This window comes from Nicotiana tabacum, chromosome 16 (genome assembly GCF_000715075.1).
Source record: "Nicotiana tabacum cultivar K326 chromosome 16, ASM71507v2, whole genome shotgun sequence".
NCBI classification, from domain to species: Eukaryota; Viridiplantae; Streptophyta; class Magnoliopsida; order Solanales; family Solanaceae; genus Nicotiana; species Nicotiana tabacum.
The window spans coordinates 87,069,272-87,213,450 of record NC_134095.1 but is presented as its reverse complement, the minus strand read 5'-3'; the positions used below and the strand labels follow the sequence as shown (position 1 = coordinate 87,213,450).

At 39.6% G+C, this 144,179-nt stretch overlaps 3 protein-coding genes and 1 long non-coding RNA gene across 8 annotated transcripts; all 4 read right to left on the bottom strand.

The window, feature by feature from the left end:
- Positions 1-4,385: 4,385 nt before the first annotated feature.
- LOC107820579 (abscisic stress-ripening protein 3-like) lies at positions 4,386-6,305 on the bottom strand. Its single transcript, XM_016646889.2, has 2 exons — positions 6,020-6,305; positions 4,386-4,780 (listed from the first exon to the last, which is right to left on the bottom strand). The coding sequence occupies exons 1-2, from the start codon at positions 6,167-6,169 to the stop codon at positions 4,598-4,600; spliced, it is 333 nt and encodes a 110-aa protein (XP_016502375.1). The 5' UTR covers positions 6,170-6,305; the 3' UTR covers positions 4,386-4,597.
- Positions 6,306-25,794: 19,489 nt separating this feature from the next.
- Positions 25,795-41,718, bottom strand: LOC107827663 (protein SET DOMAIN GROUP 41). 5 transcript variants are annotated; one of them, XM_075233044.1, is made up of 4 exons: positions 40,878-41,718; positions 40,663-40,763; positions 27,568-27,666; positions 25,795-26,987 (listed from the first exon to the last, which is right to left on the bottom strand). In XM_075233044.1, exons 1-4 carry the CDS (start codon positions 41,662-41,664, stop codon positions 25,986-25,988), a joined length of 1,989 nt encoding a protein of 662 aa, XP_075089145.1. In that variant the 5' UTR covers positions 41,665-41,718; the 3' UTR covers positions 25,795-25,985. The 5 variants fall into 5 exon arrangements, 1 of the variants encoding a protein (XP_075089145.1); XR_012700154.1 differs by lacking the exons at positions 40,663-40,763; positions 40,878-41,718 and adding exons at positions 29,504-29,655; positions 30,016-38,890 and having other exon boundaries at positions 26,836-26,987; XR_012700155.1 differs by lacking the exons at positions 40,663-40,763; positions 40,878-41,718 and adding an exon at positions 29,504-38,890 and having other exon boundaries at positions 26,887-26,928.
- Positions 41,719-65,311: 23,593 nt separating this feature from the next.
- On the bottom strand, positions 65,312-78,081 carry LOC107788843 (uncharacterized). Its single transcript, XM_075233042.1, is given in 16 exon segments — positions 65,312-65,566; positions 65,651-65,766; positions 65,861-65,939; positions 66,148-66,326; positions 66,419-66,471; positions 67,133-67,288; positions 70,062-70,199; positions 71,652-71,723; positions 72,805-72,879; positions 72,957-73,117; positions 73,553-73,671; positions 74,587-74,738; positions 75,163-75,320; positions 76,243-76,337; positions 77,802-77,881; positions 77,969-78,081. Coding segments are annotated over 14 exon segments (1,578 nt in total). The 5' UTR covers positions 78,048-78,081; the 3' UTR covers positions 65,312-65,566; positions 65,651-65,766; positions 65,861-65,878.
- On the bottom strand, positions 66,473-67,085 carry LOC142170727 (uncharacterized). Its single transcript, XR_012700153.1, has 3 exons — positions 66,953-67,085; positions 66,749-66,845; positions 66,473-66,609 (listed from the first exon to the last, which is right to left on the bottom strand). It is a non-coding gene; the product is annotated as an uncharacterized LOC142170727 (long non-coding RNA).
- Positions 78,082-144,179: the final 66,098 nt, after the last annotated feature.

Genomic DNA, 144,179 nt, shown 5'->3' with positions numbered 1-144,179 from the left:
TCTGCCTAAGGCAGACCTCGTACCTTTTGCAGAAGCTGGGGATTATAGGGTCCACCTGGGCGAGCATGAAGGGGTAAGTGTAAACCCTTAGATACCCCTCCATGTGAGTGGTGATGTCCTCATTGGACCCGGGAATGACCACCTCCTTTCCCTCCCAGTTGCAGTCCACCCGAACAATGGGGAGTATATCTTCGGTAATGGAGGATATATACCACCTTGCCTCGGTCTTGCTTACTGGAATCCTTCTCAACTTTGAAATCGTTTTCAATACAACAACCCCCAGGAACGAAACTCTTCAAAGGATGCTCCGGGACCACCTCAGGAACGATCATCTCTGCATTTGGGGTCGGGTTGGAAGTTGAAGGGGCAGCTTGTTGAGGCACAAATTTGGAAGTTCTTGCCATCGGATTCTGAAAAATATAAAGGTTTGAAGAAAAATATGAAGGTTTGAAGATAGAGATGAAGATATGAAGGTTTGGTTTGAAAATTTAAAGAAGAAGTATGAAGATATGAAGATCTAAGAAGCAATGTATAAAGATTTGAAGAGGTTAGAGTTAAGTGAAAATTCGAGGGTAAGTCAAATAGCTCCGGAATCGAAAAGTAAAAAAATGAAAATGGGGTCGGAATTTTTGTAGAGGAAAAGAATAATCAGTGCATGATGTTTCGCATTTGAGGATAGTCAACAGGTGACTGACACATGTTCGAAGTCTGAACGACGCGACTGATGGGACGTTTTACTAACTCGTCAACCCGGTTGTAACATACGAAAGAAGGAAGCGGGGTTAATTAATCGCTTCATGTCACTTAGATAAACCTACTCTCCGGAAAGCGAGGGGACTATCTGTGTACGGGTAAAAATGGAGGCAAAGTTTTCCCCGATTTTCCGGTGAGAGAACAAAAGGGAAGCATGGATCGATGTGATTAGGGGTGTGTATTCGAATCGGTTTATTGATAAATCGAATCGACTATTTGTTATCGATTTATCGATATCGGTTTATCGATTTATCAATTTCGATTTCGATTTCAATTTCGAATTTTTCCTTATCGAGTTATCGATTTCTATTTCGATTTTGTCCTCTTCGGTTATCGGTTTATCGATAAACCGATAAGATATACTAAAAAAACAAATACTAATTTTTATTCTTTTTCTTTTTCAGTTTCGTTTTCCCTCTCCTTTTCTGGTCTACCCTCACTGCAAAGTCTGGAAATTCTTGTCCGATTTCACATAACCAAGAAAAGTATATTGAAGATTCCGTGTTTCTAAACAATTTACCTCATGTATTTTACAGGTTTAATTTTCTCTTCATTTAAATTAGATCACAAAAAACATGATTCAGGTATCTTAATTTTTATTTTTTATCTTCCAAATCCAGTAACCTTATGACAAGAAGCGGTTTTTGATATCTACAACAGATAAAGATGATCTGATAAACTGGTCAATATATAAAACCCATGCATTGCGTATAAATCGTTTTCCTATGTTAGCCTTTTTCTAGAAAACACTATAATTCATCTAAACAAAAGACTCTCTTTGTGGGGTTAAGGATTTGGATGGATAAAGTAAAAATGGGATTCTTCTCAATCCGATTATTCCACTACAAACTCCCCTTTTTCTCTTTTTGGTTCATAGTAGTTTTGTTGCATGTGCTTGTTGACACAATTTTTATATTATAAACGGTGTTCATCTTATTTTAGCTTCTTTTTGTCCATATTAGTTAGGGTGTTTATAGCGATATACTTTTCGTGGAATCCCGCAAATTTTCTTATTGGTGTAATCGATAAGCTCCAAAAATCGAAAAAATCGAAACCTTATTGAAACGATAACCATAAGCATATGTAAAAATCGATAATCGATAAATAATTATCGATAAGGGTCAAAATCGAATCGATAAATCGAATGCATACCTCTAGATGTGATTATAATCGAGGTCGGGAACCCCTCTATTGAGACTCGGGAAGAATGAATGATGTATTGGAGATCGGGTACGGTAAGGCGACATACCCCGGATCAAGTATGGCTTCTATACCTCGGGAGATACGGTGAACGATTATGCATGACGGATAGGGGACCGTAATATTCGCCTTCAACCTGATTTTACGGCACGAATCCCGTTCGGTGTTTATTATAGATCAATAATTACCGGAAAAATAAGATTTTTACTTTTTTTATTCTTGTACTAGGATTGAAATTCTCTTACTATATAAAGGGAAAGTTTTTCTTTAGTTTGTTATATTATAACACGTATTCAAAGGCAGTAAAAAGTTTACTTTTATCTTCTAGCTAGTGTTCAAAGTATTATTCACTTGTTCTTTTCTGAACGCATGATCGGGCTTGTACCGAGGATCCGATCGAGGACGAGTTCTACTGTTCAATCCTAGACCAGGCTTGGTCATTACATTATGATTGGTTTGATCATTTATTCTATCTTTAATTCATCTATTTGTTGTCCTTAATTTTTCGTATTGAACTAAACAATGTATCCTTTAAACCGCATACAAATTTAATTGTTACTCATTTTTGGGGTAAACAATAGTCTCGTTGAAGTTATTTAGATTTTCTTCCCCTCAATATCAATCACCATCACTTTTTTTTCACTACTAGAAATTCGGGAAAACCGTCCAAAAAAACCAACAAAAGTAGGTCGGTAATGGTCGATAACCGTCCAAAACGCGATCATTAACGTATGTCGGTATTTTGAAGGTCGGAAGGGCATACCAACCAAAGTTGGTCGGACATTACCAACCAACTTTGATCTGTCAATTAAATTCAAAAAATTAAAAAATGCACCATCTGGGAATCGAACCGGGATCTGTACAGTGGTAGGATATTATTCTACCACTAGACCATTGGTACATTTTTTAAGACTGTCTTTTATTTTATTTATACTTTTTAATTGTACTTTCGCACGAAAGTAACTTACTAATGTCGGTTGGTTTTATTAAAAAATAAAATTACTAACCGAATTTGGCCGATTTTTCAAAATGTCCGGCCGAATTAACCGACCGATTTTGATCGATTTTTTTAATACTAATTTTAATTTATTTTAAATTAATAACCGACCAAAATTGATATGTTTCTTGAAAAATAAATTTTGCGGGACTCAAAATAGTTTCCCGCATTTGGTCGATTTCAAAAAAATTAAATATTTTGAAAAACCGACCGACTTTGGTCTGTTTTTTGACCGATCAAAATTGATCGATCGACCGTGGTCGATTTTCGCCGAATTTCTAGTGGTGTCTCCTCAAGTTGGAGGAGACGCATAATTAGACAGCGAAGATCATTTGAATTATCCACCAAACGATGGATGATCACTTAGCTATTAATGTCTCTTGTATATGACAAACATAAGTGGCAAAGGAGAAAACAACAGTACCAGAAGATGAAAATGCCATGCAAGTATCAATCAAAGTCACGTTTTCTTTTCTAATATTTCTGTTTTTAAATAAGTCATATTATACGGAGTATTTTTTTCAGTTAGGAAAGAGTTACTAGAATTTTATTAGAAAGATATCTTCAACAGATGGCGCGCACTCATGAAAAGATACTAGCTAAGTTAGTGCACCGACAGTTATAGATTTTATTTATACTATCCGATTAAACTGACTTACAACAATATATAATTTGTACAACAAATCTGATATGATCCACTTAAATATTGAGTAATAACTTAAAATTTTATAAAAATATTTGTTTAGGTTAAATGGTTTTTAAAAAAAATTAGTTTAGCTGTCGGTATTAGGGTTGGTACTCAACTAATCAAGATTCGAGTTTGTGGCACTCATTTAAGAGGAAGTACTTCTTATCAAGAATTTTTTTCATTCTCAACGTCCGAAATCAAGACTTATGTTTAAGGATGGATGAATCTTATCTATTTCACCACATCCCTTGGCTATATATGCTTGCAGTTTATTTGCATCAATCCAATAATTACATGCATGTCACATGTCTACATGAATATATATGGTTATCATTCAATTATAATTAATTATTTAATATATAGTTTAACCTTAAATTATTATTTAATCATAATAAATTAGTATAATTTGATATAAACATTAGCTTTTACCAAAAGAACGTAGGTGGAACAAAGCCCGAACTAATAGTCAACAAAGTAGCTAAAACAATCACAACACGCGAATGCGAACATGCATAAATGAAAAGTGGCCATTTGGGTGACTAGTTATCGATCGATTAAATAAATTAGATTGATTGTAGTTGGAATTTCGTGCCATAGTCAATTTAGATTAGAAAATCACTTAACCGCGTAAATATCGAACATAGATTTTAAGAGGTTAAGATGTCATTAACTTATTTTGAACATAAGGAAGAAGAGAGATTGAGTCTCAAATAGTACCATATTAACTCATACAAGAAAAAGTCAAGATTGCACCAAATCAAAAGGCGAACAACATACATAGCAATACCAAAGCAATCCATATTACATAGAGCACTCGATATAAAACACGTACATACTCCATTTTTGTTTATTTTAGGCAGTTCAAGTACGTATAAGACATTACAGCACCAATATAGTAATACAGAGAATTAAAAACACAAAGAAATATACTGAAAATAGGAGTTCAAAAGCAGTTAAATTTAGAAGAGGTGGTGGTGTTTTCCTCCTTCAGCTTCCTTTTGTTCTTTCTTGGCATCCTTCTTATCATGGTGTTCATGGAATGCAAATCCACCTGCCCCAACTGCAGCAGCTGCTGCTATCTCTTCTTCTATCTTGTGTTTGTGTGCATGCTCTGGATCTTTCTTTGCCTTGTGCTTCTCATGCTAAATTATTTTTATCAAAACAAAAAAAAAAAGAGTAAGAAAATTGAAGAAAGTAGCTCAATCAAGATAATTAGAGGGGAGTTTTACAACAACGGTAAAGTTGTCTCCATATGACATATAGGTTACTGGTTCGAAACGTGTGGAAGAAGCCACTAATGCTTGCATTAGAGTAGACTATCTACATCGCACCTTTTGGGATGCAACCCTTCCCTTTTCGACCCTGCGTGCATACAAGATGATTTGTGCACTGGGCTGTCCTTAATTTGCCAAGTCAATCAAGATAACTAAAGAGACAAATATACTTCTTTTAAGGAGCATAATGCTTTTCCATATAAGGTATTGTAACATTTTTGCTAATATCCGCATCTAGAGAACAAAAGTGAAAAACAAAAAGAATTTTTTTAATCCTTGTAAAACTGATTAAAGTGAACAATCATAACATAACTATTTGGGAATTGACTCGAACAGGAGACTTTCAGTTTAACCATATTTTCAGGGAAGGTAACAAGATTGCAGATCAATTAGCAAACTTGGGTGAAGTCACAAAAACTCATGGTATCTTCAACCAAGTTGTTTCCCTTCCTAGAGAGGTTAGAGCTTCTTTGAAGTTTGAGCAAGAGGAAATACCCAATTTCAGGTTTAGAGTGAAAAGGAATTTTTTTTTGTACTTAATGATATCATCAATTGATATTAGAATTAGACATAGCATGTTTGGGGCATATGTGTATGCTGGGCCATCTTTTGTGAATATAGATGTATCAAGTACTAGAGAGGAGTCTATCAGATTTCTGTCAATTTCTTATACACAAATGCACTTTAGATTGGTGGTTATCAATGTACAATATATAATTGAGGCTAAGGTGTATATTCTCCTCCGTGTAATCAAAGTTTTGAATATACAGGTTGGAGTCCGGCCTAACTCCACCATCGAGATGATGGAATTTGATTAAAAAAAATAACATAACTATTTAATATTTGTCTGTTATATTTTATGTGGACCTGCTTCAACTACATAATATATGTTAATTAGTTAATTACAACAACAATAACAAACCCAATGAAATTCCACAGGTGGTCTGGGTAGGGTAGCGTGTATGCAGACCATATTCCTACCTTATTATGGTAGACAGGTTGTTCCGATAGACCTCGGGAACAAAAAAGAGAGCAATAAACAAACAATATCAACAATAATGTAATAGTACATGTTAGTTTATAAATTAAACAAAAATACATACGTACCATGGCAAAAGCACCAGCAGCAGCAGCACCAAGTTCACCAACTTTCTCGAGATGACTATGGTGCTTGACTTCTTTTTCATAATCGACAGGACCCTCTTCCTCCTCCTTGTTCTTGTGGTGAAAGAGATGATGGTGCTTCTCTTCGGCCATATTGGTGCTAGCTAGTGGTTTTGAAGACTGTCAATGGGAAAAATGGCAATTCAGAAATGGTTGATGCTTGAGTATTTTGATTGCATTATTTATAGCTGATGAATTGCTGCCTTAGTCCAAAAATAGCTGGCGTGGGTAAGGAGAAAATGTTGTGAAAGGGATTTGAATATTAGTCCATGTGGATTAGGTGGCACCTTTATTAATTCGTAAGCAAATTCCCATGCAGTGGTGAAACAAGAGATTAATTTTTTGAACTGAAACAAAAGAGCAACAAGCTCTCGTAACCAATTGGATAGAACACCTACGTAGTAAGTGGAGGTCTTGAGTTTTGCTCACAACAAGATTATTCTATTTTTCTGTATTTATGTATTTCGTCTTGATTACAGTCGATACAGATTGTATCATTTGTATATACCACTATAATTTACCTTCCTCATTTATTTCTAACGAAGTGAGGTTTTGACTGGTGGATGTGATATATACCTGTGTCCAGTTCAATCCAATTTTTTTTATTTACTTAAAGAGCCCTCTGGGAATTTAGCAACCGGATCAAATAAGTTCAATAATTGTCGAAGGAAAATGTCAATGGAAACACATAGCTATAAAAATTCCTTTCTTTTATGTAAATAACAAAACACGTGATTCGTCATTTCCTTCTCAAACTTCTTTAATTTCTTTCCGTGTGTAGGGGCAGAATTATGCATCAGCACTCTTTTAAACCCAAAAAAAAAAAAAGTTACAAAGAGAAGGAGGACTGTGAGAATCGAACCTACACTTATTATATGTGTATGGCAGAATCAATCATCAACACGCATTTATTATTCCTTATATATATCCTACTATTATCCCTAATTGTTTCCTTCGTGAGAATACTTTTACTATTTTGCCCATCGCATTACGTGCATATTTATAGGGGGAAAGGGGACTTTTTCAAGTTTTATTTTCTTGAAAAACTAAGTGGGTGTTTGGACATAAGAATTGTGAAATTCCGGAAAAAAATAAAATTTATTTTCAAGTTGAAAATGGTATTTGAAAATTAGAATTGTGTTTGGACAAGAATGCAGTTTGGAGCTATTTTTCAATTTTTGTGAGTGATTTGAATTGAAAATTTTTAAAAATAACTTTTTTGAAGTTTTTCAAATTCCGAAATTTTTTCGAAATTTAACTTCAAATGAAATTTGAAATTTTCATAGCCAACCACTAATTCCAAAAAAATAAAAAATAAAAAGAAGAATCTTGGCCAAACGGGCCCTAAAATATTTATGGTATATTCATGCTTGTTGATCTTCCATTGGTCTTCCAAAGTTATTTTCAGACAATTGAGAGGCTAAATCAGTGCAGATCTCAATTATTCCTTCTTTGTATTATAAAAATTGAAAAATCTATATTCTGAATGATTATCTCCTCAAAGCAAACTCATACTTTTGTTCATGTTCTTGAAATGATATTCTATGTTATAGTTTGTCTGGTTTAATATGAGTGTGGGGTACGTAAGAGGTTTTACCCCCACCTAATATTTTCACTAATTCAGTAAATACAAAATAAGGTCTTTTATATACCATTATTACTTAATTATAATTAGATCATAAGTATTCTTACTTTAATTTCTAACTGATAAAATTAAATTAATTACACATAATTAACTTTTATATGTGTGTGTCCCCTCTCAATTAACCAATGCGTCGCCTTATCTTTGGCATGGTCAAACAAGCATAGTCAGCATAACTCCAACAACCCCCCCACCCCACACACACACGGAAAAAAATAGAAGATATAGGGTATGTTTGGTATGAAGGAAAATGTTTCCATTATGAAAAATGAGAGATTTTTTCATTTATTTTCCTTTGTTTAGTTGGTGAATGGAAAACTTTTTTCGAAAATTTTCTAGTGTTTGGTTAGAGAGCAAAAAATATTTTGTTAGGAAAATATTTTTGTATGCTTCTCTCCACACTCCCCCTCCTTCCCTCAAGTCCCCATGTTTCTTGTCCTCTCCCCTCCTCCCGCCAAATACCCAACATTTTCAGAACTCTATTTTCTTCAAAGAATTTAATTATTCTTCTAAAAATTCATGCAAACCCAAATGAACTAATATGTTGCTTTACTTTTTTACACAAAAATAACGTTAAAATTTGTGCTCCATAATTAAAAATAAATACTCTTTTTTTGGTTGAAAAAAATACTTTTTCTACAATATGAAAATAAAGTAGTCATTTTATTGAAATAAAAGAAAATATTTTTTCTACATCATGAAAAAAAAATACTCATTTTTGTTGAAATGAAAGAAAATACATTTTCTATGAAAAGAAAATACCTTTTTTATTGAAATGAAAAAAAATATTTTTTATATCATGTAACAAAAATACTCATTTGTTGAAATGAAAAAAAAACTATCTATAACATGAAAAGAAAGTACTATTAATAATATTTTTGTTTAGGGTGGGGGTGGGGTGGGGTGAGGCTGGGTGGGTGGGGCAGGGGTTGGGGTAGGTGGGTGTGGGATTAAGTTGGGTTTGTGGGGATTGGGGAATAGGGTGGGGAAGGTTGAAAAAAGGGAAAATGCATAAGTACCCCCTAATCTATACCCGGATTTCCAACTACACACTTTATCTTTGCTGGAATCCTATTACCCTCCGAAACTTATTTTAAATGGAATTATTTGCACCCTTAACGCTGACAACCAAACTCTTGGAAAGTGGTGAGCTACACGCGCCCCCACATATATTTTTAGTACTTTTTTTATTCTTTCTTCTTTTTCTTATCCTTTTTTTGTTATTTCTTATTATTCTCATTTTTTTTTGGTTATTTCATTCTCTTTCTTTTTGTTTTGGTCACCGGCGGCATAAAATGGTGGTCGTCGGAATTTCACAAACACCATTTTTTCCGGCGAATTTTTGTTTTTCCGGCGACATATTTTTATCCCAATCTAAGTGTGTTTTGTTATATATATATATATATATATATATATATATATATATATATATATATATATATATATATATATATAAATTTTTCTTGAAAGTGTAATTTATGTGTGGGAGGAAGAGCAAAAGACATAAAAATGAATATAAGCTGAGAAAACTTTTTCCACTTAAAATTTTAATACATCATTTTTTTTCCGGCATGGGAAGGTTTTCCGATGATGAATTTTTTCCCCCAAATCTGAGTGTATTTTGCTTTGCTTATGAATAGATCTTTTTTAGAGTTTAATTTGTGTGTGAAAAGAAAAATTTGGAAGAAAAACGGTTAGACAAAGTCGTCGGTGAATGAATATCCGCCGAAATTAGAGAAGAAACGAAAAAAAAAAGTAAAAGAAAAAAGACAAAGGAAAAGGAAAAGGAAAAGGAAAAGGAAAAAGAAAAAGTAAGAAAAATGGTAAAAAAGAATAAAAATGAATCTGAAAATCGTTTTTTCTTGCTTTTCACTCTCCTTTGGGAGAGTGAAATAAACACACTCTGTCACGTCAGCGATAAGGGTACAAATAATTTCATTTAAAATAAGTTTAGGGGGGTAATAAGATTCCCGCAAAGAAAAAATGTGTAGTTGGAAATACGGGTATAGGTCAGGGGATACTCATGCATTTTCCCTTGAAAAGAAATTTTGGAAAATGTTTTACATTCTCTTGATCGGGAAAACAATTGGAAGAAAATGAGTTCATGAGCAAAATATTTTCCAAAACATTTAAGCAACCAAGCATGGGAAAATTAGAATCAAAAAATGTTTTCCTTTATACCAAACACACCCATGAATATGGGAAAATTGAAATTACTACAGAAATCATTTTGTTTATCCACGACCAATCACTATCACCTTATCTTCTACAATTAAGTTGGAGAAACAAGATCATTAAATAGAGAAAATTGGGGTTTTTGTGATTTATATCCCTAATGTATGTGCATTTGGGAGATTACACCCTATTCTTTAATTAAAGTTTTGGCCACAAACATCACCTATAATTTGGATCTCGGATTGTCATATTTTTTCCCAATTCATCTTGGGAAAAAACGGAGGGCAAAAGCAGAAAACGTTGAGGATAATATGGGCTTAAAAGTGGTGAAATTAGTTATTTTGAGTCTTATTTCCTGGTTCTCCTTCTAACATTTGTGTCAAGAGTAAGAACTATTTTTGGGGCAAATTGCAAAAATTAAAGATAGGTGCAGGTTGCAAAATAATGTATAAAATTGGGGATCAAATTGCTGAGATATGGGAATATTGTAGTCTTCCACAAAATATGGGATTTCCTTCATTTTTTAAAAGACTAGCATATAGAGAAAAAGAGAATAACAAAAGTACAGAGTATCAAAATTATTATAAATAGAATTTTATTTATGGTAAATGTCTATATTTAGAGAGATTTTAGGGTTTATTACTTGGTGGCTAAGTCACTTTTTCCCTATAAATAGAGGGTTCTATTCCATTGTAATTCATCCCAAAATTCAATAAGAATTCTCTCTCTCTTTCTCTGCAATATTGTTCTTCTTCTTTTATTGTTTCATAACACGTTATCACCACGAGACTCTAACCAATTGAGTAGAAGCTTTGGGATTGAGCATAATGATTGTTAATTATTCCATGAACTTCCTTCATGATTAAATTCTGGATTTAAGGTAAGTATTTTACTTTTCTCTTTCAAATTCTTGACATTCTATAATTTGATTTTAAATACAAGCAAAAACGATAAATTTTGATTGTAACTCTAATGGAGTTTGAAAGAAATTATAACCACCCAAAGTGGTAAAATTTTTATGCCTTGCCATGATCAAATTCATGTATGATTGTGGGCAAAGAATTGAAAACTCTTCCCATTAAATTTGCTTCATTCTCATTCCCTTAAGAAAATGTGATAACAATATGTGATAAGTCTGAAAGAAGATAAAATTATTACTATGAATGTATCAATGGATGCGGACGTGGCAATAGACGAAATTATAATCGTCATTATTGTGGTAATGAGAACAATAAGTATTCTCAAAATAATCCTTCACTATGTGAAAGTAATATTTGTCATCGATTTGACATGAGATTTTGTAAAGCACATATAGATGATTATGGTTCATTCATGATGTGAATGTGACAACATGTGATTTATGAATACATATTCATTCTTGGAAGAATATGAGTGTGCTAGTGGTATATACAACACTCACCTCTAGAAGGAGGTTTGAGAGGAAATAAGAAAATAATGTCATTATTATGGCATAAATGGTCATTGGTCACGTACTTATTGTACGCCAAAATATTTTGGCAATGTGATTATTTAAAGACAATGGTAATGCAAGAAACAGATCTTGCATATAATTTTGACCATAACCATAATGATATAACTTTCTTCTTAAAAGAGATATTCACCATATGAATGTTGATGAATATGTGGTACTACAAAATTAATTGGGAATGCTGCAAAAGCCAATTATACTATTTTTGGAGAAACACAATTGATTACTAATAAGGTATTATGTTGTAGTAAGTCTCAAAGAAGCTTATTCAGTTTCTAAAGTATACGCGAAAGCGGTTGGTTATATTGAGACTATAAATAAAGGAAAGATTTGATATCTTCTATTACAACTTGTAGCGGGGTAATATGTATGTGAAAAACTATCCGCTTTATTTTCTAGTTTGTACTACACAAATAAAAGAATACCACACTAAAGTGAATATTTATTGATATAAAAACACATGTCATAATAAACTTGGAGTTTATTGATAATTGCACATGTCATGGTGTAAATCTCAAGTTTATCAATATTGATAATTTATTGAGTTGGCATAATTGGTTTAACCATATCAATTTAAGTATGATGTGCAAAAATAATAGAGAATTCACATGGGTAAATATTAAAGAACTAGAAAGTTCTTTATGAATTCTCTTATGTTGCATGTTCTCATTAATTAATATACCAACTAAAATTGGGATTGAACCCCATGAATGCTGGAAATATCAAAGGTGAATATGGGTCCATTCACATGTCATGTATACCACATAAGATGCATCCATGAGATGGTTACATGTGCGATTATTATTAACCTACAACCCGGTGTTTGCGAGGTAATCAATAATTTAATTTAGAGCATATTCCAGATTTTTTTATTCAAGATAGTTCATCTTGATAAGTTGGTTTAGCAAAATAATCTATTGAGTGCCTCCACTAAATAGCTAAACAATTGCTTATGAGAACAAAATTATCTATATCAATTTGATATACGTTATATACCAAAGTATATTACATTCTCCCCTCACAAATGGTTCAGGGTCAGGAACCAAATAATTCCATCTTATTATTATTGATGTGTGATGTATATTTTGATTAACACCATAACGCAAAAAGATGAGTTCTTAAAGTTGAGGAAACAAGTTAGTTTTCTAATATGAGAAGGAGATATGATAAACAATTGAGAAAAAGTTACGTGGAATGAATTATCATTTGTATATCTAGATCCTCGAATACAATAATATGAACTTGAAGTTCATAAAAAGATAATTCATCTGCAATATATTGCAAAGTATGCTAGACGCATTTGCTAACCCAAAGAAAGTAACTATATTCTCATTGCAAATGCTCCTATTAATTCCTAGAAGGACAAAGTCTATGGTACGCTTAAAGCGTATAGACAAATCGGTTTCAAATAGAACTTCTTGATAAAGAAGATGAGCAAATGATCAAAGTGATCATAATAAAGGAGGCAAGTGATCTAGAAGATCATATGACATAACACTTCATAAAATCTCATGAGAGATTCAGGTACCCGAAAATATGAATGAAGAGATCTCCATGTTATGTCTTTATGAAAAATAAGGAGGTTGGAACCGATATAAAATGTTCGTCGACGACATCTATGATAACGCTAAGTATAGATGAGGATCTTAAGTTTGTCGAATACAGACACAAAAATATTGGTCAAATAGAAGAGACGCAATTCGAATAGAATTGGTTTCATATGAAAGACAAGTATTTGGACCTACAGTTCAAACACTTGAAAGTATAAAGTCAATGGTATGTGCAATTAGTTTTTGATATCTTATATGTCTAGCATGACATGAAAACTTGATATGCATCTAAAGTCTCTTTAGATGGCTTATATGACTTAACTTATATGACAATCCATGAAGGATTTAAGTTGCTTGAAGCATATACAATTCTTGATCTTGAAGTACCACTTCCTCAGTGCAATTTGTGCACAAATGTATCTTGCTATAACTATGGACATGATAATATGATAGCAAGAGTTTTCATCTCTATGTGAAGATATTAAACTGACGATTCCAACAAGATCATATGAAGACAATACATCTATTATGGATGATGATTTCGAGGTGAAACAAATTTGTTCAAGTTAATATGGCGGATTTATTTAGCATATCTCTACCAACGATCTCTTGAAGATGGTGCACAAGATTGGAATGTGAAGGCTCAAAGATGTGAATTGATACTCTCATCAAGGGGAGTTAATACGCGTTGCACTCTTTTTTCCTTACAAGGTTTTGTCCCACTAGGTTTTCCTTGCAAGGTTTTTAACGAGGCAACCAAAAGGCATATTGTTAGATATGTGTACTCTTTTTCCTTCTCTAGAATTTTTTTCCCATTGGGTTTTATTTAGTTAAGGTTTTAACGAGGCACATTATCTGTTGAATAGACATTCAAGGGGGAGTGTTATAAATAGAATTTTATTTATGGTGAATGTCTATATTTAGAGAGAGTCTAGGGTTTATTACTTGGTGGCTAAGTCACTCTCTCCCTATAGATAAAGGGTTCTATTCCATTGTAATTCATCCTAAAATTCAATAAGAATTCTCCCTCTCTCTTTCTCTGCAATATTGTTCTTCTTCTTTTATTGTTTCATAACAAAAATGCTTTTTTCTAATTTTTTATTTTTATTCACACGGGATATAGAACACTACGGTATTACCTAATATCTACCTTTCACCAAATTTCCAGCTAGAGCGATGAGAAAGCGACCACTATCAGATTTCAAACTAGGGAAACTACTTAAGATTTGATTCTCATTAGACCAATTTCTTTCTTTTAGAAAATATTTTTCACTCATCAATTAGATATTGGAAAATAAATAAAATATATTTCATAGATGTAACAACTCAACCCGCTAGTAATATTGTCCGCTTTGGGCTTAGGCCTTCACAGGTTTAAAATGTGTCACTAGAGTTTAAGTCATGTTTACTTATATATTCAGCCGTATTTTGTGAATGCGAGATTCGCCTAAAATGTCATAATAGAACGCTCCCATAAAAAGACTTTCTATGCGCCACGTTCTTGCTTCTCACTAAGCGATTTTTTTTTTTTTTTTTTTTGGCTAGAGAGGTTTGGAATAGGAAAAGTTCTGATATAAATCGAACCTTATACATATAAGATGTAAAGTAGTAGCTCTATCAATAAATAATTGAATTTATCCTCAACTGTTTCAATTATAAGGAAGACAAGCTGTGATTAATTGTGTCAAATCATGGTTCAAAAAAATATTGGGAGATAATATTTCAAGATTTGGACATGAGGCATGGCTTCTTTAATCAAATCATAAATAGTTACCGACCAAGCATCCCCAGATAGACGCGGTCGGCACCAAGACGTAAGCCGTTGAATCTACGCTTAGAGGTCATTTGGTTTGAAGACAAATTGTGTTGTGATTAATTATTTTGATATTATTTTTTACTGATTGTTTGATGTATATTGTATTAATTTTGATAATGTCAATTTTACTATTTTATCTTGGGATTACTATTCCACCCTCTGACAGTTATAAGTTATCCCGTATCATTTTTAATCATATAATAACTTATCTCGAGATTAGCAACCAATCAAGAAATAAACAAGTACTAAATTTTTATGCCATGATTACTTTTTCTTATCCATCATACCAAACCAAACGACCCCTTAATTCACACTTAAGCAAAGGAGATTTGCCTCTTCATAAAACTACTAAACTAAGTTAAAATTTGTGATCACACTCATCAGTTATCTTACAAGGCTTAATCTTCTCATTTAGATCATGTTTGGAAAGCTACCTAGGAATTGGATTTAGGTGTAATTGGATATAATTACACAGTTTAGCATGTTTGTTAAGCCAAGTAATTACTTGGTCAACATGAAATTGAGTGTAGTGTAATTACACTCTCCAATTCTCAAAAGGAGGGGGGTTGAGAAATGATGGTAATTACATTGTGTAATTATAAGGTTGTTTATTAGTTTCTTTCCTTTTTGTTTTATTTTAATTTATTTTCTTTATAACTATTTATTTCTATTTTTTAATTTTTTTAAAATTTTAAAATACATTTTTCTTTGTACATTATTTATCTTTTATTTCTCTACATTTACTTCTTGTGATTCCATGTAATTGCTTTTATTCTATTTTTTATTTATTTTATTATTATATGTTTTTGATGGGTTTTTCAATGTCTTTGCCTTATGCTTCTTACGTTTTGATGATCTAACAAACTTATTGTTAAGAACTAGATAGAGAACCTGACCCACTTGGTATACATTTTAAGTGAACAATGTCCAGTTTGATCTCTAGCAAATGAGCGAACAACTACAAGGAGGAACACAACAGGGACATGGTCCCTTAGGGCTCTCTGACAGAAGTACAAGTCAACTATACAGCTGGAACGCAACTGCAGAAAGTGACTGTCCGCAACTGTTACAAAGAGGAACACAACAGGGACATGGTCCCTTAGGGTTCTCTAACAGAAGTACAAGTCAACTATACAGCTGGAACGCAACTACAGAAAGTGATTGTCCGCAACTATACACGCGACAGTGCAGCAGTCACTTCTCATTGGGAAGAAGCGTGTACCAAGAATTGATATCACCATTGTGATGTTTTTTGTAGTATAACAACCTGGTGCAAGGCAAAAAAGATTCACTTGTGCATTTAGTGATATTCTCTCAAGCATTAAAGTGTTCATCCAGCATTGAAGTCGCTGGTGTCAAGAACAAGAAGACAACTCCACTAAAGGATCAGTTTCACAATGAGCCTATGTGTATCCATAGTTGAGTTGTAATCTTGTTATTTGTTCTTCATTGTAACTCCTATCTTGATTTCTTAGAAGCTATGTTTTAGGAAACCCAAAATCCGTAAACTTTTTGAGTTTATGTTGTGACTAGGTTTAGTCATAAGTTTAAAGTCTTTGTAACTAGAGAGTCACAAATTGGCTTGTGGTAAGATTATCACAAGTTAGTTAAGCTGAATTCTTTGTAATAGAGTCATTACAAAGTGGCTTGTAATAGTGAGATTACAAGTTAGTGAAGTTGAAAGCCTACAAGTGTAGGTCAAGGTTTTTATCCCCTTGTGTGGGATTTTTCCACGTAAAAATCCCTTGTCACTTTTACTTACTGCTTCATAAGTATTCTCAGTAGAAACTCATAAGATCGATACCAACAGTAATCCAAATACTAAAATTGGTATTAATAATTATCAAATAATTGATAAAATTGATAAAAAAGGCCTTTTTAAGGATCAGGTGCTTTATAGTTTGGTGGACTCATATAAGTTATCAATTGGTATCAGAGCGGGTTTTTTCTAAAAGGTTAACACCTAGAAAGGATCTCAATGGCTGCTCCACCCAACTTTGAGGAAGGACAATCAACCTACATACCTCCTAGATTCAATGGTCAATACTACGGCTGGTGAAAGACTCACATGCATGATTTTATAATGGCCGAAGATTCAGAACTGTGGGACATCATCTGTAATGGTCCACATGTTCCTATGAAGAAGCTTGAAGAAACTGGACCAATGGTGCCGAAAGACAGAAAGGAGTACAGTGATATTGACTGAAAAGTCGTAGAAAAGAACTATCGCGCCAAGAAAATCTTGGTATGTGGTATAGAACCCGATGAGTACAATAGAGTCTCAACCTGTGATACTACCAAAGAAATATGGGAAGCGTTGCAAACCGCACACGAAGGAACTACTCAGGTTAAACAGTCCAAGATTGACATGCTCACCACAAAGTATGAGCTCTACGGGATAAAGGATGATGAGTCTATACAGGATATGCACACCAGATTCACATCCATCATAAATGAGCTTCATTCACTTGGAGATGTTATTCCCAGAAACAAACTTATAAGGAAAATCCTCAGTGTTCTACCTGGTTCTTGGGAAAGTAAGGTAAATGCCATCACTGAAGCTAAAGATCTACAAATTCTAACCATGGATGAGCTGATTAGTAATCTAAAGACATATGAGATGAAAAGAAAGAAGGACACTGAAAGGAGAGAGACAAAGAAGGAAAAGAACCTGGTACTCAAGGTTAAAAGCAGTAACTCAAGTGAAAAAGATAGTGATATGGCCTATCTTACTAAAAGATTTCAAAAGATGGTTCAAAGAATGGTGGTACACCAAAGAGGGGCAGTTCAAGTAAGGCAAGGAACAATGATCTCTGTCACAGGTGCGGAAAGCCAGGGCATTTCATCAAAGATTGTCCATTCGTGAAACAGGAGCAATACAAACAATACCCTGACAAAGTAGCAAAAAGGAACCTGGTTCCAGATAAACGATTCAATCAAAAAAGTGCAGCTGACAATATTGTGAAGCAGGCTCTTGCTTCTTGGGGAAATGCAGAAAATAGCTCCATGATGGCAGTGGAAACTGAAGCAACGAAGTATGACTCACTGTTCGCGTTGATGGCTTAGTCTGATGATGATGATGATGATGAAGAAGATGAAGATGATGAGGTAAATTTCAGGGATGTTCAGAGAAATCTGAAATCCTACTCGTCTAAGAAGTTAAGGTCATTAGCAAATGATCTAATTGATGCTTATTATAGCCTTGATAATGATAAGGAGATCCTGACCATAGAACTAGGAGAAGCTGAACAATATAGAGATGATCTGGCGGTATGTATAGTGGACCTAAATGAGACCATAGCTAATCTTGAAAAAGAAAAAAAATTCTGAATTAAAAAATAACTAGTGTAGAAAAGGAGAGAGATTACCTGATGGTAGTGGTTGTTGACTTGAAGGAAACAATAGAAGGTCTTAGCAATGAGAAACACACTTTAGAAGAAAAAATTGCAGCTACTGAGCAAGAGAAAGATGATTTTTTAGTGATAATCACTAACCTAGAGGAAACCATTAAGGGACTCAATAGAGAACATAGGACTGTGAGTCTTGGGAAAGGGAAGGAAGTAGCTAGTGAGACACACATCAAGCTTGAAAAGGAATTAAATGATGTGAAAATTAGTCTATGTGGTGAACTTGAGAAAAATCGGCAACTTCAAGCTGAATTGGAGAAAGTAAAAACTGATCTTGAGAAATCTCTGAAGTGGACCTGGTCCTCAGATGCTGTCACTGCCATGTATTTCAACAATAGTGGAAACAGGCAGGGAATCGGGTTCCAAATGGAGAAAACTCCTTACAACCCTCACAGCAAGTACGTCATTGTTCCTGATAACTGGATGTGTACCCACTTTGGGAACAATGGGCACTTCAAAGAAAATTTCCAGGCCTGGGTTCAATCTATTCAGAAAAACAAAGTGTTTATTGACAAAGTGACTACTAACAAGGGATCAGGTACCGCTCGCAAGAAACGAATATTGCCTGCATGGACTAGAAAAGCCCTTATCCATCCCTTTTATCATAACAAGGGACCCAAACTAGTTTGGGTTCCTAAATCTAACCCATAATTTGCATGTACAGGGAACAATGAGAGAAAGCGGACTGCAATGAACCATGGACAGTGGATGCTCAAAGCACGTGACTGGAAGCACCATGGATTTCTTCTCACTGAAAGCCCTGCAGGAAGGGAATGTATCCCTTGAAAAAGGAGGGGTACATTCTCGGTGTTAGAAAAGTTGGAAAATCTCTTTGACACTCAATTGAGAACGTGTACTATGTGGATGGCCTGAACTACAGTCTCCTGAGTGTCTCTCAAATATATGATAAAGGAAATAAAGTAGAGTTCTTATCAAAAGTGTGCACAACTGCCATTCTGGTAACTGACGAAGTGGTCTTAGTGGCCAAAAGAAACAAGAACATCTACGTTGATGATGACGCAGAACTTTGGCATGGAAGATTGGGGCATGTAAGCTTCTCACTTCTGAATAAATTGATTCAGAAGGACCTGGTTCGTGGTCTGCCAAATTCAAGATTCACCTGGACACTGGTTCTTAGAACAAAGGATGAGACTTTTGAGGTATTTATGGCCTTTGTCAAGAAGATCCAAGTGAAGATAATATTGAAGTAGCATTCATCAGATCTGACCACGGGATAGAACTTGACAACGATAAATTTGATGAGCTTATAACAAAAATGGAATCACACACAACTTCTCAGCACCAAGGACTCCACAGCAAAATGGTGTTGCTGAAAGAAAGAATAGAACTCTGGAAGACATAGCACGGACAATGCTCATCAACAGTTGAATCGCCAAAAATTTCTGGGCAGAAGCAATAAACACTACCTGCTACTTGGTGAATAGGGATCAGGGTCCCTCCTAAACAAAACCCCCTATGAGCTGTCAAATGGAAGAAAACCAAAGACAACTCATCTGAGAACCTTTGAATGAAAATGCCATGTTCTCAACAACGGGAAGGACCAGCTTGGAAAGTTTTGATGCAAAAGGCGATGAAGGAATCCTTCTGGGATATTCCCCACAAAGCAAAGGCCACAAAGTTTACAACAAAAGGGCACACTGTGTGGAAGGAAGTATTCATGTGATATTCAACGAGACACCCTCCTCTAACAAAGGAGGAAACAGTGATGATCAAGATAATGAACCACCTCTGGCCCTTGGGAAATATTGTAGGTTTCAAATGGGAAGGATGATATGATGAGTAAGATGAAGAAGACAGGTGAAGACAATGCAACATCCTCTTCCATTTCTCACAAGAAACCTGGTACTTCAATAAACTACCACTGAAGCTAAAGAAAGAGTGGAGATGATGCAGTGCAAGGCACTCCACAAGTAACAGAACAAGGAGTGCAGAGAAATCCAATTAACCTACCCAATTCCTCTACCAATCAAACCTCAGTCCTAAACTGGAAATACAAAAGCTTCCATCTACTTGATAACATAATCACTCCCCTTCATTCTGGATTTAGACAAGAATCAAAGATTCAAAAATTTCCTAGTCTCTTCTGTATTTCCATTCCAAAATAGAATCCAAAATCAAGTCCCAAGGAATCTTACTTGAAGGCTGCCAAAAGAAGTTTGAGATACTTTAAGGGAACACAGGACCTGGTCCTGTATTATCCCTCAGATGACAATTTTAACTTTATTGGGTATGCTGATGCTAACTATGCAGGTTATCTTGTGGACAGGAAAAGCACTTCTGGAATGACTCTTTTGCCATGATCATGTCTCATCTCTTGGGGCACAAGGAAGCAAAACTCAATGGTTTCATCAACAACTGAAGTAGAATATGTAGTGGCAGCATCCTGTTGTGCTCAACCTTTACGAATTAAGCAGCAACTGGAAGATTTTGGGGTATTTTCTGATGGTATGTCTCTTCTATGTGACAACACCGGTGCACTCAACTTGATCAAGAATCCAATTCAAAACAAGAGGACCAAGCACATTGAGGTGAAGCATTATCTTCTGAGGGTCAATGTGGAGAAAGGATTGATCCGTGCAAAGTCCTGCAGCACAGAAAACCAAATTCCAGATATCTTTACCAAAGCCTTGAGTAGGGAACATTTTGGAAGAAACAAGGTGAAGCTGGGATTATTAAAGTCTAATGGAGAACCTGATTCTCTATCAGTTGGCTATGTAAAACACCTTCAGGTAAAAATAGCTAAACTGTTTTCTGGTCAAGCCTAACTCACATCGATACTGTTGCAGGTAAACACGCATGACGATCATAGAAACTAAAGGTACAATTATGAACTGCAAAAGAAGAGCTGCTAAAATCTTTTTCAAAAAAAAAATTGATCGGGCATTAGGTTCTTGTACCACAAGTTAGTGGTAATGTGTTTGTTCTGCATGCCTTCTCGAAAATGTTAACAAAATTGACTCAACTGCCACATCATCTGACTTTTCAAAGTCTGCATGTCATATCTTGTCTTTCAAATCCCTTCATCCCCTTTGCACGATAATGTTTTCCCACAAACCTACCGTCGTTTTCAGGACTATTTAGAACCTGTTTCTCTCTCTTCTCATCATTAACCCTCCTTCCCATAAAACTCTCTTTCTCTCTCACAGCAAGTCATGAACATTCATCTCTTCTATATCTCTGTGATCCTCTCTTCGCTTCTCTCTCTCACTCTACTTACATACCAAATACTCCTATAATGGCAATCGAATGATCGTTTCCTTCTCCCACCATTAACACCACTCCCACTTCCCTATCATCCTTAAAATCATCCCCAGAAATTCATTATTCCACTCTTTCCAATACTACTGTATCTACACCTGGTTCCTCCTCATTTCCTGTAGTTTTTTCCTTTTCTATCAAACCCTATTTCCCTTCCATATATTGAAAACCCTATGTCTCATCATTCCTCTGATCTCATCAAAGAACACTCAGGAGGTTTTACCTCTCATGTGTTAGAGGTCTCTGAGGATGATCCTGATCAGTATTTGAACTCCTCCATTTTGGACTTAGTGGCTCTCACAAAGTCACCAGAAAAGGAAGCGGCGCATAATATCATGGATATCACTGCTAAGAGTCTGATCAATGAAAGCGCATATCTCTTGTCTGAGTATCAGGGGGAAGAAACTCCACTCCTAGGCGATGTAAGAACCATAGTACTCCTTGAGTCTTTGGCTCATGAGACTGTCCCAGAAAAACCTGCTGAAGAACCTGATTCTCTTCCAGGTAAACCCATTCCTGCACGTCCTGATCATCCTAAGCTCTTAGACTCCACTTCCAAGTCACCCACTATCAGGTTGCACCAGAAAGAGGGCTTCGGGTCTACATTGCAGAAAAGTAAGAGGAGTGTCAGGACAAGAAAAAAGAGGTCGATGAATCAAGGGGAATTTGTTACTGACAAGAGCGTTCCAGTAGATAGGGATGACAAAAATGCTCTAAAGGAACCTGGTTCCTTAGCGGAACAATCTATAAAAGCTCAAAAGTCTGTGGATGAAGCTTCTGATGAAGCTATTGAGAAACAAAATGGTGCATCCGTGAAGGGCAGCAGCAAGTCTAAGAAGAGTCCAGTTGAGCAAGCCATGTCTGAAGATGATACTGTGGGGCTAGTAAGTTGGAAAGGAAAGTCTATTGAAGGATCTAGAAAACGAAAACGAGAAATGGTAAGGGAACCTGGTTCTCTGAGGACTATCCCCAGTGACAGTGGTCTTTGGCAGGAGAGATTAAGAACTCATAAAGTCTTGTGGGGTCGTACATTTGACCCAGCAATTTCAGAGATGGCTGGTATGAGACAAATTCTGGAGATAGTGGAATTTCAGCAATGGGAGCACTTGTTTCAGGAGAGCATGCCTCTGGTGTACGAAGACGCGGTCCAAAATTTCTACGCATCTCTTCATTGTTGAGGGGGATCACATTTGTGCACTAATAATGGAATAGACATTGTACTCGACGCTTCAGCATTGGGAAAGGTTCTCAAACTTCCATGTGAAGGAATGTCCTCAGTCAAAGGTATCTGTGGTGTCAACTTTAGGAAAGCTATCATGAAAGAGCAAGCTATTCAGCAAGGGGAACAGGTACATAAGAAGGTGTTACTTCCTGAGTATCAGCTTCTTTTTGAACTGGTCAATAAGGTGCTCTTACCTCGTTCTGAGAGGCGGTCTATTGCTACAAAATCGGATATGGTCTTAATAGAGGCTCTTGGTGCATTTGTCCCAATCAATCTTCCAGCAATCATGATAGATCATATGCAAAAGGTGGCGAACTTTAAAGGTGGGAATCATGGGCTACCATATGGCTTTCTCCTCACTCAAGTATTTAAATTCTACAAGGTCCCCTTGGGTAATCCCAGAGTGGGCACACGCAAGCAAACCTTCTCTAAAACCACTCTACAAGAATGTGAGTGCATAGAAAGAGTTGGTGGAAACATCTCGACCATTTCTCAGCTGATCAATGCACAAAATGCAGCTTCTGAAGAGATCAGAAGGCTGAGGGCTCAGAATGCCATACTGGAAACTCAGCTCAGTCAGGCAGTTAAAGGACCCGGTTCCGTTAATGAAGAAGTTGCTCGCCTGACAAAGGAAAATGATAAGATTTGCCCAAAACTGCTTGAAGAACAACTGTTTGCAAATGCCAGACTGGACCTGGTTCTCAAAACCATTGCTGCCTCCTCTTCCAAGCCTCCCTCTTCTAGTGCCCCCTAGGATCCTCTCAGTGGCCAGCTATCTTTTGCTCTGATGTTTTGCGGTTGTTGTTTTCTTTTTGTTTGTCTTTTTGTGATGGCATGCTGGATTTCACCATTACTGCTCCTGTTTTGCTCAGTCCATTGTTAATATTAATGAAACAACTCCTTTTTTGCATGTACTATGTTGTTTTGCTCTAGCTTCTCTTTTCTATCATGTTGTGTGCACATATGTGGCATGAGTTGGCTTTGTTAGACTTCTTTATGTTGATTGTCTGCTTGTGTATCTTTTTAATAATGCCAAAAGGAGGAAATATTAGGTAGATAGTAGTGTATGGTGAGGGGGATCAAAAGCAAAAGGCGAGGGGGAAATTGTGAAGAAAAAAATTGATGCAAATATAGGGGATCTGATTAAGAAGGAATCAAAAGCAAAAGGTCAGGGGGAACTTGTGTAGTTTCTGGTACCTCATCTGGTTATTTCTGCTCTCAACAAATACTATCAATGCATAAGTTTGTCATCATCAAAAAGGGGAAATTGATGGGTTTTTCAATGTTTTTGCCTTATGTTTCTTATGTTTTGATGATCTAACAAATTTATTGTTAAGAACCAGATAAAGAACCTGACCCACTTGGTATACATTTCAAGTGAACAATGTCCAGTCTAATCTCTAGCAAATGAGCGAACAACTACAAGGAGGAACACAACAGGGACCTGGTCCCTTAGGGTTCTCTGACAGAAGTACAAGTCAACTATACAACTGGAACGCAACTACAAAAAGTGACTATCCGCAACTGTTACAAAGAGGAACACAACACGGACTTGGTCTCTTAGGGTTCTCTGATAGAAGTACAAGTCAACTATACAGTTGGAACGCAACTGCAGAAAGTGACTGTCCGCAACTGTACACGTGACAGTGCAGCAGACAGTGCAGCAGTTACTTCTCATTTGGAAGAAACATGTACCAAGAATTGACATCACCATTGTGATGTCTTTTGTAGTATAACAACCTGGTGCAAGGCAAAAAAGATTCACTTGTGCATTTAGTGATATTCTCTCAAGCATTAAAGTGTTCATCCGGCATTGAAGTCACTAGTGTGTCAAGAACAAGAAGACAACTCCACTAAAGGATCAGTTTCACAATGAGCCTATATGTATCCGTAGTTGAGTTGTAATCTTGTTATTTGTTCTTCATTGTAACTCCTATCTTGCTTTCTTAGAAGCTATGTTTTAGGGAACCCAAAATCCGTAAACTTTCTGAGTTTATGTTGTGACTAGGTTTAGTCATAAGTTTAAAGTCTTTGTAACTAGAGAGTCACAAAGTGGCTTATGGTAAAAGTATCACAAGTTAGTTAAGTTGAATTCTTTGTAATAGAGTCATTACAAAGTGACTTGTAATAGTGAGATTACAAGTTAGTGAAGTTGAAATCCTACAAGTGTAGGTCGTGGTTTTTGTCCCCTTGTGTGGAATTTTTTCACGTAAAATCCCTTGTCTCTTTTACTTACTGCTTCATAAGTATTCTCAATAGAAACCCATAAAGGATCAGGTGCTCTATAGTTTGGTGGACTCATATAAGCTATCAATTTTGAAACTACACCTCCTAATATTAAAATAATTAGTCACTAATAAACTTGGCATATAATGAGTGACGCAATTAAAGTGATATTTCATTATTAAATGTGGTTATAAACTTATTATGTTTCTTAATCTTAAGTTGTAGTGGAGCTTACTATTTTATGTTTGAATTTGACATATGTTAAACTATTTGATTTTGTTGAAGTTAAAATTGTGTTATATTCATTGTTCCAATTTACTTGTTTTAGTAGTATTGGCTCATATTGCATGTTGTTATTTTTTTTGTTAGAATTGATAGATTAGTTTTGTCAAATATTTGAATAATGTTATAATATTATATTTATAAATATTAATTTATTTTATCAAACATGAATTCCATGATGTTCTTACAAAACGTATGTTTTTAGTTTTTGTAAGTATCTACACTAAATATTATTAATTTGGAAAATATATATAAATTATTTTTACAATATTAGTTATAAATATATGATTACTAATTAATTTATATTCACATAAAAATATACATCTTAAATACCAAATATAATATAATTTATACAAAAATTTATAGGCATATATTTATTATATTAACTTTTATGTTTTGATAATTACTTCATTTAAAACTTAATCTAACTGTGTAATTACATTTGTGCAACCAAACAATAAACTTGCAATTACACTGTGACAAACAAACATGTCGTAATTACTAGGTTGTGTAATTACTACCCTAGTAATTACACCAATTCCAATTACCTGGCGACTTTCCAAACAGACCCTTAATTAAAGAGTAAATTTCACATAACACCCTTAACCTTTAAGGTTTGAGAAACAACAAGACAATAAACTCCTAGGATCTTAAATCAACGGCCAAAACTGAGTTGGATCATTGTATGTACACTCAAAATGTGGAAAAAGTACCAAGCAAAGCTAAAGTTAGTATGGACTGGCCAGAAAATAGCTTTAGATTTCAGTGTATTATCATGCAGCTCAACAACTTAAAGACTACTACAAACAATAACCAATGGCTTAACTATTCAGAATACCCTCGTCACTTAGAAGATTTTCGACTTTAGACATCAGTGGCGAACGAGGACCAAAACATATAGTCGACAAAAATGCTCCATAGAGTAAGCAGTGAATACTAAGCTGGAATAGATTTACCTTCATCTCTCTGTGACATTGTACTGCTGCAAATCCGGAATCTGTTTCCTTTGCATTACCACTTGTAGCATGAGTTGCAAAATGAGTAACAGATGGCGTCCTACTCTCGAGCCATCTTAAATTAATGGGATCGACAACTTCTTTCAAGTAACCACCACCTTCCGCAATGATAAAACCCCAGATTTTTGGTGTTATATTGGTAACACAGTTCAGAAATTGGCTAGTTACCTCAGCAAATTCTGCATTTCGGTCATGAATATTTGTAAAAGTAACCCTAATCCTATCAAGCAGTGTGCATTTGCCACAAATTTGACATGACCAAAATGAAATTTCTTCAATGTGCCTCCCCTTTGGAAATGAGTTCCATATAGAGCTTTTGACAAGACTTAGTAAGGTCTCACCAGCAGTCGTCCAAAAATTTGACAAAGGCACCACGAGAGAAGATTCAGATTCAAATAGATGGTGGGTTGCACCTGCGAGCAACAAGGAATATGCTGCGCTCTTTCTGCTCATACGAAAAGCATCGTTTTGATGTTTATCGCATTCAGGATCTAGGGCCAGCAGGTCACTTTCATAGACTTTATATGCAGAAGCCAGTGTCATGTAGGCCTGCAAAGAGACATGGTGAAGAGGATGCAATCTGAAGAGTCGATGTAAATTTTCTCCATTTGGTGTCAGAACTACGTCGACGTGATCTTGAGTAAGCAGGATCTCGAGCTTCTCACAGCAACACTTGGGGTTACTAAATGACAGAAAGTCACTTATAGCATCATCCAAGCAATCCGCAAGCTTCTCCATTAAACGATCCCTATAAAAATGGTCACCAGAAGCCATATTTGAACAGTCGAGATTTAAAATTAAGATTTCCTACATAACAAAATTCGCAAGAGATGTTAGTGCTTGATATAAAGGCTTAGATACGCCAAAATTCTTAGGAGAAAAACAAGAAGGGGCAACGATCTTCAACTTGGCTTGATCAGTTCAAGGCAGTACTCGGCATACAAGAACACAAAAACTCCCAAAAAACCAAAAAATAAAATATGAACAATATGATGGAAAAGTACAAGAGAATATATAAACTAGATGTCTTAGCAGAATCTTAAAGCACCAGACAGGAAGTTTTTGGACTGTTTTAATTTTCTTATTGCTTTTGGTGATAATGAGATCTTTGCTAATATAAACATCTTGACAGTTTCTTGGTCTAGTCCTAGATGTATGTTCATGTCTCAGCATATATTGGGAAATTTACTAACCTCCCCCAACTTTAGAGCTGAAGTCTATAAATTGCTTGCTTTTATAAGGTTATACTAACTGTTATTTCTTTCGACTTCTGCTTTACCAAGATTTAACACATTAATTTCTCTGAAACAACATTTAAAGTCACCTCTCATCTGTACATACTTCTGCACACCCCTCTAACCAATGTTCTCAACCCATATGCTCTTACCTGCAGACAGTGATCTATATAAGATGTAGCCATTGCTTTACATCGTTTACAGCAGCAACTGAACCTGTACTTTGACCACAACTCTGATTGCCTCATCACCTGGAAGAAATTAAAATCACTTGAGAAAACTATTTGATTTCAGATGAACTTGAACTGATTATGGAGTAATATTATTTTTCCTTTTTTTTTCTTTTTGATAGTTGACAAATTTTACGTAGGACATAGAAAAGAACTCTCAGGAACTTAGTAACTGTCATCATTACAATATACTGGATTCTACAATTGAGAAAAATGTAAACAATCAGTAAGAACATAAATAAATCCAATTAACAACATCGCATTGGTATTATCCAAATCCTAACAAGCACTGAAACCAGCATTTCATTCTGTCACAGGAAAACTTACCTAAACTGGGAAGTATAAAAATAACAAGAGAAAACTTTCAGTTAAACGTGATTTCAAAGGTTCTCCATCAAGGAACATGTGATAAGAAACAGCAACACATTAATCAATTACTGAAACTACCCCAATTGATTGTCTATTTTAACCGGCATAGAGATTAACACTGAAATTGACTTATAACGTATTTTTTTATAAGCTATAATGTATTCAAGTATATACAGGAGCTTTCCTTTTATTAAAAAAATTATACTTTACTTGATTAAAAAATAAATAGCTATAATGTATTCTAAAAGAAAATTGGGCTCAAAAGTAAATCTACAATAGATTACCTCAACTTTAAGATTTTATATGGATAAAAGTGGTCAATTTATCTGTTTTGAAGTAGTATAATATTCAAATATACTGAATAAAGGTGGAAAAGGTTCCTAGTTTAGGTAAGTGAACATCATCTGAAAGTTGGTAAATCTTCTAGGGACAGAAGGAGTAATATACAATCAAGATGTTAGGGACCCTAAAATATAGACATCTGATTAAGATTCTCCAAAATATTTTATCCGTTACTGTTAATGAGGTTTGATGTGTACGTAAATAGCTGATATTCTTGAAAGTATTCCGAGGAAACAAGTAAAAAAGAGAAATCAGGCCTTGAGCTTATCATATTCAGTGAACACAAGTGACAAGTTCTCTAATATCTTCACAGTACTGAAGTTCTTCATTCCCTGGAATTACTTGGTAACATGGTGACACTGATGCCAGAAGGTAGGTAATGAAGTGTAATGAACTTGATGCTATCGTCAGAGAAGTATCTTGAGCATATGTAGTGCTCATCATTGCTCTGACAGAACGTTATGGGGCAGGAAAAGAATATTGAAACAAATATTCCTACGTTCAGAAAAGGGTACTGCCTTCAATCCCAACTCTCCTTTACGTACTCAAAGGTTACATAAGACAAAGAAAAGAACCAACGGGAGAACTCATAGAGATGTGCCTTCCTAGACTCCTCTCTTTCTGCATCCTCAGTCTTGAAAAATGTTAAAACATTTGCTAACTCTATACGCCTAAAGCAGTCTAAGAAGGGATTGAAGTCCTCATAGAAATTGACAATTTCAAATTGTCCTTCTCAAAAGGTGATGTTTAAGGAGCAAGGTAGTTCCATTATCCAAGAGCACAGAAAACAAGTCAAACTGCTCCTCACGTCTCTCCATTCTTCCAAAGTTGGATGAAAGGATTAGATATCTACACATAGGTGGAAGCATATCAACCTGAAACTTCAGATACACATAGATAGTGTACTTCTTGGAGGTCATCATTGCATGATATTACCTATAATGTATAATTATTGTCACCAATAACATTGCATTTGTTCTTGTAAAGAAGTTAAAGACAACCAATCTGAAGGGAACTGCTGTAGCAATATCAGCTATTGATGTGACATCATTCAATGAACAACACGAGTATCGATCAAAAAGATGTCAAAGACTAAAACTCGAAAATTTAATGATTATTGTCGTAAACACAATCAGAGGATGTGTACCACGTGGATAGAAATAAGAAGAGTAGCCAAGTATGTTGGCCATCAATGCCTGAATGAAGCAACTTTGAGGGTCCTATCTAGGTCGTTGTCATTTGCCAGTAGGATAGTCTTTGACTTCTCTATCGTGGATGTGGTGTTCATCTAAACATCACCTAAGAAGACGACATTACTTTTAAGCAATATAAAATCCAGAGAAATAGAAAAGATGGCAAGTAGAGCTAGCGCAAAAGAATCAATGTAAGTAGAATAGTGTGCATATGATAAAGCAAAAACCTGTATTAGAGAGTAGTGCCATTGTGAAGTAGAGCTCTGCTTTAAGGGCTTCATGAAAACGTTAATTTTGACAAACTAAAAAGCTGATAATTTTTACTCCATGATTTTTTTAATAAACAACACGACTCTCCTGTTAGAAGGAAAATTGCTGAAAGGTTTGTATTAATAGGATAATAGAAAATAAGTCACACTATAAGGTGTACTTGTCTATGGTTTCTAGGAGGTCAAAGAATATCTACCTTCAAGACCTTCTGGGAAGTTGCTTATCAAAATAGCAGACTGATTCTGAAATTGTTTCTCAGCTTATGGATCATCAGGGAGCCTGACCACAAGGCATATAAATTTAGAAGAGTCGACATCACCCCTCCATAGAATTTCCAAGGACATAAAGGACCTAAATAGCTTTACTAAGCCCTGCACCAGATGGATCGTTTTAAAAATAATAAAAACCACAATCAATGAATCTTTGCATCAGAAACCCGAGTCACCATATCAGCAGCCAAACAACAAATAAAATGATAAAATAGGGCAAGAAAAAAAGGGAGATGGGAGAAATGAGGAGGTAATATTAAAGAGACTGCACCTAAAGAGGAGCTTCAAGATGCAACCTATAACATTTGGCTAATATTATCCCCATATATGTAATTTAATAACGTGTTATAAACATGATGCCATTGAGACACAATACATTGTTGATGATCACCTCAAGCAAACTTATATGGATATGTTTGTTTACCGTGAAAATGGTAATAACAATTAAATTTGTTGATGGGACTCTAAAAATACGTGATCTATTTTTATGCTAGTTGTTAAAGCAGTTTGTGTTAGATATGTGAAAATAAAGATGAAATGCAGGCTAAAATAGAGTTATAATCAAACCAAGGGGTTAGCTGTCCGGGCCTCGGACTAACCGATGAGGGGCCTCAAGGTCGATGCCTGGGCTCGGGCTCGAGCTATCGGGGATAATCGGGAAGGGGCTAGCAGTTAGGATATAAAAAGGAGACTCTTTATGGCCAATAACAAGCAATAAATGAAGAACAAGTATGAAAGTAATAAGCAATAGCAATAGTGTCGGGAGAATATGTTAGAGAGAAAAGAAAGAGTTCTTGTATATTTCATGTAGAATAGTTGAAGCAACGGCCGAGAGATTATAGAATGGCAAGGATCCCCTTTATATAGGAGGGGAATCCCAACATAGTACAAAATGCATTAATTGTAAAGGTACGTAGATGGGATGGCTAGACGTGACACCAGGCTCTGCTAGTGCTATCTGCTCACCTTGGGGACTCAGCATCGTCGTTCGTCGTTGGGTCGAGCGTAAATGGACATCGCGGGAGAGAACTCGACCGCAACCTCGCAGCCTAGAGATCTCGAGATGACTTCCCGAAAACACCTTAATGACGAGGAATTGGACCCTCCAATTTCACCGTATACAGATAGTCCCCGCGTTTCTTAGAGAGAAGCGACAAGAAACGATTTTAACATCCCACTCTGTGGGCTTCCCGCAATGACGTCGTGCTGATGACGCAAGCTTCCATGATTATCAAAACGTTTCGTCCTCTCACTTTTCTAGGACCGTTCAACGCGTTGCAGTTTCTCGTTCTTCAGAGCCATAATGCCGTCGTCGATTCAGCTCCCATGGACGCATTGAATGCGCCTGTCGTTACGTTTTTCGAGGGCGATAATAGCGCCGTCGGTTACGTTACCCCTTTTTCTATAAATGGGGGTCTCCTGGGATCAACTTTTTACCAAGTATCTTTCCATACCTATCCATTCCTCCTTTATCTTTATTCTTTGTCGTTCACCATGTTTGGGGCCATGACCTCAAGATCTTATGGCGATATCGGGCATGCAACGGCCTATCTTCCGGACCTTCTCTGGTCAAGTGAGATTACGATGTTTTCATGTTGTTGTTGTTGTCATCTCCGTCGGCTCGGGACGATGAAGCAAAGGACCGATTTCCTCCGACCCGAGGAAATATTTGGATTATACACCGCTGCTCACCCTCCTCTCCCGGCTTGACGCATTACACCCATTTTGGATTCCTTGGGGTGTGGCGGCACTGTCTACTAACTGTCGCCCCCCATGTCGGGGCAACGTCTCAAGAAGTGGCTTTACAGCAATAGCCTGGCGAAATCTGCCGGATTTTTCACCCAGCCACTTCTTCATTCCTTCCTGCCTTTTTCGCGTCACTTTGCTCTTCTCCATCGCTTTCCCCTTCGTCGTCTCTCCTTTTGAAGATACCATTCTGGGGAATCGAGATAAGACTCCCGAGGGGATTGTGCTTGGAAGATATTGTCTTTGAGGACGCGTGCTTGAGGAGATGATATCGAAAATGTTGCTATTGAGAACGCACCTTTGAGAATAGGCTAAGTTCTTAGGCTTTTATTGTATGTACACTCTTCTGCTTCTTTGTTCCCGTGTAAGGACCCCTCGTGGGCTTTTGTAATCATATGTAAGGACCCCTTGCGGGATTTTGCAATGGAATATTTCGTGAATACAAAGATTTTTTCTTGATTTGTCTTCGATGTTTGCTACATTCTTTTATGTTTGTGGAGACCCCGAATGCATGACTCTGTCTGTTGTTGCTAATACCGAACCCGGGTGCGAGTATACCTTCCGACCTTTGGTTGATAACAACGGCTTCGCGCGGGATCACTTGTGATCCCTTGGATCGAACCTGAATAAGGTCAATAGACTCGGATCGCCGGAACCTTAACTTCGAGTAAAATGAGAATAATGTTTCGAGCCTTGGAATCATGACTTACTAGTTAAACTCCGTGGTAACCTTTGAGAAGAAAAATTTGCTCGGGGGCTGCCTTTGATCTCTTGAAGGCAGTCCCTAAGCGGAGATTCGTTCAAATTCGGACCACCTGAAAACGCGCTCTGGGCTTAGTGTGAATAGCCTTATGGTGTTGTAGATAGATTTTGAAAGAGGGTTTGTCCGATCTTAGATGGTACCCGAGGCCAAGCCCATACGGGTGGAGTTCAAATGCTTATTTCCTTGAAGCCTGATTCCCTTTTGACAAAAATTCCCCGAAGCCGAGTATCTCCTTTGGCGAAGGCGTCATCGGCTCTCTAGAGCCTAGCCCTGTCTTGACGGAGGTCCTCGAGGTCGGGTACCACCTCGGGACTGGTGACGGTGCTATTGGCTTCTTGGAGCCTGACCTCGTTCTGATGGAGGTCCTCAAGGTCGGGTACCACCTCGAGACTGGAGAGGGTTTCTCGGCTAGTGTTCCTAACCGGCTTTGAGGCGGGCGAATCGTCGCCGTTTTTTCCACGCATAAATAGGGTTGTTTCTGCCTTTTCGGGGATTACCCCATTTTAAGCAACTGTCTTTCTCTTTATGCGCCAGCCCTTCGGCACTCCAGCACTAACGCGTCTGCACATATCCCCGCTTTTTTAGTTCTCTAATTTTGTGACCGCCACGGCGGCTATGTCGGGGTCTGTCCGACAGGGAGGGGAGAGCTCCGCCTCCGGTCTTCGGGACCATCGAGGTCTGCTGACTTTGCGGTGTCGATCGACTACGCCCTTCGTCGTTGTTGTCGAGGAAAACGGAGACCAGGTACGGATGAGTCGCTTCGTCCGGGTGTGGACCGCTGACATTATACCCGAGGAGCTCATGCCATTTACTGAGGAATGAAGCTATACTCGTAAGTGGTGCATCTCGTGCTTTATCAGTTCTGTCAATGGCGAAAGCCGGTTTCGTAATTGTGCCTTCTTCTCTTCCTCTACAGCGGTTTCATGGTGCCGGGCGACGTTCATGATCTGCTGGACTGGGTTCGAGAATTGGCGACCCACTCGACCTGTGAGGAACGCGAGTGGTGAGCTTTGTCCCGGGGCAGGTGGGAAGCGAAATATCATGGCGAGTGTTGTGCTATTCCTTCCTTGCTACCACCTTCCTTTTCCGTTGACGGCATTTCGAGAGATACTAGAGATCCGGGACCGCATATGCCGAGTGACCGTGCTTCGGCCGGAGCAGTCTCTTTTAGGGCCGAAGGGACTGGATTGGTAGGTGTGCGTTCGGCCTTCGAGGAAGCCCAGCGGCTTCACCTTGCGGTGAGTTTCGGCACAGGTTTTTCGAGCTTTGCGCCTTTCTTTCCTTACTGAGTTTTCTTTTGCAGGCACCCAACAAGCTCGAGTCCGAGTTGCTTCATGTGAAGTCAGGCTATGGAAAGCCCTAGATGAGGAGAGACCCCTAAGGCTCCTTTGTGATGAAAAAGAGATCGAGCTGGTAAATTTTGCAGTGTGAGGCGAGCCGGAACTTAAACTGCGAAAACCACCTGAAGGAGCGGGTAGTTTTCCATCCCGAATGAATGTGCATTCCGCCTTCTGGCTCCTAGGGCTGACACTTAGTTTATTTCAGTTGTAGAAAAAGATGGAGGCCCTGGAATGCCTTGGAGGTGAAGTTTGCCGGGCCAGGTGTGAGCGTGATGAGTTGAAAGCTCGGGTGGAGGCTCAGGCTTTAGGGGGGATGAATGCTCTGGCCAAAGTTCCTGCTTTTGAAGCCCAACTTCGCCTAGCTCGCGACAGTGCTTTGGCTCGGACAGAAATGTTTGAAGAGCTCGAGTCTAAGCTTTCAAAAGTCGGGGCTGAGGTCATTGATGCCCGGGCAGAAGTTGCAATGAGCCGGACTGAGGCTCACCAGGAGATGACGATCTATTCAAAGGATGTTGCCGATGCTTAAGCCGAGCTGAAAAGGATCCTCGGTCACGAAGGGAGGATTGAAGAATATGCTCGTTGCAAGTCTTAAAGAAAGACCCTCGAGGAGACCCTTGATAGGGGTTTCGCCCTCTCGGAGGAGCTGGCGCTAGCAAAAGCGGATGAGCGTGATGCTCGATTGCTTTCGCCCGATGCCGAGGAAAGTGAGGATGGGACCGGCAGGCCATAGCCCCCAGGGGGAGGGCATAGATTTTGTCACCTGTACGTAACATTTCCAAAGCATGTTTGTAGCTGGAGGTTGCATCTCTTGCATGTGTATGAAAGAAAACCCTACGGCTTTACTCCTTTCGCATCTTTCTCTGCCCTGATCTTGGTCGGGCGAGCTGGTTGCGTTGGTAGGAATCCTCAGGGTAGTGACGTGGCCGCGGGGCTCTTTCGGTTGGCGACAATGGCCCTTACGCCTTGGGTCGAAGCGACCTTTTATATGCCCGGCTCTGAGGCTCATTAAGCTGGCGACAATGGCTCTTACGCTTTGCCCTTAGGCATGGATAGTTAGCTATTTTGGATCCGGTCTCCGAATCGGGTTACGACTTGAGCTCATTTTGACCCTCAAGCTTTCAAATTTAAGCTGGCGACAGTGGCTCTTACACTTTTGAGTGATGCGACCGTTTAGTGTGTGTGACCCTGAGGCTCATTAGGCTGGCGACAATGGCTCTTACGCTTTGCCCTTAGGCATATGTAGGCTTTGTTTTCCTCTCGTTAAGAACTTTTTGAAATGATTTTGCCTGACCCGTCGTCGGTTCGGGAAGAACCTCGATTTCAGGTCGTTTGCAGCGATGTTCGAGCACCTCGGGAGGTTTGGCTCGTAGGCTGAGTAGCTAAAAGCCTTGTGATTTGGAGCTGACATGGTCGAAGCACTTTTGCCTGTCGAGGGTAGCCTGTTTAACCGGTTCTTTTCGAAGTAGATTCGAAGTAATGGCCTATGATTTTGTAGCGACGGTCGGGCGTCCCCGAGTCGCGTTAATTCGGTTGGTACAGCCGTATGACCGTAGTCATTTGTGTTTGGCCGAAGCCATTTTTGGTCCCGAGTATAATAGTTTGGGCGTCTATATCGAGGGTATGCCTTTTTAAGGGTCTTACAAATTTGATATATAACCTAAACTTCGGGATCGAGTTTTATGCCTGTAGTAAGGTCTTACAAAATTTTCATGACGACGAGGTCTTACAGGTTTTTCATGTCTGTTGAAGTCTTACAGGTTTTTCATGCCGTTGAGGTCTTACAGTTTTTTCATGTCGTTGAGGTCTTACAGCTTTTTCATGCCGTTGAGGTCTTACAGTTTTTTCATGTCATTGAGGTCTTACAGTATTTTCATGCCATTGAGGTCTTACAGGTTATTCATGTCGTTGAGGTCTTATCATGCCTGTTGAGGTCTTACAGATATAGTTGCTGCCTTATGTAGGTCTTACGGGACCGAGTCTGCCCGCTCGGGGTCTTATGGCCTCGTGTTTTGATGAGTCAATGGAGGTGGCATTTTGACGGCAGTCCCCGAGTCGTCGAGAGTTTCCTGACTCGGGAGCCGTTATTTGTAAGTTTCACATTGCCTCGTCGAGGGCTTACGATTTTGGAGATCCCGACCCTGAGGTCGTGTGCTTTTCTTTTGAGATTTTGACGCCAGTCCCCGAGTACTCGAGGTGCTTTTGGCGTTGGAGATGTTTAGCGATTTCCGTGTTGCCTTACCTGAGGGCTTACGATTTCGGAGTCCCGACCCGGAGGACATTTAAGTGTTGAATTGTTGACACCAGTCCCCGAGCATTCAGGACGTTTCCGGCGGAGGAATTATTCTTGCGAAGGTGCCGAGTCTCTTTTGGAGCACGAGATGCCTTGACAAAAGATGTTCTTTGATTATTTGATACACGTCGTCGGGGGCCCGGCTATATGGACACGGTTCGTTTGACTGTTTGGCCTGGTACATTACTTTCCTATAGGGAACCCGTTCGGCATTTCTTGGTTTTTTCGAGCGGGTGGCTTCCAGGGTGTTTCTTGAGTTTCCCTTAGGTAGCATGCAGATGTTGCCTCGTTAAAATCCTTGCCGGTAAAAACCCTTTTTCGAGATAAGAACTTGGTCGAAGGAAAAGAGTGCAACGGATGCTTTAAAACCTTAAGGTCTTCGAGCTGGGTTAGCGTTTTGACCGATTCGATTGGGCGCCTGCATGAGGGTTAGTTTGAAACACGAAATGAAAAGGGAGATGGTCATTCCCTTTGTCACTATAGACTGAACTCGCTGTGAACCTTTTCGATTATTAGTAGCGGCTCGTGAAGTAGCCCTCTTTCTTTACAAAAAAAAGATACATGCTTGATATGAGACGCGTCGGCGATGTTTTGAGAATCGATATGTTCCAATCACTCGAGATGAGGACGCGGTACGGTCCTTTATTTCGTTTAATCGGGTTTGATCGAGGGTGCGGCTCGATTACCTTTCGTCCCTTTTGCGGGAGGAGGTGCGAGCGCCGGTGCCACGTCATGCACCACGAACATTTCCCTCGCAGCATGTTGTTCCCAGTAGACGGTTTTAATTCTGTCCTTTGTTGGGAACTTCATCATTTGGTGAAGAGTGGATGGTACCGCTCTCATGCAGTGTATACATGGCCGTCTGAATAAGGCGTTATACCTCATGTCTCCTTCAATGACATGGAATTAGGCGTTTTGGGTCGTGCCGGCCACGGTGACCGGGAGGATGATTTCTCCTTTCGTTGTTTCACTTGCCATGTTGAATCCATTGAGGACCCGAGTGGTGGGCACGATTTGGTCGAGCAGTCTGAGCTGCTCTACCACCCTCGACCTGATAATGTTGGCCGAGCTACCTGGATCCACGAGTACACGTTTTATTTGAAAAGAATTTACAAGGAAAGAGATTACCAGTGCGTCATTGTGAGGTTGAGACAAGGTTTCGGTATCCTCTTCGCTGAATGTGAGGGCATCCTCAGGTATATACCCCCGGGTTCGCTTTTCTCTGGTGATGGATATTTTTGTCCTTCTCATTACGGGTTCCTGCGGGGCATCAACGCCTCCCATGATCATGTGGATGACGTGTTGTGGCTCGTTTGCCTCGTTCTTCTTGGTCGCCTCTCTTTCCCGGAACTGATTTTTGGCTCGATCGCTAAGGAATTCCCGGAGATGCCCTTTGCTAAGTAGTTGGGCTACCTCTTCTCGGAGTTGGTGGCAAGTTTCGGTCCTATGGCCATGTGTGTTGTGAAACTCGCACACTAAGTTGTGATTCCTTTGTGAGGGGTCCAATTGTATAGGCCTGGGCCACTTGGCGTCTCTGATTTTACTGATGGCGAACACGATGTCTGATACATCGACGTTGAAATTGTATTCCGACAAATGAGATGCACCCGTTGGCCCTGCGTTCCTATCGAATCTGGCTCTGTTGATGAGTCCTCGAGGATCCTGTCCTCGATCCATTCTCCGATCGTTGCGAGGTAGGTTGCGCCTCGGGGCATTCCTCCTATCTTCGATGTACGGCTGATATCTTTCTTTGATTGGTTTTGGTTCCTTTGCCAGGAGCCTGCTTGGGTATACTAAGCCCGAGGGGGCTCCCAACTGGTCATCCTCGGCCCTGATTTTTAACTGGTACCGGTTGTGGACGTCCGACCAGGTCACAGCTGGATACTCAATCAAATTCTGTTTCAATTGTTTTGAAGCCACCGAGCTTCGTTCGTTCAGACCATGAGTGAAAGCCCGCACTACCCAGCCTTCGGAGACTGGCGGTAGCTCCATCCGTTCTATTTGAAAGCGGGACATGAATTCCCGCAGCATCTCGTTCTCTCTTTGCTTAATTTTGAAAACGTCGCACTTCCTCATCGCTACTTTGATGGCACCGGCATGTGCCTTTACAAAGGAGTCTGCTAGCATGGTGAATGAATCTATGGAGTTTGGAGCCAAGTTGTGATACCACATCATGGCCCCCTTCGAGAGCGTTTCCCCAAACTTTTTCAGCAATACGGACTCGATCTCATCGTTCTTTATATCGTTGCCCTTTACCGCGCAAGTGTAGGCAGTAACGTGTTCATTGGGGTCTGATGTCCCGTTGTACTTTGGGAGTTCCGGCATTTTGAACTTCTTTGGAATGGGTTTCGGGGCCGCTTCTTCGTGGAACGGCCTTTGTATGAACTTCTTCGAATCCACACCCTTCCGGACCGAGGGTGCGCCCGGGATCTGGTCGATCCTGGAGTTGTAGGTCTCGACCTTCTTATCGTTGGTTGTTATCATTTTCTCGCCCGATTCGATCCTTTTGGTCAGGTCTTCGAGCATTTTCACGATGGCAGGGTCGGCTATCGATCCGTTGTTGCTCGATCTCTCAGGTATCTGTTCGGCTGGGGGAGCAGTCCCCAGTGCTACCATGCTGGGAGTCTTCGGGTGGCTTTGCAGCTGAGCGATAGCCAATTATTGTGCCTGCAACATTTCAAAAATAACATGAAGGCTAACTTCCCGTTCTTCCCGAGCTAGGGTTTTTTGGGCTTCCTGTTGGTCGCCATATTGTATGCTCTTGTTGGTGTGTGAGGTTTCGTCGACCTGCTGTGCGTCTTGCGAACCCGTGTACGCTGGAATCGGTCCAGGCCCGTTGTCGGGGTTCTGTGGTGGCGCGCCAATAATTGGAATAGCCACACCGTTTTCTCTGTGGTTTTCAAGGTTGTCGTTCTCAACTCTGGTCACTGAGCCAAACATTTTGACCTGAAATCGAAGATATTATACAAGAAAAAGTATGAAAGATAACTTGCGTTGTGTAACGAAACCAGTAAGAAAATAATCACTATTATTTTTAGCCCCACGGTGGGCGCCAAACTGTTTACCGTGAAAATGGTAATAACAATTAAATTTGTTGATGGAACTTAAAAATACGTGATCTATTTTTATGCTAGTTGTTAAAGCAGTTTGAGCTAGATATGTGAAGATAAAAGATGAAATGCGAGCTAAAATAGAGTTATAATCAAACCAAGGGGTTAGCTGTCCGGGCCTCGGACTAACCGATGAGGGGCCTCGAGGTCGATGCCTGGGCTCGGGCTCGAGCTATCGGCGATAATCGGGAAGGGGCTAACAGTTAGGATATAATTAAAGGAGGCTCTTTATGGCCAATAACAAACAATAAATGAAGAACAAGTAGGAAAGTAGTAAGCAATAGCAATAGTGTTAGGAGAATATGTTAGAGAGAAAAGAAAGAGTTCTTGTATATTTCGTGTAGAATAGTTAGAGCAACAGCCAAGAGATTACAGAATGGCAAGGATCCCCTTTATATAGGAGGGGAATCCCAACATAGTACAAAATGCATTAATTGTAAAGGTACGTAGATGGGATGGCTAGACGTGACACCAGGCTCTGCTAGTGCTATCTGCTCACCTTGGGGACTCAGCATCGTCGTTGGGTCGAGCGTAAATGGACATCGAGGGAGAGAACTCGACCGCAACCTCGCAGCCTCGAGATCTCGAGATGACTTCTCAAAAACACCTTAATGACGAGGAATTGGACCCTTCGATTTTACCGTATACAATGTTCAAGCAAGTGTCATTATGGCTTTCACACATCCTTTCCACAAGTCCATTTAAGAACAACCTTCTCCAATTTGTTCAACCATTTCTGGCCATTTGAGATAGATAGTGTGAATGCTTCTGGGTCTAAGGCACTCAACTTAGGAGGTTATAGTCATCTATTTTCCATCATTCTAGTATTTTCAACCGAATTAGGTCAAATATCAAAATATGTCCACCAATAAATCATTTAACATTATAGTTAACAATTTCATGGAGTCCAAAGGTTATGTATGCACTTTTACTAACATATGACGTGAACATTAAAATCAAAAAAGGAGTAAAATGACCATATAAAAATTCTTAATAATTGCTCTTTGCTGTTCTAAGAGAATCAATTTCTGGAGTACCATGCGGGAGATCTTTACCTTGATAACCGGAGTAACAAAAATAAATTTTTTTTTAAAAATGCGGCATGCCAATTCTAACTACGAACCATAAAAGTCAAATCTTCATCCACACCAACTTAATCTGGACAAATCACTTAGCAAGACAGTTCCAGAAAATAACCGTCAAATTGTGTAAATATAAAGTTTTCCACTTATGAGAATCAAACTAAACACAAACATTTATTGATACTGACGTAACAACCTTCCTATAATATATAAATCATTCAAAACATAGAGAAACAAGTGTACCTTAGGCTGTAGCAAGTCAGTGTATGTAATCAACACCTCTTCACTTTTCTGGATTGCCTTTATACTTCGAAGGACTATTCTCGGACCACATGCTTCACTTCCTAACATCACCAAACAACAAATTCAAAGCAAAAACAGAATCACATATTGTTTCAATCAAAAAAAAACTTCAAAAAGACCAAAACTTTAGTAAAGAAAATGCAGTAGAACATTACCATTAATAATGGATCCACTTTCGGTACCAGAAGCACAAGTCTCTGAAGGTGCTGGACATATTCTAAACTCCAATTCTCCACCACAATCAAAAGCTGTACAAAACCTGTAAGAAGCATTTGGAGAACAGCTATGATTGACATACGAAAAGGCTAAATCATAAACACCAACTCCTATACTTCTCCCATCCTTATCATGAACTTCCACTGAATTAGTCAGCACCAAGCAGAGCACTGCAGCTTCAACAGCATACTCCGCAGCTGATAACTCCACATTAGTATCCAAACCATCTCGCATTCTTCTTGCAACTGCCATAGCCTTTGCCCCGTCACGAATTCTTCCAGAAAGTCCATCATCATCATCATTGTAGTACTGTTGTTCTTCCAATAGAGTTAATTTTTTGAAATTTGTCATCAACCCACCAATTCTTTCCAAATTTGAGAAAGACACATTTGCTTCCTGGAAGCGGTGGATGAGGCGGAGGGAGAGGCGGAGGTCGGTGGAAGTAGGGGAGGTGGTGTAAAGGGGTTGTGGGAAAAGGTGAAAGAAGTGAAATTCTGAAGAGGAGAAGTGAAGAGGGGAGTCGAGAGAAGAGCATTGAAGGGAACAGTAACGAACGAAGTGATCTGGGTTTGGATATGTAGGGTAAAAAGGAGAAGGCGGGAGAGGAGAAAAGCAAGAGGAGCAGTGAGAAAGGAGAATTGAGTGGTGGAGGGAGAGAGAAAGGGGTGGGATTGGAGGAGTGAGGTCTTGCCCTATAGGAATTTCTTCGTTTGCTCGAATCTCCATTTTCAGCACAAAGTGTTATTTGCGGTTTAAAATGAGACTTACAAGGCAATGCGCATTTCCTAGATCACAAAAATTACACATTTTCTAGCCAAGATTGTAGGGGAAAAAATAATCTTAAAATACTTTACTACAATAAGTTGGTAGAAGCTCAAATATGAGTTCGGCCAAATCGACTATCTTTTGTTCCTACAATATATTTATGTTAATAAATTCATTAAGTAAGTACGCATATCAATTTTAGAATTAGTTATTAGTACTTGAAGTTATCCTTCTAAAATCATGTTTTAATTTCGCCCCATAAGTTAATATGATTTGATACAAACATTAATAGCGTCAGTCATTCATTTCGTACGTGTTAAGAGGACTCTACATCCTCATTTCCTTCTTCGTTAGCCATAATCAGTATCGGAGTCAGGATTTCTAATAAGGGAGTTTCAAAAGAAAAAAGAGTTCAAAAAAGATTGTAGCTAGTAAAAATTGAACCGACTATCTTTTACCACTAAGCTATAGTTTTGATATATGTCAAAGGGATTCAAAACATAATATATAAAGGTAATAAACAAATTTTATCTTATATATTGTTTACCGTAAAAATGGTAATAACAATTAAATTTGTTTATGGGGCTCTAAAAATACGTGATCTATTTTTATGCTAGTTTGTTAAGCAGTTGATGCCATGTGTGTGAGACTTGGAAATGAACTGAGAGTTAATGATCGGGGAATAACCGAACCGATGGGTCAATAATCGAGGCCTCGAGCTTGCTGATTCGGGGCCTCGAGGTCGATTCCGGAGATCAACATGGAGCTATGAAGTAAGACTAACAATTATAACAAAATCAATGAAGGCTCTTTATGGCCAATGACAAGCAATAAATGAAGAACAATAATGAAGACAATAAATGAGAGCAATAATATCAAAGAATATGTTAGAGAGCAAAGAGAATGTTTATATTTTATGTGGAGCAACTGAAGCAACAACAACTCTACAAAATGATAAGGATCCCCTTTATATAGGAGGGGAATCCCAACATAGTACAAAATACATTAATGATAAAGAAACGGAGATGGGACAGCTAGAAGATATCCTAATTAAGGGCTAGGGTAGTCCTGTCAGTCCTAGCCACGTGCCTTGGGAACTCCCCGTTTCTACTATGGTCGCGGTCAACGTTATCCCAAGGTCGAGCGTCGGTGAACCTCGAGGGAGGAAACTCGACCATAACCTTGTATCCTCGAGACTTCGAGATGGTCTTCTAAGGTGCATCGATGATGAGAAATTGGACCCTCCGATTTCACCGTATACAGATAGTCCCCGCGTTTCTTAGAGATGAGCGATAAGAAACGATTTTGACATCCGACTCTTTGCACTCCCCGTGATGACATCATACTGATGACACAAGCCTTCGTGATTATCAAAACGTCCCGTTATTTCGCTTCTCCAGGTCATTCAAAGCATTGCGGTTTCTCATTCTTCAAAGCCATAATGTTGTCGCCGATTCAGCTCCCAAGAACGCATTAAATGCGCCTGCCATTACATCTTTCTAGGGCGATAACGGCGTCGTCGGTTACGCTGTCTTCCTTTCTATAAATGGGAGCCTCATGGGATCAACCTTTCATCCAAGTATCTTCCCGTATCTATCCATTCTTCCATTCTCACTATCCTTATTCATTGTCGTTCACTATGTTTGAGGCCCATGGCCTCAAGATTGTATGGCGATACTTCTATCAGTCATACCACGACCTATCCCCTGGACCTTCTCTGGTCGATCGAGATTACGCTGTTTTGTTGTTATTGTTGTTGTTACTGTCATCATTGGTTCGGGACGATGAAGCAGAGGGCTGATTTCTTCCGACCCAAGGAAATTTTTGGACTCTACACCGCTGCTTAAGAAGGAGCTCGGACTATACATCGCTGCTCACCTCCCCCGATTACCCGGTGCGGCGCCTCACCCCTTTTGCTTTCCATGGAGTGAGGTGGTACTATCTACTAATTGTTGCATCCCGCACCGGGTTAACGTCCCAAGAAGTGGCTTTACAATAATAGCCTGGCGAAATCCATACTAGCCAGATTTTTCACCCAGCCACTTCTTCGTTCCTCCCTACCTCTTCCACGTCACTTTGCTCTTCTCCATCGCTTTCCTCTTCGTCGTCTCCCCTTTTGAAGATGCCATTCTGGAGGATAGAGATAAGATTTCCGAGGGGATTGTGCTTGGAAGATATTGTCTTTGAGGACATATGCCCGAGGAGATGATGCCCGAAGATGTTACTGCCGAGGATGTGCCTTTGAGAGTAGGTTAGGCTCTTAGGCTTTTACTATATGCATACCTTATTGCTTATTTGTTTTTGTGTAAGGACCCTTTGTGAGCTTTTGTAATCATATGTAAGGACCCCTTGTGGGCTTCTGTAATCAAGTGTTTTCTGATTATAAAGATGTTTTCCCAGCTTTGTCTTCGATGTTTGCTATATTTCCTTTTATTTGCGTTTATGGAGACTCTGAATGCATGATTCTATTGGCTACTGCCAATGTCGAACCCAGATGTGGATGTTTTTCCTGACCTTTGATTGACTAATACGACCTTCTGCGGAACCCTTCGTCGTCCCTTGAAGTCGAGCCTGAATTAGACCGATAAACTCGGATCATCGGGCCCCTTACTTTGAGTTGAATGAAAGTAATGCTTCGAACCTTGAAACTGTGATTTATCACTTAGGCTTTGTGGTAAATTTTGGGGAGAAATTTGCTCAGAGGCCCGTGGACAGGGACTGCCTTTGATATTTCGAGGGCAATCCCCGAGTGGAGGTTCGTTCAAATCCGGACCACCTGGAGACTTGCTTTGAACTTAGTGTAAATAGCCTTAAGGCGCTGTAGATAGATCCTGAAAGGGGGTTTGCTCGATCTCAGACGGTTCCCCGGGGCCAGCCCATACGGGAGGAGCCTAAGTGCTTGTTTCCTTGGAGCCTAACTTCTTTTTGATGGAGGTCCTCGAGGTCGGGTACCACCTCGAGACTGGCAATGACGTTGTTGGACTTTTAGAGCCAGACTTCTCGCTGATGAAGGTCCTCGAGGTCGGGTATCACCCCGGGACTGGCGAAGGTGTTGTTTGCTTTCTGGAGCCTAACTTCTCCTTTTGACGGAGGTCCTCGAGGTCGGGTACTGTCACACCTCCTTTTTGCGCGCCCCGCCCCGAAGGGTAGAAATGCGCGGGTGGAGTTTTTCCAATTTAAGTGACAATATTCGAAATGGGATTATTTATTTAATTCAGAGTCGCCACTTGGGAAATGTTTGGCTTTTGGTGTCCCAAGTCACCGGTTTATCTTGAATCCCAAATCGAGGAGATTTTCGACTTTTCCAAATGAAGTCTGCGAACCAGAAATTCTAAGTAAGGAATTCTGTTGACCCGAGGGAAGGTGTTAGGCACCCTCGAATCCCGTGGTTCTAGCACGGTCGCTTAAATTGTTATAATGGCTAAATATCTGATTTAAATACATGTTGTGATTTATGTGCTTTTATTAAGTTTAAACCGCTTTTATTATTATCATTTATTTTATGGAATTGCGACGTCGTGAAAATGCATTTCGAGCCACGTCACAATCAATGCACCCGTAGTTGTTAACACATTTTGACTCCGTTGAGACTTGAATTTGGGTCACATCAATGTGCACCCGATTTTAAGAATATGATTTACTTAAAGTCGCGCCTAAAGAATCTAAACGCGTTATTATCTTTGGGGAAGGCAGTGGAATTCACTAAACAGTCCGTCCCAAATTCTAAGTATTTATCACGATCAATTATTGAGGGCCCCGCAATTTGCATTTTTATTCGGCGAGGCTCGTCTCATTATTTTAGAAGGGTACCCTACAGTGACTACATTTCTACTACGTTTATCTTTAAAGAGAAGGATGATGCCGAACTTTGCTTGTTTGAACAAATACAGACTGAATCCTTATTATGTTTGCCGAACCTAAACTTGTTTGATTACCTGATTGATTGTTCATGAGGTGAGGGTCACCTCATGCTTTGTCTTCATCGAGTGGATACGCTTATTAATTCGCTAAGTGAGATTGCAAACAAACGAACAACATATATTGAGTTATGTTTAACGACCTCTAAGTTCTATTTTAACACTCTAACCTATTTGAAATTGATAAACGAAATCGGCTGTTTTATTAGGAAATTACGACTAATTGACCTCAAAAACGACTACTAGCTTCCCTCAACATTCATCACATTATTTCGAAACAAGGAATCTATACCGAGACCCGACATCGAACTTATATTGGAGCACATAATCTGACAGGAAAGCTGGCCTTCATAGCCAAACTCTTAATGCGACCGCATGAGAGTTTGTTTGGGATACATTTATCCCGGACCTAGTACCACAGATTTGTCAATTCAGTGGTCTAGGCAAAATACATACAAGTGCTTACCATGACTCTATGTTATAAAGTCATAACTAAACCAAACAAGTGTTATACTGAACTGAATGTATACTAAATCAAACATGCTGTCTATGTCATACTGTCATTACTGTTGAGCCATGCTATCTAACAGTTCATCTTAAACAGAATGTATGCTAGTTTATACAGAATATTTGCAGTTTGCAGTAAAAATACAGGCCCAACTAACATTCGAACTATCTTTTTACACCAATGCTATAACATAAACTGATGTTCATTTCTTTATTTCTGCTTCAACTTCAAACTTTCAACAATACATGGTTCAAAGGTTGTGTACCTGGGAGTATTTGCAATTGAAGAAGAGGGCAATCAGTAGAGTAACAATGAACAAATGCAGCAGCAGTAACAACACTTAACAGTAGCAGCAGGGCAGTATAGCAACAACAACAAGAAACAGTAGAGTAGCAACCACAACTCACAAAACAATTGGAGTGAGATCAACCCCAACTAAACCAAACTTTCGAGTAGAACAAACAACAAACAAGCAGATTCAGTTGTGAGAAATCAATGTTGCACAGAACAGGTCCAGATTTAGTGAAGTCAGAAACAAAGGGAAAGGAAGCAACTTCTGGTTTTGTTTGTCTGAGTTATCGGACAAAAATTCTTTTCTAGTTTTCTGTTTCCAAAAATTTGAACTCTCAGATATTCCCTCTTAGTATCTCTCCCTATCTCTGTGTGTTCTGTCTGTATGTCTCTATCAGTGTGTATTCCAGCTCTCTCTCTTTCTTTTTTAAATTCTGTCTCTCCCTCTAATTCTATATATCCTCCTAATTCTCTCTCTCCCCCTCTATTCTGTCTTTTTTCTCCCAGGTCCTCCTCCTTTTATAAGCCTCAACACCATCTCTTTTAACAGCCTGTTTTCAGAATGTCACAGTACCCCTCCCATGTATCTTTTTCCTTTTCAGATTCCAATTAGTTGTTTAAGTATTAACCCCCCATCATCCCTTGGCAGGCTTCAACTTTTAAAGGGGTTTAATACTTTTAAACTAAAGCAAGGTATGGGCAGTAGGATATATCTGACAGCATATGCTGTCAAAACATTTTAAAATTAAAAGCCCTTTCATGAAGGAAACAGGTTGTGCACAAAGCACATGAGGTGCACCAATGCACATGCTGTGCACGAGTGCACATGCCTTCCAATTCAGAATTTAAGCACTACTGATCCAATTCAAACAGCTATAAGTAAACAAAACTGGTTCTTAATTGATCCAGGCAAATGTTCATCAGAAGCAAATCGATTTACTTTGTTCAGACAGTTGAAACTAATTGACGACACATGTCGACTCGACTATATTAGCATTAACATACACAATCGTAGCCAAAAATCAGACATTTAAACAGTATCGATACATGGTTCGAATTATACTGACTAAGTAGAAATACACTCGAGGAGTCAACTAGTCAGTCCAAACTTGAAAATCAGCTACTTGCACAACATTTACATACACATTATCAGAACAAATGGAAAGACTCATTCAAACAAACAGAAGTTCAGGCAAAGTTGACAAAATTCAAAGACACAAAATCAAAGCATGAACAGACTTTTAACACAATCAGATGGGCCAAAACAAATAAAGAAAAGAAAGAACTCACCTTAAACTTGAAAAGTTAAAAGTTTCAACCCGGATTTGGACAGACCTTTCTTAAGGTTGAACGGACTTTAATCGAAGTGTTTCTCAGATGAGAAACACCTCGATTAAGGTCCATTAGGCCTTAAATTCTTTGGCTCGAACAAAACACGGACCAGTGACGAAGGATCTCAAAGCTTCAAAACTCAGATCTGGGATTCATGCTTCCCTGATCTGATTCGGACCAAACCAAGTATGGTTTGGTCACGAGGGGGGTCTGGGGAGTGTCTGGTATGATTTTAGGGTTAAACCGTGTAGATCGAGTTTTGACTCGAATCTTCAAATGAAGATTCGAGAAGGTGGGAAGGGATTCGAACTACCTGGTTGATAGATTTGGGTTCAGGATGGCAAGGGCGTTCTAGGGTGTTAAGGGGAAGGTCACCGGCATCCATGCCGCCGGCTTTCATGGCGAAAGTACGCAGGGGCGGCTAGGGTTTTAGGGCTGTTTGTTTGGAGACGAAGGCTGGGGTTCAGATAGGGGGCAGGGTAAGATTATGGTCTTATATAGTTAATGGGTGGATTGATCTCGACCGTTAGATCAATCTAGATCTACGGTCTGGATCTGATAGCTTAAGTGGAACGGTGTCGTTTCAAGGGTAAAGGGTTGGGGTCGGTCCGGGTGAGACGGGTCGGGTTTATTGGTGGGTTATGGGGAATTGATCTTGGCCGTTGATCAATTTGAGATCAACGTCCCAGATCAACCTGTACCAAAACGATGTCGTTTGGATTCTCTGGGCATCAGGTGGTCTGGACCCCTTTTTGACTTGTTTGGGACCACACATTCCAAAAATCTTGCCCAAGTCCGGAAGGCAGGGTCCTTTTCTTTATTTTTTATTTATTTATTTTAAAACAAAACTAAGCCAAAAAAAATCAAATTGAAATTAAATACACACTCAATACAATTATTTGCACACACACTAAAATATTTCAAACCGGGTAAAGTCAAACAAAATAAAATCACGGACGAAGATGCCTATTCATGATTTTCTATTTAACGACCAGATTACGGTTCGAATTATGCAGGACACATATATTTTTTTTTTGAATTTTGTTTTAATAAAGTAAATAAATAAAAATGGGCCGAAGTCACAAATAAATCAACAAGGTGCCGCACAGAAATCCAAAAATTGTACAGCAGGGCCAATTATTATTTTTTATTTCTTTTTGGAGCGATTGTCGTGCGAAACAAAAATCACGTGCTCACAGGTACCACCTCGGGACTGGCGAAGGAGTTATTGGATTCTTAGAGCCTAACCTTTTCCTGATAGAGATCCTTGAGGTCGGGTACCACCTCTAGACTATCGAAGGTGTTGTTGGCTTCCTGGAGCCTAACTTCTCCTTTTGATAGAGGTCCTCGAGGTCAGGTACCACCTCAGGACTAACGAAGGTGTTATTAGCTTCCTGGAGCCTAACTTTTTTCCTGATGGAGATCCTCGAGGTCGGGTACCACCTCGGAACTATCGAAGGTATTGTTGGCTTCCTAGAGCCTAACTTCTCCTTTTGACGGAGGCTCTCAAGGTCGGGTACCACCTCGGGACTAGCGAAGGTGTTATTGGCTTCCTGGAGCCTAACCTTTTCCTGATGGAGATCCTCGAGGTCGGGTACCACCTCGGGACTGTCGAAGGTGTTGTTGGCTTCCTAGAGCCTAACGTCTCCTTTTGATGGAGGTCCTCGAGGTCGGGTACCATCTCGGGACTTGGCGAAGGTGTTATTGGCTTCTTATAGCCTAACCTTTTTCTGGTGGAGATCCTCGAGGTTGGGTACCACCTTGGGACTAGCGATGATGACATCGATCAGTGTCCCTACTCGACTTTGAGGCAGGTGGATCGTTGTCGTTTCTTCCATGTATAAATACGATTGTTTTTGCTTTTTTGGAGATCTCACCATTTTAAGCAATTGCCCTTCTCTTTCCACGTCAAACCCTTTATTACTTCAGCACTAACGCACTTGCACAAATTCCCGATTTAGTTCTCCAATTTTGCCATAGCCATGACTGTTGCGTCGGGGTTTGCCCAGCAGAGAGGGGAGAGCTCTGCCTCCGGCATTTAGGACCAACGAGAGTATGCCGTGAAGATTCTTCTTCGATAGGAGAGGATCATCTTGGGTTAGTGAGAAAAAACTGCGGATGGGGGGAAAGGTAATGTTACAGATACTTTCCCCGGGCGAGGGCATCATGGATCATGCCGATGGGTTCTTGAATACGTATATGTATCCTTTCACACTGGGCCCTCTTGATAGGGTTGTGCTCGACTTTTGCTTAGAGTATCGGGGTACCTTGGCGCAGATTCATCCGTCGTTTTGGCGAACAATACTGATGGTGAGATTTTTTGCGGAGAAGGCGGGGCTTGAATTTACGGTCAGTCATCTTGTTAGGCTGTACCGACCCTTTCACCATCGAGGTCTGCTAACCTTGTGATGCCGATCGACCACGCCCTTCATTGTTGATGATGAGGAAGATGGAGACCGGGGGTGGTGATCATTGCCAATTCCACACTACTAAAAAGTAGGAAGAGAGGGTCGCAATAGCTTTTACCCAATATGAGGGTCGGGATCGATTTTCACAGGGAGCTAGGAATGGAGTCGAGTATCTATCTAGATTAGAGTTGTGTAATTGTTCCAAATGTCACTTCCAAACATCTTTTGAATTTTATTTAACAAACTAATATTATCAATTACTAATTAGAACTAAATTATGCTAATAAGAAAATTGCTAGAGTTGAATCTAATGGGTAGAAAGGCATTAGGGTAGTGACTTTCACCTAGGTGGCTAATTGACGGGTAAATGCTTCTAAGGTTCGATTGACATGATTGGGGAAATATGCTATAACCGTTGCACAATTTTACCCACTCTCACACCTCTCGGTAGAGAGAGTGATTTTTCCCAATTGACTCTCTCGAGACCAAATGGGTAGGCAAATTAGCTCAAGCAACCAGGGTTCAAGTTGGGTAATTACTCTTTCGAGGTTTAACCCTTTAATTGGGACTATCAATTCTCTTGAGTCCATCCCAATTCCTTGTTGGGTCAATTTTGGAGACTTAGGCTCTCTTTCTCAAGAAGAGCCAAGTCAACTTAGCACAAACCAGTGTTTGCAACCACCAATTCATAGATTAAACCATAAAATTGACCCAAATAACAAACACTCATAGTCAATCTAACAATAGATGGCAACACCCATCAATTACCCATACTAGGGTTGAGCCACAACCCTAGCTAATGGGTTTAGCTACTCATGCTTGAAGGAGAAAATAGAGAAATAGATGAAGAACAAGACATATTAATTTAAAAGCTAATGTAAATACAGAGAATCTATCGTAAAATCTAAGTTAAGATGCCAAAAATGGCTACACAATAGCTTCTCACGAGCGCATCTACGTTTTGGAAATAACTGATGACCTAAAAATGGCAAAATGTTCTATTTATACTAGGCTGGAAAAACTGGACAAAAATACCCCTGCGGGGTCAGCGCGGGCCGCATAAAATGAACCGCGGCCGCGCTAGGCTCTTAGAATTCAATTCTGGGCTCTTTGAACTTGGGCTCCGTGGACCGCATAGAATGGACCGCGGCCATGGAGATCTCTAATGCGGTCCGCACAAGTATGACTGCGGACCGCGCAGCTTGAACCATGGCAAATTTCACCTCTCTAAATCTCTCTTCCACGGACCGCACATAATGATAGCGCGGCTGCGGAGCCTTCACCACGGACCGCGAAATGTGTATTGCGGTCGCGTTACCTGAAGCCCATTTTTGCCAACTCTCTGAACCACCTAGTACGGACAACACAAAGTTGAATGCGGCCGCACTAGGCCTTTTTTGCTCTCAGATTGCCTTGTCTTTGATACTTGCGCAGGTTTCACTCTTTTTGAGCCGATCTTTGATATTTCATCACTTTGTCGATCAAACCTGCAATCAAGCACACTTATGAGCCTTTTGGGACTATTTTGTAACAATTTATAATAAAAGCATAAGCAAGAAGGAGCATGAAACACGTTAAAATCCCTAGTTATTCGGTGGATGAGCCGCTTCGTCCGAGTGCGGACGTTGACATTATCCCCGAGGATATTATGCCATTCCTTGAGGAATAGAACTATACACGTAAGTGGTGCACTTCATGCCTTCTTAGTTTCGCCTATGGCGAAAACTGGTTTCGTAATTGTGCCCTTTTTTTTTCTACAGAGGTTTCATGGGTACCGGGCGACGTTCCTGATTTGCCGGATTGGGTTAGAAAGTTGGAGACCCACTTGACCTGTGATGAATGCAGGTGGCGAGCTTTATCCCAGGACAGATGGGAAGCGAAACAACATGGTGAGTGTTGTGCTATTCTTTCCCCTATCTTCCTTCATTTGGAGAGGCGTTTTCCTTTTATGTGTACTAATCCTACCATAATAGGCATCAAAGAGCCATTCGAGGTGAGGCCACGCTCCTCTGGAGAAGGGAAAGGGTTGCTAGCTTCCGGCTAAAGTACGACAACAATAAGTGAGAGATGCTTTTATAGGGCGATGGTGTTCAAAGCAAGGCAAAACGGGACCAGGGCTTCGGAGCGGAAGCATCGTTCGGGCCTATCGCGTCCGCGGTTCCTGGTTTTGGAGAGAGGGTTTCTCCATTGTTGTCGCCTTCTTTTTCCGTCGATGGTACTTCGGGAGATACTAGAAACCCAGGGTCGCATACACCGAGTGATCGTGCTTCGACTGGAGTCGGCCCTTTCAGGGCTGAAGGAACCGGATTGGCAGGTGTGCGCTCAGCCTTCGAGGAATCCCGGCGGCTTCACTTTGTGGTGAGTTTTTTCATAGGCCTTTCGGGCTTCGTGCCTTCCCTTCTTTATTGGGTTTTCTTTTGTAGGCCTTCGACAAGCTTAAGTCCGGGTTGCTTCGTCACGTAGCCAGGCTGCTGAAAGTTCTGGATGAGGAGAGATCCCTTAGGCTCCTTTGTGATGAAAAGGAGGTCGAGTTGGTATACTTGCGGTATGAGGTAGGTCGGAGCTTGAATTACGAGAGCCACTTGAAGGAGCAGGTAATTTTCTGTTCCGGGTGAGCGTGCATTCCGCCTTCTAATTTTCGAGGCTGACACTTCGTTTATTTTAGTTGCAGAAAAAGACGGAGGCCCTAGAGCGCCTTCAGGATGAAGTTGGTCGGGCCAGGCATGAGTGTGATGAGCTAAAATCTCGGGCGGAGGCTCAGGTTTTAGAGGGGAAGGATGCTCTGGCTAAAGTTCCCGCTTTTGAGGCTCAACTTCGCTTGGCTCGTGACAATGCTTCGGTTCAAACTGATATGATTAAGAAGCTTGAATCCGAGCTTTCGAAGGTCAGGGCTGAGATTGTTGATGCACGGGCTAAAACCGTAGTGAGCCGAACTAAGGCTGACCAGGAGATGGCGATATATTTAAAGGATGCTACTGACGCACAAGCTGAGCTGAGAAGGATCCTCGACCGTGAAGAGAGGATTGAAGAATATGCTTGCTGCAAGTCTCGAAGAAAGACCCTCGAGGAAATCCATGCTAGGGATTTCGCCCTCTCAGAAGAGTTGACGCGAGCGAGGGCGGACGAGCGTGATGCTCGGTTACTTTTGCCTGATGCTGAAGAAAGAGAAGATGAGGCCGGCAGGCCGTAGCCCCCGGGGGGCATAGATTTTGCTATCTGCATGTAGCATTTTCAAAGCATGTTTGTAGATGGAGATTGTTTTTTTCCGCATATGTGTATAAAAGAAAACCTTGCGGCTTTATTCCTTTTGTATCTCTTTTTGTTTTGGCCAGGTGAACTGGTCTTCGAGTTGGTAGGAATCCTTAGAGTCGTTATACAGCCCTAGGGCTCATTAGGCTGGCCCATAGGATTTTACGTGCTTGGTCGATGCAACCTTTTATGTGTGAACCGGTGATAGTGGCCCTTACACCTTGGGTCAAAGCGACCTTTTATGTGGGCGACCCTAAGGCTCATTGGGCTGGCGACCATGGCTCTTACGCCTTGGGTCAAAGTGACCTTTTATGCGGGTGGCCCTGAGGCTCATTAGGTTGGCGACAAAGGCTCTTACGCTTTTCCCTTAGGAATATTTAGTTAACTATCTTGGGCTCAGTCTCCGAATCGGATTACGACTCGAACTCATTTGACCCTCAAGTTTTCAGATTTTAGGCTAACGACAGTGGCTCTTATGCTTTTGGTCGATGCGTCCTTTTAGTGTGGGCTGGCGACAATGGCCCTTATGCCTTGCCCTTAGGCATATTTAGTTAACTATTTTGGGTTTAGTCTCCGAATCGGGTTACGACTCGAGCTCATTCAACCCTCAAGTTTTGCATTTGTGTGGGCTGGCGACGGTGGCTCTTACGCCTTAGGTCGAAGCGACCTTTTATATGTGTAGCCTTAAGGCTCATTAGGCTGGCGACAATGGCTCTTACGCTTTGGTCGATGCGACCATTTATGTGGGCTTTATATTTCCCTCGATAAGGATTTTTGAAATAGTGTTTTCCTGACTCTTCGATGGCTTAATAAAAAACCTCGATTGTGAGTCGTTGTATGGAGATGATCGAGCACCTCGGGAGGTTTGGCTCGGAGGCTGAGTATCTCGAAGCCGATGTTTAGGAGCTGACATGGTCGAAGCTCTTTTGCTTGTATCAAGGGTAGCCTGTTTAACCGGTTCTTTTCGAAGTAGATTCGAAGTAATTGAAGGCCTATAATTTTGTAGCGACGGTTGGGCATCTCCGAGTCGCGTTAGTTCGTCTGGTATAGCCGTGTGACCGGAGTCACTTGTGTTCGGTCGGAGCCTTTATGTCCCGAGTGAAGTAGTTTCGACATCTATATCAAGGGTATGCCTTTTTAGGGGTCTTACAAGTTCGATATATAGCTGAAACTTTGAGATCGGGTTTATGCCTTAAGTAAGGTCTTACAAGTTTTACATGTCGTTGAGATATTACAGTTTTGGATACTTGGTACATGTATTGTCCATGCCTTGCTTGAGGTCTCACATATATTGCCATTTGGTACAAGTGTGGTTCATGCCTTGGGTTACGACTCGAGCTCATTCGACCCTCAAGTTTTGCATTTGTGTGGGCGGGCGACAGTGGCTCTTATGCCTTGGGTCGAAGCGACCTTTTATGTATATGGCCCTAAGGCTCATTAGGTTGGCGACAGTGGCTCTTACACTTTGGTCGATGCGACCATTTATGTGGGCTTTATTTTTCCCTCGATAAGGATTTTTGAAATAGTGTTTCCCTGACTCTTTGACGGCTTAATAAAAAACCTCGATTGTGAGTCATTTTATGGCGATGATCGAGCACCTCGGGAGGTTTGGCTCGGAGGCTGAGTATCTCGAAGCCGATGTTTAGGAGCTGACATGGTCGAAACTCTTTTGCCTATATCGAGGGTAGCCTATTTAATCGGTTCTTTTCGAAGTAGATTCGAAGTAATTGAAGGCCTAAGATTTTGTAGCGACGGTCGGGCGTCCCTGAGTCGCGTTAGTTCGGCTGGTACAGCCGTGTGACCGGAGTCACTTGTGTTCAGCCGGAGCCTTTGAGTCCCGAGTGAAGTAGTTTCGACATCTATATCAAGGGTATGCCTTTTTAGGGGTCTTACAAGTTCGATATATAGCCGAAACTTTGAGATCAGGTTTATGCCTTTGGTAAGGTCTTATAAGTTTTACATGTCGTTGAGGTCTTACAGTTTTGGATACTTGGTACAAGTATTGTTCATGCCTTGCTTGAGGTCTTACAGATATTGCCACTTGGTACAAGTGTGGTTCATGCCTTGCTTGAGGTCTTACAAATATTGTCACTTGGTACAAGTGTGGTTCATGCCTTGCTTGAGGTCTTACAGATATAGTTGCTGCCTTATATAGGTCTTACGAGATCGAGTCTGCCCACTCAGGGTCTTATGGCCTCGGGTTTTTTAATGAATGGCGATTGACGACAGTCCCCGAGTCATCGGGAGTATCTTGGCTCGGAAGCCGTTGCTTGCAAACTTTGTATTGCCTCATCGAGGGCTTACGATTTTGGAGATCTCGACCCTGAGGTTGTGCATTTTTAGAGATTTTGATGCCAGTCCCCGAGTATTCGGGGCACTTTCTGCTTTGGAGACGTTTCGTGATTTTTATATTACCTCATCTGAGGGCTTATGAGCTTGGAGTCCCGACCCGGAGGTCGTTTAGGTGTTGATTTGTCGACGCCAGTCTCCGAGTGTTCGGGATGTTTTCGGCGGAGAAGTTGCTTTTGCGGAGGTGCCGAGCTTCTTTTGGAGCGTGAGATGCTTTTGATAAAAGATATTCTTCAATTATTTAGTACAAGTGTACATGTTTTCGCCGTCGAGGGGCCCGACTATACGGATACGGTTCGTTCGACCGTTTGGCCCGACACATCATTTTCCTATTGGGACCCCATTTGGCATTTCTTGGCTTTTCCAAGAAGATGGCCTCCCGGGGAAATGCCCCTCAATGTGCGAGGTTGATTGCAAAAGAAGCCTCGAATACTTGTTGAGTCTTCCTTAGGTAGCATGCAGGTGTTGCCTCGTTAAAAACCTTGCCGGTAAAAACCTTCCAGAGATAAAAACTCGGTCGAAGGAAAAGAGTGCAACAGATGCTTTTAAAACCTTATGGTCTTCGAGCTGGGTTAGCACTTTGACTGCTTCGGTCGGGTGCCTGCATAAGGGTTAATATGAAATATTAAATAAAAAGTGAGATGGTTATACCTCAGTGGCGATGGTGCTTCGGATTTCGGTGTGACTCAATCATTTATTACGAGGACTCGGTACGGTCCTTCGTTTCGTTAAGTCGGGCGCAGCCGAGAATGCAGCTTGTCATGGCTATTTTATCATTTGCTTATCCTTTGGCTCCTTCGGTGGTGGAGATACTGGCGCCGGCGCTACGTCATGCACCGCGAACATTTCCTTTGCCGCATGCTGCTCCTCGTAGACAGTTTTTATCCCATCCTTTGTCAAGAATTTCATAATTTGATGGAGGGTGGATGGTACTGCTCTCATGCAGTGTATCCACGGCCTCCCTAGCAAGGCGTTGTATCTCATGTCTTCATCAATGACATGGAATTTGGCATCCTGGGCCTTGTCGGCCACGTTGACTGGGAGGGTGATTTCTCCTTTCGTTGTTTCGGTTGCCATATTGAATCCATTGAGGACTCGAGTGGCGGGCACGATTTGGTCGAACAGTCGGAGCTGCTCTACCACCCTCGACCTGATAATGTTGGCCGAGCTACCTGGATCCACAAGTACACATTTAATTTGAAATGTATTTACAAGGAAAGAGATTACCAGTGCGTTGTTGTGAGGCTGAGACAAGGTCTCGATGTCCTCGTCGCTGAACGTGCCTCGGGTATGTAACCCTGAGTTCGCTTTTCCCTGACGATAGATATTTTTGTTTTTCGCATCACGGGCTCCTGTGGGGCATCGATGCTTCCCAAGATCATGTGGATGACATGTTATGGCTCATTCGTTTCATTTTTCTTGGCCTCCTCTCTTTCTTGGAACTAATTTTTGGTTTGGTCGCTGAGGAATTCCCAGAGGTGACCTTTGTTAAGTAGTCGAGCTACCTCTTCTCGGAGTTGGTGGCAATCCTCGATCCCGTGGCCATGCGTGTTGTGAAACTCGTACACTAGGTTATGATTCCTTTGTGAAGGATCCGATTGTATAGGCCTGGGCCACCTAGCATCTCTGATTTTACTGATGGTTAACACGATGTCTGATGCATCGACATTGAAGTTGTATTTCGATAGGTGAGGTGCCCCCGTTGTCCCTGCGTTCCTAATCTTCGACCGGTATCGGTTGTGGACGTTCGACCAGGTCACGGCTGGATATTCGACCAGATTCTCTTTCAGCTGCTTCGAAGCCATCGAGCTTCGTTCATTCAGACCTTGAGTGAAGGCATGCACTGCCCAGTCGTCGGAGACCGGTGGTAGTTCCATTCGTTCCGTTTGGAAGCGGGATACGAACTCTCGTAGCATTTCGTTCTCCCTCTGCTTGATCTTGAACACGTCAGATTTCCTTGTTGCTACTTTAATGGCACCGGCATGTGCCTTTATGAAGGAGTCCACTAGCATGGCAAATGAGTCTATGGAGTTGGGAGCTAGGTTTTGATACCACATCATGGCCCCCTTCAAGAGTGTTTCCCCGAACTTCTTTAATAAGACGGACTCGATCTCGTCGTTCTTTATGTCATTGCCTTTCACTGCGCAAGTGTAAGCAGTAACGTGCTCATTGGGGTCTGATGTCCCGTTGTATTTGTAAGCACGTGATTTTTGACCCTCCCCGAGGATTTTCACATTTTTAGCATGAATATGTGAAATTGGGTCTAATATAGCTATTTTAACTATTTTTCGTTGCAAAAAGAAAATTACAAAAATATATATATAAATTTTAGTTTATGTATCTCTCATAAATTTGAAAAAAATACAAAAATTGCACTTTATTTTTGTACTTTATATAATTTCGAAAATTACAAAAAAATATAGTTCTATTAATGTTTTGTAGTCATTTTAACTTTGAAAAATACAAAAATATTACTTCATATTTTACCTTAATATTTAAAAAAAAACGAAAATTACAAAAATAGTTTTATTAATATTTTGTAGCTATTTTAAATCTTGAAAAATATTTAAAAAAGATATAGTTTTGTTTAAATACTAGTCTTATTTTTGGTAGTTATTTTGCTTACATAGGACTAGTTAAGCAACGTGTTCCTATTTCTTGGGTCCGGGCAAAAGAATAATATTCGGGTTCAAACTACCCGCTTTTAGGCCTAATTTTCGGACCTAGCCCATAATAATCCGAGTCCGCCACACGTGGGGAACACGGACGGAATTCCATACACGGGGAACCCCACCACGCGTGGGGAACACAAGCCTCGAACCCCACCACGCGTGGGGCTCATTTGTCTTGGCCAAAGGGATCAAATACACGGACAAAGAAAGAAAAAAGGAGGGAAAATTTTGGGCAGAGCACTATTCATCTTCTTCTTCAAAAAGAAGAAGAAGAAAAAACCTAGGAGCCGGACCCCCCCCCCCCACGCTTGAACCACCTCCGTCACGACCCCTCCAGTAAACCACCAAACGACCCTTCAACCACCATCCCCTCACGTCCAAAACGCCACCACCCACGTCCGTCGACCACCAGCTTCCCCCCCGTTGTCACTGTACTCCAAAACCACCACCCACAACGCCATAACCTCCATAGCCTCCTCCTTCCTCGACTTTACTGTCGCCACCACCGCAGCTGCTTCCGCCTCCAAAAACCACTCGTCGGAACCGCTACCATCAACCACCCTCGCACCCCAGCAACTCCCCAAAACCACCAGCTCGGACGCCTTCCCCATCGCCTACAACCACCGGCAGTCCCCGTCGCTGCTTCATTCGTCGTCCTCCTCGCATCACCATCTCGTCCGAACACCCACTTCCTCTCCGTCACAACACAACCACCAAGCAAACCCAAACCAGTCGCACCCCCCGTCGCAACCAGCTCCCACCATCGTCGTTCACCATCCTCACGCCCCCAGCAACCCTAACCCCACTCCTTCACGTCCAAACTCCACTACAAACCTGCTGCGTCGAAAAAATCCAAAAGGCAGCCAACATCTCGTGCGTTGACAGTATTGGGTCGAGCTTTCAGTCTCCATTGAGGTCGTCTTTGGTTCGTCGAGGTCCGGTACGTCGAGGTTGTTGTCCGAGGTTTCGTCGCAGGTCCAACGCATCGGACGTTAATCTCAAGTAGGTTATCTCTGCCCGTGTCCTTCATGTTTGTTGTTTAGTAATATGTATAGGTGTTTGTTGAAATACAATCCTAGTTCATGCGGATAGTACGCGAAATTATGCGAGACATATATACATGATGATTGCGAATTGCTATATTTGATAATTAACTCCGTATGGCATTGAAATTTGGCCGTGAATATCTTTTCCGTTGTTTCGTTATTTTAAGTAGCTATTTGACATTTTGTTTCTTCATGTTTAAATTGTTGTTATCCAAATATTTGTCGTAATAGAGGTTTGCATGAAAGGTGTTAATTATTTAGTTTGTCTTAATAGTTGTTTATACATGTGGTAGTAATGTTGAAATTATAGTAGCAATTTTAATTCCGCGGAAAAATACTCGCTTCATCAAATAGGTTCAATCTATAACCTATGACCTCGCAAAGTAGCAAAGAATGTAGTTATTTTAGCCTTATCCCTTTTTTTTTCTTTTGAAAAAATAAACAAATAATAAATAAAAAAACGAGACAAGCTTCACCAAAAATAAAAAATGTACAGATTGCGGAGCCCTCACAAAATGTATGTATTAAATACTTAGATTCCGGGATAGGCCGTTTAGCAAATTTCACGGCCCTACCCAAAATAATAATGCGCTAGTTGCTTTAGGCGCGCCTTTAATAATATTATCTCCTTAAGCTCGGGTGCACATTTATGTGACCCAAATCCAAGTCTCAGCGAAATCGAAATGTGTCTCTAATCACGGGTACATTGATTGTGACGTGGTCTGAGATGCATTTCCACGACGTTAAAAATTCCTTTAAAAAAAAAATAAGAATGAGATGAGCCTCGCCGAATAAAAATACAAATTGCGGGGCCCTCAGTAAATACTTATTTTAAATTACTTAGAATTCAGGAGGGTCGTTTAGCGAATTTCACGGCCTTCCCAAAATAATAACACGATAGTCTCTTTAGGTGCGTGTTTAATAATCTACTTTCTTAAACTCGGGTGTGCATTTCATGCGACCCAAATCCAAATCCTAAAACATTGAATAAAAATATGTTCCGGATCGTGGGTGCATTTCATGTGACGCGGTCCGAAGACATGTTTTAAGCGATGTTCACATTCCTTAATAATAATAATTATGAAAGCGGTAAAAAGTTAAAATTTGCACATAAGTTCATATTTGTATAAAATCAGATAATCAAGCCGAATATAACAGTTGAGCGACCGTGCTAGAACCACGGAACTCGGGAATGCCTAACACCTTCCCCCGAGTTAACAGAATTCCTTATCCGGATTTCTGGTACGCAGACTGTAATATGGAGTCATTCATTTCCTCGATTCGGGATTAAAATTGGTGACTTGGGACACCCTAAATCTCCCAAGTGGCGACTCTGAAATAAATAAACCAATCCCGCTTCGATTGTCCTTTAATTGGAAAAAACTCCCTTGCGCCCTCGCGGGTGCGTAAAAAGGAGGTGTGACAGTATTTTGGGAGTTTTGGCATTCTGAACTTCTTTGGAATGGGTTTCGGCGCCGCTTCCTCTGGGAACGACCTTTGTATGAACTTCTTCGAATCCACACCTTTCAGGACCGGGGGTGCACCCGGAATTTGGTCGACCCTGGAGTTGTAGGTCTCGACCTTCTGGTCATTGGCCTCTATCATTTTCTCGCCCAATTCGATCCTTCTGGTGAGGTCCTCGAGCATTTTTACGATGGCGGGATCAACTATCGACCCGTTATTGCTCGATCTCTCCAGTACCTGTTCGGCTGGGGGAGATGTCCCCAGTGCTATCATGCCGGGAGTTTTCTGGTGACTTTGTAGCTGAGCAATAGCTAGCTGTTGTGCCTGCAACATTTCAAAAATAACATGAAGGCTAACCTCACGATCTTCCCTGGTCGGGGTTTTCTAAACTTCTTGTGGATCTCCCTGACGCATGCTCCTGTTGGTATGCGAGCTTATATCGATGCGTTGGGCGTCGCGTGAGACCACGTCCACAGGGATTGGTTCTGGCGCATTCCCAGGGTATTGTGGTGGCACACCAACACCTGGAACATCCACACCGTTCTCTCCGTGGTCCTCGAGATTGTTGTTTTTGCCTCCATTCACTGAGTTAAACATTTTGACCTGAAATCGAAGATCTTGGACAAGAAAAAGCGTGAAAGATAACTTGCGTTGTATGACGAAACCAGCAAGAAAATAATCACTATTATTTTTAGCCCCACGGTGGGCGCCAAACTGTTTACCGTAAAAATGGTAATAACAATTAAATTTGTTTATGGGGCTCTAAAAATATGTGATCTATTTTTATGCTAGTTTGTTAAGCAGTTGATGCTATGTGTGTGAGACTTGGAAACGAAATGAGAGTTAATGATAGGGGAATAACCGAACCGTTGGGGTCAATAATCGAGGCCTCGAGCTTGCTGATTCGGGGCCTCGAGGTTGATTCCGGAGCTCGGCAGGGAGCTATCGAGGATGGTCGAAGTAAGACTAATAGTTATAACAAAATCAATGAAGGCTCTTTATGGCCAATGACAAGCAATGAATGAAGAACAATAATGAAGAAAATAAATGAGAGCAATAATATCAAAGAATAAGTTAGAGAGCAAAGAGAATGTTTATATTTCGTGTGGAGCAACTGAAGCAACAACAACTCTACAAAATGATAAAGATCCCCTTTATATAGGAGGGGAATCCCAACATAGTACAAAATACATTAATGATAAAGAAACGGAGATGGGACAGCTAGAAGACATCCTGATTAAGGGCTAGGGTAGACCTGTCAGTCCTAGCCACGTGCCTTGGGAACTCCCCGTTTCTACCATGGCCGCGGTCAACGTTGTCCCAAGGTCGAGCGTCGACGAACCTCGAGGGAGGAAACTCGACCATAACCTTGTAGCCTCGAGACTTCGATATGGTCTTCTGAGGTGCCTCGATGACGAGAAATTGAACCCTCCAATTTCACCGTATACATATATACAGTGTAATATTTTGGCGAATGGGGATTCGGGTGAACACCCTTCCGCCCCAGGCCATAATCTTTGTATGTCCTTGCGGGTTCCTATCCATGCAACTGGAATCAATGCCCTAGCAGAATAAAACTTATCTCAAAGCTTTTTTAGAAAAGGACAAAAGAAACAAGATTAAAGATACGAGTGACTCCAACACAATCGTAGGACAATTCTCTTCAAATAATAACAAGATCAAATAAATCGGCACAATGTAATGCACTCTAGACCCTAATAAGTTACTTTGATTTGAACAGTCCGATACAAGCACCCCTCAAAGGTAATTATAAAAATAGCAAATAAATTAACCTTGGTAAAAATGTAAGTAACTGTCGTGATGGTAAAACATCAAATTAGGCTAAAGAGGTTACGTTTTAGCCCCTTCAATACGATTCAAGTTCAGATGGCATAAAAATAGACTAGTTACTTATAAATGTAAGCACAATTAATATCATTACAGGTGAACCATAGAAAACATGGTCAAAAGTGAATTACAAGCTGAATCAATTTACAAATTGAGCAAGTTTCTCTTACGGATGGTGATTTTTGTGTTTTTCGTTGGAAAAATGATACTGTATAGCCGCTGTAAAAATAATAGCCGAAAAAATGTATAAAATTTGTATATATTTTGTATATATATACATTCTGTATATTATATACAAAAAGTATACATTTTTCGGCTACCAAATGTAAATAATTTTTGGCGCGGACTAAAAGAGATAATACCCCTTTTTCGTTTAGCTAAATGCGAGTAAAAACAAACACGCAAGCGCCAATAACACTAGCTAGGAACTAAAGTGATATGTTGAAGATCCCTCAAACTATTTTATTACGTATCTGATAGTCTAAGTTAGTCTAATAGAAACATTACTTTAAAGTTTGAAAAAATTAAAAGAATATGTGCTCCTCATGACAAAACAATAAAATAAAAAAGTTAGATGTTTTAAAATTATTGGTAAAATTATGTCAAATATTTTAAAATATTTCAAAGGAAGAAATACGTTGTAGTTTTGCATAGATTGGACTGATATATTATACTTTTTCTCCTTTCTCCCTTTTCTTTTTCTTCTTCTTCCAATAATTTATGAGCATACATGATACAACTAATAGTAAAAATTAATAGAGTATCGGGCGTAAAAAATTAACAAATTAATATTTGTCATTAAAGTTGAGTAAGTAATGTTCCATCGAGCTTATATTGTCTATCTTTAATAATTTGAATTAGCTTGGTTGAAGAAAATTGAAAAATACCGTTGATAATTTTTGTTTGAACTTGAAAAAAAACCATGTTGAAATAGACAAAGTGGATCCATTGATTTTTAAAAGTATAAGTTAAATCTAACCATTAAAAATTATTGAAATTGATATTTAGAAGGTTTATCAAATTTGAAGTCATTTGACGTTGATTTGGAACAATTTTGAAGCAAAACATGATGGTGAATTTTTTGCATAGCAATTATGGCTATGGTCAAAATTTGTAACCAATTATGATGATTTGCCTGGATTTCTGAAAATCAATTATGACGATACTTAGACTTACAGCTTGTTTGGAGGGTTGTTATCCATTGTATTGTATCGTATGTTACGTTAAATACGATGTTTGTTTTAATTGTTACTTAAATTTTATTGTATCGTATCGTTAAATCCGTCAACGAAATATGCCACTTTATGTAACGACCGATTTGATATAGTCGCATAGTTACCTTGTCTTTTTCTCTCAATCTCACCCTTCATTATTATCAAATAATTTTATTTTATCATTTACTATACCTTTTTATATAATAATTTTACCTTGTATTGTAACTTTTCTTTATAATATTGCAAGTTCATTCTTCATATTACTGGTGTGTGATATCATAAAACGACGGCAAACGACACAATCTACCCAAATATTGTATTTATCAACGATACCGTACAATACAATACAATACAATACGATACATTATGAAACAATACGTAACAACGATCCAAACAAGCTGTTAGTGACCAATGCTTATAATTATCCCCGCTTTGGCTACGTTTTTGACTCAAGCTTTCAGTAGTTATAGTTAACAAACTATAAACATTATATGGACATTGGACGACAACCCATACTATGATCACTTATTTCCCAAATCAATTCTGCTACTTTTGGACGACCTATGTATACATCTCTCTCATCTATTTTGCTATTCTTGATTGCCTTACGGGGTTGCAAAAAGTAGGAATGAGATTTTATCCTATAGGAGGAACCAAACTACGAAAAATAAAATCTTTACTGCAGCTGGAGGCAATTCGAGCACTGGATAAGAGAATTGATATGCCGAATATATGAATCCCTCTATTAATCAAGATGAACATATATGTATGTACATGCAAGTACGGAGTACCTATCGGCAGAAACGAATCAATTTAGATAGCATGTCATGTTACAGTAAATCACCTGAACAGATTTATTTCTACCCAAAAATCCACACTATTCTTAGATGCCACTGCATAATTTTTACCCTGAAAATATAGGGCAATATTGCTACAGATGCACAACTCATATTAATGACAGCATTCTTACTGCCACTGCATCAGTTCTCCAATTCAATCAAATAAAGCTTAAAAGAAGGAATAAAGGCAAAAGCAGTGAAAGAATGATACCTCTCGCCCCTTGCATCACAAAAGTGCATGAGCGTCAAATGTAGGAGAAAGATGAAACCACTAATATGTGGAGAAAAATGTGGAAATCACTACGCTGTCAATGCATCATGTACTTGGCAATACAATGATTTATCACTTTATAATATCATCTGTTCTTGATCCTGGTTGATCTAGGAAATTCTTGCAAAATGAAATCCAACCAGAATCAAACAACAACTCACCTCTGGAATTGAACACAAGTAGAATAACAACATTGTAAACCAAAAAAATTAATCAGTGGTCTCCATAAAAAACTTATAATTTTGTTATCTTTAATAGGTAAAAAAGTTAATTTCTCATCCTTCATTGAACATTATCTGAAAGTACCCATTCTTTTACGATTGGAAAATTCAGATAATTGATTACAACAATTCCTTATTAAAAAAAAAAAAAGAAATTGATTTCAACAATCACAATTCTGAGATGCCAAGACCACTTGGATTTGATGTGGAAACCCGACAAGTGAATACACCTGCCTGGAGCATTAAGCAAATATTATGGCCAAAATAAAAGGAACACGAACCAGTTCATTAAAACATCAAACCAGAGTTTTGTCATACCTAGTAAACTATGATTTTCACTTTGAAATGCAACAAACAATTGCCGATATGCATCAAGGAGCTAAATGCCATCTTCTGTCCATAAAATAACTGATGACTAAGGGTCTTGCTTTGACCTGCATTGAGAGGGATCATGTCCAGGTGAACATCAAAATAAAGAACCATAAAAAAAATTGTGAGCATGAAAGATGGGGGAAAATAAATCCTTACTGCAGTGGGATTTTCTTCTCAGTCAGCAAGCTCCCGGAAACGTATGATATTGTTGATAAAGCTCCTCTCGCGACGATAGCTGAAGATTAAGATAGATAAGACTCACAAACACACACGTCATGCTTTTTAGAATACAATTTAGTTATAGGACTTCCAAATTATAGCAGTTAAGTTTTGATGTTCTGTCTTTGAGCCTAGTCTCCTACAATTCTAGTCCACAGAGCGCATTGGACAACAAAAATGTTAGCTCTGCAAAGGTCATCTTCATAAGCTCCCTACAAACTTACATGATAAAGGCTTCTAGCATGAAACTGGTGGTTCCCACTAAGAAGTGACAGCTAAATGTTTTCCAGAAGTCATCCCGATCCAGAAATATCTTTTCTGAAATTAGAGTGGCTACTCCAGAAAGAAGCAGAAACGTCCAACCAGAGGGCAGGCAGCTACCGAAGGAAAATGAGGATGAACCCTGAGAAAAAAATCCAAAGAATAGTAAAGCATCAGGAAAATTATTGGTTTTGATGATATAAAGCAAAATAATTTCACAAGCTTAGCAAATACCTGGAAATAGTTCCTGATGAATACTGCTGAGTAAGCGATCCTTAAAGCCATATCTTTCAACAAGTCAAGGAACTAGCGGCTAAAATTTTTAGATATCCTCAAGGACAACTGGGTTCACACAGTACCAAAGATCTAGAGAACCACTCATACACTTCCAACTCTGGACACAGATGACTACAAGTGCTTGTTGCCTTTCATATTTAGCAGATAGCCGTTTCAGTTTTAGCAGCCAGCAACAACAATAATGTTATAGATGCTTGCGCGCTACTACTGCTGTAACTTTGCTACTAAATGCAAAAACTCAATAGCAATCACCAGTGAAACACTTACCTTCTTATGCAATATGGCTTCCAGGCTATCACCACCAAAGTGAAAACCAAGCTCTATTTGGCTAGTTCTTCTACAGTTCTACGTATTACAAGTGTTCCTGAAAATAGTTCTTTTATCTGAAAATGATAGATTATGAATTTGCAACGTGAAAGATGCTGATAAATGAAATATGCAACCCTATGATGTATGGTACATGATATTCACCATCCCCAACAACCTAATCAGAACACACCACCAAATTGTAAGGCCTTGCCTTATTTCTGAACCAAGATCTGTAGTGCGAACACTGATCATCAATTTCCTTTTTTTAAATAAAGAAGCAAACACTGTCGAAATATTAGGAAAAGAAGAAATCTAATACTTTAATGTATCATGAAAAGATACTCAAAGAATTTGCTAAAATCAACCCAATTGCACCAGCTGAACGTATAAGAGAAACATTCAACACCAGGTAAATCAATGAGAACACAAGCAAGGAATCATTTGAGCGCTTGAGTTGAATCTCATCTGCGACCGCATGCAAAAATGCTTCAGATGTTCCTGCACCAAAGACAAAGAAAAACTTGACAATTTCATAATAGTATCTGTAGACCTTAAGGCTGGTAAAGCTAAAGAAAACTTTAGTTGGTCAGGGTAAATTCAACATATCATCTTCACAAGGTGAAAGCAAATACAGACAAATCAGATGTACAATCTTTTGAGCACATCATTGCAATTAATATTGCAGGTTGCAAAACGAGAAGAGAACACACTTGATTGTAGATCTCAGCTACTTGAAACAGAATATATAAGCTTTCCATCAGTTATATAAAAAGCAATAAGCCTTCTTATCAGAAAAATGTAAAAGGAGTAAACGGATTCATAAATGATCAACAACAACAACAACAACAACAACCCAGTGTAAATCCCACAAGTGGGGTCTGGGGAGGGTAATATGTACGCAGACCTTACCTCTACCCCGAGGGGCAGAGAGGTTGTTTCCAGGAGACCCTCGGCTCAAAGAGGCGACAAGAGACACTATATTAGTACTATCAATAGACTCATAATAAAACAACATAAAATAACATAAAATTCATAACATAACATAAATACCATAAAAACAAAGTAACAGCAATATAAGAGATATAGGAAATACGAGAATATGTAAGGAAATACCATAAATGATCAAATTATTAAAATCAAAGTTGTATGAAAAAATGCGCTAAAACCTCCAACAATAATTCATAAAGGCAGTGGGGGTAACGACGTTGCATTAGCATAGTACATAGCTGCAATACATCACTACAAGGATTTCTAGGTAGTTTCTGGAACGTCAAGGATTTATAATCCACGAATTAAAAAGATTAGGGATATTGGGATCTTTCGTTTCTGATCATGCAGGTATTTGCTGCATTTTAATTGGAACGTCCTGGCTATCCTCCATGAGCAAGAAGACAGTGCCCTGTCCTCAAAGGGACAAAAGCACAAAAGATGGCATATTCCAAAAGAAACTTGCCAATAGTTTCATCCCTACCGAAAAAGTCGAATAAAAGTCACCAATTTCAAAAGCATGCTTCAAGGTTGTATCACTTCAACAATACTGAACAACAAAAACGACTGGTGGATAAACTTGGCCCGACTCCAGTTAAGAGCTTCAGTTCTGCTTTGCCAAAATTTATCAGAAAGCTCAAGAACTGCATCACTCGCAGAAATTTCAAACATGAAAAGTCCTCTTATCTAAGAAACTTTGGCCGTGGAGGCTGCAGCAGCAAAGTTAATTACAAAATCAAACACAGTAACTGATTAAAATAGAAGCCAAAGTTGGGAAATGCAATCTTCAGTTCTTCACAACCTTTTTTCCCATATATAAACAGCTGTCTCCACATCATTATTTACTAAAAGTGACGTTTCAGCGGACCTGATTAATTATCATCATAAACTGCTGCTTGCTTCATAAAATGATCCTCAACAACTACTACAATTACACCTCGGTCCCAAATAAGTTTGGATCGGTTATATGAATTACATTTACCACGTTACTCTATTTAAACTCATATCATGCCAACTTCAAAAGGTAATCCCGTTGCTAAAAGTAGTTTGTTTGCAAAGTTTTGACATTCTCTGCCCTTATTTACTGAGAGTTATAGATTGATTAGGTGCCAAGTATCACATTTGAGCGTATGCAGTGTTATCAAAGGCGAAAAGCGCAAAAACACTCTATGGCCCATCGGGGCTTTAAGCGCAAAGCGCAAATAAAGCGTGGGCTTTAACGAAAGAAGGCGCAATTGGAGAAAAAGTAAAAATATGTATATGCAGTCCAAGACCAATAATTATAAGCATGAATAACAAATAAATGGACAAAAATTGAAAACAAATTACGATAAAGTGAAATATCAATTGTTTAGTGTCGCATTTTCAGGATTACACTCATTGACAAGGTGCCTTAGAGTCTTGATGCGACACTGAAGCGCCCGCAAAGCGAGGCGAAGCGCTCAACATGTTTTCAGCCTTGCTTTAGGGCTTAAGCGCGCCGTATGGAAGTAAATCAGTTCCAATTCATGTGTTGTGGCCCGGTTATAAATACAGAGGAACCACAGAAGCACCAATAGATATGAGCTGCCGAAACTTGAAATCAACAGAGTTAAGAAAAACCCAAGCCCCCATAATATTTCATGATCAAAAGTGTTTCGTTTCAAGTCACAACATCAGGATATGGGAGGACGAACTAGAAAACCTATAGTAAATCATCAAGGTAACTAATTAAATTAAATCTTAAGCACCAAAAATAATTAATGAAGAGGAAGATAGAAATAGGAATAGTTCTGGACCTTCCAAAAATAATTGACAGTTGTTGAGGGGGTCCCTCAACTTTCAGTATTACAGAAAGGTTTCAGCATGGAATTTCTTTTGCGCTCACTTGGCCTTATTCACATAAAACATGGAGAGAAGGTCCTTTGAGTCTAGATCATGGTCACTAGCCCCCATCGGGTCGTAGTGAAATTATCTCATGATAATACAAATGAATCATACAAAAACAAAGGAAAACCTACTCAAACTGTCAGTGTTCCCTTTTCTGTCTGAAGTCTTGAATAGAATTTTTCTCATGGATCACTCTAGACAAGGATGACACGGTTTATTATCTTATTTAATCGGTATTCCTATCAATTTGTTTCATTAACTCTAATTGGTTTTAGTTATTATATGAGAAATCACTGTTAGAAACGATAACTGCATAAGATTTTCATGGAAGTCATTATTTTCTAATTAATTATTCAATAATCGCTTAGTTCAGATTATAATCGATTTCTATTATGAAAACCAAGCACGCCCTTACCATTCATAGCCAAAAGAATCACATAGAGGCAATAGTATCGTAGAGCTGTTGAAGCTTCTCCGTCACTCCACTTGCGACCATACAACAATCTGATGAGAGAGTAGGAATAGCTAGGGCCAAAGGCCATGACCACCAAACCTACAAGACAAGCAGTTTTGGAAATGAAGATAAGCTATTTGGAGTCTAATTCGTTTTGAAAAACCTAAGAACCAAAAAGAAATAAAAGTTTACCAAGTTTTTCCATGTAATAAGTACAAGCAGCAAGTGAGACATATCGTGTGTCAATTTATTGTTCGAGCATATTTATCAAAAAGAAAAGAATTAGTTTGAAGCATATGGTAATGATGCTGATAAACCAAGCAAAATGCCTAAGCAAGAGCAAGTCTAGAGAACATATTCTGGAAGCTTCCTATTTCAATGGCAGTCAAAAGCAGTCTACTACATATTTTAGAGTCTTAGTTAAGTCATAACATCCCAAATGCTGAGTGATGTACATCGGCCTCTATCTTTTGAGGCTTTCAACTGTTCTTTTTCTCTTAGGTAGACTGTGAATTTGTCACCACAATAGTTGTGTGCCCAAAAGTAGATGTTTTAATTCAGGTTCTTTTTAGTTTCAAGATTCAGCAGTCCATTCCACTCACGAGAAAGGTCCCTTCTGCAATAAAGATTCGCAACGCAGATGATTGAGTTTCGAAAACTAAAGAGTAGCAGAGAGAGCTTTTTTTGGGCTAATGCAGAAAGAGTTTTTTGTTTCAAATTATCATAATGGCACCAACAAGGTGCTAATTTAACTTTACAAAAGATTTCATCTTTAGCGATCCCAAAAAAAATTCATAAAAGTGTCTAAGCAACCTAAATTTTTCTGTTTGCATAAAAAAAATGCTTAAATAACAATGCTTTACTCTGTATAGCTTGTCCTTCAAACACCTCGTATTTCTCTTTCCAGATAACCCATATGATGCAAGGAGAAACGTCCCACATTTTTCTGCCACATTATACAGGATGGTATAAAGAGTAATTAACAATGACAGAGAGGATCCTTACACTTATTTCGAAGCAGCACTCATATTCGAAAGACTAGGTTGAATTTCTGTAAGAAAATACATCGCTACCTATGCATGTGAATCTGACATACCGTATAAGTTGTGAGAAGGTCAATGACTAGCACCCAGAATGTTTAACAGTAGAATGATTTTCAAAAAAGCATGACATCATTTGTACGCTGATGTCGATAATTTGTATAACTGGATATGAGAATTTTTGTCAATGTTCGCTAAGATAACAGGTCTGGAAAAATTAAGACGGCGCCCATTTTTTACTCATTTAGTAACAAGCTTCTAAATTCATGAGCCAGGAAGATAAGTAAAGGTAGGAAACCACGAGTCCAGCTCTATAGCAACAATGATTTTCAAAACAGATGCAATAGATAAACAAAAAAATAAGTAAAAAAAAGGGCAGCCAGGTGCACTAAGCTCCCGCTTTGCGCGGGGTTCGGCAAAGGGTCGGACCACAAGAGTCTATTGTACAAATTTAATAAGTAAATAAATAAACAAATAAATTAGAGCAAGTTATGAAAGATGTCATAGTTACCTATTAGTAAAACAAGTTTCAAAGCCTCAGATAAACTTTTTCCCAGTTTCTTTTGCTTCTGTGTGTGTTCACTTGTCAAATTAGTGAAACAGCTGGGGCATCAGCAAATTGCCACTTCCAATTGAATGAAAAGAAGAAAGACTGTCAGCATTAAGTTAAAAATTTTGTTTATAGCTTTGTGGTGGCTAAAAACACCAATAATGCAATATCAGAGCTAAGGTTAAGTAAAAGCTAGCAAGTTCGGAGAAGACTGTAAGTCATGGCTGAAATATAGCCGTTCATTGTGTTTTGGTGCACTAAACCAGAATTCTTGGAGAATACATCACCAATTTCTGTCATCAAGTCAAAGAAGCTTCTTAAGGAAACCAAAATGGCCTACAACTTGAGATCCTGGAAGAGGTTAAGTCTGACAAGTGCACAGTACACATTCATGCTATAAGATAACCGGGTTCATTGAAGTAATGAACCAAGCAAAATTCTGTTAAAGAAACAAATACATCAAGTAGCATCAGGAAAAAAAAAGGCAAAAGCAATAGTCATGTTGGTTGTTAAGGTTAAACAAAAAGATAAGCTCATTTATCTATTTCATAGCTTCTGCGCAAAAACCTGAAAAGTCAAACCAGAAATATAAGACATGCCAACAACTAGTAAAAACCAGTATAACCTTTGGTTCAAAAGTATTTCTTAATAGGCGTGGCATCACTTGAGGAAACACCATTCTCTCTGTGTCTTGTCTTTCAATAAGGCATGAAAAACTTCCATAGGAGCCAGTCAATAAATCATGTTAAGAACATGATCTGTAAGGGCGAAAAGAGGTAGGTAGAAGGATGATTATTTGTCATTTCCTTGTTTGGTAAGTAAAAATGGGTCATCTAACCTCCCAAATCTAGACTGAAAAGGACGAATTCTTATATCTTTTACGTCCCTTATAGTTGTGTGTCACGATATATGAACAATAATCCAACTAAGGAACTAACTTCATGAATTTCTCTCTTCTTGCCCTTCCCCTCCCCCTTGTGAAAGCAAATTGGCATTACTCACCACGATAACAACTAAGCAAGATTTAGAAGAACATACAAACTGAAAAATAAAAAAAAATTAGGTGTGAGACCTATAACTAAGAAGAGTCCTATAAGAGGAAGGCGAGATAAACCTGATGCAGACCTTGCAAATGTAGCATATGAACTTTCTTCAAATGGGAGAAACACCAGCCTAACCACTAAGCTTCCTGAAATATCAATTATATGTATCTGGTAAAAAGTATGACCTGTTTAAGCAATATGCTGCTTTGTTAAGAAATCATACCTAGTTTGTCTACAAGCCCATATACTGCTTGGTTATATGGTGTGTCCAACCACACAAGAACCATCTTTTCTCCTTCTTGAAGAAGCAACTTTCGGAAAGATTGAAAGGTAAACAACATACACATTTTTGAAAGCTGCTCATCAATGCCTCCATTTCCTACACTAGAAAGGTATCGACTGTCAAATAAATTAAATTCCAATCACAAGAAGAAAAGAACTGTCAACATAAGAGAAGAGGCAGAGCGATATTGCGAACAAAGTTGAAAAATTGATATAGCCAAACCAAAGGTAGGCCTACATTCATTCCTTTGTATTTCTTGTAGCCAAGTGCCCAGCCACCCCCACTTCCAAAAGAAGGAAAAAGCTCCATTCTCATAAAAGGTTGACTTGTTTTCTTTAGGACCACTCCCTCTCTCCCATATTATATATATATATATATATATATATATAGATAGATAGATGTTTTTGTGTTTTGTCTGTAAATCTGCTATAAGCATCAGCTTGTGCCTTACTTTACATATCACTTATCAAAGAACATATGAAACGTATAGCATGCATGTGAAACAACAGAGGAGGAGTAAACATTAGAATTCTTACCCGAAAGGAAAGAGATCAGAACTGCTATACATGTGAAAAAGAAGAAAGTAGCCCCAGTAGCCAAAGAACACACACGCTCCAAATGCGACTTGCGACAAGGCAAATACAATTGCTTTCTCCTGAAAGTAAGAAATCCTAATCTCAATTTTTGTATATTGCTTTCTCCGGAAGGTTTGAAATTGTAATTTTCAATGTTTGTCACCACAACTAAACTGAATTAAGTTCTGGCGTCCCTGCAAGTAAACAACTCATGCAAGGACATGGAACAGTTATGCGCACAGTTTTATGAAAAATCATCAGATTAAATAAGACAAGGGACTACAGAAGATGATACTCATTCATCCACCAGAAATGGTGGACCAGAATACTTCTATATCAATTATCAAGTTTAAGGTCGACACTATTCAGTCAGGCAGCAAAATACATGCCCGCAGATGTACCAATCAAAGGAATCATGTCTTTCAAATTTCAATTATCAAAGGAAGAATGCATAAAATAAGGCATGAGGGGGGTACATTACTGAAAGCCACCAAATATTTACTGTACTGGAAGCTCCTTCTTGTGATTGAAATTAACAGAAGCATCAAGGAGATGCAATTAAGTACAAAAGTAGGGTCCTTTTCTAACAAAGTCCATCAGAGATTTACATCACTTACATGTTTAAGATTACACCAAAAACTAGATTTACTAAACATTAGTCTTCAAACTATGTAGACGTGTGGAGACTCCTTCAAAATATTGTTCCTGCACACTTGCAACGGTCAAATTGGTGTTTCATCAAAGTCACTTTTTAGGACTAAACTTCATAAATTAACGCAATATAATTACTATTCATAATATAATTCAATCCTCAAGAGGTATATTATGCCATTGAGCAACAATTCCAACTTTGCATAAATAATTTAAGGCAGTAATTCTTGTTATAAATGAACACGATTGACTAACAGTAAACTCACTTAAACTGTAAGTAAAGATAAAATTTAAATCTGAAAACTACAAAAGATAAATAATGAAGATGATCAATAGTTGTTTACCATGCCAGGTAGCTTTTCAATGAGCATGTAGGTAGCTATACAACGTGAAAGGGTAGCTGCACTTTCAACTATCAGACGCAACTTGAGGAGAAGCAAATTCTGAGATAAGATGTAAAAGGGTTCGGCTAGTAGCTCCAATATACATGCAAAACCTGCTCGATGGAAATAAAATTTCCAATAAAAATGAAGAAGTCAGACGAGAATTTTTCCAGAAAATTCACAAAATCAACTTCAGGGACAGTCCGATACATGATACATTCAAGTCTTGAACATCCAACCAGATGTAAGTAGGTAAAAAAATGGTTCTAAGCAGGTCCGGATTATGTTAAACTCACATTGAAGTCAAAGACATACAGCACATGAATAACAATTTTAGAAGGGCATACATACAAACCCTCACAAGTAACAGTTCAAAAGCCGAAAACAGAAGCAATCATGGAAACATAATTCTTTTTTTTGTTTTTTGATAAGTAACCATGGAAAGTTTAGTTTTCCTAGCTCACATTGATAACCAGCTCGTACAATAGGCACACAGCACAATTCTTTAAAAGACTGTATATCAAAGTTTAAGCTCACCATTTATCCATATAGCCTGTGCATATTGACTAGAATAACTTAGTTCTTGCCACCATAAAACAAAAAGGCATCCTGCAAATGTGACAATTATTCCCAAAGGGAGGGCCATTCATGCTACTTTCAACAGTTTTGCTGCATTTTCTCTCAGTGATCCGCCACTGCAATTTAAAGACAGTTACTTCCTTAAACTTCAAAAGCAGATCCAATATGTATATTTATTTATTTATTTCTAATGGAAGTCTTAAAGAAGAAACAGAAAGCCAGAAACAAAAGATAAAAGAACCTTCATGTACTCATCTTGCCGGAACTACACAATGTCGAACCAGATAGACTACACCCTCTATTTGCTTAACATAGGGGTCTGTTAGCTAATTGAAGTTTATATTAGGAGTGCCATCTAAACGGTCAAACATCTGAAATTTGGTTTCCTAAAATGTCGTATCCTCTTGCCATGTCTCACATATTTATTCTGAGAATTCAAAACCTTAGCCACCTATTAGCTCTTGTCATTGTCAAAGACCTCTAGAAAGTTCATGCTTATCCACAATGTCACAACTAATGGAAGTCCTTCTCCAGAAAGGACTTTTACATTGTTTATGTCGATGCTGAGAAAAAGCAACAGGAAAATGTAAAACCAAGTGGATGATTTTACAGGCTTTTTGAGCTCTTTGCAACTTAAATGGAAATCTTTGGTAATATACCTACCTGGTGCTTGTATAGTACAAATAAAGTAATGATTTTTTAAAGAAGTTATAATCTGGAGATTAGTTTCACCCCCATTACAATTGGTAAATAACAAGCATAATTAGGTAATGTGGATCACATAAAATAGATTTTCAAAATCTCACAGCAAAAGTCTAAAAGAACATTTTATTGACTGTGACCATCACAGCTTGACACAAAATATATGCTTACTACACGAGATGAGTACTGAAATCTTTAATTTCAATATAAAGAGAGAAAGAGTTGCAACAGGCTTCTATTGATTTGATAATTTTATTTATTGGAACTAAAAGAAATTCTGAAATGAAATACAAAGAACAGAACTAAAAGAAGCATAAAGAAAACATCCAATAGTACCAATAAATGTCGGCCCTCATGCATGCTCGCCTGAAGCCCTCTCGACTAAGAAAAAGCACACAAGTAATGAACAAGTGAAATTGTACAGCATACAACTGCATGATGCACAAAGAAGTGTTAGACATTTCATGTACATAAAACCAAGAAGTCAGGTTGAAAAGTACAATAAAACATATGAGTTAACTGATAACAATAAAACATATGAGTTAACTGATAACATGTTGAACTCACATCACCACAAACATCAAACAAAATTATGGTGAATCGATATGGTCCATATCAACATAGATGCTGTATTGTCCAGTTCACAACCAATCAGCCACAAAAGTTTATACAAGAAAAAGAGAAGAAAACAACTTAGAGCTTACAGCAAGAACAAGTGAGAGAATTCTTCTCATTATTTAATCCACCTAATTTAGTTGACTTCTCCCTATTCTCGTATTTCCATCATTCCATGGAGAGGCTGTAATCTTTTGTGATTCAAATTAAATCAACCTAGTAGCGCCAATACCTAAATAAAGTTACTAAGGAACCTCTCCAGAAAACTATTACATACTAACCTCTCCAGAAAACTATTACATACTTCAACTACTATTTCAGAATATACCCGAAATACTAACTCTAATAGAATGACCAATTCATACTTTCTTTTGTTCAAGTTTGATCACCTGTTCGGGCTCACAAACTTCTATTCAATATAATATAATATGAAATACCAAGAAACGAATAACAATTTCCCTTTTCTAACTTTTACCTATAGTAATCTTTCCAAATGTTGTATTCTCAACCCAAGAAGAGAACAAAGTAAGAAGAAACAACTCCAAACCAACTTATTAACAAAATTGCACCTACAAATACATTGACATATACATGAAACAACAAAAACAACAAAGCTTCAATCCCTAACTAGTTGGTGTCGCTGATAAGAATCTTCAAATATTCATATTTTTAAAAGGTGATGTCGGGGCCAGCTTGAGGGCACCTGAACTATTCCATTTGGTACCTGCAATCTCCCACCACCTATCAACACAGGTGCCAAGTAACTCCGCCTACCAAGTCTTAGGCAGAAGAGAAGAAATCACTTAGCAGTTTTTGTGTCCGCCAGATTTGAACTCTGGTCTCCAAGGACCAAGTTTCAAATTTACGTTTTTATATATAGTCATATACATAAAACAACAAAAACCACAAAGCTTCAATCACGAACTAGTTGGGCTCGCATATAAGAATCCTCCATATTCATTTTTTATGAAGGTGGTGTTGGGCTAGCTTGAGTACGCCTAGACTATTCCATTGGATGAGAATAAATCACATAGCATTTGTCATCTATCAAGGACCAAGGTGTGCCCACTTCATTGACCGCTATGCCACCCCTTGGATGTTGAATCCTCTAAATTAATGCTACTTTATATTTCCAGCAAAAAAAATTATTTTATTTGGGCTCATTCATTCCGATACTTGCTAAATTGTCTTTTAAATTTGCAAAACACCTTCTAATTGGATCACATACTCTACAAAAACAAAAGTACAAAAAAAAAACAAGGGTTAAAATAGAATAATACCGCATAGTCTTCTTCATTAAGGTGCCGAACGATCCAAGAGTTGAATATGAACGGTATTCCCCTTGATAAAAATTGAGTTGCTACAAATATGAACACATTACTGAACAAACAATGCTAAAAAAATATGAAAATTGAACAAATATAAGGTGAGAAGGAAAATTACTGGCCTAGCAAGTACTTGAATGTGTGAGATAAATTCACCGAGCGGTCTCCATTTTCAGTTGATTGAGAAGAAGATTTTGACATTGCCTTCTCTCTGTCGAAATATGCAATTTGGCTTGTTGAACGGCTCGATGTGAAATATATAGTGTGCAGTTGAACCGGTTTATTTGGAGGAATTCTAGCAAGAGCTTGTTTGGCTTACCTGAGTTAGAGTAACCGATAGGAATTAGGTGCTAAAAAGTACTTTTAAGTATTGGAGCTGATTTAAAAATTAAGCAGTTAAGTGTTTAGATAAAAGTGCTAAAATTATTAATAAGCAGCCGAAGAGTTTTGTTTTAAAAAAAAGTATTTTAGGGATATAATAGTAAATATTTTGGTCAAACTTAAAGTGCTTATAAACTTAAATTTGATAAGTTGGGGAGACCAACTTATGACTTTTAACTTATTTTTGGGTTATAAGCACTTAACTTATAAGCATTTTTAATTTTATTAAACATCGTAAATAAACCAAAAAGTACTTATAAGCCAGTTTGACCAGTAAACGTAGCTAAACAACCTCTTTTAACCTTGGAGAGATGGAGTCAGCCGCAATGCCCTTGGAGTCTTCCGATAGATGTTTAGTGTTGTTTGCGTCAATTTATATTAATTTACTACTAACAAATTAAGGTAAAAATGTTCATTTACTAAATGGAAAAAAAAATATGCATGTAACCTATTGAATTTGGCTTATAAAACTTACACGCACCTGGTGTTTACACCAAATCAATAGATATATAACATGTATTTTATATATGGACTTCAATCATTTAACCATAGTAAATTATATGCATTCTCATCTAATTAAATTAATTAACCATAGTGAGTTAATATAGTTTGGTATAAACACCCGATGTGGATAAGTATTTACCCCTTAAATACCCTCAATGTTACTTTGTGTTTTTGTATGTGTGTGTTTCTGATTTGTTTGGTCGTGAAATGGGGCGGGTTAATTATATGGAGCGCAGGTATTAGTGGGTTGGTCACGTATCAATAGAACAAAGCCCCACCTAGTCAACTGTTAGTGGCAGGGGCTAAGACAAAAAAACAACATTGAGGGCATTTACGATTCAATAGGTTAGGATCATTTTTAAGACAAAAAATAATAGGGAAGGATGGTATTTTTTAAGCCAAATTCAATATGTTAGGACCATTTTTGACCATTTGATGTTAAAATATGAGATTTATAAAGTATAAATACACCATAAGTTTTTATTGAGTTCTCTTTGGAGCTTCTACTTAACACCTTTCGGTTTTGTAAATAATAATATTAGTATTTTGAGTGTGGGCTGGCATTTTTAAAGCTTGAGTAATGAAGATAAAATGACTTATCTTCAAAGAACTCACTCGGATGAAGCTCATTCGGACCAATCGACACAGCATCATTCAGATGAGTAATGATATACTCCCTCCGTTTCAATTTATGTGAACCTATTTCATTTTTGGTCAGTGTCAAAAAGAATGACCCTTTCCTTATTTGAAAACAATTTACTTTTATGCAATGATTTATAGCCACACAAAATATATGTGCCTCATTTTACACCACAAGTTCAAAAGTCTTCTCTCTTTTCTTAAACTTCGTGCTCAGTCAAATGGGTTCACATAAATTGAAACGGAGGGAGTAATTGGAAGTGACATGTCTATTTTAATTGCAGCAACATTTAATGTCACGATTCAAAATTCACTAGTCATAATGGCACCTAATTCGACCCTTTAGGTCAGCCAATTAACAGTTAATACAATTCTAATAATAAAGGTGATCAACAAATAATATATCTGGATTCCATATAATATCTCAAAGATTAGTAGTACAAGTCGTGAGCTACTAAGGGTGGATTATTGTAAAACTTATATGAAACAAATATAATTTATGTTTGAAATATACATAAACAGAATTCAACTCTTAAACTACCCAAGGACAAGTGGTAGTCACACCCGGAAGACAGAACATCTTCAGAGTCAACTCCTGTCATCCATCACTGCTCCGTTCCAAGATTTGCACGCAAGGTGCAGAAGTGTAGTATGAGTACAACCGACCCCATGTACTCAATAAGTATCTTGACTAACCTCGGTGAAGTAGTGACGAGGCTTTCTAGTTAAAAGATTCTCACTGATATAACCTGTGCAGTAGACTAACAATAAAATAATACTAAAACATAACAGAAAAGAGTACAAGAAACAAATATGCGAAGCAGTAAATATTTACTAGAAGAAATCATGATTAATATTCCTTAATATTACGACCAATCCTTTCCTTAAAGCGATAACCAACAAACCACGGTAGTAAATTCATAACTTTCATAGTGTGAGAAATATATTCAAGATATCAAATCAATGATACGGCAACACCCTTCGTGCACTTATCTAATCCTCACCAAATATGCGTATAATAGTACCAACCAGGTGAAAGAAATGCCAATCAGTAATGACAAAGTGGGAAATACACAAGTAGCAATAACGATCAAGGCAGTACATGTGGACAACGACAATAGACTAGGTAGAAGGCATGGGAGTAATGACAGGAATTAGGAAAGAACAACATAAATTTCACGAATTAACATCATAGAAGGCGTAGATGTAGATATAACAAACAAGAGGTAAAGCATGTTCTTTATGAGCTAACAAATAGGAGGCATGAATAATTAACACGGTAGAAGGCTTATACGAAAGTGCAACAAATAAGAAATGATATTGTTGATACCCAATTTTTTTCTCATATATATATACTTTCAAATAGTGCATATGCATCATCATCATCTGATTTATAAGCATACATAAATATTTTTCATAATTTTTAAAGGCTTTAAACCAATTTATTCGTGCATTTTTATTATATATAAATATTCAGTAATTATCATTCAAATTATTTTTATGAAGATTTAATCATCTAAATTTATCATTTATACCCACATAATGTTTAAATATTTTTCAGTGCATTTTTATAATTACATTTGTATTTTTAAGGTTAAACTGTACATCTGTGCAATGATAACCCATATTAATGTATAATTACATTATTTATGCAGAAAATAACTTTTTATATTTTTATAATATTAAGTACTTACTTTTAATCATTTTAGTGTACAAATGATATTTTTTTTATTTATTAATTACTTTTATAATTATTTATTTATTAAAACGTTGGGTATTTAAAAACTAGCCTAATTCTAAACCCATTTTCGGACTTAACTACGTAAACCTTGGCCCAATAACCCCAACCCAATCCTAAACGACCCATCCCAGTCTAAAACCGACCCAACCCCTTCTCAAATCCCAGGCATTGATAAAAAATGATCAACGGCTCACAAACGCCTCCCCCTTTTCCTTATATCACTCAACCCCAAACCCTAACCCTATTCCCTCCAAACCGCCTCCTCTCTATTCTCTCCTCTCTGAAGAACCCTAACCCTCCGCCTCTCAAAAATCTCCTCTCCTAATCTCTCTTCTAATGGGATTTTCTTCCCATTCACTTACCATATCCATATTTTCCATTACTAGGTGATTCTCTATGGTATTACCTAGTACTTGCCTAAACATGGTAAGTACTCTCACTTTGATTCTGTCTGATTGACTTTCACCTCTTGAAGCTGGATGATATTGCGTCATCACATGTTTATTATCCACCGTGTGAGTCCGATTTGTTCATATTTTGCTGATTCGTATTTAACCCTAAAGGTAGGATTTATAGATTTTCTGTGATTCGAACCAAATTGGTTCAAGCCTTTGATTTTAATGTATTATCTCGTCTATATTCACCATATTATGTGTAAATTTATTTATTTCTACCGATTTTACTTTACTTACCCTAAATTGGGGTTTCAAATTCTTTTAAATCGAACTAAATCTGGTTCAATTCTTTGATTTTGAATAGTATTCCTGTCTATGTTCATCTTATTCTATGCAGCATGTGATTCTTTTGCCTTTTATTTCTGCCGATTTGTGTATTTTACCTAAAAATTCGGGTTTTAAATTTTTTCCTTCCTTACTGATTTTAAATGCTTTCCTTTCCAGTGTTTGACTAATTATTTCCATGTTTATGTGTTCAATTCCTACACTATATAAACCCCTCCCATGCCCTTTGAAACAGTTCGAAAATCATTAAGAAAAGTATATATCTCATATCAAGGATGGATCCTCTGAAATACATTTTCCAAAAACCAATGCCTACAGGGAAACTAGCAAAATGGCAGATATTGTTGAGTGAATTTGATATTGTCTATGTGACTCAGAAGGCGGTCAAGGGACATACATTAGCAGATAATCTTGCGGAAAATCTTGTAGGAGGAGAATACGAACCATTGAAATCATATTTTCCCTATGAAGTGGTATCATTTGTAGGAGAATATATCGCTGAAACCTACAACGGTTGGAGAATTTTCTTCGACGGGGCTGCAAATTTCAAAGGAGTGAGTATTGGAGCTATTTTGGTGTTAGAGACAGGTCAGTATTATCCGGTATCCGCAAAACTCAGATTTTTGTGCACCAACAATATGGCAAAATATGAGGCTTGCATCATGGGGCTCAATTTGGCCATTGAATAAATATCCAGGAATTGCTGGTAATTGATGATTCAGACCTTCCGGTACATCAGGTTCTAGGAGAGTGGGCTACCAAGAATACCAAAATATTTTCGTATCTGTATCACGTAGAAGAGTTGATGAGGAGGTTCGCGAAAATAAAATTCAAACATATCCCGAGAATCTAGAATGAATGCACTGGCTGCTTTGTCTTCCATGATATAACATCCAGACAAAAATTTCATCGACCCTATTCCAGTAAGAATCCATAATCAGCCAGCTTATTACACTCATGTTGAAGGAGAAACGGATGGATGGAAACCCGTGATTTCATGATGTCAAAGAATACTTGGCAAAAGGAGAATACCCAGAGCACGCAAATCATACTCATAAATGCACGCTCTGAAGATTATCCAATCATTTCTTCCACAGTGGAGGAATTCTGTACAGAAGGACTCCAAACCTAGGATTATTACGGTGTGTTGACGCCCCAGAAGCTTCCAAACTGCTCGAAGAGATACATGCCGGAACTTGCGGACCACACATGAATGATTTCGTTTTAGCCAAGAAGATATTGAGAGTGGGATACTTTTGGATGACTATGGAAACAGACTACATTAGGTATGTCCAAAAGTGTCACCGGTGTCAAGTACATGCATATATGATACGGGTACCACCAAATGAACTCAATGCCACAAGTGCACCTTGGCATTTTGCCGCTTGGGGAATAGATTTCATTGGTTCGATCGAGCCTGCCGCTTCGGACGAGCATAAGTTCATTTTAGTGGCCATAGATTACTTCACAAAATGGTTTGAGACCATATCTTACAAGGCTGTAACCAAGAAAGTCATCGCAGATTTTGTCAAGGATCATATTGTTTGCCGATTCGGGGTGCCAGAATCCATCATCACCGATAATGCCACCAACCTCAACAGTGACTTAATGAAAGCTATGTGTGAAACCTTCAAGATCAAGCACAAGAATTCCACAACATACAGACCTCAAATGAATGGAGCCGTGGAAGCCGCCAACAAGAACATCAAGAAGAGTTTAAGGAAAATGGTAGACAACCATAAGCAATGGCACGTGAAATTACCATTTGCCTTATTAGGGTATCGTATCACAATCCGCGCATCAACCGGAGCAACTCCCTACATGTTGGTGTACGGTACTGAAGCTGTCATTCCCACTGAAGTCAAAATTCCTTCTCTGAGAATTGTACAAGAAGCAAAACTCAGTAATGTAGAATGAATACAAATCCGTTCTGAACAATTAGCCCTTATTAACAGAAAAATAATGAATGTGGTATGCCATGGTCAACTTTATCAAAACATAATGTCTAGAGCATTTAACAAAAGGGTCAAACCCAGACAGTTCGCACTGGGACAGCTGGTGCTGAAGCGGATCTTCCCACATCAAGATGAGGCCAAAGGAAAATTCTCACTTGATTGGCAAGGCCTCTATATGGTCCGCAGGGTACTAATAGGGGGACCACTCATACTTGCAGAAATGGATGGAGAAATTTGGCCAAAGCTATCAATTTAGATGTAGTCAAAAGATACTATGTTTAGATTGTTTACATTCTTTATTTGATGTAACTGAACTACGCTTGAGCTGATTACCGTTTAAGAGGGAATACGTAGGCAGCCCTATGGGTTCGGTCACATCTTAATAAAATTTTCATTTTTCCCATGGTCAGAAACTGGGGCAGCATTTTGAGGAGGACCCTCAAAATTCCAGAGCAAGTCCAGCCAATTTCGTCATATGCAGAACGGTCAGAAAATCGCTTATTAAACTGGGGCAGAATTTTGAGGAGGATCCTCAAAATTCTAGTGCAAAGAAGTCGCAATGTCTCTAAAGTGTCGCAGTCATTGGTTCATTTAATTTACTTGATATCGTAAACTACTATGTTTTAAAATAACTATGTTTATCAAATACATGCATACTTTTCGAAAACTTTGTTTCTATGACAGCCAAATATTACCCAGGTTAACTCGAACAGGATCTCCAAAGCGAAGCAAAACAAAGCAAGCAGGCGAAGGCATGAACCAACCTTCCCTGTAAAACTCACGATTTTTCTTTGGATACAGGCACAATGAACATGACAGGAGTATTCACAAGTGTACACGCACCAAAGTCATTATCTTCATAATGACAAGACTGGCAAATGCAAATATGTCTCCAGATAAGAAAATACTCTGCTACTATTTATTATATGTTCACCGCATGAGACTAAGCCTTGTATCCTCTTTTGCATGAGGCTAAAATCTGCCTCCTTAACTGCATAAGGCTAAGCACTGCCTTACCTTACATCGAGGCTAAGCATTGTCTCCATTTGCATGAGGCTAAGCCCAGCCTCCTTAATTTGCATAAGGCTAAGTACTGCCTTCCATCACATGAGACTAAGCCTTGTCTCCTCTTCTTGCATGAGGCTAAGCACTACCTCCTTAAATTGCATAAGGCTAAGCACTATCTTCCATCGCATGAGACTAAGCCATGTCTTCTCTTCTTGCATGAGGCTACGCCCTGCCTCCTCAATTGCATAAGGCTAAGCATTGCCTTTCATTGCATGAGACTAAGCACTATCTCTCTTTCTTGCATGAGGCTAAGCATTGCCTCACCAACCGCAGAAGGCTAAGCTCTGCCTTTCTTTGCCTAATGCCGAATGCTACGTTACTTGAAATCTTGCACTATTTTGCCTTCCTGGGGCTAAGCTCTGTCTTGTTTCACTTATATGATCCATCATCATGTCTCTGCATTTCATGGGCTGAAATATCGCCATATTATCCAAATGCGTCATAGTCCGAAGACATCATCCTCATAGCCTGAAGACACCATGTCATGGCCTAAGGATCTCTCAATACTACACATCATTATTCAAAGGCGTCATGGTTCAGAGTCACCATTCTCATGGCCCGAGAACATTATTTCATGGCCTGCAAATCCCTTATCACATGATTCATGGCCCGGGACGTCATGGTCTAAGGACATCATCCTCACCGTCCGAAGATAATCTTCATTGTCCAAAGGGAATTTGCATCATGTTTAAGTTCTCAATAATCCATATATATATTTGCATGCATCGTGTTTTAAGTTTTGCAGGTAACTCAGGAAGTAACCATTCTTCAAACAGGAGCAATCTTCGCTCCAGTTTCCATTCATAACATTCGCACTCTGCAAATGTTTTAAACATAATTGACCATCATCAATTCTCGTTTCTTACTCTATGGCTATTCAGATACTTTCTCTATAACACATTCATTACATTTTCGATTCACATTCAAAACTCTGCACCCGATACTATCCTTCCCAAAAGAACCCTTTCCGAAAAACACGACCATTCTATAATAATTCCATCGGTTTCATTCACCGTTGGGTCCAACACTATACATGGTCTGATTTCTGTAAAACCAGGGATATGTATGCAACTCAGAAACCGGAGTTCGGCCTCTATATTTAAAATCACCCCATTCTGTCAAAATTTGTCATCATTTCTTTACCCAATAATTCTTTCATCATTCCCAGGTAAGAAGGGCAGCTGTTGGTACCCAATTGTATATTCGTATTTTGGTAGAATAAATCATTGTTGATACCCCATTTTCCCCTTATATTTCTAAAAACATATATACACTTTCAAAATAGTGCATATGCATCATCATTTGATTTATAAGCATACATAAATATTTTTCATAATTTTTAAAGGCTTTAAACCAATTTATTCTTGCATTTTTATTATATATAAATATCCCAGTAATTATCATTCAAATTATTTTTATGAAGATTTAATCATCTAAATTTATCATTTATACCCACATAATGTTTAAATATTTTTCAGTGCATTTTTATAATTACATTTGTATTTTAAGGCTAAATTGTATATTTTTGCAATGATAGCCCATATTAATGCATAATTATATTATTTATACAAAAAAATGACTTTTTTATATTTTTATAATGTTGAGTAATTACTATTAATCATTTTTGTAACGACCTGACTGGTCGTTTTGAGAAATTGCATCCGGTTTGGCAGTGTAACATCTTGAACAACTTCATATTATATGTATCAACTTGCGTGCATGGTTGAATTCAGTTATCAGATGATTCAGAGTCGAAATGGAAGAAGGAATCAAGTTTTGGAAGCTTAAGCGGTGAGAATTTGACCGGAATTGGACTTTTGAGCAAAACAATCCCAGAATGAGTTGTGGGTGATCTCAACAGCTTCGTATGGTGATTTTGGACTTAGGCGCGTGTCCGTATTCAGATTTGGAGGTTCGTAGGGTAATTTGAGGCGTTTCGGCGGAAGTTGGAAAAGTTGAAAGTTTGCAAAATGGAGAAGTTTGACCCATAGTTGACTTTTGTGATATCGGGGTCGGAAGGTGATTCCGAGATTTGGAAAAGCTCCGTTATGTGATTTTGGACTTGTCTGCAAAATTTGGCGTCATTCCCGGTTGATTTAATAGGCTTCGGCACGAGTTTTGGAAGTTGGAGAGTTTGAAAGTTCCTAAGTTCGATTCTTGGTGTGATTCGTTGTTTCGGCATTGTTTGTTATGATTTGAGACCTTGAGCGAGTCCGTATTAGGCTATATGACTTGTTTGTGTGTTTAGACGGGGTCCCGGGGACCTCTGGTGTGTTTCGGGTGGGCTACAGGTAATTTTCCCTTGTTTTTGGACTGCTATCTTCTGGTATCTGATATCCTCCTTCGCGTTCGCGAAGACCCTTCCGCGTTCGCGAAGAGCCTCTGCTAGTCGCCTCATTTTCCTTCTTCGCGTTCGCGTAACACGACTCACGTTCGCGAAGCTTTACCTTTTCCTTCATCGCGTTCGCGTACCCCTCACGCGTTTGCGTATCCCTCACGCGTTCGCGTACCCCTCACGCATTCGCGTAGTTATGTCGTTCCACTCTTCGCATTTGCGTACTAGTTCACGCGTTCGCAAAGAGAAATCTTGGGCCATCAGACTTCCTTTCTTCGCATTCGCGTACATGCTGTCGTGTTCGCGAAGTACACCTGGGCAACCTTCATTTTTCTTCTTCGCGAACGTGATCTTTCCTTCGCGTTCGCAGTGCTCAAATGCCTGGGCAAAATAAATAGTACTCTATTCCGAGGGTTTGCCATTTTCACCACTTTTGGAGTTCTAGAGCTCGGTTTTGGGCGATTCTTTGTGGGTATTTCAAGTAAAACGATTGGATAAGTGTTCTTCACCTAGAATCGATTATATTCCATGATTTTCTCTTCATTTTTATCATTTAATTTGTGATTTGGGTTGAGGAAAATGTTGGTTTTTGAAGAAAATTCCTAAAATGGAAAATCATGATTTTGAGGGACCAAATGGTATTAGAATTTGATAAATTTTGTATGGTTAAACTCATATTAGAATGGGTATTCGGTTTTTTTAAAATTTGTCGGGTTTTGGGTGCGGGCCTGGGAGGGAGGGGTCGACTTTTGGACCTGTGAGCACGTGATTTTTGTTTTACACGACAATCGCTCCAAAAGAATTAAAAAATAATAACAAATGGTCCTGCTGTACGAATTGGATTTTTACATGGCACTTTGTTAATTATTTATGATTTTTGCCCATTTTTATTAAAACAAAATACAAAAAATGTGTGTGTCATGTGCTGTTTGAACCGAAATCCGGTTGTTAAATAAAAAAATCATAAATATGCATCTTTGTTCCGTGATTGTTGTTTTGTTCGATCTTGCCTGCTTTAAATATTTTGATATATGTGTGCAAATAATTGTATTAAGTGTTTATGAAATTTTATTTTTATTTACTTAGGTTTTATTTTAAAAATAAAAAATATATATATAAAAATAATAATAAAAAAAGGAGATGCAGAATTGGGTTTAAAACTCGGTTGGGCCTATTTTTATTTTTAATTCAAAGCCCAAACTCAAACCCAAAACCCCATGTGTAACCCGGTCCACACCAGCTGACACCCAGAACGTCCAAACGACGTCGTTTTAATCCAATCTGATCTGGGCCGTTGATCTCAGATTGATCAACGACCGAGATCACTTCCCCATAACCCATAAACAAAACCCGACCCATTCCACCCGGACCGACCCAAACCCCTTCAGGTTGAAACGACACTGTTCCCCATCAGCCAAAAGATCTTGACCCTTCATCTCACCCCATCCAACGGCCAAAAATCGATCCCTCACTAACTATATAAGCCTAGAACCTTTACCCTGCCCCCCTATCCAATACCCCGGCCTTCGTCTTCACAGACCCTTCCCCTTCAAACCCTAGCCGCCCCCATCTCCCTTCACCAGAAACCCGGCGGCATGAACGCCGGTGACCTTCACCTTAACACCCTAGAATCCCATTGCCATCCTGAACATGGATCTGTTAACTACTTAACTCGAATCCCTTCCCACCTTCTCGAATTTTCGTTTGAAGATTTGAGTCGGAACTTGACTTACACCGTTTAACCCCAGTTTCACACCAGACACTCCCCAGACCCCCCTCGTGACCAAACCATGCTTGGTTTGGTCCGAATCTGACCAGGGAAGCATGAATCCCAGATCTGATTTTTGGAACCTTAGGGTTCCTCGTCAATGGTCCGTGTCTTGTTCAAGCCGAAGAGATTAAGGTCTAATGGACCTTAATCGAAGTGTTTCTCATCTGAGAAACACTTCGATTAAAGTCCGTTCAGCCTTAAGAAAGGTCTGTTCGAGTCCAAGCTAGGGTCTTTTGATTTTTCGGGTTTTAAGGTGAGTTTTGCTTTCTTTTCTTTATTTGTTTTAGTCCATGAGATTGTTCTAAAGTTTGTTCATGTTTCGTGAAATCTGTGTTTTGAGTTTTATCAACTGTGTCCTGCCCACTTTGTTTGAACCTACGTGTTTGATTAGGTCCCTTTTCTGTTCACTGATAATGGCATGTGTAAGCTGTACAATCAAATGAATATTGAATTGGTTCGTTCATTTAGTTCCTAGGGCCTTTCTGTGTTAACATTGCAATATGAACCCCTTGTGTGATACTGTTAAATGTCTGATTTTTGGTTACGATTGTACATGTTATGACTAATATAGTCGAGTCGACATGTGTCGTCAATTAGTTTCAGCTGCCTGAACAATAACAAATCGATTTGCTTCTGGACACATTTGTTTAAATCAATTAGGAACTGAGTTTGTTTACTTATAGTTGTTAATTTGAATCAGAAATGTAAAAGGAATGTTTGTTTAACTTCTGAATTGGAGGGCATGTGCACTTGTGCACAACATGTGCATTGTGCACCACAGGTGCATTTGTGCATAGCCTGTGCCCTGCATAAGGGCTTTTGAATAAAATAATTGACAGCATATGCTGTCAGATATATTCTGCTGCCCATTACCCCGCTTTAGTTTAAGAAGTATTAAACCTCTTTCAAAAGAGTAAGTCTGCTAGGGAATGTGATGGGGTTCTAATACTTAAATAGCTAAGTGGAACTGAAAAGAAGAGAGCACATGGGAGGGTGTTTGGTGATTGATGAACAGGCTGTTAAAGGGCAGACCTTAGGCTTATAAAAGGAAGAACTTCCATCAGAGAAGGTGGGACTGAACATTTTTGAGAACTAAGTTCTGAAAGACAGAAAACTGGAAAAGAATTCTCTTTGATAACACAGACAGGCAGAATTAGAAATTACATTTTTTGATTTGCTGTTTTGATTTCACTAAATCTTGACCTGTTTGTGCAACACTGATTTCTCCCAAATCCCAACTGAGTCTGCTTGGTTGTTGTTGTTTTACTCGGGAACTTGGTCTAGTTGGGGTCTTGATCCCACTCCAATTGTTTCGTGAGTTGTTGCTGCTGCTATTCTGTTTCCTGTTGCTGCTGCTATTATGTGTCCTGCTGCTACTGCTAATTCTGTTTCTTGCTGCTGCTGATTTCCCTATCTTCTTCCTCTTCTCCTTTGCATTTTCAGTATTTCCAGGTACACATCTCGAGTCTCACATTGGTGTAGCTGATTGTAACATTGAAAAGCATGAATAGAAAGATTTGAAGGAGTTACAATCACCTGTTATTTACTGACTGCCTCTTCATTAATGTTGTTAAGTTGTGTAAATTTTAGTTTATAGCTAATAGAGAATACATTGGTAAGTTTGTACTTAAGTAAAGTTTATGTTAATCTGAAACTGCGGTATTTGATTCGTTTAGTTAGCATACAGGATGTAAATACGATCCATGGAATGTGACACTATTTATACAATTGTTAAACTTAAACTCATTCTTTTAGCATGTTTGAATAGGTAGGGGCAAATGGCTGTTAAATCTAGCCAAATATAATACAGTTTTGAATCATCCAGTTTCGATTTCTTTAGGCAGTTTATAGGACTAGTTTTGAACATCATCAGTAACATCTTTTAATAAGGAACTCTATTAATCCTGTTTAAGCAATTTGATTTAGATTCAACTTAAGGTTGTTGTCGGATTAAGTATTGCATTTCATCAATCTCATATGTAATTTCTTTGTTCAAATAAAGCATTTTCGTAAGGTATGACGTCTTTTCACTTTATAAGTAACTAATCAGAAATTGATAGGAGTCCGGTTTAGGCCAAAGCATATACTTCGATTAGCATACATCTTTCTTTCTTCTATTTCTGGAAACAAAATAATAGAAATGTAGTCATTTTAGGATATCCTCTTCTAAAATAATGAGACGAGCCTCGCTAAATAAAAATGCAAATTGCGGGGCCCTCAACAACTAATCATAATATTTAGAATTCAGGCTAGGCCGTTTAGTGAATCTCATGGCCTTCTCAAAAAATAATAACGCGTTAGACTCTTTAGGCGCGGCTTAATTAAATCATATTCTTAAATTCGGGTGCACATTGATGTGACCCAAATCCAAATCTCAACGAAGTCAAAATGTGTTGACGATCACGGGCGCATTGATTGTGACGTGGTTCGAGATGCATTTTCACGACGTTGCAATTCTATAAAAATAAGTGATAATGATAAAAGCGGTTTAAACTTAATAAAAGCACGTAAGTCATAACATGTATTTAAATCAGATATTTAGCCATTATAACAATTTAAGCGACCGTGCTAGAACCACGGGATTCGAGGGTGCCTAACACCTTCCCTCGGGTCAACAGAATTCCTTACTTAGAATTTCTGGTTCGCAGACTTCATTTGGAAAAGTTGAAAATTTCCTCGATTTGGGATTCAAGATAAACCGGTGACTTGGGACACCAAAAACCAAACCTTTCCCAAGTGGCGACTCTGAATTAAATAAATAATCCCATTTCGAATATTGTCACTTAAATTGGAAAAACTCCCCTCGCGCATTTAACCCTTCGGGGGCGGGCGCGCAAAAAGGAGGTGTGACAGCTCTGGCGACTCCGCTGGGGAAATATTAACCCAGAACCACTGGTTCAGGGTTCAAGAATTCGAGCTTAGAATAATTGTTATATTTGGCTTTATTATCTGATCTTTATTACATGTTTTTGCATAACGTGCTAAATGTTGTCTTTTACCGTTTTGATATTATCTGAACTGTATATAAACTGCGCCGAAACCCTTCTCTTCTTACCTCCGGGGAGAAGCTCGCTGGTCGAGACTCCCTATTCTATTAATGTCAATACCTGAAATAAGAAAGAGGTCGGACAAGTTACAAAGCCGGACGATCTCGCGGGTCCCCGGTACGTAGCCCCCTCCTCGACTCGAGTTGTCCGCTCGGGTACACAGTCTAGAACAAATACCCAGGTTACAAACCTAGAATAACTTGACTTCATGCCAGATCCCTAGTAGGAACGCTTATTTGCATCATGTTGCATTTGACTTAGGGGACTCAACACAGGGGTTGGGTCCGTCTAGGACTAGCAACCTGAAATGAAAAGACCATCATGCTGCATTCCTATCTGTGTTGCGCATTTATTTGCTTCGGTTCCGCATGCCGACCGGTTTCTAAAAAAGAAAAATAGCAGCGTAAGGAGATAATTACTTATTTTGGAAAAATAAAACCAATGTCCAAGTAGTGTCAAAACCTCGCCGGAATTTTTCTAAAAAAAAAAGAGAATAAAAACAAAATTTGTCTTCTTAGTTTGAGTTATTAAAAAAAAATAATATAAAAATTTTTCTTTTTTTATCACTTCCAAAATCAAAAAAAAAGAGAAGGTATTTATTTAAAAGTAAAAAAAAAACGGAAATTCATAATTCAAAAAAAAATGTTGTCTCTTTCGTAGTACCCCTTTTATAAATTCAGACTAATAGTCCAAATATTTCCTAAAAAAATAATATTTTCTTTAGTGTTTATCTCTTTGCAAAAGAAAAAATATAATAAAAATACGTATTCTTGATTTCTAGGTTTATTTGTTTTTTTCTATTTACGATATTCGAGAACTACGCCGGTTTGATTCTCACCGGATGTGAGATACGTAGGCAACCCTCATCGGGTCCAACCCCACATTTTGCTAAAATAGCCAAAAATCAATAAATAAATAAAAACGTGTCAAATTTTAAATTTTTCCATAAATAAGTGGGGTGGTGTCCAACCTTCCCTTTTGCTAAAAATAGCCAAAAATATATGTCAAATTTTAAATTTGTCATAAATAAGTCGGGTGATGCTGTTTTGTCGTAAATAGCCGAATGTTCCCGAAAGGGACGCCGGAAGGCTGACTTTACATAAACAACCACCTTTGGGTCATTTTTTAAGGTTTGGTCCAATTGACCCACACAGCCTTAAAATCTTCGTCACTGAGGCGTTGAAAGGTCGTGTTGGCAATATTGAGTTTTCTAATTTGAAAAAAAAACGATAAAAAGAGTCATAAATAAGTCAGGTGATGCTGTTTTGTCATACATAGCCGAATGTTCCCGAAAGGGACGCCGGAAGGCTGACTTTGCATAAACAACCACCTTTGGGTCTTGTTTAGTATTTTTGTCCAGTTGACCCACACGGCCTTAAAATCTTCGTCCTTAAAGTGTTTAAAGCCGTGTTCAAAACTTGATCCCCTTTGTAAAATATTTTTGAGTCAAAGTCATTTTTGTTGAAATCACCTTAATAAATGTGTAGGATGAGCACGATGCAAAATGAACATTTTTCAATAATGACCAAAATCCCTGTCAAGTTACGGCTATGGTGGAATGATCTAGGTGCTGAAGGACAAAATGAGGTCAAGAAATATCTGAAAGGTCTTGTGGGTTTGTTGGAAATCCAGCCTTGGGGATATATCATAAGAGCTTTGGTTACCTATTGGGACCCGACGCACAATATTTTCCATTTCTCTGATTTTGAACTCACCCCGACTTTGGAAGAAATGGCCGGATACATCGGGAATACTGAACTTCCCTTGAGGCAAAAATACTTGGTCGCCCCAAGAGTTGTCACGGTACATAGGTTCCTAGATTCATTGAAGATACCTAGAACAGTCCACAACCCGGATCTGGCAGCCGGATTTTGTACTCCATGCTTCATATATGATAGGTACGGTCATGAGGGGGGATTCAATAATCCAATCAACAAACTGTGCAGCAAAGGAGTTCGTCAGAAGTGGGACAAGCACAGACGGGTAGCGTTCATGATGATGTTCCTAGGCCTTCTGGTATTTCCAAGGAAAGACGGAAACATTGATTTGAAGATATCCGGGGTCGTCAGCACTTTACTCACGCAAAGTGACAGTACTCTCGCGCCTATGGTGGTATCTGACATCTTTCGAGCTCTTACAGCTTGTAAAGCTGGGGGAAATTTCTTCGAAGGTTGTAACTTGCTCCTACAGATATGGATGACCGAGCACCTCTGCCATCATTCCGAGATTTTGAGCCATGGTTCCCCGGAAAAGACTTGCATAGAAGAATCTTACATGAGAACCAAAGAGATCAGTTTGCCCAAAGGAGTCCTGGCATGGACCTCGTTCTTTCAAGCTCTTACTGCCAGCCAAATACAATGGACGCTAGGATGGTTGCCTGTTGATGAGATCCTATATATGTCGGCAGCTAAAACTTATTTCTTACTGATGGGGCTTAAGAGCATTCAACCTTACGCACCCTGCCGAGTTTTGAGACAGTTCGGAAGATGCCAGACAATACCTCATGAGGAAGATCTTAGCACTCAAGCAATTGAGATAAGTCCTAACGGACAATTCCCAGAAGCAAAGATTCGCCAAATCTGGAGTGAGTGTCAATATTTGAAATCAGATACTTGCGTGCGGGATCGAGCCAAAGGAGAGACAGCACCAGGTTACCTTGCATGGTATAGAAGGGAATTTGAGCATGAAAGGCCGGCTAAGAGACCCCACATCCGGAATTTCACCGAATCATCGCAAAGGCAGTGGGATTGGTTAGCAAAGGAAAGAGGCTATTGCGCCGAAATCAGCAGGTTAAAGCAACAAGTAGAAGGCTTGAAATATGAGCACAACGTGCAAGCTGCTACCAATCTGGGAGAGCGGAACAGGTTAATTCAGGAAAACGAAATGCTCAGAGCCCAGATCAAACAGATAAGGGTGGATGCAGATAAACAGCCAAGGCGTCGATCAGACGAGCAGCTGATAAAAAGGTTAAAAAGTGAAATCCGGGAATGGCAAGATGGTTTGGAGAAATCTGAAAACGTCATAGCGGAGCTCAGGGCAAAGTGGGATACAAGAACAGATAAGCATCACCGATATTTGAATCAATTGGAAGGCGACCACGAGAAAACTGTTGCTAAAATAAAGAGAAAGATGGCTGCACTTGAGATCAAAGCAGCTAATCAGGCCAAGGATTTCCAAATTGAGAGCAGATACTGGTACGACTCAATAGCCCAGATGAAGTTGGAAGTACGACGACTGAAGCATCAGCATATACAGGATACTCAAGTATTCAAGATATGTAGCGATCAGATAAAACGCCTACTCATAGAGAAGAAGCAAACCAGAGATAGGATCAAGGCCATTGCCCATGCCATCACCAGACGATGTCTACGATGTGAGAACATGTCCAGCGTTACCGTCCTCTCGGCAGTGATGGGTTATGTCAAGCAGACTATGCATGAGCTGGAGCAACTTGAGAGGGATATCACGCCTAGGACCGCGGCGAGGCCGAACGATGCCCCGCGGACACCAATTTTCAAAACCATAATGCACTCATAAGTCAAGCCTGTATCTTAGCATCTTCTGCCTGTTTTTCCATCAGGGTGATTTTTAGTCTATTTTGAGTCTAGGTTTATTTTCAAAGTTTGCTCTTTCTTTTGCAAAATGTAGTTTGTAATAGACCATTTCAACAATAAAGAGGTTGCTTCTTTTACGCTCATTTGTGTTTTTCGAACTACGTAATGATCTGATTTACGTAGGCTTCGTGATATGTAGGCAATCCTTATCGGATCCGGTCGCATTTCTTTTACTGCAAAATAAAAAAAAAACATAAAAGAAAAACAAAAAAAAAAAAGAAGAAAAAGAAAAATATAATAAAAGGGAAAAAACTAATAAAGAGGAAAAATGCCGGAATGACGCATGCTCTCGTAGCAAACATGTAGTAATCCACTTAACTGTATAGGTGCATCATGACCAACGTGAGATTAACTACCTGTTATTCGCTGCAAATTAACCGTGCGTTTGTCGTTGAGTATCCAGGGTTTTGAAAAGACGGTTGGTTTGGTGAAAGTCTGGCCTCGCACTCATACTTCACGAGGTCAAGGAGAAGTGTTCAACTACCTGTTGTTAGGACCAGAAGCAGTACTCACACTTACTTCACCAGGTCAAAAGGAAGTGTGGAAATGTTTTCAGAAATTCCATTGCAAACAATCCCTGTTTCTGAGGAGAGCTCAATCTCAGCCGTCCTCACACCTGAATCCGCAACTGCGGAGGAAAATAGAATCCTACGGCTCCGCATGTTGGAAATGTTGGACGACTGGAATAATGGGAAAGAACCGCCAAGTGTCGTCCCCGGATTCCCAGAATTATTCTCCAGGTCGAGTGGGACTTCTAATGTCCCCATAAATTATCCTGCTACCCCATTCGGGTACTCAGCCACCTCAGCCTTCTCTGCTGGATTGCCTTCTGAGCCTCATCCCCGAATGTCATCCACTGATGCAAGCATGAACATCTTTACTGCATCGCCTTGCCCGATTACGGCACAGCCTACCACGTACAAGCCAAGCTTTGACTCATCCTCTTTTACATTCCAAGCACCATCGTTCTTAATGGAACCAACTAGGTTCGCTACCAGCACTAATCCTCTACTGCCTCAGTGCGAGCTTGCACCCGGGCAGGATCAGAACCCCAGAATTGCAGAACAAAATGAGATTGCCAAGAGAATGAGAAGCCTTGAACAAAGTTTGAAGAATATGCAAGGATTGAGCGGACAGAAGAGCGTCTCTTACGCTGACCTGTGCATGTTCCCTCACGTGCACCTGCCAACGGGTTTCAAGACCCCAAAGTTCGAGAAATACGATGGGCACGGTGACCCCATTGCACATCTTAAGAAATACTGCAACCAATTGCGAGGAGCCGGCGGAAAAGAAGAACTGCTAATGGCATATTTTGGGGAAAGTCTAGTAGGGATAGCCTCGGAATGGTATATGGACCAGGAAATGTCCCGATGGCATATATGGGATGATCTCTCCAGAGATTTTGTGAAACAATTCCAGTATAACATCGACATTGCGCCAGACCGAAATTCTCTGTCGAATTTGAAGAAGAAACCTTCAGAAAGATTCAGAGAATATGCTATTAAGTGGCGTGAACAGGCGTCAAGAGTAAAGCCTCCCATGGATGAAGTGGAAATGGTCACTACCTTTCTCCAGGCTCAAGAGTCTGACTATTTCCAAAACATGATGTCAGCCATGGGTAAGCCATTCGCGGAAGCGATCAAGATTGGAGAGATGGTGGAAAATGGTTTGAAAACAGGTAGGATTCTGAGTCAAGCAGCCATAAGGGCGACCTCCCAGGCCGTCCAAAGCGGGTCCGGAGGAACGACAAGAGGGAAAAAGAAGGAAGAAACGACTATGGCAGCCTCGGAAACAAGGGAGTATCGTCATCCCAGGCCCCGTTTTCTGGAAAGAACCCCACAACACTACTACCCCCACTCAAATTTGGCATATGCTCATCAACCTTATATGGTCATGAATGCCCAACCTTATACCCATCCACCACAACAAGCCAACCGAGGCCCAGCTCCACCTCCCAGAAATCAGCTTCCTTACCGCAACCACTATAACCCACAACCCCCGCAGAATAACTTCCGCCCTCAGGAGCCACCCAGAAGGCGGACTTTCACGCCCATCGGTGAACCATACTCAACTTTGTTCCCAAAGCTGGTCCAGTTGGGTTTCTTGCAACCAATCCCTCAAACAAGGCAAAACCCGACATCACCTTCTTACAAAGCTGGAGTCAGATGCGCCTATCATTCAGGGGCCGAGGGACATGATACAAATGACTGCTGGTCGTTGAAAAGAGTGGTCGAAAATTTGATAGAGCAAGGGAAAATAGTGCTAAGGGACGAGGAGATTCCGAATGTAACTAACAATCCATTACCTGCTCACAATAATGGGTCGCTGATCGGAATGATTTGTGAAGACAAAGAGTTCGACCCCGCTCTGAAAGCCATAATTGCCATTGTCGACACGGGGAAGAGGCCCGAAGTAGACCAGAAACCAGAAAAGGGGGAGGAGGCCAAAGCTATAAAGAAAGTGCCTGAGAAGAAGGTGGAGAAGAAAGTGGTACCGGTAAAGGGAGGGGTTCTTTACATACCACGAGGTCGAGCTGAGAAGACGCAGAACTTCGGAATCAAAAAGACAAAACCTATGTACGTGCCGAAAGGGGCCTATGTGGTCCGGGGGACGATTCAACCACCTCGGCTGAATGAGCCAGTGGTTATCGGACGCGTGCCGCAAAAGCCAATGACCAACCCATCCACAGTGCCGTGGAATTATCAAAAGACATTGGTAATGTACAAAGGCAAAGAGGTCGTGGGAGAACTTCCAGAAAATACTTTCATTGGAAGGTATTCAAATACCCAAGAACTGAACGACGCCACACAAAGGCGCTTCCCGCCAAAGAAGCCCGTAAGTGTTGAAGAAGCGGAGGTGTTCTTCCAACAAATGAAAATGCCAGATTACGAAGTGATAGATCAACTGCGAAAGTACCCCGAGCAAGTGTCCATGCTGTCATTGTTAATGAGGTCGACCGAGCATCAAAAGATCTTACTGAAGACTCTGAATGAAGCATATGTGCCAGTTGAAACCTCGGTAGAACAATTAGAGCGGATGACAGAAAGATTCTTCGCTGTCAACCAAATCTCTTTCAGCAAGAACGATTTACCTCCGGAAGGAGCGGCACACAACAAGGCTTTGCATCTAACAGTTATATACGAAGACTATTATGTCAAGCGGGTAATGCTGGATGGGGGCTCAGGCGTTGACATTTGCCCGCTCTCCACGCTACAAAGAATGGAAATTGGGACCGGAAGAATCCGACCCAACAATGTCTGCGTAAGGGCTTTCGACGGCATCAAGAGAGATACCATGGGAGAAATAGACCTGTTGTTGGTCATAGGACCAGTCGAATTTCAAGTAACCTTCCAGGTGCTCGACATGGATACATCCTACAATTTTCTCCTTGGCAGACCTTGGATCCATGCGGCAGGAGCCGTGCCTTCCACCCTTCACCAGATGGTGAAGTTCGAGTACGAAGACAGAGAGATCATGGTCCATGGGGAAGATGAGCATGCTATTTATCGGGACCCATCCATCCCATATCTGGAACCGAGAGAAGGGAGCGAACATACGGTCTATCAAGCTTTTGAGATTGTACTGGCAGAGCAGCACGAAGAGGGAATACCCTGCCCCCAGCCTTTCTTGTCTAACGCCTCGGTTATGGTGGCCAAAGAGATGATCCGGCACGGATTTAGGCCAGGGAAGGGGCTTGGACGAACCCTTCAGGGAATAACAGAACCTATTACCTTGCCAGTCACCAAGAAACCTTTTGAACTAGGTTTCAAACCAACTCCAGCAGACGAAGAGTGGGCAAAGAAAAGGAAAAATGAGGGTTGGAAGTTACCTCGACCACCGCCGGATTTATATGCAACTTTCATCAGGCCAAGGTACGCTAAAGAAGAAGATAATAAGGTCTTCACAACTGAGGAAATCGAGGAGATATATGGGGCGATGAGAAAGATGCTCTACGAGGTCCACATGGTTCAACCAAGTAAAGGCACAAGCATTGCTGAGATGTTGTACATGGGGCCGAACGCCAAACTTCAAAACTGGGAGGCTAAGCCATTCCCGACTAGACGGAAGTCCGGGTAGACCTGTCCTGTGTCACAAGTTATCTCCAGGACATAACTTGAACGTTTTCTTCTTTTCAATTGTTGTTTTGAATTCCTAAGTTGTAAACATTGTTGTCTTCCAACTTTCCAAAGAAAAATAAAAAAAAATCATCATTGCTTTCCCATTCTTTTTTTGTTCTGATTTTTGTTATTTTTCCTTTTATCTTTCTTTTCAGTCATAATAATGCGGCTTTAAATATGACATGCTTGCGGACTTCACGCCCAGATCACAATGAGCTATTTAACTGCGAATTAATGAACCCAGAACCAGAATATGATGCGGAAGAAGCTTTTAAGGAGATAAACCGAGAGTTGGAATATTTTGAGAATAAACCTAAGACAAATCTGAATGACACTGAACCGATAAATTTAGGAACCCCGGAAGAAATCCGGGAGACCAAGATAAGCATTCACACGGACAAGAAAACGCGAGAGGCGATAATTCAACTTCTTTTTGAATTTAAAGACGTGTTTGCTTGGTCATATGATGACATGCCGGGACTAGGTGTTGATCTAGTGGTTCATAAATTGCCGATTCATCCTGATTGTCCTCCAGTTCAACAAAAGCAACGAAAGTTCAAAACTGAGGTCAGTGACAAGATTAAAGAGGAGATCACCAAACAACTGAAAACGGGAGTGATTTGGGTAGTCCAATATACAACATGGTTGGCGAATGTGGTTCCAGTACCAAAAAAGGACGGGAAAACTCGGGTATGTGTAGATTACCGAGATCTGAACAGAGCAAGTCCTAAAGATAATTTCCCGCTGCCCAACATCCACATCCTCGTTGATTATTGCGCCAAACACGAGATACAGTCTTTCGTAGATTGTTACGCTGGGTATCATCAGGTATTGATGGATGAAGAGGACGCCGAGAAAACTGCCTTCACCACGCCTTGGGGCACCTACTGTTACCGGGTCATGCCATTTGGTTTGAATAATGCTGGGGCTACTTACATGAGGGCCATGACTGCCATTTTCCATGACATGATGCATCAGGAAATAGAGGTGTACGTGGACGACGTGATAGTCAAGTCCAGGACACAGGATAATCACATCTAAGACTTGAGGAAATTCTTCGAGAGATTAAGGAAGTATGACTTGAAGCTAAACCCAGCCAAATGCGCTTTCGGAGTTCCGTCGGGCAAACTTTTGGGCTTCATCGTAAGCAGGAGAGGTATCGAGCTAGATCCAACTAAGATAAAATCCATCAGAGATCTGCCTCCCCCGAGAACAAAGAAAGACGTGATGAGTCTGTTGGGCAGGTTGAACTACATCAGTCGGTTTATTGCCCAGCTGACAAGCACGTGTGAGCCCATATTCAAGCTGTTAAGGAAAGATGCGGCGATTAAATGGACAACTGAGTGTCAAGAAGCCTTTGATAAAGTCAAAGAATACCTTTCGAATCCCCCGGTCTTGGTCCCTCCAGAACCGGGAAGGCCACTTTTCTTGTATCTGACAGTCTTGGAGAACTCTTTCGGTTGCGTCCTCGGGCAACACGACGTAACCGAAAAGAAGGAGCAAGCAATCTACTACTTGAGCAAGAAATTCACCGGCTACGAGGCCAAATACACTCTGCTGGAAAGGACATGCTGCGCTCTCACATGGGTTGCTCAAAAGCTGAGACATTATCTCCAAGCCCACACTACGTTCCTCATAAGCAGGTTGGATCCTTTGAAGTATATATTTCAGAAACCAATGCCTACCGGGAGACTGGCTAAATGGCAAATCTTGCTTACGGAATTCGACATAGTCTATGTCACTCGCACGGCAATGAAAGCCCAGGCGCTAGCAGATCATTTGGCCGAAAATCCGGTCGATGAGGAATACCAGCCATTGGATACCTACTTTCCAGATGAAGAGGTAAATACTGTAGAAGTAATCTCGGAGGACGCTCATGTTTGGAAGATGTTCTTTGATGGAGCCGTGAATGCCAAAGGTGTAGGAATTGGGGAAATCTTGATCTTGCCCTCCGGTCAGCATTATCCCGCCACAGCTAGACTGCGTTTCTTTTGCACGAATAATACAGCTGAGTATGAAGCCTGCATCATGGGCATGCATATGGCAATCGATCAGGATGTCGAAGACTTATTGATTATGGGAGATTCTGACCTGATTATCCGACAAGTCCAAGGTGAATGGGAAACTCGGGATGTCAAACTTATCCCATACCGACAGCATGTAGAGGACCTCAGCAAGCGCTTTACATCAATAGAGTTCAGGTATATCCCGAGGTGTCACAATGAACTGGCAGATGCACTTGCTACTTTGGCTTCAATGCTACCCTACCCGGGCAACGCCCACGTCGATCCTTTGGAAATCCAAATCAAGGAAAGACACGGTTACTGCAATGTAATCGAGGCGGGATCAAATACGCAGCCTTGGTACCATGACATCAAGAGGTTCCTGAAGACACAAGAATACCCCGAGCACGCTACTGGAGATCAAAAGAGGACCATTAGGCGACATGCAAGTGGTTTCTTTCTGAGCGGTGAATTGTTATATAAGAGGACCCCGGACCTCAATCTCCTAAGATGTGTCGATATCGAGGAAGCGAGGAAAATCATGCACGAAGTACACGCAGGTGTGTGCGGACCTCACATGAACGGGTATGTCTTAGCAAAGAAAATCCTTCGAGCAGGTTATTACTGGATAACCATGGAAAAGGATTGCTTTAGCTTCGTTCGGAAGTGTCATCAGTGTCAGGTGCATGGTGATCTGATTCATGCACCTCCCACAGAACTGCATCCCATGTCTGCGCCTTGGCCATTTGTCGCCTGGGGCATGGACGTCATTGGACCAATCGAACCAAAGGCTTCGAATGGACACAGGTTTATACTGGTTGCCATAGACTACTTCACAAAATGGGTAGAGGCTATCACTCTCAAGTCGGTCACTAAGAAAGCTGTGGTGGATTTTGTACACTCAAATCTTATTTGTCGTTTCGGTATTCCTGCGACTATCATTACAGATAACGCAGCAAACTTGAACAGTCACTTGATGGGAGATGTATGCGAGCAATTCAAAATAACGCATAGGAATTCTACGCCTTATCGGCCAAAGGCCAACGGCGCTGTATAAGCGGCAAAAAAAAACATCAAGAAGATTTTGAGGAAAACTATCCAAAGTTCCCGACAGTGGCATGAGCAGTTACCATTTGCACTGTTGGGGTATCGCACTACGGTACACACATCAGTAGGAGCGACTCCTTATCTTCTGGTTTATGGGACCGAGGCTATAATACCGACAGAGGTAGAAATTCCTTCGCTTCGAACCATTGTCGAAGCAGAAATCGAAGACAGCGAGTGGGTCAAGACTCGGTTAGAGCAATTGACTTTGATTGATGAAAAGCGAATGGCCGCGGTTTGTCACGGACAGTTGTACCAACGAAGAATGGCCCGTGCTTACAACAAGAAAGTCCGACCCAGGAATTTCGAAGTAGGTCAGCTGGTACTGAGGCGTATTCTGCCGCATCATGAGGAAGCAAAAGAGAAGTTTGCTCCAAATTGGAAAGGCCCATACATCATAAGGAAGATATTGCCGAGTGGAGCATTGTATTTAGGTGATATCGAAGGAAACGACCTCGACACAGCAGTAAATGCGGATGCAGTCAAGAGATACTACGTCTGAATTATACTCCAGTAGTCTTGACGCATTTGAAACGACGAAGGATTTATTCCCCGCTACTCCCCAAACACTACCCAATTCTCTCTACCAACCTTTGAGCCGCTTACAAAAAAAAAAAAAAACCAACAATTGATTGAGCCTGAACTACGTTTGACTTGATTCCGAAAGGATACGTAGGCAGCCTCTCCCTGAGGTTCAGTCACACCAACAATAAAATCCCATTCGCCCTGAAATGGAAACCGGGGCACGTCTAGCAGTTGAGAAGTTAGTATTATCTACCTCTCTTTACCAAGCACAAGCCTTCAAATCAATTACCAAAGATGGTGGGGAACCAATAAGCGTCATAAATGGAGACCGACACACTCTGAATTGAGAGAGATAAAATGAGAGAGTCTCGTCGGTGAAAACCTTCGGGCACCACGAGGTGACGGGAGTAGAGAAACCAAAATGAGAGAGCTTGTTTAGTAAAAACTCACAAAGAGTGCTATCAAGCGATGACAGGAAGAGAAATGAGAGAGGTCAGCCGGCGAAAACCCGCAAAGGGCGCTGTTGGCCGAAAAGAATGACTCCACCCCAAGGAGGTCTCGGCAAAGTTCCACCGGTTTGGAATCACAGATCCGTTCTGGTTCAGGGAAACGCAAGTTCATGGAAGGTCAGACGTCCAGTCCAAAGAGCATGTCATGTCATTTAAAGCCAGCGTTATCTTCCTCAGATAAGTCTTTCTCGTCCCAAAAGGGACACTCCCTTCCTGAAATTTGTTTTCTCCTTTCTTTGTTTCTTTTCGAATCTCTTTTATGTTTTAAACCCAAGTTCAGAATACACCGGAGAGGGCAGGTGGCAGGTTTGTTTTCACGGAGTTCCGTTTCATGAAGGAAAACACCCCATTTCGTTGGTACGTCTGTCCAAACTTGATGAATCATGACGTTTGATGGCGTTCGAAGTAAAGAGGAAAAAGAGAAATTTCCCCCAGCAAGTCCGCCTTCGGACGAATCCCCACAGAGTCTCTCCTTGTACAATCCTCCCACATAGTCTCCCCAATATAAAAATAAAAAAAAAAGAAGAAAAAAATCCTGTTGGAATTTCCCCAGCACATCCCCAGCGAGTCCCTTCGTAAAAATTTCCCAACAAGCTTACCCCAACAAATCCTAGAAAGCCCGCTTTGAAACAAATACCCAGCATGCCCCATTGTACAAAATCCGCACAAAGAATCCACTTTGTAAATATTCCCCCTCAGAGCTTCCTTTTGTACAAATCCCCACCGTATACCTCCAATAAAACCCCCGTTGAGAACCTCCAAGCAAAACGGGACAAAAAAAAAAGAGAAAGAGAGAAAAGAAAAAGAGCCTTGTGAGGCGAATCATTACGGAATCTGGAAATACAAGCCTGAGCAGTCTAAAAGGTTCCGACATATGAATCAAATCAATGGCGAGACTTCGCAACAGAAATGAAGACGCAACAAAGCAACCGGGAACGATCAAGGTCACCAAACCGACCGTCATTTCCGAACTAACAAATGTTCTTTGTCTAAAAGTTGAAACAGGTTTAATCCAAGACAACCGTGCAAGAAGCAGGTGTCGCCCAAAGAAGAAGGTACATGGGTACAAGAAACATTTCGGCAATAAGGAATTCACTCGAAAGGTAAGTTTCCACGAAACTCCCTTTTATCTTCTACTAAAACAAGAAAATTCAAAAAAAAGAAAAGAGGTCAGTTGTTGTTCTCGAATTTTGCCCCCAGCCATCAGCATTAGGGTTTTAAAACCCTAAACTGAACTTTTTTCATTCAGCCAGCATTAGGGTTTTAAACACTAAACTGAGCTTTTCCATGCAATCAGCATTATGGTTTTAAACCCTAAACTGAATTTTTCCCTTTAATCAGCATTAGGGTTTTAAACCCCAAACTGAACTCTTTTCCTGTCAGCCAGCATTAGGGTTTTAAGCCCTAAACTGAGCTTTTCCATGCAATCAGCATTAGGGTTTTAAACCTTAAATTGAATTTTTTCCATTCAGCCAGCATTAGGGTTTTAAACCATAAACTGAGCTTCTCCTTTCAGCCAGCATTAGGGTTTTAAATCCTAAACTGAGCTTTTTCCTTTCAGCCAGCATTAGGGTTTTAAATCCTAAACTGAGCTTTTCCTTTCAGCCAGCATTAGGATTTTAAACCCTAAACTGAGCTTTTCCATGCAATCAGCATTAGGGTTTTAAACCCTAAATTGAATTTTCCCTTTAGTCAGCATTAGGGTTTTAAACCCTAAACTGAACTTTTTTCCCATTCAGTCAGCATTAGGGTTTTAAACCCTAAACTGAACATTTTCCATTCAGCCAGCATTAGGGTTTTAAACCCTAAACCGAGCTTTTCCATGCAATCAGCATTAGGGTTTTAAACCCTAAACTGAATTTTTCCCTTTAATCAGCATTAGGGTTTTAAACCCTAAACTGAACTCTTTTCCTGTCAGCCAGCATTAGGGTTTTAAACCCTAAACTGAGCTTTTCCATGCAATCAGCGTTAGGGTTTTAAACCCTAAACTGAATTTTTCCTTTAGTCAGCATTAGGGTTTTAAACCCTAAACTGAACTTTTTTCCCATTCAGCCAGCATTAGGGTTTTAAACCCTAAACTGAGCTTTTCCATGCAATCAGCATTAGGGTTTTAAACCCTAAACTGAATTTTTCCTTTAGTCAGCATTAGGATTTTAAACCCTAAACTGAACTTTTTTCCCATTCAGCCAGCATTAGGGTTTTAAACCCTAAACTGAGCTTTTCCATGCAATCAGCATTAGGGTTTTAAACCCCAAACCGAATTTTTCCTTTAGTCAGCATTAGGGTTTTAAACCCTAAACTGAACTTCTCCCCAGCTAGTCGGTATTAGGGCTCCAGCCCTGAATTGAGCATTTTTATCTTCCTTCATCAATTTTATGAACTTCCTGGCGAATAATTCACGAAATTTTCCTAGTGAAACTGGGGCAGAAAATTTCGTTCGTTTGTTTGTTTTCTCCCGCAGGTTTAACCTCGAGCCACCCGATTCGAAATGACCCACGAGATGAGTCTCAACTCAGAATCAAAGAAGAAAAAAGACAAAAAGAAGATGTCCCGAGAATATCAAAGTAAATGGAAGGCGGATCGACTCCAACATTTGACTAAGGTCCTGAACTCTGCCAGTCGCATTTCACTCAGTATCCCAAAGATTGAACAAGTCGCCGCAACTCGCAAGCATCAAGATTCGGATCAAAGTCTCCAAGCACAATCAGCTAAGACCCAAGATCAGGTCGCAAAAGAATCATAGATAGGAATCTTGTAACTCGCAGTTGACATGCATATAAGTAGTTAGTTCAGTTCCAATTTTCCTTTGGTTGTAATAAGGCGGTCAGTGACGCAGCAGTGGCAACAGCAACAGCAGTAACAGCAAGCATTGCAATCCCATGGTAGTCCCAGCTACCAAAATTTTCCCGAACTACATTGACCTGATTCCTGTTTAGCCCAGGATATGTAGGAAATCTTTGAAGCAAGATTCGGTCAGATCTTTCAAAAACATGCTTCACACGGAGTAGTCCATAGGCAAAAATTGCTCATACACGCTCACTTTATCTTTGCACGAAAACTCTTCGTGTTTCCGAACAAAGAGGGGCAGCTGTGAGCACGTGATTTTTGTTTTACACGACAATCGCTCCAAAAGAATTAAAAAATAATAACAAATGGTCCTGCTGTACGAATTGGATTTTTACATGGCACTTTGTTAATTATTTATGATTTTTGCCCATTTTTATTAAAACAAAATACAAAAAATGTGTGTGTCATGTGCTGTTTGAACCGAAATCCGGTTGTTAAATAAAAAAATCATAAATATGCATCTTTGTTCCGTGATTGTTGTTTTGTTCGATCTTGCCTGCTTTAAATATTTTGATATATGTGTGCAAATAATTGTATTAAGTGTTTATGAAATTTTATTTTTATTTACTTAGGTTTTGTTTTAAAAATAAAATAAAAAAATATATATATAAAAATAATAAAAAAGAGATGCAGAATTGGGTTTAAAACTCGGTTGGGCCTATTTTTAGTTTTAATTCAAAGCCCAAACTCAAACCCAAAACCCCATGTGTAACCCGGTCCACACCAGCTGACACCCAGAACGTCCAAACGACGCCGTTTTAATCCAATATGATCTGGGTCGTTGATCTCAGATTGATCAACGGCCGAGATCACTTCCCCATAACCCATAAACAAAACCCGACCCATTCCACCCGGACCGACCCAAACCCCTTCAGGTTGAAACGACACCGTTCCCCATCAGCCAAAAGATCTTGACCCTTCATCTCACCCCATCCAACGGCCAAAAATCGATCCCTCACTAACTATATAAGCCTAGAACCTTTACCCTGCCCCCCTATCCAATACCCCGGCCTTCGTCTTCACAGACCCTTCCCCTTCAAACCCTAGCCGCCCCCATCTCCCTTCACCAGAAACCCGGTGGCATGAACGCCGGTGACCTTCACCTTAACACCCTAGAATCCCCTTGCCATCCTGAACAAGGATCTGTTAACTACTTAACTCGAATCCCTTCCCACCTTCTCGAATCTTCGTTTGAAGATTTGAGTCGGAACTTGACTTACACCGTTTAACCCCAGTTTCACACCAAACACTCCCCAGACCCCCCTCGTGACCAAACCATGCTTGGTTTGGTCCGAATCTGACCAGGGAAGCATGAATCCCAGATCTGATTTTTGGAACCTTAGGGTTCCTCCTCAATGGTCCGTGTCTTGTTCAAGCCGAAGAGATTAAGGTCTAATGGACCTTAATCGAAGTGTTTCTCAGATGAGAAACACTTCGATTAAAGTCCGTTCAGCCTTAAGAAAGGTCTGTTCGAGTCCAAGCTAGGGTCTTTTGATTTTTCGGGTTTTAAGGTGAGTTTTGCTTTCTTTTCTTTATTTGTTTTAGTCCATGAGATTGTTCTAAAGTTTGTTCATGTTTCGTGAAATCTGTGTTTTGAGTTTTATCAACTTTGTCATGCCCACTTTGTTTGAACCTACGTGTTTGATTAGGTCCCTTTTCTGTTCACTGATAATGGCATGTGTAAGCTGTACAATCAAATGAATATTGAATTGGTTCGTTCATTTAGTTCCTAGGGCCTTTCTGTGTTAACATTGCAATATGAACCCCTTGTGTGATACTGTTAAATGTCTGATTTTTGGTTACGATTGTACATGTTATGACTAATATAGTCGAGTCGACATGTGTCGTCAATTAGTTTCAGCTGCCTGAACAATAACAAATCGATTTGCTTCTGGACACATTTGTTTGAATCAATTAGGAACTGAGTTTGTTTACTTATAGTTGTTAATTTGAATCAGAAATGTAAAAGGAATGTTTGTTTAACTTCTGAATTGGAGGGCATGTGCACTTGTGCACAACATGTGCATTTGTGCACCACAGGTGCATTTGTGCATAGCCTGTGCCCTGCATAAGGGCTTTTGAATAAAATAATTGACAGCATATGCTGTCAGATATATTCTGCTGCCCATTACCCCGCTTTAGTTTAAGAAGTATTAAACCTCTTTCAAAAGAGTAAGTCTGCTAGGGAATGTGATGGGGTTCTAATACTTAAATAACTAAGTGGAACTGAAAAGAAGAGAGCACATGGGAGGGTGTTTGGTGATTGATGAACAGGCTGTTAAAGGGCAGACCTTAGGCTTATAAAAGGAAGAACTTCCATCAGAGAAGGGGGGACTGAACATTTTTGAGAACTAAGTTCTGAAAGACAGAAAACTGGAAAAGAATTCTCTTTGATAACACAGACAGGCAGAATTAGAAATTACATTTTTTGATTTGCTGTTTTGATTTCACTAAATCTTGACCTGTTTGTGCAACACTGATTTCTCCCAAATCCCAACTGAGTCTGCTTGGTTGTTGTTGTTGTTTTACTCGGGAACTTGGTCTAGTTGGGGTCTTGATCCCACTCCAATTGTTTCGTGAGTTGTTGCTGCTGCTATTCTGTTTCCTATTGCTGCTGCTATTCTGTGTCCTGCTGCTACTGCTAATTCTGTTTCTTGCTGCTGCTGATTTCCCTATCTTCTTCCTCTTCTCCTTTGCATTTTCAGTATTTCCAGGTACACATCTCGAGTCTCACATTGGTGTAGCTGATTGTAATATTGAAAAGCATGAATAGAAAGATTTGAAGGAGTTACAATCACCTGTTATTTACTGACTGCCTCTTCATAAATGTTGTTAAGTTGTGTAAATTTTAGTTTATAGCTAATAGAGAATACATTGGTAAGTTTGTACTTAAGTAAAGTTTATGTTAATCTGAAACTGCGGTATTTGATTCGTTTAGTTAGCATACAGGATGTAAATACGATCCATGGAATGTGATACTATTTATACAATTGTTAAACTTAAACTCATTCTTTTAGCATGTTTGAATAGGTAGGGGCAAATGGCTGTTAAATCTAACCAAATATAATACAGTTTTGAATCATCCAGTTTCGATTTCTTTAGGCAGTTTATAGGACTAGTTTTGAACATCATCAGTAACATCTTTTAATAAGGAACTCTATTAATCCTGTTTAAGCAATTTGATTTAGATTCAACTTAAGGATGTTGTCGGATTAAGTATTGCATTTCATCAATCTCATATGTAATTTCTTTGTTCAACTAAAGCATTTTCGTAAGGTATGACGTCTTTTCACTTTATAAGTAACTAATCAGAAATTGATAGGAGTCCGGTTTAGGCCAAAGCATATACTTCGATTAGCATACATCTTTCTTTCTTCTATTTCTGGAAACAAAATAATAGAAATGTAGTCACTTTAGGATATCCTCTTCTAAAATAATGAGACGAGCCTCGCTAAATAAAAAATGCAAATTGCGGGGCCCTCAACAACTAATCATAATATTTAGAATTCAGGCTAGGCCGTTTAGTGAATCTCATGGCCTTCTCAAAAAATAATAACGCGTTAGACTCTTTAGGCGCGACTTAATTAAATCATATTCTTAAATTCGGGTGCACATTGATGTGACCCAAATCCAAATCTCAACGAAGTCAAAATGTGTTGACGATCACGGGCGCATTGATTGCGACGTGGTTCGAGATGCATTTTCACGACATTGCAATTCTATAAAAATAAGTGATAATGATAAAAGCGGTTTAAACTTAATAAAAGCACGTAAGTCATAACATGTATTTAAATCAGATATTTAGCCATTATAACAATTTAAGCGACCGTGCTAGAACCACGGGATTCGAGGGTGCCTAACATCTTCCCTCGGGTCAACAGAATTCCTTACTTAGAATTTCTGGTTCGCAGACTTCATTTGGAAAAGTCGAAAATTTCCTCGATTTGGGATTCAAGATAAACCGGTGACTTGGGACACCAAAAACCAAACCTTTCCCAAGTGGCGACTCTGAATTAAATAAATAATCTCATTTCGAATATTGTCACTTAAATTGGAAAAACTCCCCTCGCGCATTTAACCCTTCGGGGGCGGGCGCGCAAAAAGGAGGTGTGACAGGACCGATTTTTGGATTTTGTTAAATATTGAGACTTTATGATCCGGAATAGTTTTTTATGTGTTTTATTTGTGCTTTGAAACTAATTTGGTTAGATTTGAGCCGTTCAGAGGTCTTTTCACCCGAGAAGTGCATTTTAGAGTATCGGTTTGTCGTCCTTGAGGTAAGTATCTTGCCTAACATTGCGGGGGGACTCATGGGTTTGAAGTATCAGAATTCAAGCTAGCCATCACTGAACTGCTAGAGGACTATAATTTGGAAGATGAAGATATTATTGCGGTAGTTGTGGTTCCAAAGAAGGGGGGCGAACTGGTCAGCATCAAAAGTGTGGAGATTGGACTTGAAGATTGTTATTAATTAAGTCCAAATTTATGTATGTTATAGTAAATAATATGGAATAAAACATTTGTCTTTCAAGGCAATTTTTCATTATAACATGTAATCTCGATCATGCATGTGCACAATGAAAAAAGCTCTAGTGTCTTAACACTGAACAAAGTCCCAAGAAATTAAGCATACAACTAGGCCTACTGCCGCCAAAATTAAAGTGGAGCCTTATCTTTTACGGAGGGTTCTATCTTTTTGGTAAGGATTTAGTTATACTATAACTAACAAAAAGTTTTTAAGATACCAGTGAATTTTACCTTTACCGTGATAGTATGTTAGTTATTCTTTTTACCAAATATTCCACCTTTTATATGAGATAACTTATGCCACGATTTTGCTATAAAAATATTATCAATTTTAGCTAATACTTTCAACCATACACATGATAAATTTAATTTCAAAATTTATGCCAGGATAAACCACCTAATCCCTTAAACCAAACGTATTATAATTATAGGATTATAATCATAATTAAAACCTGAATAACTTATCCCACCTTCTATATGAAATAAGTTATTTCAAGATTTTTGTATAAATAAATATCGATTTTAGCTAATACCTTCAATCAAACATGAGATAAAATTTAATTCTAAAACTTATACCGAGATAATCCACCTAATCCGTTGAACCAAATGTTACATACCATACTATATAGGATAAGTAAAGGAGGGTATTCTAGTCTATTTAGGAAGATGCAAAGGGTATACTAGTTATTGTATAGGCCAACAGTTAGAAAAGTTGTCAGAAGACCGTTAATAGATTGTTAATAGGGGGTTACATGTTGTTACGGAGTTAAGGAAGAGGATTAATGGTGCATAACATAATAGGGTTTATTATATTGTATTGATATTCATTTTGGTTGATAATAAGATTGTCTCTCTATCTATTTATCTATTTTTCTATTCTCTTTTATTTTTAACTCTCTATTGAACTCTTTAGAAGCCATTCTTCTAAATTGGATTCTTAGGCCTTCGGAATTATACTTTGATTCTGAAGTACATCACATTTGATATAACAGCCAGGTTATCTGGCAAGGAACAATAACGACTAATCAAGAATTACGGCGTAATGTTGATACTCTTCGAGAGCATATGTAGATGACCGTGATAAGTGGAATTTGTCAGGTCATAGTAACTGTGGTTGAGAATGGAGCACATGTAGCAATTGTTCTGGATGAGAATGGGAGAATACAAACAAATGGAATGGGGAACCATAATTTGGTACACACTCAATATTCACGAATATAATTTTTCATGTTCTGTGAGAAATATCTTATGGGATAGATATTTTGGTGTGCATAACTTTTTGAAGTAGATGAATCTCCTGAGGAATTGAAGGTGAAATTAGCAACGACTAATGTAGAGGGTAGATCTCTTCAGTGGCATCAATCTTTGAAATCAAGATTAGGTCGGCAGCTTCCCAATTGGGGTGATATGTAAGGACCTTGAGTTTTATATTTGGGCATACCTTAGAATGATGATCCTATGGCAAAATTGACGAAACTAAAGCAAAATGGGGATGTTCAGTAGTTCTTGGATAAATTCGATGAGTTGTTTGTGATGGCTCGATAGGTCAATTTCAGTAGGCCTTCATTTTTATGATCCGAGATATCGAATAGCTTTGTTTAGCCTTTATTGATTTACGTGCAAATTTCATGTCTTTTTTAGAAAAAAATTTATGTGAAAAATTAATTAAAATGTAAAATTTTGCCTTAAGATTCATTTGAGTTGACTACGGTCAATTTTTTATGTAAACAGACCCGGATCAGTATTTTAACGGTCCCAAAATATCTGTATGATGATTTAGAACTTGGGTGTATGCCCGAAATTGAATTCGTAAGTCCCTAATTTGAATTAATGTAATTTGTTGAATACTAGTAATTTGAAGGCTAAAAGAATTTCTAAGTTTGACCGTAGGTTAGCTTTATTTCTTTCAGGGTCGGATTTTGGTTTTAAAACTTGGTATATGTTTATTTCAGTATTTATAACTTCTCTACAAAATTTGGTGCAAAATGGAGTCGATTTGACGTGATTCAAACGTCCTGTTGTAAAGTTGCATGTTTTTGAGTTTCTTTGAAATTACAATTTATTTTGATGTCCAATTCATAGTTCTAGTTATTATTTTGGTGTTTCGATCGCACGAAAAAATTTGTATGATGTTATTATAGTTGTGTGCATGTTTGGTTTGGATCCCCGAGGGCTCGGGTGAGTTTCGGATGCGTAGCGGAGTGTTTGAGAGGGTTAGGAGTCTGGTGGTTTTTTGCACAAGTCTCAATTCTCGCATTTGTGAGCTTAGGATCGCATTTGCGATAGTAGGAGGAACTCTGTCAGGTTCGCATATGCGAACAATTTCTTCATATTTGCGATAGGGTGTAGGGGTGGGCTAGTTTGCATTTGCGATCAAATGGTCACATTTGTAGTTGTCCCATGTTCGCATTTGCGAACAAAACCATCGCATTTGCGATTGAAGCGGAGATGGGAGCTTTTTGCATTTGCGAAAGATTTCTCGCATTTGTGGGGTTTGCATTTCCGAACCCCAGGTCGCATTTGCGACAATTGGTCTTGGACAAATAGCTGAGAAAACAAAATTTAGCTCATTGCTTACAAACTCTCAACCCTAAATACTGTAGAGGCGATTTTCTAAGAGGATTTTCTTCCAAAAAACTTTGGTAAGCAACTTTAATCTATTTCTTTTCAGTTACCCATTACTTTCCAAGTGTTTTTAACCCAAAATCTAGGATTTTCATGGTAGCAATTAGTGATTTGGGTAGAATTGAGTGTTTTGGTAAAATTGAGATTTAGACTTTAAATTGAGGCCGGGTTTCGAAACTAATCACATAATCGGGCTCAGGGGTGAATGGATAATCAACTTTTGGTCCAAATCTCGGGTTTTGACCAAGCGAGCTCGGGGTTGGATTTTATTTATTTTTTGGAAGAAATGTGAAGATCTTAACTTTATGTATTGTAATTGATTTTTCTAGCATTGTTTGTTTATATTAAGTTGAGTTTGGTTAGATTTGATTGCTTTGGAGGCAAATTTTAGAGTAAAGGCCCTGATTGAGCTTTGATTGATTGCGGAGCGAGGTAAGTGTTGGGTCTTACCTTGATTTGAGGGAATTAGGAACCCTTGAGCTATGTGTTATGTGAATCACATGTGTAGCAGCGTATATGCGAGGTGACGAGTGTATATATACCGTCAAAATAGTTGTTTCCATGGTTTCCGCTATTTCATTAATTATCTCATTCCATATCTTAACTGTTACATGTTTTAATTGCTTTTATATTGTAACTTGTCATCTATTTACTCTTGTATTGAAATTCTCGTTTCTTCCATGATTCCAAAATTAATTGCTACTTGCCTTACTTGTCTTAATTGTACACTTTAATTGTCATATATTTGGCTTGACATGTCACTTTGTATTAATTGTAGCATTCCTTGATTTGGTACAAGGTTCCTTTATAGCTTTGCTTTCATATTCTTTAATCATAGAGATTCTTGTGAATTAATTTGTTGAATTGATTACATTTATTAATTTAGTTTATGGATCGGGTTATACGTTGCAACGGGTAGAATAAGGGAGTATTGATATTGATATGGTGGGATCGGTTGCACGCCGCAACAGATTTTATATGTGAATTTGGTATGGTGAAATAAGGAGGATTATTATATTAATTCTGATTATATGATGAGATCGGGTAGTGCGCCGCAACGGATTTTAACGTATTATTCTTGATATTGATATGGTTAAATAAGGGATGATTGTGTTTGTATGCTAGGATCGGGTTGCGCGCCGCAACAGATTGTGTGTTATGTATACATTGTTGCATTGTGTTAGCTTTTAGTGTTTTCATACGAGATTCTGAGGACTGATGTTTCTGGTTTTACTGATTTCGAGGGTTGAGTTTATTTTAATAAGTTATCTGCTTTACCTTTCTTGTATTCCTTTCTTGTTACTATTATTATACTGCGTATATGTTATTGTAAGTGATCTGCATTAGCCTCGTCACTAGTTCATTAAGGTTAGACTCGGCATTTACAGAGTACATGGAGTCGGTTGTACTCATACTACACTCTACACTTCTTGTGTAGATTTTGGAGTCGGTCATAGCGGCGGTTAGTAGATTGCTTGGATTAATTTGCTGATGGAGATTTAAGGTACAGATGCACCGCGTTTGCAACCCAGAAGTCCCCTTCTGCCTTATTCTAGCTGTTGTCGCGCCCCCTTTTTTCTCCTCCGCGAAGAAAGTCCGGGTTTCGGCATTTATGGGGGAACAACTCATTTCCTTTTGTGAATTGGGTATTTGAATAGTCACCACCTAATGGATTATGGTGTGTTAGGTCGCCTAGAGCGATTAACTCTTGGATTGGTTTGCATTACCAGAGAATTAGGGTAAGGGCTCGAAATAACCTTGAGGGGAAGGTGTTAGGCACCCATCGCGGTCCACAATGGTGGGTCCCGGCCGAACTTAACTTATGAATTAGTCCATTAACAAATAAATAGTTGAATAAAATAATTTGCGAGTAAAGCACGTTGTACGTTGTATAACTCAAATAATAAGACAAAGATTTTGAACAAGTTATATACATATAAAATAAAATTTTAAACAGAAGGGATTTGGGAAAGGAGGGGTCCTAGGTTGGTTAGCCTATATGATCACCCCATACAATGTGCGGTCAACACTCCTCAATGAGGGGCTGCACGTGACATTAATCCGTAGTCATCATATCCTATATCTACCCTTCCCACCCCCTTAGTGGTTATTAAAGCGAGTGTTGGTTAGCGATCTCTATTGCGTGCTATTACCCGTCCCTTCTTAATGGTCCTAGAAGAAATTTAGGACCTCTACCTACAGGAAATTCTAGACAGAGCCCTAAGGTTTAAAGGAGAAAATACTAAGGCGACAGGTAAGATCAAATAGGACCTTAGCACATAAGGCAGAAAAGAAGCAATTAGAGGCTCAAGTTTACCTCCATAAACAACTCACATAAGCAGCACGACTCAAACACAAATAAGGGTCATATCGTTAAATGATATCCTAAGACATGATGTCTAAGTGAATATCAAGACATAGAAGATGGGCGATTTATTTTATAAACTCAGAAGTAATGGCCCTATCAGTTCGCCTACTCATTTTAAGCCCGTTAAATCAGAACAACATTAAGTAGCAGAAATAGTTTCAGAGTTGCAGGATTTGAAAACGCCCTATAGGCTTTCCTACACGCTGAATAGTGGTGTTCTAAGAGCATGGTAACTACGTTTGATATAGTAAAACAGTGGGCAGATTTTAAAACAGACTCTTGAGTTCCTATAGGCATGCTTTCTAATAGTAAATTAGAGTAGTACTCGAAAAAATTCATTTCAGGGAAAACAAACCACTAATTAAACCAGTTTCAACGTAAACTAATCATGAACTGGATTGACTTATTTAAACTAAACTTATTTTAGATCTATAGGCAGAATTTCTGATGTTGTTCTCTATAGGCATGATATCTAATTGTTAAGAGCCGATGTTAATAAACTTGTAGGCATGATAACAAATGAAAACACATGTAAATACCCGTTATAACAGAAGTTGAACTGGATCATATTCTATAGGCATGATATCTACTTGTGAAGTTGATTTTAAGACCTATAAACATGATTTCTATTATTGGAACCACTTGATACCTATAGGCATGATTTCTAACATGGTAAGGCAAACATAACAAATATAGAATCCTATGGGCATGATTTCTACCCATATTACCCCACAAATATATAATTACCTACCCTTTTCACTAGTTACCCCAATATTTATTTACAAATTATTACAAACCAGATAAATGAATTACATAAATAGATAAAAAGAAAAAGAAGAAGTTATACTATAGGGAGCCTGAAGCAGGACCAAGTGATTTCCCAAACCTCCAATAGCCTTAAATGCTAATTTCATAGACAATATCATTGTCTAGGTGCGTCAGAGTTCCCTAAGGATCTCAAGGATCCCAGGCAGTGCTCACACCTAGACTTTGTAACCAAATTGAGTAAGTGCAGAGTGGAAGGGCCAGCCTCAGTGTGCCAAAGTTCATAGGGTTCTCAAAAGGATCCCAAGGAAGTACACACACTGGAGGGGGCAGAACCTAGTGACTTATGAGTAGAGTGAGAGTGCTTGACATAGTTTGAAAAGGTTTCAATAGGAAAATAGTGTTACAAGAGATTTGCTTGAAATAATTTTGTAAAAAATAGGGAGTTATTAAATAAGACAATTTTGAAAAGGGTAAGGTGACTAGTAATCAATCAAACTAAATACAGAACCAGAAGAAGTTCATCAACACTTCAATACATGGAATCAAACAAGTACACATATACACTTAAGGGGTAATGGGGGTTTGGGGTAAGTATAGGGCCCATAGTAAGCACAGATGCACATAGGTACAGAATCAGAGAAGCCTTGAAAGGGGTTCAAAGGATTTTATGGGATGGCTATTGGAACAAATACAGTAGGAGTTTCAGAAATAATCATAGAATCAGCCATTTAAAGTGACAGATCAACTTACATATCAAAACTGGATAACAAGTAGACAAACATTCAAAGTAAGGTAGAGTCGTGTTGAGATAGACTACTAGGGGAGGGGGTAGAACATGTTTTAAAAAGCCCTAAGAAGGTTAGACTAGTATGCTAGATAAAGTAGTAATGTAAACATGTCAATTGCATGTTGAACAATAGTACCATAGATAGAAACAAATGAGAAACATTATAAACTGAAGTAGTAAAAGAAACATGTTGGTTTTGAGACTTGAATTAAAATCAGAACATACCAGTAGAGAGATAGTAAACACAAAGTGAGGAATAGAAAAGCACAATAGTTAGTCTTGGCTTGCAGCTGGCTAACTCAGAATAATAGCAAGTAACCAAAGAGATAGCAGAAAGTTTTGAGTGAAAGAGAGCAAAAAGTTTTGAGTGTGAGAGAGAGAGAGTTTTGAACTAATGTGTTCGTGTGTTTGTGTTAATGAGAGAGTATGTATATATAGTAGTTCGAAACTAGGTAAAATAAGGCAAGAATCACAATAGCATAGTAATTATGGAACTCAGAACCAATTAGAGCAAATCAGTACAAGTAAACTCTCTTAATTTAAGGGAATTAGTTCAAACGGTAAGAACAAGTAACAAATAAGGAAAGAAAACAATGTACGACCAATAAGGAAAGATTTAAAATATAGTAAGTATAGGGTAAACAATTAGGGCTAAGTTCAGAAAACTCTAATTAACGAGATAGTTAGTAAGTAAAGTACCAATGCAGACAAGATAGGCGAATTAATCAATTTGAATAGAAAGGGTAGGAATCGAAGGTTTAAAGGAAGGGCTTCCAATCAAACCATGAAATAGGGAATCCAGAATCAATCAAAGAGAAAGTCATGAGTCAGTGTTTAGCATATAAATAGAGTAAGATAAGAATAACCAGACATAGCAAACATGAAGGTTAAACAGCACTGATAGAAAGAGGCAAGTCTTGAACAGTCAAGATGAACACAAGCACATATAGTTGATATAAGTTAGGGTAAAAAAACTCAGTAGAAACATATTCTGGGCAAGATAGTCACAGAAACTCAAACAAGAACCGATCAGTCATGCTAATATACAGAACCAAACGAAGAAACCTAAACAATTAGGGCTTTCAACATAGATGAGTTGAAGAGGTAGTAAAATCATAGAATTAGTCAAAAATATGCAAGAAATAGAAGTTTAATCATAAAGAATCAGTTAAACAGTGTTTTAAAAGAAGTTCTGAAACTCTAAATTTAGAAGAAGGTGAAAAACACTTGAAATCAACAATTCTTATAAAGAGTTCCAAGGATAGTGTAAAACATTAAAGAAACAAACTCAAATTGTCCTAGATCTGTGCAGATCTAGGAGATATAGGAAGAAATTAGGGTTTAAAAAAAACTCATATAGAGATGAAAGAACCTGTCTAGAATCCCAAGGATCGTAACAAATACAACATGATTTTTCTCGAAATCACACTGGAGTAGCCAAGAACAGACAAGTGATGAACCATAGATGCAAGTCGACATGACCCTAGGCCCTTGAAGACCTTAGAGAAGGCAAGCATGGCATGAGAGAAGCCATTGGAAGCTCAAGAGACGAGAGAGGTCACCGGAGATAACCGAACATGAGAGGTCGGCGGTTAAAGGTCTAGGGTTAGGTTGAGAGTGTTTTGAAAGATGAGAGGATCTTAGGGTGGCGAATGTGGGAAAATGTTTAGGGTTATGGGTCGTTTGGAATAAAAAAGGCAAGACTGAACGAGGGTCGTTGATCTTTTAGATCAATGACCAGGATTTGATGGGTTTTGGGTCGGGTAGGTGCATTTAGGGCATGGGTCAGGTTATTTAATCCGAAATTGAGCTGGGGTATTGGGTTTAATTGAGGCTAAAATTGAAATGCAATTTTGCTAGATTTTAAATAGCCAATTTATACCCATATAATTTATAGTAAATAATAAATGATTTCTAAAAATAATTTTGCGTACTAAAATAATTTAAAAATAGATATTTAATATTTAAAAATATAGAAGATCATTTTATGCATAAAACGTAATTGTACATTAATAAGGCTGATATTGCAATTATATGCAAATTAGCTTTAAAAATACAACATGCAATTATAAAAATGCACTAAAAATATTTTAACAATATTTTGGCATAAATATAGAATTTAGATGACTAAATTATCACGACAATAATTTGACAGATAATTATTGGGGATTTTATGAGTAAAAAGGGAGGAAATAAATCAATTTAATTTTTTTAAAATTATAGAAAAATTATAAAAATCATGTGCATGCTTATATATGCATATATATGCTATTTTGAAAGTATTTATGAAAATTAAAAATATATAGGGAAAAATTGGGTATCAACAGCTACCCCTCTTTACCCGGGAAGGATGAAAGATTTTTCGGGTAAAGAAATGATGGTCAATTTTGACCGGACGGGATGCTTTGAAAGACAGGGGCCGGACTCTGGTCTTCAAGTTGCCTACATATCCCTGGTTTTATAGGAATTAGACCATGTGTAGTTTTGGATTCATCTGCGGAATATGCCGATGAAATTATTGCAAGAATGGACACGCGATGCCGAAGCGGCTATAGTGAGTGGTTAAAGCTCGGGATAGTTTGAAGGAACTGGAGTGAGATCTCTCCTGCTAGGATAGCGGTTGCTTACTGGTTACCTGCAGATAAAAGATGCTACAAACATGTATTTGCGAAAATTTAAACATGATGCAAATTCCCTTTGGACCATGAAGGTTGTCTTCGGACGGTTAAAGATGACGTCCTGGGCCATGAATTGTTCGGTGAGGGATTCGCAGGCCATGAAATGATGTTCTCGGGCCATGAATATGGTACCTTCGAACCATGACGCCTTTGAATAATGACTTGCAAATTTGAGAGATCCTCAGGCCATGGCATGGTGTATTCCGGCTATGAGGATGATGCCTTTGGATAGATTGACGATACTTCGGCCCATGAGATGCAATAATAATGTTATCAAGACAAGGCTTAGTCTTGCGAAATGGGGGGCAGAGCTTAGCCTATCAGAAGAGCAACTAGATAGTGCTAGAAATAGAGCGAAATTTGTGCAAAAAGGGATAGTGCTTAGTCCCATGCTAATGGGGAGGCAAGGATTAGCCCCATGCAAATATGGAGGCAGGGATCATGCACGTATGGAGTCAAGGGTTAGACTCATGCAAACAGGGAGGCAGGGATTAGCCTCATGCACGTATGGAGTCAAGGATTAGACTCATGCAAATAGGGAGGCAGAGATTAGCCTCATGTAGGTATGGAGTCAAGGATTAGACTCATGCAAATAGGGAGGCAAGGATTAGCCTCATGCAAGTATGGAGTCAAGGATTACACTCATGCAAATAGGGAGGCAGGGATTAGCCTCATGCAGGTATGGAATCAAGGATTAGACTCATGCAAATATGGAGGCAGGGATTAGCCTCAGACAACTATGGAGTCAAGGATTAGACTCATGCAAGTAGGGAGGCAGGGATTATCCTCATGCAGGTACGGAGCCAAGGATTAGACTCATGCAAATAGGGAGTGATAGATTAGACTCATGCAAATAGGGAGGCATGGATTAGCCTCATGCAAGTATGAAGTCAGGGATTAAACTCATGCAAATAGGGAGGCAGGGATTAACCTTATGCAGATATGGAGTCAAGGATTAGCATCATGCAAGATGGAGAGGCAAGGATTAGCCTCATGCAAATGTGGAGGCAGGGATTAGTCTCATGCAGAGAGCAAGTAGCAAATAAGAGTAATATATGTCTTAGCTGGAGATATATTCGGTGTCTGATGTCCTGATTGATAGTGATCTTGCTACGTGGATGTTATCGTTACGTTGGATGTCCCTGCGTTCAAAGAAAATTTGTAAGTTTTGTGGGGGGAAAGTTGGTTCGTGCTTCTGCTACCGGCCTTGCTTTGCTCCATTCTGAAAGCTTTTCGAGTTCCCCCTGGGTGACACCTAACTGCTACGAAAATAGAGTTTTCGAAAATATGCAATTTGATAAAACAAAAATAGAGTTATTTTAGAAATATATTGATGCATTTGATGAACTAGTGACCGTAACACATTTCAAAGGCATTACAGCTCTTCTTATATTGGAATTTTGAGGGTCCTCCTCAAAATTCTGCCCCAGTTTGGTAGATGATCTTTTGACCGTTTGCGGATAATAGGCCTTGCCGGATCTTCTTCAGAATTTTGAGAATCCTTCTCAAAATTCTGCCCCAGTTTCTTAACTGACTTTCTGGCATGCGATGGCGTTGGCTGGACTTGATACGGAATTTTGAGGACCCTCCTCAAAATTCTGCCTCAATTTCTGAGCTTGAGGGAAATGGGAATTTTATTATGATATGACCAAACCCATAAGGCTGCCTATATATTCCCTCTTAAGCAAGAATCAGGTCAAGCGTAGTTCAAGTACATCAAATGAGGAAATGTAAAATATATAAGCATAATATCTCTTGATTGCGTCTGAATTGATTGACTTTGGCCAAATTTCTTCGTCCATTTCTGCAAGTATGAGTGCTCCTCCTGTCAGCACCCTATGAACCATGTACGAACCTTGCCAGTTGGGAGAGAATTTCCATTTGGCTTCATCTTGATACGGGAAGCTCTTCTTTAGCACCAGCTGACCTGGTGCGCACTGTCTTGGTTTGACCCTTTTGTTGAAAGCTCTAGACATTCTATTCTGGTAAAGTTGGCTGTGACCTACTGCGTTCATCCTCTTTCCATCGATAAGGGCCAATTGTTCATAGCGGTACCCCAATAGAGCAAAGGGTAACTTTTCATGTCATTGTTTATGGCGTTCGACCATTTTCCTTAGTATCTTCTTAATGTTTTTATTGGCGGCTTCTACGGCTCTATTCATCTGAGTTCTGTAGGCTGTGGAATTCTTGTGATTGATTTTGAAAGCTTCACATATGGCTTTTATTAGATCACTATTAAGATTGGCGGCATTGTCAGTAATAATGGACTCGGGAACTCCGAATCGGCAAATAATACGATCCTTGACAAAATCTGCGACGACCTTCTTGGTTACATCTTTATAAGATGTATCCTCTACCCATTTTGTGAAGTAATCAATTGCTACCAGAATAAACCTGTGTATGTTTGAAGCGGTGGGCCCAATCGGACCAATAACATCCATTCCCCAGGCGACGAATGGCCAAGGTGAGCTTATTGCATTGAGCTCGTTTGGTGGAACTTTTATCATGTCGGCATGCACTTGACATTGAAAGCACTTGCGGACATACTAAATGCAATCTGTCTCCATGGTCATCCAAATGCAACCTGCCCTGAGTATCTTCTTAGCCAAGACAAAACCATTCATGTGTGGGCCACAGGTCCCAACATGCACGTCCTCAAGTAGCTTAGAAGCTTCCTTTGCGTCGACATATCTTAGTAAACCCAGATCAGGAGTTCTTCTATACAAGTTTCCTCCACTGTGAAAGAAGTGATTTGACAATCTCCGGAGTGTGCGTTTCTGAGTGTGATTTACATGCTCCGGGTATTCTCCTTTCAATAAGTACTCCTTGATGTCATGGAACCAATGCTTTCCATCTGCTTCTTCTTCAACATGAGCACAATCTGCCGGCTGATTATGAATCTTCACCGGAATGGGATCAATATAACTGGATGTTGTATCATAGATGACAAGGTGGCCAATACATTGGCAAACTCATTTTGAATTCTGGGCACATGTCGAAATTCTATCTTCGTGAACCTCTTTCTCAATTTCTGCACATGGTGCAGATATGGCAATATCTTGGAATTCTTGGTGGCCCACTCTCCTTATACCTGGTGCACAAGCAAATCTGAATCACCGATTACCAGCAACTCCTGAATGTTCATGTCGACTGCCATGTTGAGTCTTAGTATGCAAGCTTCATACTTCGCCATGTTGTTGGTGCAGGGACATTTGAGTTTAGCAGATACCGGATAATGTTGACCCATTTTTGATACCAAGCTGCTCCAATATCTATTCCTTTGAAATTCGTAGCTTCATCAAAGAACATCCTCCTTTTGTCATATGCTTCAGTAATGTCTTCTCCTACGAATGAATACTTATTCATTAGGAAAATATGTTTTCACAGGTTTGTATGCTCCTCCCACCGGATTTTCAGCTAGGTGATCTACCAATGCTTGCCCTTTGATCGCCTTTTGAGTTACATAGACTATATCGAACTCACTTGATAGTATCTGCCATTTAGCCAACTTCCCAGTAGGCATGGGGTTGTGGAATATATACTTCAGAGGGTCCATCCTGGATATGAGATATGTAGTGTAGGCGCAAAAGTAGTGCCTCAATTTCTGAGTTGTCCAGGTCAAAGCGCAGCAAGTGCGTTCAAGCAGAGAATACCGTGCTTCATAAGGTGTGAACTTCTTTCTCAAGTAATATATGGCTTGCTCCTTTCTTCCTGTCTCATCATGTTATCCAAAAACACATCCGAAGGCTCCATCCAACATAGATAGATATAGTAACAAAGGTCGTCCTAGTTCTAGCGGGACCAGAACTAGTGGTGTGGATAGATATTCCTTGATCTTGTCAAAAGCTTTCTGACAATCCTCTGTCCAGCTTGTTTCAACATCTTTCTTCAGCATTTTGAAGATGGGTTCACATATGACTGTGGATTGTGCTATGAATCGACTGATGTAGTTGAGCCGTCCTAGGAAGCTCATCACATCCTTTTTGCTCTTAGGTGGTGGTAACTTCTGAATAGCCTTGACTTTAGACGGATCCAGCTTGATCCCTCGACGACTGACAATGAATCCCAGTAACTTCCTGCGGGAACCCCGAATGCACACTTTGTGGGGTTCAATTTCAAATTGTACCTCCTGAGCCTGTCAAAGAACTTTTTTAGGTTCGCTATGTGATCTGCGGCCCTATTGGATTTGATAATGACGTCGTCCACATACATCTCTATTTCCTTGTGTATCATATCATGGAAAATGGTTGTCATGGCTCTCATGTAAGTGGCCCCAGCGTTCTTCAAACTGAATGGCATCATCTTGTAACAGTATACACCCCATGGTGTAATAAAACTGTCTTCTCTGCATCTTCTTCATCCATCCAAATCTGGTGATAACCTGTGAAGCAATCTACAAAGGATTGGAGTTCATGCTTAGCACAATTATCGATTAGGATGTGTATATTCAGCAGTAGGAAGTCGTCCTTGGGACTTTCTCTATTTAAATCCCGATATTCAACACATACTCTGACCTTCCCGTCCTTCTTCAGAACTGGCACAATATTAGCTAACCAGGTTAGATATTCGACCACCGTGAGAACTTTGGCTTTGATCTGCTTGGCAACTTCCTTCTTGATTTTTAGGCTCAAGTCTGGTTTGAACTTTTTGAGTTTTTGTTTTACTGGCGAACACATGGGATTAGTAGGAAACTTGTGAGCCACTATGGAAGTGCTCAAACCGGTCATGTCATCATATGACCATGCAAAAATGTCCTCATATTCTATTTGGAAATGAGTGTACTCTTCCTTCTTTGTTGGTGACAAGTGAATACTGATGTAGGTCTTTTTGATAGTCTCGGTGTCTCCCAAATTTACTGCTTTGGTCTCGTCCAGATTGGACTTAGGCTTATTCTCAAAATTTTCAACCTCCACGACAATTTCCTCGGGTATCTCATCTTCTTCCTCTGAATCACTATTCTCATGTTGCGTTGCCTCATTACATGTCACAGTCGCTGGTTCATCAGGAAAAGTAATAATAATGCTGTAGAAAGGAAAAATGTAAAGATATTAGTGAATAAGAAAGAGCAAATGCATTTGATTAAAACTTGAAAAATTGTCCAGACAAAGTACGGCTCGATGAATCGAGCATTCATTTAGAAACAAGTAAAACTTAAAACAAAATTACGGGAAATTTTAAATGCCTAGAATGGCTTATAGAAGTAGATTTTGCCAAGATACCTAGGGGCTCGGTGGGCTCGGGATGGTGTGGCGGTCCAGTTCCTGAGAATAGCTCCCTTATCCACAGTCTAAATAGTGAGGCCTTCCTCCTCCTCCTCCTCGATTATGGCACCGCAGTCCATGTCCTCATCCTCCAAGAACAAATTCTTCAACCCATCTAGTGCTTCTTCTTCCACAGTCCCCTATATTATGTCAGCCTGGTGAAAAGCTTGTTCCAAACATGGCACTAGTTACTCGAGAGGGTAATACGGTCCACGCCATGGAGACGACCAATCATTGTACTCTTGCCATGTATACTGGTATCCGAGCCCAAAGGTGGTACTATGATTTTCAGCTGTATCGGTTTGATGATACCTTGGAGGTTCTTTCTCAACCCTTTGCCGGGTTCATATCCAGACCATACTAGTATGCTTTCTATTTTGTTACTCCACCACTTATCCTTTTCTACGGCATTGACCCGTTCAATGTGATTATAGGTTTCCCTTCCTAGACTTCTTCTATGTTCAATGGCCAGGATGGTTTGGCTAGTGTAAATGGGGTTACTCCCATCTCCATTAATGATCACCTCCTGACGATTCCATTCAAATTTCACGGCTTGATGTAATATGGAAAGTACGGCCCTAGCGTCATGGATCCATGGTCGGCCCAACAGAAGGTTATATGAGGCTGGTATGTTGAGTACCTGAAATTCGACGTCAAACCAAGTTGGACCCATCTGTAAGCAAAGGTTGATTTCCCCGATCGTGGCCCTCTAGGACCCATCGAAAGCTTTCACATTCATGCATCCTACCCGTATTTCATGGAAACCTTTGTCCAACATTTTCAGAGTGTCCAATGGACAAATATTTAGGCTTGAACCTCCATCAACCAAGACCCTGGCGATGAACTTGTCTTCAAATTGTACCGTAATATGCAATGCTCGATTGTAATTCAACCCCTCAGGTGGTAGCTCATCTTTGTGGAAGATGATCTTATGACTTTCTAGTACTTGCCCAACCATGTTGGCCATTTCTCCGCCAGTGATGTTAGTGGGTACATAAGCCTCGCTCAACACTTTCATTAAAGCACTCTTATGTGCCTCTGAATTCTGCAATAGTGATAGGATAAATATCTGAGCAGGGACTTTGTTCAGATGGTCAATAACAGAATACTCCTTTGCTTGTACTTTCCTCCACAGGTCATCTGGCCCGGTCTCAATGATAGGCTTCCTAGTAGTGGCCTCCTTACTTGAACCTCCCAAGTGTTCAGATGTATAGACTCTTCCGTTTTTAGTCATTCCTTGTGCACCGTCAGATTCCTCTACCTTGGCCTTCCTCTTCCGCCGAGCCTCGACAACATAATCTTAGGGTATTGCTTTTGAGTTGAATGGGGGTATGGTTGATACTGTCACAGTGAAAGGTGTGACCACTTCTACTTCAATGGAGCGGGGGTGGATGCGGGCGGAGCCACTTCCACATCGAATGGAACTGATGCAGTTACCTCAACCTCGATTGGTACCTGAGTCTGAACCATAATAGGAGTAAGTGTGACTGCAACCTTAAAGTCAACGCCTTCTTGAATAAGGCCGATCGACCCCTCAGGGTCCCATTATTTATTTGTCTCTATCACATGTACACCATCACCTCTGTGATCAGAGAGGGGATTGTTGCGGACATTAGGTACGGCTTCTTTTGCTTGTATGACCTTGTTGTCAATTAGCGTCTGGATCTTATTTTTCAATGTTCGGCACTAAGTAGTATTGTGCCTTTTCATACCAGAATGGTACGCACAAGTTTTGTTTGGATTGACCCATTAGGATGGATTTTCTAATGCCACAGCGGGAACAGGAGTAACGTAACCTGCAACTTTCAACCTATCATACAGTTGGTCGATGGGCTCAGTAATGGCGGTGTATTGTCTAGGTGGCTTGCGGTCAAAGTGGGTCTTGGTCTTGGATAATTTTGGCGAGCTGGTGGTGATTGGACGTGGGATGGTTGGGAGTTATAGGTGTGATGGACAGTGGCTGATGGGGAATATATGGGTGATGGAGGTTGATATGTAGGCGGTGATGCTTGGTATGTGGGTGGAGGTGTTTGATATGTGGGTGGAGGTATTTGATATGCGGGTGGAGGTGTCTGATAGGTAAGTGGAGATTTTGGTCCCTGGGCCACCATTATCGCCCCAACATCTCTCTTCTTCGATATGCCGCCTGATTGTAGTGCCTTATTCATGGCTTGTAGTGCCTCGAAGTTTGTTACCATCCCACTCTTGATTCCTTTTTTGATTATTTCTCCAAGTTTGATGATGTCAGAGAATTTGTGATTTTCGTTAACCATCAACCTCTCATAATATTGTGGGTCATGTGCCCTGACGAAGAATTTATTCATCTATTCTTTGTCCAAAGAGGGCCTGACCTTGGCTGCTTCCGACCTCCACGAGTAGCATATTCATGGAAAGTCTCAGTAGGTTTCTTCTTAAGATTCTGAATGTAGAAAATATCCGGTGCGTTCTCTGTGTTAAACCTGAATCGGTCCATGAAATCCGACGCCATACTTACCCAATTGGACCATTTCTTGGGATTTTGGCTGATATACCAAGACAAAGCATTCCCAGTAAGACTCCTCATAAAGAGCTTCATCCGGATCATTTCATCTTTCTCGACCCCGACAAGCTTGTCATAATAGGTCCTTAGATGAGCCCTGGGATCACCTGTGCCGTCGAACATCTCGAACATGGGAGGTTTGTACCCCTTTGGCAGTTCTACATCTGGCTGTATGCATAGGTCTTCATAGTTTAAACCTTTTATTCATCTGTCTCCTTCAACACGTTGAACTCGACTTGTTAACTTCTTGAGTTCTTCAGCCATGTTTTTAATAAGTAGGTCCTTCTCAGAGGATTTCGGTGTATATGAGATTGATTGGATATAGTGAGGTACGGTTTCTACATATATATGGTAGCTTTGATGGGTCCCAGGGACTTGGGATCGGGAATGGATTGTGGTGTATTTTGGGGAGTGTGGTAAGTAGTGGTTGGTGGGTACTGAATTGGTTGATGATGATGTTGTGGTGGAGTTGGTATTGACAGCGGATTGATATTTTGGGGTGGAGTTGCGTATTGATTTGGTGTGGTAGGACTTTGTGGCTGTTGGTTTTGTGTATTCTGAGGAGGTGTTGGGTTCTTTGTGTTTTTTTGGTGGATATCGGGGACATTGAGGGTAATTGACATGTTTTCCAAATTGTGAACCTGCTCAAGTTCTCCTTGCAATTCCAGTATCTTTTGTTCCAGTCTCAAGAATAGATCATTTGGGGCTGGGGTACAGCCATCTGAAGTCTCTGCGTTCTCAATATTCTCCTTTCGTATTCCACTTAAGTCGTCCATTTTTGCTTTTCCTCTGCCTTTTGTGTTGCTTGAAGGAGGAGGAGGTGGAGGGCCTCTAGATCTGGTGTGATACGCTGATGATGCCAGTATGAGTGAACCAACCTAGGGGGGATGGAATTAATAATAAAATAAGAAGAAAAAAAAGGTAACAAGTCAGTGAGGATCCTGAAATATTTGCAGTATTTAAACACATATTGCGGAAATGTAAATTCGTGTACTACTTTGGGAACCTCGTTGTGCCCGAGGTAGGCCTAGCGAAAAATAAATTTGGAGAACTTTAAATGCCAATAAATGCTTCATTTCATAATATAAAAATAGACGAATCCCAAAACGACACTAAGATAATAGAAAAAATAAGTCACTACTGGCACTTGGCCTTATTACATTTGGAAAGCGAGTAAACCTAATCTATTTGGTCTCAGAAGGACCTACCTCAGGTTGAATGTTCTCATTGATCAAATCCTCCAGTTCGCGTAGGTTCATCAGTAAGAACGCCTTTGCTAAAGGTCCTCCTTCGTTTCCCTTAGCATTCTGGCAGTCGGTGACTCTCTTCCTCATGTTTCCTTCCAATTCCAGCAGATTGTATTCCAGATATTCCATCTTTTTGCTAGATTTGATGGCCCTCTCTTTCCATTCATTGATTTGGTCACTTGATGGAAGATTCATCCACCAGTCTAGCAAGAGTGGGTGTGTGCTAACCATACCAAAGCTGGGGACCTCGTTCCTCATTTTCTACAAAACAAAAGGGTTAGGCCTTTCTCCCCCACCAGACTCGACTATTTATACATTCATGATTGGCATATTGGCATTTAGTTCTCCAAATTAATGTACATAACGTGGTTGTGTCCATTGGGATTATGGGAAACCCGATGGACTTTTGGATAAGGCTTATCTTAAAGGATCATTATGTGGACAACATATTGATCTGACTAGGTTTGACTATGATGCATGCACAATTTTAACCAGAGTAAGGCTACTATAGGGTTTTATACTGGTACCCTCAAGTGGACAACTTGAGGGGGAAGGCATAGAATCGTCGACTGCACCGCTGATCGACTGGTTTTACCGCAAATAAGCCTTTCCGAATTTAAGGGTAGTAAATAGGAAGAACACAACCACTCATTTAAGCGTTGCTATAGGATTTGATATGCACGAGTGGAATATGATGTGGAGCATGATTTATGCAGCAATTGATAACATGTAGTCAACTATTTGCACATAGGGAAAAATAAATACAACATTTCAATAATTGAAAGATAGTTATAGGAAAAGAAAACAAAGAGACAAGTCAATTTCAGGGATAAAGAATCATAAATGCTTAAAAGAAAATGGACAGTTAAATTCAAATAAGGGAGAAGGGTACGGGATAAAGCATGCTTGGACTAATTCTTAAAAGAAAAGTTCGTTATAGTAAAAGCCTAAAAGGTAACCCCAATAGAGTCGCCATGCTGTCGCGTCCCCTTTTTTCCTCCGCGGAGAAAGTCTGGCTTTCGACATTCATGGGGGAACAACTCGTTTCCTTTTGGGAATTGAGTATTTGAAGAGTCGCCACCTAACGGATTATGGTGCGTTAGGGAACCTAGAGCGATTAACTCTTGGATTGGTTTGTATTATCGGAGATTTAGGGTAAGGGCTCGAAATAACCTTAAGGGGAATATGTTATGCACCCCTCGCGGTCCACAATGGTGGGTCTCGGCCGAACTTAACTTATGAATTAGTCCATTAACAATTAATAGGTTGAATCAAATAATTTGCGAGTAAAGCACGTTGGACGTTGTATAACTCAAATAATAAGACAAAGATTTTGAACAAGTTATATACATATAAAATAAAGTTTTAAACAGAAGGGATTTGGGAAAGGAGGGGTCCTAGGTTGGTTAGCCTACAGGATCACCCCATACAATGTGCGGTCAACACTCCTCAATGAGGGGCTGCACGTGATATTAGTTTGTAGTCATCATATCCTATATCTACCCTTCCCACCCCCTTAGTGGTTATTAAAGCGAGTGTTGGTTAGCGATCTCTATTGCATGCTGTTACCCGTCCCTTCTTAATGGTCCTGGAAGAAATTCAGGACCTCTACCTATAGGAAATTCTAGACAGACCCCTAAGGTTTAAAGGAGAAAATACTAAGGTGACATGCAAGATCAAATAGGACCTTAGCACATAAGGCAGAAAAGAAGCAATTAGAGGCTCAAATTTACCTCCATAAACAACTCACATAAGCAGCACGACTCAAATACAAATAAGGGTCATATCGTTAAACGGTATCCTAAGACATGATGTCTAAGTGAATATCAAGATATAGAAGATGGGCGATTTATTTTATAAACTCAGAAGTAATGTCCCTATCAGTTCGCCTACTCATTTTAAGCCCGTTAAATCAGAACAACATTAAGTAGCAGAAATAGTTTCAGAGTTGCAGGATTTGAAAACGCCCTATAGGCTTTCCTACACGCTGAATAGTGGTGTTCTAAGAGCATGGTAACTACGTTTGATATAGTAAAACAGTGGGCAGATTTTAAAACAGACTCTTGAGTTCCTATAGGCATGCTTTCTAATAGTAAATTAGAGCAGTACTCGAAAAAATTCATTTCAGGGAAAACAAACCACTAATTAGACCAGTTTCGAAGTAAACTAATCATGAACTGGATTGACTTATTTAAACTAAACTGATTTTTTGATCTATATGCAGAATTTCTGATGTTGATCCCTATAAGCATGATATCTAATTGTTAAAAGTTGATGTTAATAAACTTGTAGGCATGATAATAAATGAAAACAAATGTAAATACCTGTTATAACAGAAGTTGAACTGGATCATATCCTATAGGCATGGTATCTACTTGTGAAGTTGATTTTAAGACCTATAAACATGATTTCTATTATTGGAACCACTTGAGACCTATAGGCATGATTTCTAATATGGTAAGGCAAATATAGCAAATATAGAATCCTATGGGCATGGTTTCTACCCATATTACCCCACAAATATGTAACTACCAACCTTTTTTCACTAGTGAGCCCAATATTCGTTTACAAATTATTACAAACCAGATAAATGAATTGCATAAATAGATAAAAAGAAAAAGAAGAAGTTATACTATAGGGAGCCTGAAGCAGGCCCAAGTGATTTCCCAAACCTCCAATAGCATCAAATGCCAATTTCATAGACAATATCATTGTCTATGTGCGTCAGAGTTCCCTAAGGATCTCAAGGATCCCGGGCAGTGCTCACACCTAGACTTTGTAACCAAATTGAGTAAGTGTAGTGTGGAAGGGCCAGCCTTAGTGTGCCAGAGTTCAGAGGGTTCTCAAAAGAATCCCAAGGCAGTAAACACACTGGAGGGGGCAGAACCTAGTGACTTAGGGGTAGAGTGAGAGTGCTTGACATAGTTTGAAAAGGTTTCAGTAGGAAAACAGTGTTACAAGAGATTTGCTTGAAATAGTTTTGTAAGAAATAGGGAGTTATTAAATAAGACAATTTTGAAAAGGGTAAGGTGACTAGTAATCAATCAAACCAAATACAGAACCAGAAGAAGTTCATCAGCACTTCAATACATGGAATCAAACAGGTACACATATCCACTCAAGGGGTAATGGGGATTTGGGGTAAGTATAGGGCCCATAGTAAGCACAGATGCACATAGGTACAAAATCAGAGAAGCCTTGAAAGGGGTTCAAAGGATTTTAAGGGATAGTTATTGGTACCAATACAGTAGGAGTTTCAGAAACAATCATAGAATCAGCCATTTAAAGTGATAGATGAGCTTACATATCAAAACTGGATAACAAGTAGACAAGCATTCAAAGCAAGGTAGAGTCGTGTTGAGACAGACTACTAGGGGAGGGGGTAGAACATGTTCTGAAAAGACCTAAGAAGGTTAGACTAGCATGCTAGATGAAATAGTAATGTAAACATGCCAATTGCATGTTGAACAACAGAACCATAGATAGAAACAAATGAGAAATGATAAACTGAAGTAGTAAAAGAAACATGTTAGTTTTGAGACTTGAATAAAAATCAGAACATACCAGTAGAGAGATGGTAAACACAAAGGTGAGGAATAGGAAAGCACAATAGTTAGCCTTGGGTTGCAGCCGGCTAACTAAGAATAATAGCAAGTAACCAATGAGATAGCAGAAAGTTTTGAGTGTGAGAGAGCTTTTTAAACCAATGTGTTCGTATTAATGAGAGAGTATGTATATATAGTAGTCCGAAACTAGATAAAATAAGGCAAGAATCATAATAGCATAGTAATTATGGAATTCAGAACTAATTAGAGCAAAATCAGTACAAGTAATCCCTTAATTTAAGGGAATCAGTTCAAACGGTAAGAACAAGTAACAAATAAGGAAATAAATCAATGTACGACCAATAAGGAAAGATTTCAAATATAGTAAGTATAGGGTAAACAATTGGGGCTGGGTTCAGAAAACTCTAATTAAGGAGATAGTCAATAAGAATAAAGTACCACTACAGACAAGGTAGGCAAATCAATCAAAGAGAAAGTCATGAGTCAATGTTTAGCATATAAATAGAGTAAGATAAGAATAACCAGAGATAGAAAACATGAAGGTTAAACAACACTGATAGAAAAAGGCAAGTCTTGAACAGTCAAGATGAACACAAGCACATAGAGTTGATATAAGTTAGGCTAAAAACATTCAGTAGGAACATATTCGTGGCAAGATAGTCATAGAAACTCAAACAAGAACCAGTAAGTCATGTTGATACACAGAACCAAATGAAGAAACCTATAAAATTAAGGCTTTCAACATAGACGAGTTGAAGAGGTAGTAAAATCATAGAATCAGTCAAAAATATGCAAGAAATATAAGTTTAATCACAAAGAATCAGTTAAACAATATTTTAAAAGAAGTTCCGAAACCCTAATTTTAGAAGAAGGTGAAAAACACTTGAAATCAATGATTCTTGTAAAGAGTTCCAAGGACAGTGTAAAACATTAAAGAAACAAACTCAAATGGTCCTAGATCTATGCAGATCTAGGAGATATAGGAAGAAATTAGGGTTTCAAAAGAAACCCATATAGAGATGAAAGAACATGTCTAGAATCCCAAGGATCGTAACAAATACAACATGATTTTGCACGAAATCACACTGGAGTAGTCAAGAACAGACAAGTGTCGAACCCTAGATGCAAGTCGGCATGGCCCTAGGCCCTTGAAGACCTTGGAAAAGGCAAACGTGGCATGAGAGAAGCCATTGGAGGCTCAAGAGATGATGAGAGGTCACCGGAGATGACCAGAGACGAGAGGTCGGCAGTTATAGGGCTAGGGTTAGGTTGAGAATGTTTTGAGAGAGGATAGGATCTTACGATGGCAGATATGGGAAAATGGTTAGGGTTGAGGGGTCGTTTGGAATAAAAAAGGCAAGACTGAATGAGGGCCGTTGATGTTTTAGATCAATGACCAATATTTTATGGGTTTTGGGTCGGGTATGTGCATTTAGGGCCTAGGTCAGGTTATTTAATCCAAAATTGGGCTGGGGTATTGGGTTTAATTGAGGCTAAAATTGAAATGCAATTTGGCTAGATTTTAAATAGCTAATTTATCCCCATATAATTTATAGTAAATAATAAATGATTTCTAAAAATAATTTTGTGTACTAAAATGATTTAAAAATAGATATTTAACATTTTAAAATATAGAAGATCATTTTATGCATAAAAAACATAATTGTACATTAATAAGGCTAATATTGACAAAATGCAATTATAAAAATGCACTAAAAATATTTTAACAATATTTTGGCATAAATATAGAATTTAGATGACTAAATTATCACAACAATAATTTGAGGGATAATGTTTGGGGATTTTATGAGTAAGAGGAAATAAGTCAATTTAAAATCTTTAAAATTATAGAAAAATTATAAAAACCTTGTGCATTCTTATATATACATATATATGCTATTTTGAAAGTATTTATGCATATTAAAAATATATAGGAAAAAATTGGATATCAACAACTGTTTATTTCATTTTAGACAATCATTTCATTCAGACCATTATTTGTATTACTCTAGTCACTCGTGTACTTGTGACACCAACTATAGGATTGTATCTACATATCGCTGTTGTTATGATTTTCTTACTCTATTTCAGCTTATTCAGTTTCTAGGTTATTATTCAATTTGAATTGTTAAAGATGGCTAAAAACTACTCTAACGTTGGTTTGCCTAGAAAGTGAAATGTTGGGCGCCATCACGGTCCTGAAGGTGGGAATTCTGGGTCGTGACAAGTTGGTATTATAGCAATAGGTTGCCTAGGTCTCACAAGTCACGAGCAAACTTAGTAGAGTGTGATGACCCAAAAGGTCATCACTTGTTTCTAAAATTAATTCTGCATCTCAAGGCCTTAAAGACCTCTTTCGGCATCACCTCGATTTATGTGCACAGTCCGGGCAGATAGTCGGAAAGCTATTATGTGAAAATCTGTGAAAAATATTGAAATTTTGACTTAAAATGTATTTAAGTTGACTTCGGTCAACATTTTGGGTAAACGGACTCGGACCCATGATTTGATGGTCCCAGAGGGTCCGTGGAAAAATATGGGACTTGGGTGTATTCCCGGAATCGAATTCCGAGATCCCAAGCTCGAGAAATGAATTTTTAAAGAAAATTGTTTTCTGGAAATTTCTATGAGTTTTGGAAATGAAATGCATTTAGAATTTGATGGTATCAGGCTCGTATTCTAGTTCCGGAGCCTGGTATAGGTCTTATATGTGAAATAAGATGAGTCTGTAAAATTTGGTAAGAAACGAAAGTCGTTTGTGATGATTCGGTCCCGTAGTTGTGAAAATTCCTAATTTGAAAGTTTTGTGATTTTTCTTAGATTTCTATGCTAAATTCGTTGTTTAAGAGGCTATTTTGGTGATTTGATCGCACGGATAAGTTCATATGATATTTTTGAGTTAGTACGTATGTTTTGTTTGGAGCCCCGAGGGCTCGGGTGAGTTTCAGATGGGTTTGGGAAAGTTTTTGAACTTATGAAAGTTGCAGGTTTTTACTGTTCAGTGCACAGGGATTTTGTTCTTCGCGTTCGCGTGGTCCCACTCGCGAACGCGTAAGGCAAATTTCCCAGGTTCAAGTTTTCTTCTTCCTGAATGCGAAGCTTGAGACGCGAACGTGAGGCTGAGGGGGGAGTACCCTTCGCGAACGCGTCCAGGCATTCGCGAACGCGTAAGGCAATTGGCCTGGGGGAGTGGGTTCTCACTTGTTCTACGAGAACGCGCCACTGGCCCGCAAACGCGAAGGCTCGAGTGGTCAAAGCTCCATGAACGCGAGCCTAAGGTCGCGAATGTGAAGGTCACCTAGGCCTAACTCATCGCGAACACGACACGCCTATCGCGAATGCGATGAAGGCATGCCCAGTGATTTTAAAACAGAAGCAAAACGAGACTTAACCAAAATTTCATAACTTCTTCTCCCAAACTCCAAATTGGGCGATTTTTGAAAGAGAATTTCACCACAAATCCATTGGTATGTAATCTTAGACTTATTTTCTTCAATTTTCATTAACACTTAGTAGATTTCTAGGCTTAAATCATGTTCTTAAAGGTAGAAAATTAGGGATTTGGGTAGAGTTAAGGTTTTTCTGTATATTTGGGATTTAGACCTCGTTTTGTGGTCGAATTTTGGAACTAATCATATATTCGGGACCGTGGGTGAATGGGTGATCGGGTTTTGGTCTGAACCTCGAGTTTTGACCAAGCGGGCCCAGGGTCAATTTTTGACTTTTTGGGAAGAATGATAGGAAATCTATAATTAAACATTGGAATTGGATTGTTTAGCGTTTATTAATGTTATTAAGTCGATTATGTCTAGATGCGATTGATTTGGAGCCAAATTCAAAAGGAAAAGCAGTGTTTAAGGCTTGAGTTGGCCATGGAAGTTCGAGGTAAGTATTTTGTCTAACCTTAGCTTGAGGGATTAGGAGTTGTGTCCTATTTTCTATCTATTTCTTGTTGAGTACAACATATAGGAATGGTGACAAGTATCTATACGTTGGTGTCGAGCATGACCGTGAGTCTTAAATTGCAATTTATTGTGTTCTTAAATAATACTACGGATGCTTAAGTTGATGATTCTCTGTATTGAACAAGGATTATGATTATTCTCATGGAATTTACTTATGATTGAGTATTAGAGTTAGCTGAGGTAGTTAGATGTTGCAACAAGTTTATTTATAGCTATTTGTCCCTTGCCGGGACGTATTTACTTATATTGTCGATTCTCTTGCCGGGATAATGTAGTTCTTTATTGATCCCTTGTCGGGACTCTTGTTATGATTGTTGTTGATTGTATATGTGGTTCGGGTTGCACGCCACAACACTGATATAATTGGATCGGGTTGCACGCCGCAACAATAATATAATCGGATCGGGTTGCACGCTGAAATAATGATAAATGATATGGATCGGGTTGCATGCCGCAACAGTGTTGTTATGTGTTGGGATCGGGTGGCGCACCACAACAATTGATGATACAAAGTGTTTATAGATTGGATACAAGTTCCTTATTGTTTTGCTGTGAATTCTAAGTTGTCCTTATGCCTTTACTCTTGATTTACTGTTGATATTGATATACCCCCGCAACATGTACCCCCCCCTCTTTACTTGTTGTTCCTGTTTTATTTTCTGTTGCATATTATATAACTACACAAGTTTATTTGGTAGTCTGGTCCTAGCCTCGTTACTACTTCGCCGGAGTTAGGGCAGACACTTACCAGCACACGGGGTCGGTTGTGCTGATGCTACACTCTGCACTATGTGCAGATCTTGGAGCAGCTTTTGGACAGTAGCATTTGGGGTAGCTGCCTTCAGTCCAACTAGAGATCCCGAGGTAGTCCTGCAGGCGTCCGCAGGCCTGACGTTCTCTTCTACCTTATTATGTATTCTGTTGTCATTTGTTTCTGAGACATATTGTACTTTCTTTTTAGACATTTGTTGTAGTATTCATAGACAGTCCGTGAAATTGTGACACCGGATTCCGGGTAGAGATGTATGTTGACGTAGTCGTATTAGTTATGGTTAATTTTATCAGATTATGTTTTCCGCTTGTTTTTATTTAACGTTAATGTTTTACTGTTGATCACATGTTAGTTTAAATTATTAAAAAGGACTCATAAATGAGTTCGTAATTCTACAATACGCGGCTTGCCTAGTTTCCACGAGTAGGCGCCATTACAACTCCCGAGGGTAGTAAATCCGGGTCGTGACAAGTTGGTATCAGAGCTCTAGGTTACATAGGTCTCACAATTCACGGACAAGCTTAGTAGAGTATGAGAGATCGGTACGGAGACGTTTGTATTTATCCCCCATAGGCTATAGAGTTAGGAAAAACTTCACATTTATTCTTTCTTGTCGTGCGGTTTGGTTTCTCAATGATAATTGAATTTCTACTATGTTCTTTTCGCAGATGGCAAGAACACGCGCTTCCTCATCCACCGATTAGCAGCCCGAGCTCCCAGTAGCAGCTCCCATGAGGGGCAGAGGCCGAGGCCATGCTAGAGGCCAAGGTAGGGGCAGAGCTTAGCCCAGAGTAGCAGCACCAGTGGCGGAGCCTCAAGTTGACTTTGATGATGAGGTTCCGGCCCAGACAGTTCCGGTGGGCCCAACTCAGGTCCTAGAGGGGTTTATTGCTACCCCGGTACTCCAGGATGCTCTAGTCCATCTAGTAGGCCTTATAGAGAGTGTCACCCGAGCATGCTTGCTTCCTGTAACACCAGCCGTCTCTCAGGCTGGAGGAGGAGCCCAAACTCCTGCTACTCGCACTCCAAAGCAGAGGGCTCCCCAGTTTTAGACTCTAGCAGCTCATCTAGTTGGAGCAGTTCAGCCGGATGTGGTAGCTCAGACCGGTGATAGAGCAACTATGTTTGCCGATGCATTGTGGAGATTGGATGGGTTCACCAAGCTCTTCACTATTACTTTTAGCGGTGCATCTTCTGAGGATCCCCAAGATTATCTAGATAGCTGCCATGAGGTTCTCAGGAACATGGGGATAGTAAAGACTAATAGGGTCGACTTTGCTACTTTTCGCTTGTCGGGATCCGCCAAGACTTGGTGGAGAGACTATTGTTTGGCTAGACAAGCCGGATCACCAACTTTGACTTGGGAGTAGTTTACTCAGCTATTTCTGGAGAAGTTTCTCCCTATCACTCAAAGAAAGGCATATCGGAGGCAGTTTGAGCGTCTCCAGCAGGGTTTTATGACTGTTACCCAGTATGAGACCAGATTTATCGACTTGGCTCGTCATGCTCTTATCATACTTCCCACCGAGAGAGAGAAAGGGTGAGAAGGTTCATTGAGGGACTTATTTAGCCGATTCATCTTCAGATGGATAGGGAGACAGGGAGTGAGATTTCTTTCCAGGAGGCGGCCAATGTGGCTAGGAGAGTGGAGATGGTTTTGTCGCAGGGAGGTGGTAATGGGTCGGACAAGAGGCCTCGTCATTCACGCGGATTCAGTGGTGCCTCGTCTGGAGGCAGGGATTCGTATAGTAGAGGCCATCCTCTTAGGCCCTTTTAGTCAGCACTTCAGGTTTCTCACGGTGCTTCAGGTGGTCGTGGTTCTCATATGTAGTATTCTGATCAGTAGACCTATAGTGCACCATCAGCTCCTATCAGTGCACCGCTGCTCCAGAGTTTTCGGGGTGGTCATTCAGGTCACCAGGGTCAGTCTCAGTTTTCTCAGCTGCAGCATTCAGGTGGATGTTTTGAGTGTGGTGAGTATGGTCATATCTGGAGGGTTTTTCCGAGATTAGTAGGTACTCAGTCGCAGCAGAAGGGTTCTCGTGCTATGGCTCAGGCACCAGGTGTCCCACCACCCGCTCTGCTAGCTAGGTGTGGGGGCAAATGTGCTAGAGGTGGAGGTGGAGGTGTTAGAGGTGGAGCTCATACCACTAGATGTGGAGGCCAGCCAGCTGCAGGCCGTCCTAGAGATATAGTCCAGGGTGGTGGGCCCCAGCCCAGATGTTATGCTCTTCCAGCCAGGCCTGAGGTTTAGGCTTCCGATGCAGTTATCACAGGTACTGTTTTGGTTTGTGGTAGAGATGCTTCAGTTTTATTTGATCCGGGGTCTACCTACTCCTATGTGTCATCTTATTTTGCACCATATTTGGTCATGCCTAGTGATTCCTTGAGTGCCCCTGTATATGTGTCTACACCGGTAGGTGATTCTATTGTGGTAGATCGAGTCCATCGCTCTTGTATAGTTATGATTGGGGGTCTTGAGACTCGTGTAGATTTATTGCTTCTGGACATGGTTGATTTCGATGTCATATTAGGGATGGATTGGTTATCACCTTACCACGCTATCTTGGACTGTTATGCCAAAAATGTGACCTTAGCCTTGCCGGGTTTACCTCGTTTAGAGTGGAGAGGGACTCTTGGTCATTCTACCCGTAGTGTTATCTCTTATGTGAGGCGTATGGTTGAGAAAGGGTGTTTAGCCTATTTGGCATATGTTTGTGATTCTAGTGCCGAGGTTCCTTCTATAGATTATGTGCATGTTGTTCGTGAGTTCCCTAAGGTATTTTCTTCAGACCTACCGGGTATTCCACCCAACAAGAATATTGCCTTTTGCATTGATTTAGCTCTGGGTACTCAGCCCATTTCTATTCTGCCGTATCGTATGCCCCCCCTGAGTTGAAAGAGTTGAAGGAGCAATTGCAAGACTTGCTTGAGAAGGGTTTCATTAGACCCAGTATTTCGCCTTGGGATGCGCCGGTGTTGTTCGTTAAGAAGAAGGATGGATCGATGAGAATGTGTATTGATTACTGGCAGTTGAACAAGGTTATAATCAAGAATAAGTATCCATTGCCGAGTATTGATGATTTGTTTGATCAGCTTCTGGGTGCCAAGGTATTTTCGAAGATTGACTTGAGATCTGGCTACCATCAGTTGAGGATTAGTACATCCGATGTCCCTAAGACAGCTTTTTGCACTCGATACGTGCATTATGAGTTCTTGGTAATGTTATTCGGGTTGACAAATGCCCCATCAACTTTTATGGATTTGATGAACCGAGCATTCAGGCCTTACTTGGATTCGTTCGTAATAGTCTTCATTGATGATATTTTTATATATTCCAACAGTCGGGAGGAGCACGAGCAACATCTTAGAGTGGTTCTTCAGACTCAGAGGGATATTCAGTTGTATGCTAAGTTTTCGAAGTGTGAGTTCTGGTTGAGTTCAGTTGCATTCCTGGGTCATGTTGTGTCAGCAGAGGGTATTTAGGTTGATCCGAAGAAGATTGAGGCAGTCAAGAACTAGCCTAGACCAGCATCAACTATTGAGATCCGGAGTTTCTTAGGGTTGGCAGGCTAATATCATCGTTTTGTGGAGGGGTTTTTTTTCTATTGCAGCCCCGATGACCAGGTTGACCCAGAAGGGTGCCCAGTTCAGGTGGTCAGACGAGTGTGAAGCGAGCTTTCAGAAGCTCAAGATAGCTTTGACTATGGCACCGGTGTTGGTTTTTTGCACAGGTTCAGGGCCATATACAGTTTATTGTGATGCATCTCGTATTGGGCTTGGTGCGGTGTTGATGCAAGATGGCAAGGTTATTGCTTGTGTTTTGCGACAGTTGAAGATTCATGAGAAGGACTATCCAGTTCATGATTTGGAGTTAGCAGCCATTGTTCACGCGTTGAAAATTTGGAGGCATTATCTGTATGGCGTGGCGTGTGAGGTGTTCACGGATCACAAGAGTCTGCAGTATTTGTTCAAGCAGAAGGAGTTGAATTTGAGGCAGAGAAAGTGGATTGAGCTATTAAAGGACTATGATATCACCATCTTATATCATCCGGGAAAGACCAATGTGGTGGCCGATGCTTTGAGTAGGAAGTCAGCCAGTATGGGCAGTCTTGCTTATATTCCGGTCGGTGAGAGGCCGCTTGCTTTGGAAGTTCAGGCTTTGGCCAATCAGTTCGTGAGGTTGGATGTTTCTGAGCCCAGTCGTGTGTTAGCTTGCATGGTCACTCGTTCTTCTTTATTGGAGCGTATCCGTGATCGGCAGTATCATGATCCCCATTTGTGTGTCCTTAGAGACATGGTGCAGCACGGAGGTGCGAAGCAGGTTACCTTAGGTGATGATGGAGTTTTGAGATTGCAAGGTTGTGTTTGTGTGCCTAATGTGGATGGACTCCGAGAGTTGATTTTAGAGGAGGCCTATAGCTCTTGGTACTCTATTCATCCGGGCATTGCGAAGATGTATCAGGATTTGCGGCAACATTATTGGTGGCGGAGAATGAAGAAGGATATCGTTGCATATGTGGCTTGGTGTTTGAATTGCTAGCAGGTTAAGTATGAGCATCAGAGGCCTAGTGGTTTGTTCCAGAAGATTGAGATTCCTGAGTGGAAGTGGGAGCGGATCACTGTGGACTTCGTTGTTGGACTTCCATAGACTTAGAGGAAGTTCGATGCAGTGTGAGTTATTTCTGATAGGCTGACCAAGTCAGCGCATTTAATTCTTGTGGTAGTCTCCTATTCTTCTGAGAGGTTAGCTGAGATCTATATCTGGGAGATTGTTCGTATTCATGGTGTGCCCCTATCTATTATTTCGGACCGAGGTACGCAGTTTATCTCACATTTTTGGAGAGCAGTTCAGCGAGATTTGGCCACACAGGTTGAGTTGAGCACAACATTTCATCCTTAGACGGACGGGCAGTCCGAGCGGACTATTCAGATTTTAGAGGATATGCTCCGAGCTTGTGTCATCGACTTCGGAGGCTCGTGGGATTAGTTTTTGCCTTTAGCAGAGTTTTCCTACAACAACAACTACCAGTCGAGTATCCATATGTCTCCTTATGAGTCTTTACATGGTAGGCAGTGTCGGTCTCCGGTTAGATGGTTTGAGCCGGGAGAGGCTCAGTTGTTGGGTACGGATCTGGTTCAGGATGCCTTGACAAGGTCAGGATTATTCAGTATAGGCTTCGTACAACTCAGTCCAGGCAAAAGAGCTATGTCGACCGCAAGGTTCGAGATTTGGCTTTCATGGTCGGTGAGCGGGTATTGCTTTGAGTGTCGCCTATGAAGGGCGTGATGAGATTTGTGAAGAAAGGCAAGCTTAGCCCTAGGTTCATTGGCCCGTTTGAGATTCTTGATCGAGTGGGAGAGGTGGATTATAGACTTGTATTGCCGCTGCGCTTATCAGTTGTGCATCCAGTGTTTTATGTGTCCATTCTTCGGAAATATCACGGCGATCCATCCCACGTGTTAGATTTTAGCACTATCCAGTTGGACAAGGACTTGTCTTATGAGGAAGAGCCGGTAGCTATTCTAGACTGGCAGGTTCGTTAGTTGAGATCGAAGAGTTTTCCTTCTATTCATGTTCAGTGGAGAGATCAGCCTGCTGAGGCATCGACCTAGGACTCCGAGTCCAATATGCGGAGCCGTTATACCCATCTTTTCCCCGACTCAGGTACTTTCTTCTTATGTCTGTTCGAGGACGAACGATTGTTTTAGAGGTGGAAAATGTGATGAACCAAAAGGTCAACAGTTGTTTCTAAAATGAATTCTGCGTTTCGAGGCCTTAAAGACCTCTTTCGGCATCACCTTGATTTTCGTGCGCAATCCGGGTGCGTAACCGGAAAGCTATTCAGTGAAAAATGTTGAAATTTTGACTTAAAATGCATTTAAGTTGACTTCGGTCAATATTTTGGATAAACAAACCCAGACCCGTGATTTGACGGTCCCGGAGGGTCCGTGAAAAAATATGGGACTTGGGCGTATGCCTGAAATTGAATTTCGAGGTCCCAAGCCCGAGAAATAAATTTTTAAAGAAAATTATTTTCTGGATATTTCTCTGAGTTTTGGAAATGAAATGCATTTATAATTTGATGGTATCGGGCCCGTCTTCTGGTTCCGGAGCCTGATACAGGTCTTATATGTGAAATAAGACGAGTATGTGAAATTTGGTAAGAAACGGAAGTCGTTTGAGGTGATTCGGACACGTAGTTGTGAAAATTCCTACTTTGAAAGTTTCGAGAATTTTCTTAGATTTCTATGCTAAATTCGTTGTTTAAGAGGTTATTTTGGCGATTTGATCACACAGATAAGTTCATATGATGTTTTTGAGTTAG

Excerpts from the sequence above, each read along its gene's own strand:
- LOC107827663 (XM_075233044.1), bottom strand. The coding sequence starts at position 41,664 with ATGGAGATTCGAGCAAACGAAGAAATTCCTATAGGGCAAGACCTCACT. Across the intron at positions 27,667-40,662 it reads CTGACTTGCTACAGCCTAAG|GTGATGAGGCAATCAGAGTT; the intron begins GTACACTTGTTT and ends AATTTCTTCCAG. Across the intron at positions 26,988-27,567 it reads ATATAGATCACTGTCTGCAG|GAAATCTTAATTTTAAATCT; the intron begins GTAAGAGCATAT and ends TTTGTTATGTAG.
- LOC107820579 (XM_016646889.2), bottom strand. The coding sequence starts at position 6,169 with ATGGCCGAAGAGAAGCACCATCATCTCTTTCACCACAAGAACAAGGAG. Across the intron at positions 4,781-6,019 it reads CTGCTGGTGCTTTTGCCATG|CATGAGAAGCACAAGGCAAA; the intron begins GTACGTATGTAT and ends AAAATAATTTAG.